This window comes from Mesoplodon mirus (genome assembly GCF_964341445.2).
Source record: "Mesoplodon mirus genome assembly, chromosome: 15".
NCBI classification, from domain to species: domain Eukaryota; kingdom Metazoa; phylum Chordata; class Mammalia; order Artiodactyla; family Ziphiidae; genus Mesoplodon; species Mesoplodon mirus.
In genome coordinates, this window is record NC_138991.1 from 71,366,677 (window position 1) to 71,510,855 (window position 144,179).

General features: G+C 42.2%; 4 protein-coding genes and 1 pseudogene across 7 annotated transcripts in view; 2 read left to right on the forward strand and 3 right to left on the reverse strand.

Annotated features, from left to right (window-relative positions):
• Positions 1 to 2,816: 2,816 nt before the first annotated feature.
• On the forward strand, positions 2,817 to 4,610 carry LOC309817079 (tRNA methyltransferase 10 homolog C-like). Its single transcript, XM_082645012.1, is given in 3 exon segments — positions 2,817 to 3,959; positions 3,963 to 4,185; positions 4,188 to 4,610. Coding segments are annotated over 3 exon segments (1,248 nt in total). The 5' UTR covers positions 2,817 to 2,972; the 3' UTR covers positions 4,226 to 4,610.
• Positions 4,611 to 7,367: 2,757 nt separating this feature from the next.
• On the forward strand, positions 7,368 to 36,853 carry CRLS1 (cardiolipin synthase 1). Of its 2 annotated transcripts, none has more exons than XM_082645687.1 (7): positions 7,368 to 8,039; positions 10,836 to 10,973; positions 15,540 to 15,669; positions 23,247 to 23,332; positions 24,269 to 24,337; positions 25,965 to 26,056; positions 36,169 to 36,853. In XM_082645687.1, exons 1-7 carry the CDS (start codon positions 7,734 to 7,736, stop codon positions 36,428 to 36,430), a joined length of 1,083 nt encoding a protein of 360 aa, XP_082501813.1. In that variant the 5' UTR covers positions 7,368 to 7,733; the 3' UTR covers positions 36,431 to 36,853. The 2 variants fall into 2 exon arrangements, with proteins under 2 accessions (XP_082501813.1, XP_082501814.1); XM_082645688.1 differs by lacking the exon at positions 36,169 to 36,853 and adding an exon at positions 27,786 to 28,992 and having other exon boundaries at positions 7,380 to 8,039.
• Positions 31,652 to 44,160, reverse strand: LRRN4 (leucine rich repeat neuronal 4). The gene is made up of 4 exons (XM_082645686.1): positions 43,446 to 44,160; positions 41,388 to 41,592; positions 35,866 to 36,003; positions 31,652 to 34,353 (listed from the first exon to the last, which is right to left on the reverse strand). Exons 1-4 carry the CDS (start codon positions 44,104 to 44,106, stop codon positions 33,105 to 33,107), a joined length of 2,253 nt encoding a protein of 750 aa, XP_082501812.1. The 5' UTR covers positions 44,107 to 44,160; the 3' UTR covers positions 31,652 to 33,104.
• A 21,978-nt stretch (positions 44,161 to 66,138) lies between these two features.
• FERMT1 (FERM domain containing kindlin 1) lies at positions 66,139 to 120,586 on the reverse strand. Of its 2 annotated transcripts, none has more exons than XM_082645693.1 (15): positions 120,489 to 120,586; positions 115,502 to 115,670; positions 113,190 to 113,423; positions 102,571 to 102,717; positions 100,921 to 101,134; positions 98,799 to 98,901; positions 90,580 to 90,687; positions 90,031 to 90,162; positions 87,870 to 87,919; positions 76,458 to 76,582; positions 75,591 to 75,697; positions 73,901 to 74,122; positions 73,170 to 73,294; positions 71,969 to 72,110; positions 66,139 to 68,565 (listed from the first exon to the last, which is right to left on the reverse strand). In XM_082645693.1, exons 2-15 carry the CDS (start codon positions 115,650 to 115,652, stop codon positions 68,392 to 68,394), a joined length of 2,034 nt encoding a protein of 677 aa, XP_082501819.1. In that variant the 5' UTR covers positions 115,653 to 115,670; positions 120,489 to 120,586; the 3' UTR covers positions 66,139 to 68,391. The 2 variants fall into 2 exon arrangements, with proteins under 2 accessions (XP_082501819.1, XP_082501818.1); XM_082645692.1 differs by lacking the exon at positions 120,489 to 120,586 and adding an exon at positions 119,738 to 119,748.
• A 21,336-nt stretch (positions 120,587 to 141,922) lies between these two features.
• The window catches only part of LOC309816776 (pyridoxal kinase-like), a 5,353-nt pseudogene continuing 3,096 nt past the window's right edge, over positions 141,923 to 144,179 (reverse strand). Inside the window, exon 3 of the transcript in view lies at positions 141,923 to 142,976. The product of the transcript in view is annotated as a pyridoxal kinase-like (transcript). The remainder of the gene's footprint in view (positions 142,977 to 144,179) is intronic.

The following is a 144,179-nucleotide window of genomic DNA, read 5'->3' on the forward strand; positions in this document are numbered from 1 at the left end:
GCTTGGAATTGACAAAAAATAGAAGAGGTGGCAGTAGCCAAATATCAGAGGGTGGTTTTAGTATCAGAAAACCTATTCCAAACTGTGGCTGATTTGTATACAAGTTGATATACTTCGGTAACAGCCAGTTTTACTGGGTAAAAATCTCAGTTTTAGTGAGTGGGTAAAGACTGAAAAATATTTCAAAAGGGATCTAGCCCTGTATTTTGTTCAAAATATAAGAAGAGTCATAGTTTAACTCAAATTTCACCAAGAAACACAACTGTTTTTTCTACTAGTACTGAACTGCTCAGCCCTACACCACCTTTTCCTAGATATGAACACGTGCTCCAGAATTAAAGTTATTAAACAACCTGATTTATCTGAAAAAAAAATTAATGCTGGGAATTCCCTGGTGATCCAGGGGTTAGGACTTGGTGCTTTCACTGCCAGAGCCCGGGGTTCCATTCCTGGTCAGGGAATTAAACTCCTGCAAGCTGCACAGTACAGCCAAAAGAAAAAAAAAATTAATGCTGAGTTTTGTGGAGACGTGGTTTCTAAAAATATGAGGACTAACAAACTGTTAAGTTTTCAAGGAATATGAGGTACGTATAGGAAATCAGTAGCTGAAGAATATTTACCACATTCAAAAACACTTTAAAAAACAAAATTCTCAAATTTGTATTCAATTTGCAGATATTATATAACCCCTTTAAAATTAACTAAAGTGCTGAGTATTCTGTGGAGGAAAAAAATTATCTTGTGCTCACATTTGAAGGTTTCTCTCAGAAGTAAACCACTGAAAGAATCCACAGTATTGGTTTAAATTTTTTCCATTGGGGAGGGGGGTGTGAAGGAGGTGTTTATCATCTTTCAAATTCAGTCACTTCTCCTGAAATGGATTAGATAGTTAGATGATAACATTAAAATAGGTCTCTCTAAGCTATAGAAAACAAGATACTTGAATTTTTGACAAGGAGAAATGGAACAAAAAATAAAGCAAGTCATACACTAAATAATGTTAAAAATCCTGCGGTTACTTTAAAAATATTTTACTACTGGGAATTCCCTGGTGGTCCAGTGGTTAGGACTCGGTGCTTTCACTTCTGTGGGACCAGGTTCAATCCCTGGTCAGGGAACTAAGATCCCACAAGCTGTGCGGTGCAGCCAAAAAAAAAAATTTTTTTTTATTACTAAGGGAAAATAGGACAAAAGTATTAAAACCAACTCACTTCCTTGTTTGTAGATAATGCCTGCCTGTGTGACTGTTTTTACTTCCTTTGAAGCTTCCTACAAGAAATGAACCATTTATATGAGTTTTTATAAACTCTTAGTTAAAGACTTGTTCACATATTCTAGTAGCATCAATACTTTCTCAGAAAGGAATAATCAAAGGCTGGCACTAGAAATTGACAAAAAAAGAATTTAGTTTAGATCTCTTAATAATTTAAAGAGCAATCTAAATTATAGAGTTTAGACTCTATAGAGTTCATCTCTGCAGGCCCTGAAGAGCTTGACCCTACCACTAATGCCCTCTCTTGGGTACATGTGTTTCAAATCTAAACCCAATCACTTCATTCCTTCCTGTTTAGACTGTTAGTTCGTGTAGTTATTACAATGGTTTAAACCTGTACCTTATTTGTGTTACTACGTATTCAAAATACCTTTGGGGTTAGGATGAGTACTTACAGCTCACTCCTACAAAAATTAACTCTCCTTGATTCCTGAGGAGAGAAATAATTTCATTTTCCTGATTTGGCTTTAACTTCTAATTATTATTTATATAAGACCCATCCACTTGCAGAGCTATTTTCTTTGCACTATAATTATTTTCTTCTGGTCCCAGGAAACAGAAAGTGGCTCAAGTTTATTGTATCCCAGATCGAACAACTTAATATAAGTAACAAACACTATACCTTGTTGTATGTCTAATATAAGAAGAGGGTAAACCTATCTCTATGTTTATCAATAGACTATTAACAGAAAATATTAATGAACAGATTTGGGATAGTTTTCTTTTCAAAAAGCTTATGCTGCAAATAGAAGTGACAAGTGGGAAAGAATGAGTGGGTTGCAGAATTTTCGAAAGCCTAAAACCAGGATCCAGGAATCTTTAGCAGAGGTAAGATGTGCCTATATTCAGCACTGCCCGACCTGCACCGCTTTGCAACTAACCAAGGAAAGCCTGAGTGGCGAGACAATACTACCCTCTAGGGGCAACATTTTTACTTTCACAACTTCCTCAGCAAAGGATCAATCAAAAGATAAGAAGTCATACACAGGGGATTCCCTGGTGGCCCAGTGGTTGGGAATCCGCCTGCCAGGGCAGGGGACACGGGTTCGAGCCCTGGTCCGGGAAGTTCCCACATGTCGTGGAGCAACTGTGTGCCACAGCTGCCACAGGCTGTGTTCCACAACTGCTGAGCCTGTGCTCTGGAGCCTGTGAGCCAAAACTACTGAGCCCGCATGCCACAGCTGGTAAGGCCCGTGTGCCTGGAGCCCATGCTCCGCAACAGGAGAGGCCACCACAAGGAAATGCCCGCGCACCGCAATGAAGAGTGGACCCCACTCACCGCAACTAGAGAAAGCCCGCGCGCAGCAACGGAGGCTCAACGCAGCCAAAAATAAATAAATAAGTAAATAAATTTATTTTTTAAAAAAAGCCATACACGGTATAGCTCCATAGCTCCGCTGTGACTGCACAGTAGATATTAGTAGCTATTGTTGTTAGCATTTATGCTTTCAAAGAAGTAACTTAGTGACATCATATGGCAGCGCCGGAAGGAGGGGGCGGGATTTCCGGCTGCGGGTCTCGGGTCAACGACGAATACTGTGTAGAGTGATAAGTAAACTGGGGGTTGGGTGCATCGCGGATCCCTGGGCAGCATTTCCCGGCAGAATCCTGCGTCCTCTGGGGTTCCTTGTGGTTTGCACCGGCGGGAGCCACTGTCTTTGCACTCCTGGGCTTTTCTTACAGGCCTGTTTTCCTCAAAATGAGTGTCAGTATCACCTTAAGACCTTTTGCCAGAGTTTTGGTGCCATTTACCCTTCATAGGAAGAGAAGGGTTTTATATTCAACAACTCTGCAGAGATACACGTCTTCCAAAATACCAGCTGTGTCCTATCCTAATAAGGAGAGTACATCACCTCCTGAAGAGCTGGAGTTGGATAAGTGGAAAATTACAATGAAATCTAGTGTGCAAGAAGAGGGTGTTTCAACAGTCTCAAGTAGCAAGGATGAAGATCCTCTAGCTGCCACCAGGGAATTAATTGAGATGTGGAGATTGCTTCGCAGAGAAGTACCAGAACACATCAGTGAAGAAGAGCTCAAAACCGTTATGGAATGTGTTTCTAAATCGTCAAAAAGAAAATATTTAAAATATTTATATGTTAAGGAAAAAATGAAAAAAGCCAAGCAAATAAAAAAGGAAATGAAAATAGCAGCAAAAGAACAAGTAAAAAAAGATCAGCTACCAGAAACCACTAAGGAAGATAAACAGCAAAACTTTCTGTTTCTGCGACTTTGGGATAGGAATATGGACATTGCAATGGGCTGGAAGGGTGCCCAGGCCATGCAGTTTGGACAACCTTTGGTTTTTGGCATGGCTTATGACGACTATATGAAACCAAAAGAACTGCAGAATGCTGTTTCCCAACTTTTAGAAAGTGAAGGATGGAACAGAAGAAATGTTGATCCTTTCCATATTTATTTCTGCAGTCTTAAAACAGGTGGTGCCTACTATAGAGAGTTAGTTAAACGTTATGGAGAAAAGTGGAACAAATTGCTTTTAACAGCAACAGAAAAGTCTCATGTAGATTTATTTCCAAAGGACAGTATTATATATTTAACTTCAGATTCTCCCAACGTTATGACTACTTTCAAGCATGACAAAATTTATGTAGTGGGATCTTTCGTTGATAAGAATATGCAGCCAGGCACATCCCTAGCCAAAGCAAAACGGCTGAAGCTGGCAACAGAATAACTTCCATTAGATAAATATTTGCAGTGGGACACTGGCACCAAAAATCTCACCTTAGATCAAATGATACGTATTTTGTTATGTCTGAAAAACACTGGTAGTTGGGAAGAGGCTCTGAAGTTTGTTCCTAGGAGAAGACATACTGGTTATCTGGATATTTCTCAGCATTCTCAAGAGTTTTTCAACAGAATGAAGTCAAAGACTTTTAATTCATTTCCAAGAGGCTCTGTAGACACAGAAAAGGTAGCTTGAATGAGAATATTTGATAGCTTAAAAAGTAAATGGATTAGGATTACAGTTTGTTTTTTTTTTCCCCAAATCAGCTGAAATTTTTAGGAAGCCTCTGCTGAAGTAGCACAGGTAATACTCACACTCCTGTTTCTTTCTTTTTTTTTAATTTTATTTTTTATACAGCAGGTTCTTATTAGTTATCCATTTTATACATATTAGTGTATAAATGTCAATCCCAATCTCCCAATTCATCCCACCACCACCACTTAGGAATACAGTTCTGTTAGTCTGTTTCATCCTGAATGGAATTCACTTGCTCTTTCTTTTAAAGGTTGTCTTTCCAAACTAACAAGTATTATCTTTCTCCAATTAAATATCTGTAAAACTTTGGAAATATATTTTGTTTACTGTAAAAAGAAACAATCTTAGAAAGTAAAAAGAGTTGTCCATGTTAAAAAAAAAAAGTAACTTAAGCACACTGTCAACTGGCTAATTATTCAAGGTTAATTATTTACAATCCTTTCTCTTTTCCTGTTTTGTTCTGTTAGAATTTACATGATTGACTACAGAAGTTGGGATAAGACACCTGACTAGTTTTTTTTAAAAATAATTCTAATAAAAAGGGTGAAGAGATAAAAATTGGAATTAATTTCAAGCAACAGGCTTACTTATGGATACTTACTTGGATTCTTGTTACAGGCTTACTTTTCTAATTATTTTTTCCTAATTTTGGGAAAAAGTCCAGTGACAGAGATTCCCAATCCCTCAGACATATGAGCTGCCCACCTATTTAGTTAATCTTATTGGATAGAAATTAACGTATACAATTTATAAAACAGGGAATTAACTTGTTATAAATCAAATACTAACTGTAGAATTTTTAGGTTTCCTCTGCCCCCTGCCCTCCCCTAGCTGAATGTTAGCAAATATGCTTCCTACTATTTAGGATGTGTATCCTAACAGCTTGTATCTGGGATTGTTGTTTTACTGGGTTTCTGCATTTTCTCTACCCTTCATCCCAGATTAATCTGTTCATTTGTTGACACCTGTCATGTTCTAGAAAATGAAATCAAAGACTGATAGCTGCATGCTCTCCTGTCTTAAAATGTTAAGGAAATGGTTTGTTGGAAGTACTGTTACTTTTTAGTTCTATGTATTAAGCTGCCATTGACCTTTAGGCCAAAATGCCAGACACTTAACTGCCCTACTTTATAAAGACTTAGTAGTAATATCAGTAGTCCATAGTAAAGCTGACTTTCTGTATTACATATATATACTTATATATAATAGTTTCCTATATTTTATTAAACATTTTCCAGCTTTATTGAGATCTAATTGACATATAACATTGTGTAAATTTAATATGATGATTTGATACATGTATATATTGGGAATTGTTTACCACAGTAAGGTTAGTTAACACCTCCATCACCACACGTAATTATTTGTGTATGTGTGTATGTGGTGAGAATATTTAAGCTCTACTCTCTGAGCAACTTTGAAGTATATAATACAGTACTGTTAACTATAGTCACCATGCTGTATATTAGTGCCCCAGAACTTATAACTGGAAATTTGTACCATTTAACCAACACCTCTCCATTTCCTAGTTTACTATATTTAAAGTGTGAGTTTTGTTTTAGTTGGGGGTTAATTTTTTCTCTAATTTTATACTGAAGTGAGAAGCAGAAGAACGTAATGAAATCACTACACAGACAATAGCCAAAAGTTTTATTTTAAAAATTTACAGTTTAGTATAATGTAATTCCATACACAGAAATATACAAAAATACATACGACTAAAATTGTATTTTAAACAGGAAACCATAAATGATATTTCATGGTTTAATTTCTGTGACTATTTTTTGCCTATGAGCCAAAAGGCTATCTCCAAACAATAAAGCAACTAAGTGAAGAGCTCAGGTGTTATTCTTGATGGCATCATTCTTGATGGCCCTGGATAAAACTAGATTACCATAAATTGATATTACATAAGTTGAATAAATAATTAAACATTAAACTAGAATTTAGAAAAAACAAGATTAAATACCAAAAGGAATAGAAATAAAAACTATCAGAGCAAGAAATGAAAAAAACATGAAAAGCAAGTAAGATCATGCCCTCGTAGCAACTATTAGAGGCAGATGCAGCAGGATTGACAGATTATGGAGCACAGAGAAGAAAAAATCCCAAGAGACAATGAGAAAGTGTCTTAAATTAGGAGAAGGTGGAAAGAGGAAGTAAACGGAGAGTAAACGCAGGTCCCTGAGTGGAAGGGGTAAGAGACTGAAATACTGCCCACTCCCCCTTGACAGGATTATCCAGAAAGTCTATGTATCAGTTGTAGGTATTTGATTCCAATATCATTGTTTTTTTAAAGAATTATCCTTTTTACATTGCTAGTACAAACACTTAATTTTTCTCTCAATATCAGCATTTCAATATGTGTGTAAGAAGTTGAAGATTTCTTTTGATAAATACTCAGCTCTACAATGACGTTCAGGTTCAATTGGTCTTTCCTAAGCTACCTGAACTAAGTTTAAGATCAACTTCACTGTGGGTCTGTCATCACAGACACGGCTGAGGGGGATGTTGCAGAGGCCACAAGAACCATTCAAATTCACTCTGACATAGACTCTACAAGAAAACAGGTCTGTAACATTGCAATATTAATAAATATTAATAACAATATAGCAATAATATAATTTATAACTTCTTTTAATTTATAACTTTTAATGTATAAAATTTGTCAGTTAATTAACGATGAGCTGATTCTTATTTTGGATATTCCTCTAATAAGCACGTTTCTTAACCTCTGTAAGCCTACATTTCCTTATCTGTTCAAGTAAGGTACTAATGGAACCCATCCTAGAGTTGCTGGGAAGATTAAACGGGACGATGCACTCTAGCCTGGCTACAGTAAACACTTTTTTCAGGTAAACGATCAGTAATTGCTAGTACTGACATTTTCTAACATCCATATTTTTGGGCATATGCAACGCTCAAAAGAGGGAAAAGAACAGAGAGCTGGCATTAAATACTTCCTCTGTATCAGACATTTTAGAAATATGTGAAACTCTCGCGATTGTGCCCCAGAGCCGCGCACACCTCGGGTTTCCGGCAGTGGGGCGAGATGTCTCCCGCCCTCTCCCGGCCACAGCGGTCGCGCAGTAGTCCTGCCCTGCGCATTCCTCTCCTCGCCTCCCCACGGAGCCCAGATCCCGCCTGTAGGCAGACTGCGGCGCCGCGCCGGACCGCTACCCGGCAGCCCACTGGGCCTAACGGCACGTGACTCCCGCCGCCGCCGCCGCCGCCGCCGGCGCTGGGAAGGCCAGCGGCGACGGTGTCGCAAAAGCGTCGCGACGGCTTCCGTTCTTGGCGGCCCAGGCCACTGGTATAACCGAACGTGCTGAGGCTTGAGAACCAGTATGGAGGCTGTCGAGGTTCTCCGGTGTTGCTGGGGTTCGATGGGGAAGCTACTCGCCGGTGCCCCGGGCTGCTGAGCTCTCGCCGCCTGCGTCCCCGCGGCTCGCCCGCAGGGCCATGCTGGCCTCGCGGGTGGCGCGCACCTCGTGGGGTGCCTTGCGCGTAGCCGTGTGGGCGCCGGGAGCGCGGCCGGGCAAGGGGCGCGCCCGCGGGGCCTTGTTGCCGCCAGTGCCATGCTGCCTGGGGTGCCTGGCGGAGCGCTGGTGGCTGCGCCCGGCTGCGCTCGGCCTGCGGCTGCCTGGGGCCAGCCCGCGGGCCCACTGCTCGGGCTCGGGGAAGGCAGCCCCCGGGCCCGCAGCGGAAGAGGACGCCGCCACCAAGGCCCGGGGCGGCCGGTGGGGCCCGGCGAGCGCCGCCAGCCTGGTACGTACCGAGGAGAAGGCGGAGGGGCGACTCTGGGTCGGGGTCGACTGCTCCGGCGGGGCTCGGTCCCGGACGTAAATAACGTGCCGTGGCCGGTGAGGTCCGATGCTTCCGTTTCAGAACTTTTAAAGCGTTCCCCGAAGAGAAGTTATGGGCAGATCATTCGGTCGGGGTGAGTGTCAGGGGTACCAGCCGCATCCTCCTTCTGTCTCGGTGTTCAAGTTAGAACCCTCTCCTTCCCGTCTATCCGCACTGGTAGCTGGACGCGCCTCTGGATATTGCATTGGTAAAAATAGCCTTTACCTGTCTTATTAAAAGCCCATTTTAAATTTTTTGAAGCGAATCCCCAATGTTTAGGGCAAGTGTCTGGGCGTCTTCAGAAAGATATACAGGCCTTTCTGTTTGCTTGTGCAGGTTTGGTTAACTATCATTTGACCTTTGGTAACTTTACATATTGTAGGATGAAGGATAGCTAAGTAATTTAAATCGTAATTAAAAGATCCTTTAACCTTTAATTATAGAAAAAGATTAAATCTCTCTTCCTGAGGTAACGGAGGAAAATATTTGTCTGCTTACCTGTTGAAATACTGACCAAACAGAAGACATGAGAGCATGAGTGTGGGAGAGCTTTTGACGTCATGTAGCAAGACTCATGCAATTATTACATCTTCAATTGTTATGTCTTCAGTGGGCCCCTGTGCTGCTTTCATCAGTTGTACAGCATGGGTTGGGGTGGCCACATCCTGGCAGGGGTCTCAGCTACATTAATAGCTAGAGCATGTTGGGGTTTGAATGAATGCTGGATGCTTTGAGGTTGCCATATCCTGGTTGAAGTCCTTCCCAGAACGGCAGTAGTTGGTCCAGTATGCCACAGGTTATCTGGTTGGGTAATCTGAGATTAGATCTCTTAATTTTAATTTAGAAACGTTTACGAATTTAATGATTAGAAATTGAGGTATTTTATTTTAACTGAAATATTTTATGTGGAGCTAAAAGGAATCTCTTTCATTGTTCCAAGAACATTCAGTCTGGTTTATTAATTCACCAAATGAAATGATCTGGCTGTTTACAACTGTGTCTTTAATTTTTCCCCATGGGCCTCTCTGAGTTTAGTTTTGGGCCACTGTATTCTGACCTTTTGCTTTGTTTTCCTTTCTCTCAATCATGAACTGTACCTCCCCACCCCCCTCAATGAGTCACTGTAATGCTGGATCAGTATTTGACTTACTCTGTATCGCAGTATGGTCAACAGACTTATCTTTTTTCTCTGGACTCTGAAACACTTGGACCTTTGAACTTGAATTTGGAATATGTTCCAAGGATGATTCCATTTAATTAATATAATGGGGATTAGTTCAACAGAGGGTCCTTGAGTAGAGGTTTGGAGTGCTGATTGTTTGGTGATTGTTTCCTGGAGAATTGGAATTTTTCTGTAGCTTTAGTGACAGTATTCTGCCACTGGGCCCCAATAACTCCATTATTCCTTCAAACTGAGGTGAACATTTCTTGCTGGGTTCTGTTTATAAACACAGACTTAGTATCTTTAGAGAACTGGCTTTTCTTACAGAATGGTTGAAGGTATTTTAAAAGAGGTATTTAGAAGTGGAAATTGTCACTTTTTAAAAAAATCAAAATTAAGGTTCAGGCAAATAGGTTACTGATTAATAAAGAGGTTAAGTAGGGTTATCTTGTGAGGAGATAGTCCCATGGGGTAGAGCTGGCAGTCTTGACTCAGTGGAGAAAAAAAATCCAGCCTTTAGGGAATGACGTTTTCTCTGTATTATTTCTGTACCCTGTTTTGTGCAGTGTATCTTAGTTCCACTAGGCCGAGGCTTTTTAAAGTTGAAATACCCTCTCATGAAACAGACTTTGGCAAGGAAGGAATGGTTTTCAGAGCAGCTGCCGAGGTGCCCTTTTGTTGGTGCCAACTTCAAACACCTTGGCTCCAAATGAAGTTTCAAGGAATCATAAAGCCCCCACAGGGGAGCTGTGAAAGCCCTCAGCTTCTGGTTGGGGATCTTTACATTTCTGTGGCTATTTTGAACAAATTTACAAAATCTCTTTATTTCCTAAGTATCTCAATACCTTTTCCTTGTTCCATTTTCTTCTAGCAGTTCTCCAGTTTAGTGATGAGGTTATGGAATTAAATGTTTTTTTCCTCTTCATTCGTATCTCCAACGCTGTGTATGGCATTTAGCATTCTTTTGATGGGTATGTGTAGAGGAGTGAGGAGAGGTTATTTGCAATAAATGTTTTTTTAGCCAAAATGCCCATGGTTGATAATTCGGCTTTTTTCTGACACTTTCTAGACCGTTTGTCTACTTGAAGTATAAGACCTTCCTGAAGATCTTTTTAAAAAAATTTTGTATAATGGGAAAGTAATTCTTTTAAAAAAATTTTATTGAATATAGTTGATTTACAATGTTGTTGAATTTTCACTTTTAAAAGCAGTATGTTTTTAGTTTTGAATTCTGATGGTGAAGTAATACATTAAAGGCTTGACTTATATGATAGACAATACATGTTTATTCCTTCTCTCTTTAGTGAGAAAACCTACTCTGTATACAGCCAACATTTTAGTCTGTGTTTGGGTATATGACATATCTTCATCTTCTGCATTCTTAACAGTTTTAGATGTGTGTAAAAAGAACAGAATGGATTTTAAAACTGAAAGTACTAATTTTAAGGTTTATTTAGCTTCTAACCTTTAAGGTGATGGAGTGTATTTTTCCAATGTATATAGTTATTTAAAGTATGAATTTATAGTATTTAAATTTTGTTGTCTTTATGTTTCAGTATGAAAACCCATGGACAATCCCAAATATGTTGTCAATGACGAGAATTGGCTTGGCCCCAGTTTTGGGCTATTTGATTATTGAGGAAGATTTTAATATTGCACTAGGAGTTTTTGCCTTAGCTGGGCTAACTGATTTGGTAAGTTGTACCGGCACTCCCCCTGTTTTGCTCCCCTTCTAAATCCCAGGGTCTCTACTACACTGAAATAGCACAGCCTCAGTCTGCTTTTCTTTGGGAGGAAATCCTCAAGATGAATTTCACCTAGTACTTTGTGTAAAGGCTTGTCTTTAACATCTATGTGGGACTCTGTTATTCTTTATATGATCTAAGGAAGGAAGTGGAGGTTGTAGGGAGGCATGGGAGAAGGAGCTTTTTACTCTCGGTTTTTAACTTCTTCATCAAAGAAAAAGCCTTAGAAATTCTCAAAGGGCCAAGTACTTGCTTTAGGGATAGAAATAAAGGAGAGAAGCTGTGAGACTTTTTTTCCTACTTACATAATAGAGAGAAATATCTGATCTGCAACAACAGTTGGTTTTACTGGTGGAGAGGGAAACAGTGGGCCAGTTGTTGTGACCAGGGAGCTTGCAGAGGCCAGATCTCTGCTCAGGTTTATGCTGGCAGGAGGCCATAGGCACCCCACAGATTTGGTCCTTGATTCCTTCTCTTCACCCCTCTGACCACCTTCCAGAAGACCCTGCCCTACGTGGGCATTAGACATCCTTCCTTCTTCCACTGTCCCAGCAGATGGACCAAGGAGAAAAGAGCACCTTGACACCACTGTGTCAGTTTATAGGGAGGGAAAGATTTATTCAGGTTGTCTCCAATTAGAACTTGGAAAATAATTTTCTAACAGAAAGCCTCACTATGTGTTATATAGGCTTTTGTGGACTGGCCAGTCATCATCATATGTGACGTTATTTGTATTTATCACCCACCCTGTTGCATAAAGGATTTGAAATGGCTTGTAAAACTACATGTCCTGCAAAAACACAGTTGAAGGAAGTGGGGAAAAGGTAGAGGAAAGATTTTAAATCAGGACAAAAGCATGTAGAAATAGACATTGTGTATATAAATTGTATATTCTTATAAGGCTGGTCTGAGATCCAAGTGAGCACCCAGACAAGCAATAACAATTTGGTGCCTCTTTAAACTGATGTATGTTTGAAAAGCTTTGCTCAGTATTCAGTGAGAATAAAGAGAAACTAATTTTCTGTTAATAAAAGTCACATAGCATCTTTCTTTGTAACATCAGCTATTCCCTTTGAGGTTCATAGAAACAAAATTACACCTGCCCAGTAGCATTGTTGAGCAATACAAAATGAGCTGAAGATTCTGCAGGATAAATAATGAGGGCATTTGCATTGTTATATGGCATTTCCAAATATGCATCAAATACAGTTTCTTGAAGTGGTTACCACCTCTTTTTCCCGAGTTTAGCTCCTGTTTGTCACAACTTCTCCTCATTCTCAAAATCTCTTCTTTTGTGAAGCCTGAAGCCCTCCCCTTATTAATATGGTCTCCAAGTCTGTCAAAGGCCATTATATTGATAATGGAATTTTTTTTTCGTAATAGGCAAGATCTTTTTCAGTTACTGGATTTGCTCTTTTTTGGTTTGTAGATTTTTTTAGTTTCCACATGAGATTGCAATATTCATCGAATGGAAGAGGTCTCATTTACACTTTTCTAAATATGTTAGACAATGTGTACGGAAACCTGAGTTAACTGGCGTCATATTACATTTACTTCATGTAGGTTTTGATGCCTCTAGAATGGCTGCTGGGCAGATGGCTGTACTCATGGAGGGTTTAAGTAGGGGAATGTTGTATATGGGAAATGGATTACAGGAATGCAAGAATAGAAGCAGAGAGGCTGGTTATGAGGCTTATAGTAATCTAGGGAAGAGGGTTGGGAAATATGTTTTGAAGACAGAGTTGATATGTTAATGGATTGGATATGTGGGGTGAGAGAAAGGAATTAAATAGGAGTGCTAGGCTGTTACTTTTTTTTTTTTCCTTTTCAACAAGCAGATACATGGAGGTTTACATTTTCTGTGATGGTCAACACTCAGGGTAGGACAGGGTTTGTGGGAAAAGAGTTGTTATGCCTGTTCAGATAGAGGTAACATTGGGTAGTTGAATACAGTAGTTTTGAGTTGGAGGAAATCATGGTTAGAGATAGATTTAAGAGTTATCATCATATAGATGGTCAAGTCTGGATGAAATCATCTAGGCTGTGGTAAAAGAAGAGAAGAGGTCAGAGAACAGAACAATAATGGAGCAATGGAGAAGGAGCCAAAAAAGGACACTGAGAAGGAATAGCTGGTGAGAAAGAAAGAAAATTGGGCAATAAGGTGTCCCAGATGTTAAGTGAAGAAAATGCTTCAATTGTGTTGGGGTCAAGTAAGCTACGAGTGTAGAATTCATTGGTGACTTTTATGAGTACAGTCTCTAGAGGGTGGGGCAGTCAAAATGGGTTGGCGAGCATACATGAGGTGGTGATGACAATAGATGTCACATTGAGGAAGTTTTGCTTCATAGGGGAATAGAGAGATAGTCAAGGAAGGGTAGTTTATAAAGAGATACATACTGGGGAAATTTTTGTTGTTAATTAACTAATTAATTAAATGACTGGGTAGGAAGAGAAAGATTGATGATGCAGGGGAGGTGGGAAAAACTCAGAAGGTAAGAGGACCTGGGATCAGGGACTGCAGAGAGAATGTGCATGGATGCTAGTAGGTGGTGGGTTTGGAGGTGGGAATACAAGGGAGGGCTGACAATCTGTTTCTGTTTTTTGAGCAAATATAGACATGGTCATGAGCTAGAGAGAGAGGCTTTGGGAGGGATGAGCAGACTATGAATAGAGAAGGTAAGCACAGTAAGCAGGTGTAGGTTTGCCAGGCAGTATTGAGTGCCCACAGGAGATGTGTGGTCATGAAAAAGTGAGATCAATCAGCCCATTTATGTGTTTTTCTTGATCAGTGTTCAGCTGCTTGGGTGCAGGCCTGGAGTACATGATAGTTGTATTTAAGCAGGGTTGAGGGAGAGTGGAGTAGGGAGTTATAGAGGTTTACAAAGAAGAGATGATGTTGATGACCTTGGAATCCAGTGTGGGTAGAGGAACGATGAGGACAAGAGGGTGATGATGGTGAAAAAATGGGAGGTTAAGTTCCCTGAGATCAGAAACTGAACTGACACCTGAATCTTCCAAGGCCCCAACTCCCAGTTCTAGGCACTTTCTGTTAGTGGTACCTATAGTATACTTAAGAAAATAGATTTTTTCAGTTGAGGTAGTAATAGCTAGTAACTGCTTTTATTGAGGATTTACTAAGCGCTGGGTGCTAAACAAGTATTAATCACATTATGTACTGAGACAACCCACCCTGCGAGGTAGGTAGCACTATCTCTGTTTTACAGATGAGGAAACTGAGGCTTAGGCCAAATAACTTGCCCAGAGTCACACAATTAAGTGAGTGGGAGAGCCAGTGCTTGAACCACTTATGCTCTGCTGCGAAGAGTAAGTTCTTAACCATTGTCCTGTACGACTGCTCTAAGTCATTGGAATACTTGAGATATGGAGGACTTATTTATACTTTAAAATGTACCATGTTAAATTATGTCTAGATTAATTTGATCTGTTTCCTTGGAACTAGGACTGGAAAATTCAAATATTTGTTGAAGTTTGAAGTTAAATAAAATGAGTAAAAGCCAGGGTAGGGACTTGGAAAGCCAGAAAATATCTGCCTCGTTTAATGAAAATAGGCAGTACTTGGTTTCAGTCAATTTTGTGGCCCCAGGGTGGCCAGATCTTCCCATTTCTCAAGTGAGCCTGGAGATCTGGATTTTTTGAGTTAAGACTTTGAATATTTAAATATTGGCAACTAATTTATAGTTAAAAAATCACTGGACAGGTCAAACAAAACCAGCCTGCAGGCCTCTTTGGCCCCCTGATAACCCAAGTACGACCTCTGCTTTAAAATATAATTTGTTTCCAAGAGTAGTGAATAAGTAATTTTCATATCAAAAATTCTAAGTAGGCCAGGTACAGAGGACTGAGTTTTGTATTCAAATACAGGTCATGCAATACAGTCAGACATGGAATTAACAGTGGCACTAGATAAAAAATATTGATAATAACAGTTAAAATAGAATAAAATAAAAATAATAACAGCTAAAACATAGGGAGTTGGGTCATATTATAGAAAAGTAGGTAGGAATGGAAGTTAGAAAATCTCGCAGTTAGACGGTAGTCCTTGCAAGTAAAAGCAGCAATTTTGGCTGTAGTGAAATAGCCCAGGGCTCAAGGGGCCGGGGATGGGAGGGGTGGGTTGGGGTGAGGTGACTAGTCCATGCTCTGTCAGTCCTACTTTCTTTGAGTTTTATTTGGGTTCTTTACATCTCTAAATTTGTGTCTGGGTTCATCCCACAAAGGGGCATTGTGAAAACATTGCAAAATAGCTGAAGGCCTTGAGAAAGAAAAGTGAAATTTTTTTTTTCTGTAGAAAAGTGAAATCATTTTCTGACCAGTTGGTAATTTAAAAGCTAAGTGTATACCAGTAAAACAGAAGGTTTGGGGGTAAGAGACAGAAGAGGTTTTATCTACATTTTATGCAAGTATAGCTGTTATTCTGGTATCTCTTAACCTTCAAGATATCTACTCTGTACCTATTATGACATTGATTTAAAAAAAAAAAACTTCTATTTTCAGTTGGATGGATTTATTGCTCGAAACTGGGCCAGTCAAAAATCAGCTTTGGGAAGTGCTCTTGATCCACTTGCTGATAAAATACTTATCAGTATCTTATATGTTAGCTTGACCTATGCAGATCTTATTCCAGGTAAGAACGCGTCATGCGTACTTTTAAATAGTACAGGGAAGAATCACATTTGTCAGCTTAGGATTTCTCTTGATTGAGAGACAAATAATTTTTGTTCCAAAAATATGTTTTCAACTTTAAAGTGTTCCCCTCAATTTAAACTATTGAACTGTTTTGCTTGCCAAGCTATTTGTTTTACTTTAGAATTTATGACCTTGTATATACTATAGAATGCATTGTTTTCTTAGTAAAATTGTTTAAAATTAAAATTGAGCAAATATTTCAAAAAAATTGAGCTAATTCATATTATCCTAGAATCTTTTGAAACTATTATTTTCTTAGTGCCTAGCTTTTGAAAGCAATTTAAAGTTTTCCTAAGTCTTATTATTTATTAAGTACAATTTAATAAGTGAGAGCTCTGAAATCCTAAAGATGTCTATAAAATTTCACATTGTTATTATTATTACTTAGATGGTATTACGCAATTTTAAATTATACACGTAGTTTGTACATTGTCTGAATACTCTTTTTTTTTTAAATTAATTATTTTTGGCTGCGTTGGGTCTTCGTTGCTGCGCGTGGGCTTTCTCTAGTTGTGGTGAGCGGGGGCTACTCTTTGTTGTGGTGTGCGGGCTTCTCATTGCGGTGACTTCTCTTGTTGGGAGCACGGGCTCTAGGTACATGGGCTTCAGTAGTTGTGGCTCGTGGGCTCTAGAGTGCAGGCTCAGTAGTGGTGGTGCACGGGCTTAGTTGCTCCACGGCATGTGGGATCTTCCCAGACCAGGGCTGGAACCCATGTCCCCTGCATTGGCAGGTGGATTCTCAACCACTGCACCACCAGGGAAGCCCCTGAATACTCTTTGTAACAAAATTTTATGACCTTTTGTATTTTGTATGCGCTTTTTTGGTTGTTCATTTTCTACTTCAGCTGTGTTTCTCAGTTTTTAATCCTTTGGTTCAGATTAAACTGTTTATTTCCAAGAGTTAGAATCTGAGAACAAAGAAGCTGGTACTTGGTCCTTCAATACCATGTTATTACTGACATTTGATAGGAAGAAGTTTAGTGGCATTTCAGCCTAGTATAGTCTCCCAATCTAGAGATTCTTTTTCTCCTCTACCTTTAGGCTTTTTTAAAAAAAAATAAATTTATTTATTTATTTTTATTTTTGGCTGTGTTGGGTCTTTGTTGCTGTGCGCGGGCTTTCTCTAGTTGAGGCAAGCGGGGGCTACTCTTCCTTGCGGTGTGGGGGCTTCTCATTGTGGTGGTTTCTCTTGCTGTGGGGCACGAGCTCTAGAGCGCAGGCTCAGTAGTTGTGGCGCATGGGCTTAGTTGCTCCACGGCATGTGGGATCTTCCCTGATCAGGACTCGAACCCGTGTCCCCTGAATTCCCCTGCAAGCGAATTCTCTTTTTTTTTTTTTTTTTTTTTTTGCGGTACGCGGGCCTCTCACTCTTGTGGCCTCTCCCATTGCGGAGCACAGGCTCCGGACGCGCAGGCTCAGCAGCCATGGCTCACGGGCCCAGACGTTTCGCGGCATGTGGGATCTTCCCAGGCTGGGGCACGAACCCGTGTCCCCTGCATCGGCAGGCAGACTCTCAACCACTGCGCCACCAGGGAAGCCCTGATTTTGCTTTTATTCTTGAAGGATATTTTTGTTGGGTATAGAATTCTGGGCTGGTAGTTAATTTCCTTTCAGTACATTTAAAGTACCATGCAGGGCCTCCCTGGTGGCGCAGTGGTTGAGAGTCCGCCTGCCGATGCAGGGGATACGGGTTCGTGCCCCGGTCTGGGAGGATCCCATGTGCCGCGGAGCGGCTGGGCCCGTGAGCCATGGCCGCTGGGCCTGCGCATCCGGAGCCTGTGCTCCGCAACGGGAGAGGCCACAACAGTGAGAGGCCCGCATACCGCAAAAAGAAAAAAAAAAAAAAAAAAAAAAAAAGTACCATGCAATTGTCTACTCACTTCCATTGTTGGTAATAAGAAATTGTTAACCCGTTTCTTTTTCAAAGGTACTTTTACTCTGTCTGCTTTTAAGATTTCCTCTGTCTTTGGTTTTCCATAGTTTCACAATATTTGGTGTGATTTTCTTTTTTATTTATCCTGCTCGTGATTTGTTGGGCTTTTTAACCTGTGGATTGATATCTTTAATCAGTTCTAGAAAATTCTGAGCCACAATCTTCAGGTATTGTTGTTTGTGTTTCTCCTTCTTTTGGGACTGCAGTATACCTCTGTTAGATTTCACTGTATCCTTTAAGTGTCTCAGCCTCTTTTCTGCATGATACCTCATTTTATCTTTCTGCACTCCATTCTAGGTGATTACTAATGAAGCTTGCTCTTTCATTTCACTAATTCTCTCTTCAGCTGTGCCAAATTCATTTAAGTCTTCTATTATATTTTTTAGTTATAAAATTTCTATTTCATTCTTCTTCAAACTTAGTAAATCATCTTTTATAGTTTGCAGTTCCCTGCTGAAATTTTCAATCTTGATTTTTATATCCCTTTGAACATAGTAAGCTTTAGTTGTTTTATAAACACTGATAATTCTGAAATATCTTTTGAGGGTCTCTTTCATGTGTCTGTTTCTATTGATTCTTACTCATGGTATCTTATGTCTTTGGTTATTTTTGACTGTTTAGACACTGTACTAATATTTAAAAAATAATTTGGAGGAATATCTTGATGTGTAGGATGATGGCATCATTCTCAAGAGGAAATTTTTTGTTCAGTTCTGCCAGGTATCTAGGCATGCTAACTGTCTGGGACCACCTAGATGACCAGATGATAAGACATTCTTTTTTAAGGCTTAGTTTGCCTAGGGCCATCTCCTCTCCCAACCCTGTGGGAATAGTTGTTTAGATCCCAGCTTAAAGCTAGGAGGTGGTTTGTCACTGACCAACCTGAGGGCTCTGGGCTTTGACTACTGTCCCCACCCCCCCACCGCCGCCCTTTAAGGCTGCCAAAACCCCTATTCAGCTTTGCGGCTTACTTCCCTTGGGTCAGGGACAGTGGCTTTGAGTGGCTTTGAGTGCCTAGGCTTATTTTCCTGAGTTCTTATTCTGATACTTTCTTAGCATCTTACAAGCTTTTCACTTTCAAGATTTTTTTGTTTAATGTTCTTCTTTAATTGTCTTAGCAGGATAATTATTACCTACTCAGATATTAATGGAGCTGAACCTGAGGATCTTTTCATTTACCTATAGGTCTGAAATTTTACAATGTTACATGTTCTAGATCCTACTAGACTTTGTAGTAAATCTTTCTTCCATTGTGCTGGGTACTAAGAAGGCCCCTTCAGTCTGAAAACCTACCCATCAGTTCTGAACATTTTTCCCTAGGTTCTTTTCTTACTGGAAACCCTTTTTGTTCTCTCTCTGGGAGATTTCCCCAACTTTGTCATTTACCCCTTCTACTGACATTTTAGTTAATTTATTTATTTAATTAAAAAAATTGGTTTTTGGCTGTGCCACATGGCATGAGGGATCTTAGTTCCCTGACCAGGGATTGAACCCTCAATCCCTGTAGTGGAAGTGTGCAATCTTAACCACTGGATTGCCAAGGAAGTCCTTCGATTGACATTTTTATTGCTATCATTTTTAATTTCCAAGAGGAAATAAAGAGTTCTTGTTCTGTATGTTCTTTAAAAACAAAACAAGGGAGGGCTTCCCTGGTGGCGCAGTGGTTGAGAGTCCGCCTGACGATGCAGGGGACACGGGTTCGTGCCCCGGTCCGGGAAGATCCCGCATGCCGCGGAGCGGCTGGGCCCGTGAGCCATGGCCGCTGAGCCTGCGCGTCCAGAGCCTGTGCTCCGCAACAGGAGAAGCCACAGCAGTGAGAGGCCCGCGTACTGAAAAACAAAACAAAACAAAACAAGGGGCTTCCCTGGTGGTGCAGTGGTTAAGAATCTGCCCGCCAATGCAAGGGACACGGGTTCGAGCCCTGGCCTGGGAAGATCCCACATGCCGCGGAGCAACTAAGCCTGTGCACCACAGCTACTGAGCCTGCGCTCAAGAGCCTACAAGCCACAACTACTGAAGCCTGTGCGCCTAGAGTCCATGCTCCACAACAAGAGAATCCACTGCAATGAGAAGCCTGCACACTGCAACGAAGAGTAGCCTCTGCTCGCCGTAACTAGAGAAAGCCCGCGCACAGCAGTGACGACCCAACACAGCCAAAAAATAAATAAATAAAATAAATAGGGCTTCCCTGGTGGCACAGTGATTGAGAGTCCGCCTGCTGATGCAGGGGACACGGGTTTGTGCCCCGGTCCGGGAGGATCCCACATGCCGCGGAGCGGCTGGGCCTGTGAGCCATGGCCACTGAGCCTGCGCGTCCGGAGCCTGTGCTCCGCAACGGGAGAGGCCACAACAGTGAGAGGCCCGCGTACCGCAAAACAAAAAAAAACAAAACAAAAACAAACAAACAAAATAAATATTTAAAAAATGTCTTTTTCTTACTTCATAGGTGAGTATCATCATTTCAGGACATCTGTCTATCTGTTTTTGTGTGTGTGTTGGGGGGGTGGTTTTAAACCCCTATATTGTATCTATTTCTTTTCTTCTTCTTTTTTTTTTTTTTTTTTTCTGTTTGTTTTGGTCTCTCTTTCATGATGGAGACTTTGCTAAATTGTCTGGTGATCCTCGGCTGCTTACTTCATAAATGTTTAACTGGGTGCTCCCTGGGCATTGGTGGAATTTGTTGGGTGGTATACTACCCTCTAGGGTGAACAGGCAGTGAGAGACCAGCATGGCCCTGAATTCTCAGTACCTTTTAGGTCTATTCTGTAGGTAAGAGCTCTCCATTTGCTCCTTAGAGACTGCAGAGGTCCTGGTTTAGAGATTAACATGTAGAACAAGGGTTGGCAGACTTTTTCTGTAAAGGCCAGAATGGTAAATATTTCCGACTTCATGGGCCACGTGGTCTTTGTTGTAACTACTCAAGTCTGCTATTGTAGTGTGAAAACAGCCGTAAAAAATATATAACAAGTGACTATGGCTGTGTGTTAACTTTATTATTTTCAATGCAATAATGTATGCTATTGATAGTGATCACTTCTACTATGTAAAAGTGACTTGATTTTATTATTTCCCTTTAACACTTAATACATTTGCCCATGATATACTTCTTTGTTGCAGAAACTGTATTTCAGACAGAGTTAGCAAATAGAGAGGAAAACCTTGGAGCACTCCCTGACACATTTTACACCTCCCTAACACACTATCATACTCTAATAGACAAAGGAAAGCTGCTTTAGCCCTGGAAGAAAAGGGAAAGGAGGGCCAGGAGAGAAGGCAGGAACAGTTAGAAGGTTCAAAAGCCAGGGAACTGGACAAAATTGCCCCCCAAATCACAGTAAGAGCCTCTATGTATACAGGCTCTCAGTTAGCAGAGGCTTTAGAGATCACCTGGTGCAGCCTGGTCCCAGTCTGGCTGTGCTTGTGAACCCCCAGGGAGCATTCACCTTTGCTTTTATGAAGCTTTCACGAGGTGATTCTGTGATGAGTAGTCAGTTTGGGGAACACTGGATTTTGTAAACAGTCCTGTCTTCCACCAGACTGTTAACAGATGGTAAACTGAGCCCAGAGATGCATTCTGCAGTAGTACTGACTAACTGGTGACCTTGGCCAGGTTTTATAATCTGCCTGAGGCTTGTTTTCAATATTTGTAAAATGGGGTAATGATGGTTCACATATCATGGAGTTGATATGTAGATTAAATGACATAATATGTATAAAATACTTAAATGGCACCAGATGCCCAATAAATGGTAATTTTAGTAGTTAATAGAACTAGAGCCCAAGGCTTTGCAGTGTATTGAATTGCCTCATCTGTTCTTCTGCAGAAACCTTATTTAGAATTAAATTATATTCTTTTTCCCCTGTGGTGATGAACTACAATAACAGGTGTTTATTTTCCTCTAGTAGTGTTTACTGTATATAGTTCACATGAGTTTGCTGCATTTTAAAATCTGATTTAAAAATAAATCTGATTGTTATTTGATTTTGCCAGCTGATTATTACTATAGAAAAGTTTGGTTTACAGGCACAAAAACCCTCCTAAAAATCATGACTGCCTTGTTCTGTTACTTGGTTCATACAGCCGAGTTGTCTTTGTGCTCCAAATGCCATGACTTGAGTGGATAAGCATTCTCTCTTTGGAATCGTCTTGTCATTGAGTACTAGGCCAGGGATCAACACTTACATCACAGCCACAACCAGCAGAGATTTAAATTTTAAATCTGTAATTAATTAGTGAGATTTTTCATAAGTTTCTGAACCAATAGAGGACCCTAAGTATAGCCTTAAAAGTAATTCACAAAGAGCTGTTTGAAAGTATTATAGAAGGGATGTGCATGATTCTTTTATTTTAGTAATTGAAACAATTTGAACTGAGTGTTAGCCTCAAGATTTTTTCCTTTTTAAAAAATATTTTTTTCTAATAACATGACATATATTCATGGTTAAAACTTCCTTCAACATGGAAGGATGTAAAATGAAACAGGACTTCTGCCCTCCCATTCTCATTCGACAAGGGAGCAGGAGTTCCTTGGGTATCCACTTAAAATGTCCTTCTGCTGGCACTGGGACCGTCCTGTAGGATCTTAGGAATAATGAGAAAACTATCAACAAGTTGAATTCATGTTTAACTAGAATTCATTGAATGAATGAGCAGAAGAAAAAATAGCAATTGCCTGGATAGGAACTGGCCAGGCAAAAATGAAGATATTTTGGTTCTCCACAAGTGGTACACATAGCAAATTTTACTGTTCATAAAATAATCTAGAATGCAGAAGCAAGCCGTCAGAGTTCTTGAAAGTCAGAAGGGCTTGAGTTGGGACTTCCCTGGTGGCACAGTGGCTAAGAATCCACCTGCCAATGCAGGGGACACGGGTTTGAGCCCTGGTCCCAGGAGATCCCACGTGCCACGGAGCAACTAAGCCCATGTGCCACAACTACTGAGCCTGTGCTCTAGAGCCAGCGAGCCACAACTACCGAGCCCACGTGCCTAGAGCCCGTGCTCCACAACAAGAGAATCCACTGCAGTGAGAAGCCTGTGCACCACAACAAAGAGTAGCCCCCTGCTCGCCGCAACTAGAGAAAGCCCGCGTGAGCAACGAAGACCCAACGCAGCCAAAAATAAATAAATTTATTAAAAAAAAAAAAAAAGAATGCCTTGAGTCCCGGCATCCTTTCTAACCTTTTTACCATCTCATTCCATGTAATTATAGTGAGCTTGGTGATCTTTTTTTCTAAATTTACAAAGCTGGGAAGTAACAAAGGGCTGAGTAGAGCTGACACTGATAACTGCAATTTAAAAACGTATGCAAGGAAAAAAAATACAGAAAGGGGTGAGAGGATCAACATTCTGAAATGTGACTTTAAAAGCCATAGTCTGTCTTTCACCTTGTTTTGAAGGCAGATTAAAAAAGAATATAAAAATCAGTGGTTCACTGTAAGGACCCTAAACAGGCATCAATAAGTGTTTATTTTAAAATTTTTGCTTAGGTGAAACACCAGTTTATGGTAAGGCTTCATTGTATGTATAATGTCTTAATAATTTTCAAAATCCTAATCAAAATTATTTTATATTTGGTTTTCAGTTCCACTTACTTATATGATAATTTCAAGAGATGTAATGTTGATTGCTGCTGTTTTTTATGTCAGATATCGAACTCTTCCAACACCGGTGAGTTTGTTTCAAAAAAATGTTCTTTTAGTATTACTTGTAACTTAAGGCAAAAGAAAAAAATCACTATGGTGTACTGAATTTCACTTTATGGGAATAATTTATGACAATTATGTATTCAGTCCATTTACTAGGAATTTAAAGAAAACAGACATAACTGTCATCTTGCTATTTGAATCACCCATTATGGTAGCTGTTCAGTGAACATATGAATAATCAGTTTTTTAAGAGGATGTTTTTGTTATAAGTCAAAATTGTTTTAGTTGATAGTCCATAAAACTCAGGCCAGCTAGCCCCATCCCTAGCAGCAATCTCTGTTAGGAGTGTTTTATATAACTAAGCACCCTTCCCTGTCTAATTTAGCTTCTACTATGGATTATCTAGAACTAGTTTTTAAAATCACAGTTTTATGAGCATGGAGTGGTTTGTTTGCACATTTGTTCATTGGTTCTGTAAATATTTGAGCACATAAGCATAGCATAGCTTATAACCACCTCATGAGCATAACAACCTCATCTTTTGATTCCCAGTCCAGTGAAAATGGCAGTATTTTATTCATCTTGGTTCTTTTTAGCCTATAAAGAAAATAGTGATGAGGGAGATTTGTTGAGTCTATTTAGTAGAACGACATAGTTAAGCAGACTTTATGATAGTTATTGTGTTAGTAATTTATAGAAATTGAGAAATCTATAAATTTAAAAAATCGTATTTTCAGTAAACTGTAGGTGATTTATGAAGAATGTAGATGTTGCTCGTATAGTATAATAAAAGAAGATGCAGATAAAGAGTTTATCTAGCATATAGCCAGGCGTGTAACTGTTACATATAATAACTGTTACTCATAAGTCAGTAACTGTTACATATAATAACAAAATATTTATTTTAAACTTGAATGATGAATAAACTTTATTATTATTTTTTTTTCTCCTCTGCCAGAGAACACTTTCTAAGTATTTCAATCCTTGTTATGCCACTGCTAGGTTAAAGCCAACCTTCATCAGCAAGGTAAGAGACACCCAGCATCCTTTTAAGTTAAAAACCGTTGAGGATTTTTATTATGATGACTATAAACCTCAGTCTGGAGCAGCTGAAAATGAGACACATTTGAATGCACTGACCATAGAGAATAGAGAGTGGGGTCATTAATGCAGTTCTTTTGTCCTCCAGGCTTTCTGGATCTTTAGTATATATGTTGTGTTCTGTGTTGATGGTGTAAGAATTTAAGTCTCCAAATGAGGTATTAGGGCCACCACTTAGGGGAGGTGGAGAAAATGGAAATATAACTGCATATTGACACAAAGAGTATGAAAACTCCTTTCTGGTTTCACTACCCACCCCTCCCTGTAGTGAAAACCATATAACAAGGTCCTTTCATTTTCAAGATAGATTGTTAACATGGAAAGGGATAGGAGAAAGTTTTATTCACTAATAAACAACTCCTACTCTTAGTTGTCCATCTGTTTTCCTGAGCCCTCTTCAGGATAATAACTGTATGCCAGTCTTTGCACACAGAGAGGACACTATTAATGCCTCTGAAGGCACATTTGTTTTACTAGTAGCCTTGGTAAGTTTGCTGTAATTATTCTTTTGCTCCATGCCTTGTGACAGAGGTTTAACAGGTTAGGGATGCTGATCATCTTTGGGACAGCGGGATGATTACTCTTAAATTCACCCCAGAGACTCCCTGGGGTAAATTTTTACCTATAAATATGCGTTATTTACTTATTTATTTATCTATCTATCTATTTATTTTACCTATTTATTTTTGTGACTTACATATGTATCAAGTACAGTAATTGGAGTATAGCACTGTACAGAAGGTGGCTTAAAGAGGTACCAGGGACAAATGCCTCAATTCCTTGGGCTTGCAGGGAGTTCTCCAGACAATTTTTATTACTTACTTTTAAAACGGAGTGGAATCCTTGTAATTTGGCTGCAGAATGGATGAGAGAACATAGTTGCTTCTCTAGACACATCACCCACGGATTCATACATCACCCGCTTCCCCAGAATGCTTCTCTCAATGAGTACAGGGAGTCTCCAGTGGTTTTGCTGTCTTCCTTTTCTCCACCACGCTGTCTTTTAGGGTAGGGAAACCTACTCATTTCTGAACTTAGAGCCTCTCTCATGGAGATCAGTGCATTTCAATTTTCTAACCTCATAGGTTTGACAGGTGGTAGGCAAGTGAAAGGAGCATTGAACGGAGTACCGGGAAATCTGGGTTCTGGGTTTGGATCTGTAACCTGCTATGACTACAGGCAAGTCATTTAACTCATTACCTTTTTACCTGTGAAGAATAGCTTCATTATTTCCATATTCACAGGGCTGTTTTAAGAGGCAACTGAGAAAGGCAAAGAACTTTGCAACATTATTGAATTGCTATGGAAATTCAAGATAGTGGTGTTTTCTGATAGTTGCTCTTCCCCTCACTATATAGGGCAGCTGTGGAGACAGATGGGCCCGTTAGTGAAGTTTAGCCTTTTGTGTGAATGCCAGCTTCTTTGGCAGGGATATTACAACATCAAGCATGCTGAGGGTCTGTTGTGTTACACTGTGATGGGTTATGCCTTTCTCTCGTGAGCTTGAAACATGATTGGGTTGGCGCTGTTCATTTATGACTTCTTATTTTTAGGTTAACACAGCAGTCCAGTTAATCTTGGTGGCAGCTTCTTTGGCAGCTCCGGTTTTCAATTATGCTGACAGCATTTATCTTCAGATCCTGTGGTGAGCTCAACTTAGACTTACTCTCTGAGAATGTCAGCAAAATGGCTTATTGTGACAATCCTAGAATTACTTGGTTCTTAATCATGTTTATTAAGCACTGGGTAAAGCTGTGGGCTGTATTTTTCGATGGATACCATTTTTAAGAAGCTCACTATCAAGTGTAGGATATAGAAGTTATAGGGGGTTTCATGCAAGTTAGAAGGGATGAGACAGGAGGAGAGAAAAATACTTTGGAGGAGAGAAAAATACTTCTAGGTAGGAAGAAGAGGGAAAGCTTCAGGGAAGAAGTGGCATTTGAGCCATGAGGTCTAGGTGGAGAGAGACTGAGGGGAGGCCATTCTGCTGAGGGGCAGACCCTGAGCAAAGTCAGACGTGCAGGAGAGTGGATAAGGGGAAAGTGCACCCAGCCTAGTGAAGGGGGCGGAGTGGGAGAGAAACTCGGAGAAAGGAGTTTGAGCTTTATTAAGGTTATGTATAGCCTTGAAAATGTGTCACATTCATACTTTATGCCACACTGATACTAAAGCACTGTATTTTGACTCTACTTTTAACTCGATAATTAAAACATTTCTTGATGCAGTCTGAGCCAGAAAATAGTTGGTTAACTAAAGTCATTTAAGCTAAAAAGCTTTAAAAATGATACACACGCTAGACATTTTATTTTCTAAAATATATAATCGTACAATTCATTCTGATTTGTCCTACGTCTTCTGATAAAGGCCCAATGCCTTTTCTTTGATTATAGGCTCATCAGTGGGATTTTTTTCTTTCTTGCAAAAAACTGCATCCATAATACAACCTCTCTGATTTTCATGTTCTGCTTCTTTTAAAGTGATACAAGAATGTAAGACATTTATGAAGCAGAGTATAGAAACTTTCTAGATTTTTACCATTTTCTCTAGTATTTTAACAATTACATTGTCTACTTACTTTGACAGTAATTTTTAGCAACTCGCCATGATATCAAGCCTTTCCAAAGCCTTCAGCTTAGTTCTCAGAAATAGTGACTCTTCCTACCTGTATGTTTCATTATGTGTGAATTTAGGATATCAAACTGGCATAAACAGTTTTGGGATCAAACAGAGTCTTGATGAGCCTACACCTCACCTGGTGGAAACAGAAGCACATGTGTGCACCAAAAAGGAATGTGTTGGCTGCAAGCACTCAGCAAGCCCTAAGTGTCACTCGTGTCATTTCAAAGAGAATCTGATTAATCTGATTCTCCTTAATTTTAAGGAAATATCAATAAAGAAAGATGAATTTTATTTAAAATGACTCAGATATTAGAATTCCCAAGATCTGTAAGAAATAGCTTCTAAAACTAACACTCTAAGCAGCGTGGAACAGTGGGAGGAGCACAAGGGCTCTAGAGTTGGAACCAAGCCAGACTCATAGTTCTGTGGCCCTGAGCAGGCTCTCTGGGGCACTGTTTCCTCTGTAAGATGAAGTTGCTGTGAAAATAAAACAACCTAGAATAATGTCTGGGTAAAAAAATGACAATTGCTATTATTATTTTTTTCAGACTGATTAGATTAATTCTGTTTGACATTACTGATTCAAATGAAGTCTTAAAGAAACGCAGTATATTTAAATTCTTGTTAAAAAATAATTACACCAACAGAGGCTTTTTTACTTTGAAACAACTCTTTTAAATGTATTCTTTATGATTCTTATAGTTAGCATTTTTTAAGAGTTTAGACTAAATTTTATTTCTTTCCTTCCATAAAAGGTGTCTTACAGCTTTTACCACAGCTGCATCAGCTTACAGTTATTATCATTATGGTCGGAAAACTGTTCAGGTGATAAAAGGCAGATGAAAGTCATCCATCATCATTAGCAAGGAAGCAATGTACATCATCGGCGGCAGGGCCAGTGGAAATCTACGGGAGTTTCCTTTTTTGGTGTTCAGCTTGAAAAAGGACTTGTCAGAACAAACCATGTCATCAAAATTTAAGTAATATGCATTGAAAATAAGCTTGATCATGGGCATATGCAGAATTTCCAGTGTATTTTTAAATACAAGTAAAACTATAATTTAGATTTTTTTTTTTTTTTTTTTTTTTGGCGGTACGCGGGCCTCTCACTGCTGTGGCCTCTCCCGTTGCGGAGCACAGGCTCCGGACACGCAGGCCCAGCGGCCATGGCCCACGGGCCCAGCCGCTCCACGGCATGTGGGATCCTCCCGGACCAGGGCACAAACCCGTGTCCCCTGCACCGGCAGGCGGACTCCCAACCACTGCGCCACCAGGGAAGCCCCTAGATTTTTTTATCTTAGGTTTCTTGATTAATTTATAAGTAGCAATTATTCCAATTATTGTCAGTCATTTTTTGATACGTAAAACAAAAAACAGTCTAGAGCATGGAAACTGAAGAGTTGTCACTTTAATAGAATGTAGATTGCTCACAAAGCCCTAGAGAATTTCCTGGGTTTAAATACACATCCTGTACAACTTGGCTGCACAGTTGTTTGTTTGACTTTTAGATCTGTGCACACATTAACAGTACATGTGGTTAATATTTGATTGTTTCAGATAGTGACTATAAAGGTAGCTTAGTTGTGGATGAAGTAAACTTGTAAAGAGATTTAAAATGAAGTAAATTTTGAAAATAATAAATAAGATCAAAATAGAAGGTACTGAAGTTCATGTTCAGAAGTCTTCCAACCTCTCAGGTGCCTAATAGTTTATGCATCAGGATAATAAGTGACAAAGGTAGTTGGAAAATGAAAACATGTCTGTTACCCTAGCCATCCAAGAGGCAGTGAGTTACATCATGCCTTCCCACTGTATCTCTAACAACAATGTTTGTATGATATTGGGACCTGTACTCATATGTTATGTAAATAATATGAAATTATATTTTTCAAAGGTTTTTTTAAGCTTTGGGGAATCTTCTTTTGTTGAGATGTTAAAGGAATAAAAGAGCTGGAAAAAAGTGACCTTCAATTTGGGTTGTCTGTGTTCCACGGTCGTCTGCTGTTGCGGAAGTTTTCTGATTCATAAAGTCCGTTCAGATATATCACTTGCACTTAACATTGTAAAAATAATTGGTTTGGGATCATCTGACTTAAAAGTCCTATTCTTGCTACACTGTCATGTTTAAGAGAATGCAAGATGCAGGGAGAGGGGAGAGGAAGACAAGTGACTGGTGCCGGTTGCCTCCTCTTAACAGTGGAGGCCTGTTGCTGCTCATTGTCCCGAGGTCTAACCTAAGTGTAACATGGACTCATACAGTGAGATTATCTAAACATAGCCTATTGAGCTGTGTTAAAATGAGAAGTTATAAGCAAAATTCATGCCTCTTGGTTGTGGCATCCTTGGATCAGTGTGCCCCTTGTTGCCTGCTGGTCCTGGCTTCCTTGTTCCCAGATTAGCTGCTGAGCCATCCTTGGCTTGGAAAACACTGAAGCCTGCAGCCAGGGACACTGCTAAGGAATCCAGTGGAAGGGGGTGAGAGAAGGGTGGTGTGAAGCTGGCCATTCTCCCCTTTGGGAACCTCCTGTAATGTCTCATAGCGGCCTGGGATGCAGTGAGGCTTGAGGTGGAAGTCCCATTGCTGGACCACCCAAGAGGGACGTTGACCATGTCTCAGCACTAGCAAAGTATGAGCACACAAAAATTATGTTTAAAAAAGGGAGAACTTGGGGCTTCCCTGGTGGCGCAGTGGTTGAGAGTCCGCCTGCCGATGCAGGGGACACGGGTTCGTGCCCCGGTCCGGAAGGATCCCACATGCCGTGGAGTGGCTGGGCCCGTGAGCCATGGCCGCTGAGCCTGCGCGTCCGGAGCTTGTGCTCCGCAATGGGAGAGGCCACAACAGTGAGAGGCCCGTGTACCGCCAAAAAAAAAAAAAAAGGGAGAACTTGAAATAAAGTAGGGGAAAAATCAGAATTTTGTGTCTTGTTATGCTTATTTATGGTCTAGTGTTGATACTATTTGGAGTGACTTATGGGTTGGGTCCCTAGTCTCTTTAGTATCAAAGTCTTAATCTGGTTCTGGTTAATAGACTTTTTCCACCTCAACCTGTAGGTTTTTGGATACTGGATTGCTATAAGACATAAATTCTGCTGGTCTATAAAACATTGAAATTGCACTAGGTATGTTTGAGTGTATATTCATGCATACAGACTCCAAGCAAGACAAATTCATTTTGATGCCTCCACATAACAGACTCAGTCTTTTTTTTTTTTTTAAGGAATATTGTTTAAATTAATTAAGTCTGTTTTGGGTCTTCCTTGCAGTGCACGGGCTCTCTAGATGCGGCTTGCAGTCTTCTCTAGTTGCAGCACACAGGCAACTAGAGCGCACGGGCTCAGAAGTTCTGGCATGCGGGCTTAGTTGCGGTATGTGGGATCATAGTTTGCCGACCAGGGATCGAACCTGGGCCCCCTGCATTGGGAGTGTGGAGTCTTCACCACTGGACCACCAGGGAAGGTCCCTCAATCTTGATATTGAACTAAAAATGGCATTGGGATAATTTAATTACACGCCTGAGGGCTTTTATGTTAGTCACATTTTGGATTTTTGCCTTGCAATTTTAAATTTGGAGCTGGTAGGTATCTTTTAAATCAGTCATATCTCTTGGTTACATATGTGATGAAACTAGGGATCCACCTCAGAATTTTGGGAAGCCTTTTCAAAACTTCACCTAGAAATACAGTTCAGTTATTCAGGTCAAACTTGGATATGCTTAGTTTCTGCAGCATGGTTTTTGTGCTGCAGCATGTCATGGAAACAAAAGATACATGGGAATCAAACTTGATTTTTTTTTTCTCTCTCTTAGAATAGAAGTAAGTGCTGTTGTGGGTTGAATTGTGCCTCAAAGATATTGTTCAAGTTCTAACCCCAATACCTGTGAATGTGACCTTGTTTGGATATAGGGTCTTTGCAGACGTAATCAAGTTAGGCTGGTCATACTGGATTTGGGTGAGCCTTAAGCCACTGCCTAGTGTCCTTATATGAAGAGGGAAATTTGACTTCTGGGTACATATCCAAAGGAAATAAGATCATTATCTTGAAGAGATATTTTCACCTCCATGTTCATTGTAGCATTATTTACAGTAATCAAGACATGGAAACAACCTAAGTGTTAGTGGATGAATGGATAAAGAAAAAGTAAATATACAGTGGAATATTATTCAACCATAAAAAAGAAAGATCTTGCAATTTGGAACAGCATGGATGGACCCTGAGGGCATTATACTAACTGAAAAAAGAGACAAATTCAGTATGATCTCATATGTGAAATCTAAAAAAACCAACTCAGAGTTGATTGGTGGTCCCTAAGGGTGGGGGTTGGGGTGGAGAATGGGTGAAGGTGGTCAAATGGTACAAACTTCCAGTTACAAGTTCATGATGACTACAGTTAACAATACCGTACTATTAGAAAGTAGCTAAGATCTTAAAAGTTCTCACCACACATACACTCATATACACACACAGGATAACTATATGAGGTGACAGACGTGTTCACTAACCTTATTTTAATTATTTCTCGATATATAGGAGTATCAAATCATTTCATTGTATACCTTAAACAATGTTATATGTCAATTATATCTCAATAAGCCTGGAGAAAAGAATGGAAAAAGGGGGCGGGGGTGTTTAGACACATGAGACAGAGACTGTCACAAGACAAGGAGGCATGGATAAAAGTGATGCACCTGTAAGCCCAGGAACCCAAGGATTGCTGGCTTCCACCAGACACTGGGGCGGAGGGGTGGGGGCAGTAGGGGGAGGGGGGCCGGCATGGAATAGTTCTCCCTCAGTCTCCAGAAGGAACCAACCCTGCTAATACCTTGACTGCGGATTTCTGGCTGGCCTGACCTGTAGGAGAATTAACTTCTGTTGTTTCAAGCCACTCAGTTTGTGGTAACCTGTTACGGTGGCCACAGGAAACTTACATAAATGCTAACGTAGAAAATTAAAATCTAGATATATGACCCCCACTTTAATAAAGTCATTTTCCCCCCTAAGTTTGTATAGAAGTAAAAAAAAAAAAAGGTGTAGTGAGACATAGCCCACAGTCAGATATGAATAATACAAAAAAAGTTTGACGCAATTTGAGCAGAGAAATGCTTTGGCCTCTTGCCAGAGCCTTGAGGTTTTCCGTTTATTTCTTCTCTCTCTTAAAAAAAAAAAAAAAAAGTTTCCTGGGGCTTCCCTGGTGGCGCAGTGGTTGAGAGTCCGCCTGCCGATGCAGGGGACGCGGGTTCATGCCCCGGTCCGGGAAGATCCCACATGCCACGGAGCGGCTGGGCCCGTGAGCCATGGCCGCTGAGCCTGCGCGTCCGGAGCCTGTGCTCCGCAACGGGAGCGGCCACAACAGTGAGAGGCACGCGTACCGCAAAAAAAAAAAAAAAAAAAAAAAGTTTCCTGAAAGTGAGCTTATTATTATGCTTCCTTAAAAAAGGAGTTCACATAGGTGAAAAGCAGCAAAAACTGAGTTTGAAAGGACAGCCTTCCCCGTGTTTCACAGATGTTCCCGGAAGACTGCGGTTTAAAGCTAGAAGCACACCTGCTACTGTACCCTGAAATGAACTAATGAACCCGCAAGGCCTCAGGGAACATAACCGGTTCTCAGGTTAAGAATCCACTGTGGGGGGGAGGGGGTGATGAGAATCCACTGGAGTCCTTCCCTTTAATAACAGGACCCTTAGCCAGAGCTTGACCATGAGGGAACTTCTCTGAAATGACCTGAGGATGTCGCTTCCAATATGAGAAAAGCGGCCGCATTGCGCCATTTGTTTTCTCTCTTCCTACTTCCACACACAATTCTATTTATTCTACCGGACGTTGAGGGGCACTGACTTCTGAAAAACCCCAATAAAACCACACACAGGGATGCCCGGCAGCATGAACCATCACGTTTCTGGGAACAGAGAGAAGCAGCAGGAAGGGAAGGCAGAGAGGTTCCCGGGGATGAGGAACTCAGCGCGGGGAGTGCCACGTGTGCCTGAGGAGCGCGGGCCTCGCCCGAGGGAGAGACGCTCGGGGCCGACTGGCCGTTCGGGACCCGGGTACCGCCTTCTCCTCGCGCAGGCGGCGGGTGCTCAGCGATCGCGCGCCCGCGGGAGAGAGGCCGGGGCGGGCGGCGCGGGTTCGGCGGCGAAGGCGGGGTTGCGGTAGGCCAGCAGCTGCGTGCGGCGGTTCGGGAAGCGTGGCGTCCGGCCCCGGCGGCAGAGGTCGGCGGCCAGCAGCGCGGTGCTGACGAGCAGCAGGCCGCCCGCGGCACCCAGCCCGGCCGCGACGAGCGCTGGGCTGCGCCCGGTGCTGAAGGCGGCGCACGCCCCACGCCGGCTCAGGCCCGCGCCGTTGGCCGCCAGGACGCACACGCGATAGGCGGTGGCTGGCGACAGCCCGTGCAGGGCGTGCTGGCGCGCGGTGGCGCAGACGTCCCCCACCACCGACTGGTTCCCCGGCCGGCCCTCGGGCGCGTAGCGAATCTGGTAGGCGCGCACCACCGAGTTGGGGGCGCACCAGCGCACTAGCGCCGACGTGTCAGTGGTCTCGGCCACCGCCTGCAGCTCGGGGGGGTCCGGGAGGGTGTCTTCCCCGCTGAGGCCGGGGCACCGGCACTGCCAGCGCCGCTGCAGCTCTGCGCACGGCGTCTGGAGGTGCCTGCAGGGGTGGTAATCGCAGGGCTCATCCCGGGCCGGCGCCCGCACCTCCTCCTTCCCACTCTCTTCCTCCTCCTCACTGGAGTCGTCCAGCAGCAGGACCGGAATCCCGCCCTCGGAAGGAGGCGGGTGGGGAGCCCGCGGGGTGGCCCGTGTCCCCGGGGCGGGCTGAGGCGTGCTCCCTGGGTTCCAGGAGGTAGGGGAGAGACCAGGGTGTTTGCTGGCCCATGGGGTGGAGGCAGCTGAGATAGTAGGTTCCAGGACAAGCCGGGCAGCATGTTCTTCTTGGTGCTCCGTCCCGGCTGTGCTCGCAGCCCTAGGTGCGCTGCCAGAGTTGCTGGCACCTGCTGGAGAGACAGTAGTGGAGGGAACGGCCCCGTCCTCGGCAAGGCTGTGCCGTGGCCCCGCCGCTCGTGTGGGGGAATCCACAGGGAGGGAGGGCGCCTTGGTGACGACACTCTGTCGGCCTCCCGCAGATTGGGTAGAGGGGACTGTGCTCCGCAGGGTGGAGGGACCCTGTGTAGATGGTGTGTGGGTGGAGAAGACTGAGGAGGGTGGGTTGGAATCAAGGAAGGCGGTGTTTTGGTCCGAACGGCACACACTTGGCAGCTGGGACAGCAAAAGAGGGGCTGAGAAGGTGCCACCGGATCCTGCAGCTGGTGTGCACACAGTGTCTGCTGCCCTAGAGGGGAGGCCAATTGGTTAGAAGGTATTTGGCATCAGGGCCGCTTCTGTGCTGGGCTTTGAGTCCTCAGTGCAGATAATCCCTCTCCCAATCCTTGTGACACATCTGACAGGTACCATGTGGTACACATGCAACATGGGTCACCCCAGTGCCCTTCAGGGCAACCTGTGTAGGAGGCTCCCCTCATCACTCCCATTGTGCAGAGAAGAAAATGGGAACTCAGAAAGAGGGACGAACTGCCCAAGAGAGCGTGGCTAGTAAATGCAGAGCCAAAACCCAGGGTGAGCCCGGTGAGGGGCAGTCCAGATGCTCTAAGTGTGGTCTGCCATCTTATTCTCACCTGTCTGCCTCCTAGTGGTGAGTACTGATAACAATACTCATCCTAGCTAACATTTTTGAGTGCTCGCTGCATGCTAGGGACTATTGCTAACACTTCACTGTAGGAACCAATCTAGTCTGCACTACCTCATGAAGTAGGCACTATTATCCCCATTTTACAGATGAGGAGGTAGAGGCACAAAGAGGTTAAGTCACAGCCAAAATCAACGGTAGTAAGTACTCTCAACCTTTTCATTCATACCAGAGCAAGACCCTTCACTGCAAAGGGCCTGGGTGCCAGAGGCAACATGAAGGGGTCAGGGGGGCAGGCTGAGCCCCACTTGATATCCAGGCTTGCGTGAGAGGTGAGAAAAGAACCCCACAGGACAGGGCTCTCAAAGTGAGCTGCAAGGAGAACAGATTAGCTGGTGAAGGTGGTTTGAGGGTGCTCAAGACCAGAGGTGTCCCCAGCCCCCATCCTCTCCTGGTGGCCGGCCTGGGCACGGCTCCCCACTGCAAAACATTCTCCAGCCAGCAGCCAATGGGAAGTCTCCATAGGAATTCTTTTTCTCCTGTCTCACGAGAGAGCTCTATAAGCCCACTGGCCCTGGACTTAGAGGCCAGGCCCCGTTCTGGGGACTCGGTGGGGCCCAGTGGTTAAGAGCACATTTTGGGAAGACGATATAGATCCTGCCTCCTCCACCCAGCGGCTACGTGAATCTAAGCAAGTACCTCTCTTCCTTGGGCCCCAATTCGCTTGTTTGTAAAATAAGCAATGATAACTCCGCTTTAGCAGAGACAAGCTAGCTCTTCACTTCTCCCACTTTCTTTTCCTAGCGGGCACACAGCTAGACTACATTTCCCAGCCTCCCTTGTAGTGGGCGTGGCCTGCTAAGTGACATCTGGCCAATGGGATGTGAGTGACGGTGGTGAGCTCCACCTCCTGGCCTGGCCCATTAAAACCTCCTGAGTCGGGGGGTCCTCCACGCTCTCTGCCCCTCTGGCTGGCTGGGAGGGAAGTAGAGCCTCTATGTCCTGGGTTCTTGAGTGTGACTACATGGGGAACGGCCGCCCCACCCAGCACTGCCAACCTGTCCAGCATGGTTACATGAGCAAGATATGAGCTGTGAGAACTTTAGCTCCGGAGGGCAGGCCCTCACCCCTCAGTCGTCTGCTTTGTAAATGTGTTACCTGCTTAGGGCAATCCTCTTTGCATCCATGGGGAGCCAGGACAACTCACAGCTGCAAGTGAGGGGGTTATCAAAGAGGCTGATGGACAGGACCTGGGAGGAATGCAGGTTCCAAGGAGGGAAGGAACTCAAGTTGCAGCTGAAATGCACAAAAATGTATTAAGTCAGTCTTTTATAATCAGGTCAAAACTATACCCAGAGAGCCACGGTGGTATCATGGGAAATCCATTCTGTTAGGTGCTAGATGATATTGCTTTGAGCAAACTCTTAATAACCTTGGATTTTTTTTTTTTTTCATTTGTAGGGATACAAACCTAACCCAGTCAGTATCACCCCTCGTAACAAATGGAGACAATCCTCCCTGCTGGTTATATCAAAAAGAGTCTGTGATGATGAAAGTGTTTATAAATATAAATCTCTACACAAAAGCAAGATATTGTTGGACTTCCCTGGTGGCACAGTGGCTAAGAATCCACCTGCCAATGCAGGGGACACAGGTTCGAGCCCAGGCCCAGGAAGATCCCACATGCCGCAGAGCAACTAAGCCCGTGCACCACAGCTACTGAGCCTGCGCTCTAGAGCCCGCGAGTCACACCGACTGAGCCCACGTGCCACAACTACTGAAGCCCGCGGGCCTAGAGCCCATGCTCCACAACAAGAGAAGCCACCACAATGAGAAGCCCACACACTGCAAGGAAGAGCAGCCCCGCCGGCCGCAACTAGAGAACGCCCACCCACAGCAACACAGCCAAAATAAATAAGTAATAAAATAAAAGATATTTTTTTTAAAGTAAGATATTGTTATTATAGACCAGTTACAAGAAATGGCAGAAATTCTTAATTAGTGAGAACACTCTTGAACGTATACTATTGCAGTTGAACTGCAGCTGATGGCACTCAACACCAGTCCTTTGGAAGATGCCTCACTGAAGTGTATCAGTTAGCTCTTGCTAACTTAGCTTAAAATAATAAATATTTATTCTTTTTCATGATTCTGTGGATTGACTCAGTGATTTTTATGATCTGGGCCAGCTCAGCTGGGCCTGAAAGATCTAGGATGGCCTCCCATATATGGAGCCTCAGCTGGGTTTGCCGGGACCTCTCTCCATGTGTCTCTCATCACCCAGGAGGCTAGCGCAGGCTTGCACACATGGTGGTGGACCAGTCAGTCCCCACCATCAAGAGAGGGCGAGCCCCAACTTGCTCATCTGCTTTTGTCTCTGCTTATTTAACATTTGCTAATGTCCCTCTGGCCTAAACAAGTCACATGGCCACGCCCAGCTTCAAGGGGTGGAGAACAGACTCTACTTCCTGATGGGAGGAGCTGTAAAGTACATTGCAAAGGGGTGTGTCTACAGGGATGGGAGGAATTACCAGGGCTATTTTTGCAAACAATGTACCACACCTAGCAATGGCAGGTCCTCTCCTGGTTTTCCGCTTTTTCTGCCCAGAGCCTCACTGAGCGTTTGGCCTCAACTGTCTCAACTCCTGGAGTCTCCTGGCCTCTTGTACATGTTCTCAGTTATAATCTGAGCATCATGAGCAACAGGAGTTACACTCTATCTACAGGCCTCTTCCGATCAAAGGCTGGCTTTTCTCCATCTGCCTGGGAAACATCCACCTTCTCCTGCTCTGGGGGAGATGCAGATGTTCTGGGCAAGGAAGGACCTACCACCCAGATCTGCTCTAACACTCCTGGCCAGTGGGCACCTGACAGTTATCCCCTGTGGAGCACTGAATATATGTGTGTGCCATTTATATTGAAACTTAAGCTGTACCCATATATATGGGTATATATATGCAAATGCTCGCTTTTAGCAGGATTCACAGAGATAGAGTAGAAATCTTAGGATGGGAGTTTACTTAGCACTTCATCTTTTTGCCTGAAGGGGAGAGGAAAAGGATTACCGTATTTTGGGGGAAGTAACGTTGCTTAGTGGTTCAGGTAACATTATCTCATTGATCATGAGGTAGATAATATTTCACTTTTTTTGGCTGTGCTTGCGGGATCTTATCTCCCTCACCAGGAATTGAACCTGGTTCCCGGCAGTGAGAGCGCCAACTCCTAACCACTGGACCGCCAGGGAATTCCCAATATTTCACTCATTTTATAAATAAGGAAAAGGAGTCTTTTCCTTATCTGACAGCCCTTTCTGCCATCCAGTGCAACCTGCATATGATAAAGACAAGCTGCATTTGCCATCCACATGCTGAGGGAGAACCTGCATCACATCCTGGCGCATGATGGCACCTAGGTGTTCTCTGCATCTGAGCTGACAGAGCCCTAGTGTGGAAGAAGTTTCCCCTCGCCCTCTAAACAATCCCTTTTCTCTTTTTTTGCTGAAATACTGCCAAAGGCGTCTCCCTCCTGCATGTAGTGTTGTCGGAGAGGACTGTGGATGGCGTTGGGCATGCCGGGTGGGCAGAGCAGCCAGGAGGGTGCCATCCCTTCTTCAGAGGGTGCTGGCTGTGCCAGGGCATGCACACGTCCCCCAGCATCTATCACAGATAGCCTCCCAGGGGAGGCTGTGGGTGAGCTAAGGAGAGCCAGAAGCAAGGTGGGCTGAGAAGAAGGGAAGAGGATCCAGCAGGGGAGAGGGCAGTTAATGAGCCTCAGAGGCTTGAGAGCTCCCAGCCTTCTGGGAGTGGCTCCTCCCCCAGCTGGAGCACAGTGGGGTACAGTGGGGGCCTGGGCTGAGCCAGCCAGAGAGTTAAACCTTTCCCTCCAGCCGCGGAAAGCATGGAAAGGTTCTCATTTGGCTTAAGACTCAATCAGATTACAATTTAGACAGATCTCTTGGCTGAATATGGTGACTGGGTTACAAGGGTTCTTAACCTGAAGTCCTTGGAGACAGGGTCTGTGAACTTGGATGGAGAATATTACTTCTTTACTTTCACAAACCTCTAACTGAAATTTACCATTTGCTTCAGTGGCGAAAGAAGGCAGCAAATCACAGGTGAATCACCAACAAATCACAGATATGTCCATATCACTTTTCAGTAGTTTTCTGTCATTTATAATCATCAAAATTATGGAAGTTATTGGACCTGCTGCTGGATTTTGTTATTTACGGTGTTAAATAAAGAAGCACACCCCGCACACATATATTCCTAAAACATACATTTAAAAACATTTTGTTAACTATAATTGGTTTCTTTGGAATCCTACGTACGTACCCTACTTTATGTACATCAGAACATTCTTCTGAGAAAGGCCCATAGGCTTCACAGACTGCCACAGGAGTCCATGGCACAGAAACGTTTGAGACTTGCTGCACTAACATATGGGCCTCTGAAGGTGGAGTCACCGATTAGAAGGCTCTTGGTTATTGGGGTAGGGAATGATGAGAACTTGATATCAAGCTGCCCTGCAGGGCGGGTAGGAAGGGCTGGCACAGGAGCTATTGGGAATGGAGACCAGACTGGACCTGGTAACTGGGGAGCCAACCTTAAGATCCGTCTACACCTGCACTGACCCTTCAACCCACTCCCATCTGGCTCCACTGAGAATGAATGTCACCAACACCCCACATTTTTGCCAAATCCTATGGCATCAGACAAGGGTGTGGGGACAATGCTAGAGGAAGCATGTAAGGTGAGAAATGACATGCAAAAAAGTTATAAGAAGTGGAAATAGCCAATGACCTTACGAAGGCCTATCCAGAAAGGATGGAGAAGCACCAGGGCAACATCCTGAGGACAAGGAGAGAGTGTCAAGAGGGAGGAAAGACTCAACAAGGGGCTCAATGGATAGAGAAGTGTCCACTGGATGCAGCAGCTGAAATGCCACTGGTCCCATTCAATCATGAAGCTGAAGTGGGTGGTCAGATTGCAGCGAACTGAGAAGCGTAGGGATGAGAGGAAGCAGCCACCACTTCTGACCCAGGTATGCCTGCTTTTCTTGGGGTCTAGGTTGCCTTTTTCCACCTGGTGAGTTTGGACTCACCGTTGAAGATATGGATCAATGATGTTCTTCTTCCAGTCTGCTGGAGCTGATCGTTAACCCCACTTGCCTTATAACACGGTACATGGTGTGTGCCTCTGTTACTGATCCCAGCATATCATGACAATTGGCAGATGTCCGCTGCCTACAGAACTGTGCACTCCCTGAAAGCAAGGGCCTTGCTGTCATCACCACCACCACCATCGCCCTCAACAGCATCATTGTTACTGGTGCCTTCACCACTATCCCCATCAGCATCCACCATCATCACCTGATGCCTCCTCCACCATCTCTGTGCTGAGGGCGCTCAGTTAGGGATCTCCAGCCCAGGCCTTCCATGATTTCCAGGCTCATGTATCTAGCTGTGTGCTAGATCCTGAAAGACCTATGAGACATCCAGTGGAGATGCCCAGTAGTAATAATACAAACCTCCTGTTCTGTGCCAGGTGCTGTTCTAGGCACATATCAAAACATTTCCTCTCACAACAGTGCAGTGGGGGGAGGATTTGATCATTATCCCCATTTCACAGATGAGGAAACTGAGCCACAGAAGCATTAGGTAACTTGCCCCAACTCACATAGCTAGTAAGTGGTGGGTGGTGTCAGGACTGAGCTCAGGCAGTTTGGTTCCATACCTGATAACCTTAAATAATGCTGCATCAGTCTGAAGCTCAAAAGAGGAGTCTGAGCCAGAGATGATATCACTCTCATCCACATCCTCACCACTGCCACCATCGTCATCACCATTACCATCCTATCACCAGTTCACCATCATCAGAGTTACCACTACCACCATCACTGTCATCATTATATCACCTTCATCACAACCACCGTGATGATCTTAACTAATGTTATAGAGCACACACAATGTGCCAGGCACTGAGCTAAGTGCTTTGCATGTTCTATGTCATTTTCCCTTGTGATAAGCCCCAAAGTGAGTACTCTGGAGCTAGCAGAGAAAAAAGAGAAGTGGCTACGTTGAGAGTGATGGTGGGGCAACAGTGCTTGCTTCCCAGGGCCCAGCTGTGGGCCCACAGGAAAGGAGGTGGCCTGGGATCATCTTCAAAGGGACGTCGCCCTTCCTGCTAGAAGTCAGGACAGTAGTTGCTCTTGGGAAGGAGGGTGGATATAGTGACACTTGGGACATCCACTGAGCCAGACGGCACCATCCCCAGGTCCCAGTGCAAGTAGGACCTGCTCAAGCCCTGGAAGGGGCTGCTGACTTGCATAAACACATGGGGAAGCAGGTGGATGGAGAAATAGAGAAGACCCTGATGCCCTCAACTCCTCTTCCCACTGCAAGTTTCTCATCCTGGGCTTAAAGGAAACTTAACATGCATGAGAGTTTGAAGTTTTAACATCACTCTGGACAGGACTGATTTGCTTGGTTTTTAGGCTGGATGGACTCTCTAGGATGTGCCCACCATATCACCCGAAGGATGAAGAGGAACAAGACCCCAGCGAGGACTTGAAGGAGCAATGGAAGGAAAAGTAAGGTCTGGTTTATCCTATAAAATAGTTATGCCTATTCAACTTAGTGTACTGGGCAAAACTCAGTCACGTGCTTCAGGAACACTTACTTCTGGAAATGAAGGACCTGTAGGAGAGGCGTGTCTTGAAAGATGTGTGTATGGACAGAGGTAAGTGCTGGCGAATCTTGACAATCCAGCTGCTGCAGGTCAGGGGTCATCTTGAAAATGTCCCCCTCCAGGCTGTTCAGCCTGGGCATCTTCCTTAGGTAGAGGGACGTGAGCTTCGGCAGGTCTCTGATCCACCCAGACTGAACTGAAACACAGAGGGGAAACTGCCCACTACCTGGGAAGGCATAAACCCAGGAGGCCGGCACAGGATTAAGGAAACAACGAGAGTGACAAGGTGAGTGGTGAAGGTCATTGCAGAGCATGGGTACAGCGGGCAGCTTTGGGAATCTCAGAAGCATGAGCCATTTCAGCTGGAAGGGCCCTCGGAGATGACCAGTTCTTCCTTTTCCAGCCCCAGGTGGCTGAGGCCCCAGAGGACAATGACTGGCGAAAGGCCACACAGTGGGGAAGGGACAGGGTGGGGCTTGACCCCAGGACACTGTCTCCAAGTCCACTGTTGCCCCACCCTCTTGTTAAACCCCACACAGAAGTGTCCCAGCCTTTACTCTGGTGGCTACTAGGAGCAAGGGAAACCTTTGAGGAATGTAAGGAAGGAGAGGAGGAGTGAGGCAGGAGGAGGCCCAGGAACCTCATTTCGTGGCTCTCCTAGTAAATGGAGAACGTGCCCCTTCTCCTGTTTCCTGTTCTTTGTTCTCTTGTCGGTGGTGGAACAGGTGATTACAGTAAGTCCCCTACATACGAACATTCAAGTTGTGAACTTTCAAAGATGCGAACATGCATTCGCATGTCCAATCATGTAAGTTAGTTCTATTTGAGGAGGCGCTGTTGGTTTTTGAGGCACAGGACTGGAATGTGTAGAACAGTACGTGAAGTTTGCAGCAGCCATTCAGAATGCAATCCAGTACTACCATGTCATCTATGATAAGAAAAAAAGAGCTAATACTCAGATATCACTGGATTTTTGTTTTAAGAGGGTAGACAGAACTGAATCCAGCAAGGAAGCAGAACCTGTGCCATCAACATCAGGCGTGAGTAAAATGGCAGCTTGCCCTCCATCTCCTGTTGCTGGCGACCCTTCAGCTCTACCATCTCCCACCTCCTCTCCCTCCTCTAGTCAGTGAGTCTTCTTTCCTATTCACTCGATGCCAGCCCCTGTATGCCAGCTGTTGTACTGGACTACTGTACTTTTCAAGGTAGTGTACTGTAGGATTAAAAAATGTTTTCTTTATTTTTTGTGTTTGTTTCTTATGTATTATTTGTGTGAAAAGTATTATAAACCTATTACAGTACAGTACTATACAGCCGATTGTGTTAGTTGGGTACCTGGGCTGACTTTGTTGGGCTTACCAACAAATTGGACTTACGAGCACGTTCTAGGAACAGAACTCCTTCGTATGTAGGGGACTTACTGTGTAGATGAGAAGTGTTTTTTTAAAAATAACACCAACCTTGTGAATCAGAGTCAGAACATGCCAAGTACAGGAAAACAGGTATTCTCACCTCCCTCCTGTGTCTTATTGAAGAATTCAACATTCACAGAAAGAGTTTTAGCCAACTGAATAGAAATCAATGAAGGCATCCTCTGAGCATCAGGTGCTTCACGTTAACTAAATGTTTGGTACCAAGTTCTTCCATTCATCAGCCCCAAAGCGCTGCATCCACTCCCCATTCTACAAGCATTGACCAGCTCTGCTGGGGAGCAGAACAGAGAGGCTAAAAGTGTGGGCTCTGGACCCAGAACGCTTGGGTTCGGATGTGGAGGCACCGCTAATGACCTGGGAGGCCGCGGGCCAGCCATTCCCCTTTCTCTGTGCCCTGGTTCCCTCACATGCAGAACGGAGATAATCGTCCCCACCTCTTGGGATTCAAGGAGTGAAGCCTGGTGCAGCGCTTCGAACAGGGTGCCCTCTGCTCGGGGAATCTCGGGGCGGGTCTTTTTGTGTGGTCTTGTGAGCAGGCGCCAGGGGCAGCGCCCCTCGAGGAAGTTCACAGCCCTTTCTCCCCAGATCGCCGGCCCCTCGGGCTCGACACACTCACCGCGCCGGAGGAACGTGCCGCTGAGATCCAGGACCTCGAGCGCAGCCAGGGGCGCGCCACCAGCCCCCGCGAAGGCAGCGTCGGCGATGCCCTCGTGGTCGCCGCGGCCCAGAGCGGTGCAGGACAGGTTGAGCAGGCGCAGCGCGGGGAAGCAGGCGAAGGCTCCGGTCTGCAGCGCCCGCAGCGGGTTCCCGGCCAGCGCGAGAGTTCGGAGGCCGGGCAGCACGGGCCCGGAGCACGGCGGCAGGGCTTCCAGCAGGTTGTAGCTGAGGTCGAGCGTGTGCAGTCCCGCGGGCGCCCCAGGGCCCCAGCGCAGCGCGGCGATGCGGTTGTGGCGCAGCGTCAGCACCTGCAGCCGCGGCAGGTGACCGAGCTCGGGCGCGCTCAGGGCGCGCAGCAGGTTGTGGCTGCCGTCCAGACTGTGCAGCGCGCGCGGCAGGCAGCCCGGCAGGCGCTCCAGGCCGCGGTTCGCGAGGGTCAGGGTCGTGATTCCCCCGACGGGGAGCCCTTCGCAGGGCGAGACCGTGGCGTTGCCGGCCCAGCTCCCCCAGGGACCCTGGTGAGTGAGCTGGAAAACTGGGGCCTTCTGGAGAGGCCCCGCCCGGCTCGGGCGCGGCGCCGTCGACGGCAGGAGCAGCAGCAGCACCAGAGCCCACCACATAGCGTTTGGCTGGAGACAGAACAGCGGACCAACCCATTAAATGCATCGGAAACGCGGAACGAAGGGGCAAATGCGCCGCCCCCCACCCCCGCCCCCCACCCCCGCCGCCTCTTCCCCAGGAATAGCCCAGCCCTGGATGTTCCCTGAAGGGCGAGGGGCTGTTCCCCCGCGTCTCCAGATGTGCGGTGACTTGGTCCCTGCCTGCTTTGCCCCATCGTCTCCCGCATGGACCCCGAGGCACCTCCTGCCCTTTCTCCCCCTAGCTTTGCCTTTCCCTCTCATTCACTCGAGGGTTTCCACCCACAGGTGACCTCCTGAGGAAGGCCTCCCTTATCTGCTCCTGAACTTTCCAGCAACCTTCTCCCTTTGCTTGTCCCCATCCCATGAGTTTCTGGGGGGAAGGGAACGTGGCCTTTCTCTTTGCAAATTCTCCCCAGGTGTGCAGACGCTGCTGCATAAACGTATATTAGTAACACCACGCCAGTGGATGGCCTCAGTCGGGAGGAAGCTCTGCTGGGGTATAATAAACATGGGACCTAAGGAAGACTTTATTAGTTCCAACAACACTCAGTTGCCCCAATTTTCCCCCTTAGAACTGCGGAGCCACAGGTGAGTCCAGTTTGCCTGTAACCTAGTTTGCAAGTCACACTTTAAATCCTGGGATCTCTTTCTTGGGAGGGCACTCAGGGTTGCCTTCAGGGAAGAAGGGAGCCCACAGACCACTGTGGGGCTTGGGAACCTGGAGTCAAGCATTTCCTCATCCCATGTTGGTCCCAACAAAAGCTAGGGCTCCTGAGGTCAGCCCTGCCCAGAAGGGATGGCTGAGGGCTGCTAGATGTGGAGTTTCTGGAGTACCCAGGATTGCACAGGACAGCTGGGAGATCAGGTAGGGATAGATCAGGCAGCCATGGGCTGCTGTGGATGTGGCAGAGCTACTTCCAACTAGGTCCTGACCTTGAGGTCACTGCTTGACATCCCCTCATTTTTGCAGGTGTGTATTCCTGCTCCAGCTCTCTCTGCTGACTGCTAAGTCCCTGAGCAACCACCCTGGCTCCAGGGGAAGGGCCTCCCCCTTGCTAGCTGGGGGGTCAAGACAGTGAGAAAGATCCTGGAAACTGAGGCTAGGAGTCCATGTGTCCAGCAGTATGTCATACTCACCTGGAAGCTGTCCTTTCAGAGTGTGGCAGCCTTGGATGCCCGTCTACAGTCTTCAGTTTTGTCTTACAGGTTCCAGGAGCCAGTATCTTAGCAGCTCAACTTTGAATTTCAGAAGGAGGTCTGTTTCCCAGATGCCCCTGGCCTTGGCCCCACCCACCAGGGATCCTCAGATACCGCAGCCCCTGCAGCCCCTCCTTCCCTACCGAGATATTGTGGTCTTCAGCCAATACTCTCACTGCCTGTCTCCTGGGCCTGCCCCTGCCCCTTTCTGGGCATGGCACCTCCCCCCAGCCCTCCCCCATCTTCACCTGGCCTTTCGCCAGCCAGAAAGCCAGCCAGCCAGCAGCCTTTCCCGGGCCTGAGCGATGGAGGGAGTCCGCTCTTCTGGGACAAGGTGAGCACTGAGGGATAACGGTGGCAGTGGGGTAGAGGCAGCCCCGTCACTTTCCAGGAATCTGATCCTCCTGCCAGGTGGTTCCCATTTCCTGGGAAGGTTGGAGGCTGAATGGTGAGCTGGTATGAGGAGGAAGCCCCCTTCCCCCAAAGAGGAAGGTACCCCAGTCTATAGGAAGGAAAAAACGGCAGGAGTGGGGGGTCCTCAGAGGAATGTGAGAGCAGGGGCAGGCATGGACCGGATCCAGGAGTCCCCAAGAAGGATGGGTTTGGTTTCTCTGGGACTCAGTTCAGTGACAGCCTGGATGTTTGTCTCTCGTAAGGGGTGGGAATCAATAAAGAGGGCAGAAATGCAGAAAGATCATTCCTGCCCCGTGGCTGGGGTGATCAATCCTGGTTACCAAAAGCCCCAGGTCTCCCTGAAACCATGGGGATGCTAAATGTGCTTCGCTTAGAGCACATTTGTTTAGAGCAGTCAGTGCCTTTCTCCCCCAGAATTCCAAGACTGTTCATTCATCCGAGGGCCTTTGATCTGCACATCCCCGCCCCCACCCCAGGCCAGGGGTTAATCATCCCCAGCCTAGTGTACTCAGACCTCTGAGACCAAAACTTCATCCTTCCTCTTGTCAGTTCTTATCTGAGCAACGCTGAGGAACTCCAGGACCTCTGGGAATTGGCATGTTTAACTGGTTAGTTGCAAATCCCCTGGGATCTCTTCTGAGGCCTTCTCCACCCAAAGCCTCAAATACATCCTTGCAGCCTAACTGCTAGCCCGGGGCCTTGCTGCTCAGAAGTATACCTTCATCAGCCCCACATGGGGGTGGGGAGAGGTCTGTTCTGTGCAGCCCTGTTTGGGGCAGTGCATTTGCTACCAGGGAGCCTGAGGCGCAGGCCACAGAGGTAGAAACGCTGTGCCATAAACAACAGGGAGGTCAAGAGGGAGGCAGGAGTCAGGGAAAGGTGGGAATGTGAGAGGACCAATGTGGGGGGTCAGTGGGCAGCCTCAGGAAAGGCCCTTACCTCTGCCTTCACTTGGTTCACGGGCAGAAGAGCCCCCAGCAGGTCAACTGAAGCCTCAGCTTCTCTCAGAGTGTAACAGCTGGGACTGCCCTGGAGGTGACTGACAGCCTGAGGCCAGCAGAGGTTTGGGGTGCTCAGGCAGGGGTGCCAGATGAGAGGGAGCTGAACCCACTGAAACATGCCCATTTGAACTGAGGCTGAGGAGGAAGTGGCTCTCCATGGAGACCTACAAAGGGACTTCCCTGGCGGTCCAGTGGTTAGGACTCGGTGCTCCCAATGCAGGGGGGCAGGCGTTCGACCCCTTGTTGGGGAACTAAGATACTGCGTGCCTCACGGTGTGGCCCAAAGCAAGAAAACATGGAGACCTATAAAGAGGACCCCAGGGAGCGATGTCAGTGTGCTCCTCTGTGCACTAGAGGGGTAAGAGGTCTGGACAGGCCCTGGCTGAGGTCATCACCTGGCCAGCGTCATTGCCAGAGCCCCAGGCCCTCTGAGCCAGCTTCTTGTCCCCGCTGCTTGCTGGCTAGCTCACAAGTGTCAGCAAGGGCCTGGCCTGGACAGGCGGACCCAACGTTTGAGCTCGGCCCTTGGACTGCTCTGTTGCTCTGGTCATACCCAACCCAAGCAGACACACTCTCTGGGGGCTGCCCAGTTGGGCCTATGAGCCGGGGAGTCTGGTGGCAGATCCTGCACGGCGGTGTTTGCTTTGTGATCTCACCCAGGTGGCAGGTGGGCCTTGCCCCAGGGGTGCACTCTGCTTGTCACCAGCATCCTCCCACCTTTTAAAACTGAGCACTTATTATACTCAGAGCCTAATGCCATATGCATTATCTTATTGAATGCTCACCAGGTATGATTTTCCCCATGCTACAGGTAAGGAAACTGAGGTCCCCAGAGGCTGACTAGGCTCTGGAGCACACTACCAGTTAGTCTGTCTGGATTACCCACTGCTTTCTATTGCCTTCCACAGGCCTCAGCATTTGACTCTGTAATATCCCGGTAAGCATAAAAGAAACTCTTCCAAATATTTAGATAGATCCAAATCACTCAGGAAGCCAGGACAGTTGGGATATTTCCTTTCATAGCTGAGCAGCTCATTCTCCAAAGAAACAGAGCCGACTTCCTGGTTCCCTGTGGACCCAGGACTGAGGCAGATGGCTGGGCAGGGCCACCGGGCACCTCTCAGGAAAGCCCTGGCTGTCTTCTCCAGCTGCTTCCCCTCTTCTAGCCACATCTGGAAAAGGTGACCGAAGTGTTTGTCCCCTTATGGACAAGGGTGCTAAGGTCCCACGACAGAGTCCTGGGGTCCAGTGTGTCCTCCACATGCGCCCCACGCTGAATGCCATGCGTCGTCCCGCCCTCCAGCGCTGTTCCCAAGCAGCTCCTCTGTCTGGGTGCCCTCCCCCCCACCACCTTACCCTCCAATCCAGCTCGCTCTTCCAGACCTACTGTGGCTTCCCTCAAAAGTCAGCCCTGATGTAAAGACATGAATCCATGTAGTTTATTCCAGAGACCATCCTAAGAAACATGGAGAGGGAGTAAGGAAGGGAGCCCGGGAAGGACAGGCACTGCAGGTGTGTTAATGAGCAGGTCACTCAGTCCCCCTGGGATCCTCTGGGAGGCTGTGGCCAGCCGCCTTGGGATTATTTCATCACGTGGCCAGGTGGTGGGGTATTTACCCCCTATTCTCTGCTGCTTGCTGGCTCAAGGCTTCTTCCTGTGGCTCTAACTGCCTGGCACGTCTGGTTTGCCCTGAGGACTCTAAGGAGGGCTAGGGGGTGGGTGGGCACTGGCGGCATCTGCTGCAGCACCTTCAAGGTTTCGCTCAGGCAGGTCCTCACTTGGTGTTCTCTCCCAGGTGACCTGGGGTTAACTGCTGTCGCTTGGACTGATGCGGCTCCTCCCTAATTTAAGACTCAGCTTCCTGAGAACGGGCCACATTGTTCTTCTAGGCATCCCAGGTGCTCAGAGTAGAGTCTGGCACTTGGGAGAAACATTCAACAAATGGATGGGAAAAGAGTACATGGTGAGTTAGAACGTCCTCCGAGGTGCCCAGGAGTGGATAGGGCAGGACACAAAACAGCAAACATTAAATGCAAGTGCCTGAGATTTGCATCCAAGGTCTGCCAGCACCCCAGCCTTGAGAAGGGCCCAGGTAAGGGTTGAGATGGGCATGGCGGGTGCAGGTGGGGGTAGGAATGGAAGGAGAGAACTGAGTCACAAAGAAGTCTCCAATCCATTTTCCCAGTACTCCCATGGATCCTTAGGGAGAAGGTCTCTTGGAAGAAGATCACAAGGTTAGAGTGTTAGTAAACCCATAGCCTGCAGGAGAAAAACAATAAGCCAGTAATTAGACACCTGGATGGTACAGTTCTTTTCTGGATTTAGATCAAAATCAGAGTCATGGGTCCTTGGCCTTAGATGTGACTTTAGAACTTGTCTGATTCCACCCCTCCTTGTCCATTGTAGAGGGAAAGAACTGAGTGCCACTGAGGGAAATTGGCTTGTCTGGGGTCACATAGTTGTGTCCGAATAGTCCAGTGAGAAGGAAGGGTGATCTAATTCTCACTGCTCTATTCTGGGCTCTGGACTCATTTGCACGGTCAGTCGGGTCTCACCTGCCCTGGCATTAGCATTGTGGGCCTTTCCCCATAGTTTCCCATGACTAAACACATCTGACTCATCAGGTGACTGGGCAGAGTTTCTAGGGGTTCTGACACCTGCTGTCCTGATGCCACCCCCAGAATCCCAGAAATAAATGCCCCTAACACAGGCTGCCCCAGAGACCCAGAATTTGTGCTTTCCAAGGGGGTCCTGTCTGGCGCTGCTCACAGTTCTGGCAGCCTGGGTGGGGTGAGGGGGCCTGGCCTAGATGAAAGGTGACTGGGCAGCCAGCTCCCCTGCCCTGCCGCCCAGATGCCAGATGACTGTGCTGAAGGTTCTTCCCCCAAGTGCTGGAGACGGAATGTACAAACTTGAAGGCTCATTCTTCTCTGACACCAGAGATAAGCTGGAGGAATGGGAGAGTGATTGTGGGAGGAGATGGTACCAGGTTGTCAAGTCTCCGGGCAGCAGCTCTCATGGAATGGTATGCAGAGCAAAGGTGGGGCCCAAGACATCTGAGTGGGCTCCACTGATGTGGCCGATCTGCCTGTGAGGAAATGACCTTGAGGGAATGAAATAGTAACGGGTTGAGACTCATTTATTTTTCTATTGAGGCGTCACTCAGTGGCAGTAAAATTTTAGCATGAGGATTTGTAGGATGCTTAGAAATAAAAAATATATATACCATTTGGGGTCTTGTTAAAATCTGTAGTGGAAAATATTGAAACTGAAAAGTCAGACTCTGCCACTTTATTCTGCATGTGGCTGTAGGAAGTGGGATAAGATAGCATGTAGGCTGTTCTTATAAACTACGTTCCCGAATTTACCACAGCCCAGAGGCAGCGTACATATGAAAATTTCCTTAAACTGGGTCAGGATACTGGGTTCGCATCCTAACAGTGCTAATATTTTATTGGATACAATGTATCCTTAAACTTCTATCTGTCTCATATTTTTAAGTAAATGAATTGGTTCAGGCTTAGCAATTGAGCACATGTATCCTCAGAACATACCAGCACCTGCCCCAGGTTCTCAGTATATAAAAGAGGGACCCCGTCCTCAAGCAGTTCCCAGTCTAGAAAGGGCAGAAGACAGAAGGCAATCCTGCACAGTGTGAGCTCACTGTTGCGTTACAAAGGGCTGAACTGTGAGCTCTGTTAGCCCCAGGGGGTGTCTAGCCCATGCACTGCTGTTTCCAGGGTCTGGCTGTACCTGCATACGGTATGTGCTTAAGAAATATTTGCTGAATGAATAAGTGTCTATTAACTGTGTCCTCCCCTTCTGTTTCTGATCAGTTATATTTCCTAATTTGGGATTTTACATAGAAGAACAGTCAGGGTTTGCCTGTATATTTATTTAGATTTTTAATATGTTGAATAAAATTCTTCCAAAATCAACAGTGTTTGAGTTGCACAAAAAAGGCAATATTTGGAATTTCATGGAGCTTGAATGTTACTTATTCCCATTGCTATAGCCACATGCACATGCAATGTGGACGTTCGATAACATTTTGTGGGATGAAGGAATGCATGCCATCCAATAGGCATACCAGCATGTGCTCAATGTCAATACTCACCATGGAAATGCAAATTTAAACCACAGTAAGATACTAATAGGCACCCACCAGAATGGCCAAAATGAAAAAGACTGACAGTGCCATGTTTTGGGGAAGATGTGGAGCAGCTAGAACTCTTATACTCTGCAGATGAGAGTGTCAGGTGGTACAACTACTTTGGAAAACTGGCAGTATCGATCCATGAATGCCAAGCATACATCTACCTAGTGACCCAGCAATTGCACTCTTGGGTTTCTTCTCAAGAGAAATGAGTGCATATATCCACCAAAAGAATGTTTATAACAGCTTTATTCAAAAGCCCCAAATGCTATAAATAGGAAAACAGACACATAAATCATGGTATAGTCATACAATGGTATAGTCATGACACAGTCACAAAAAAGAATGAAGTACGACACGCTTGACACCACAGATGATGCTCACTGATGCTGTGTTTAGCAACAGAAACCAGGCACGAGGGTACATACCATATGGTTCCATTTATATGAAGTTCAAGAATTGGCAAAACGAATCAAATGTTAGAATAGTGGTAACCTCTGAAGAGCATCCCAGGCAGAGGTTCCAGTTATGCACAAAGAAATGGAGTTTTGACAAGTGATGGTGTGTTGAGGGAAGGGTCAGCTCAATATGGCAGGAAGATTGCAGGAGCCATGGAGGAGGAGTGGAGGGAGAGAGAATGCGAAGGTTTCTTGGGCCGTTTTGTAAAAGGTCCTGTGGTTGTCATTTGTGCTATGTGCTGCATATTTCAGGTTCTTTCCCTCTGGCCACTTGGTGAGACTGTAGTCCTGGCCCTTTGTGGTTGAGTGGGACCATGTTTCCATGTTTTGTTCCAGCCAATGAGTTGTAACAGGAAACGGTGTGTGCCACTTCCAGGCGATGCATTTAATTGCTGTATGAGACCCTTCAGGGATCTCTCTTCCCCTCTTGCAATTGGCACTGTTTGGGATGGTGGCTGCTCCATCAGCCTGGTCCCTAGGAAGACCAGAACCCCCCTGAGGCTGAACACAGGCATATATAGTGTGAGAAATAAACCTTGTAGTTTTAGGTTGTTTGTTACTGCAGCATATCCTTGTCTATTTGGGTTGATACAGGCCTTGATTATGGTGTCAAGTTCATTTGTTCATTTATTCATTCACTAATTCATTCATTCATTCATTAATTCATTCCACACACTGAGCTTCTGCTCTGCACAAACCAGTGTTCTAAATGCTGGAGCAGATTTAGTTTCTTCTTTCGGGAGCTTTCATTCTGTCGGGGAATACAGACAACATGCAAACATATGAATAATTCACAATCTGACTTACAGATTGCAGTAAGAGTTATAAAGGAAATAAGCAGGTTGATATGATGTAATGGAATTGGGGAGGCGAGTGGGGATGGTCATCAAGAGGGGTTGCTTCATTTGAACTGAGACCCAAGGGAGGGATGCCAAGAGCCATGGGAATAATGTCCCAGGGAACAGCAGCGAAGAGCCTGTAGGGAAGGGCCTGCTGTGTTTGAGTCACAGAAAGCAGATCTTTGTGTCTAGAGGAATGTGGGGGAGGGGAGGCGGAGGCAGGGATGCTATCCTTTTTGTTTTTTTTTTTTTTTAGGGACGCTATCTTGCAAGTAAGTTGTGCATGACCTGCTTGGTGTGTTAAAAGGTCACTCTTTTTCTATGTCTATTGTAGGCAAGAGCAAAGCTAGGGAGTTATATAAGGAGGCTGTTGAATGTGTCCAAGGGGGAGGTGATGATATTGGCTTGAGAGTGATGACAATAAAAGATGAGACAAGTATACACACTTGAAATATGTTTTGAAAGTAGAATCCACAGAATTTGTCAATGGATTGAAAGTGAGGCATGGTAGGCTAAATAATGGCCCCCAAAGATATCCATGTCTTAATCCCTGGGACCTGTAGATGCTACTTTATATAGCAAAAGGAACTTTGCACGTGTGATTAAGGTGATGATCTTGAGATGGGGACATTATCGTGGATTATCTGGATGTAATCACAAGTATCTTTAGAAGAGGGAGGCAGAGGGAGATTTTACTGCAGAGAAGAAGGCAAAGTGGAGACTGAAGGAAGATGCTCCACTGCTGAAGTGAGGAATGCAGCTTTAGAGGCTGGAAAAGGCAAGGAAGTGGAGTCTCCCCTAAACCCTCTGGAGGGAGCGTGGTCCAGCTGACGCTTTGATTCTGGCCCGGTGAATCTGATTTCAGAATTCTCACCTTAAGAACTCTTAAGAGAATACATGTCTATGCTACTTTTGTTTTTATTGTGGTAAAATATACATAACATAATATTTAACATTTAACCATTCATTAAGTGTTCAAGCCAGTGACATTAAACACATTCACAATGTTGTGTAACTATTACCATTATCTTTGCCTGAAAGACTTTCATCATCTGCAATAAAAACGCTGAGCCCATTAAATAATAACCCCTCCTTCCCCCCTATTCCCAACTCCTGGTAACCTCTATTCTACTTTCTGTCTCTATATTTGTCTATTCTAGATACTTCCTATAAGTGGAGTCATATAATACTTACCCTTCTATGTCTGGCTTATGTCACTAAGCATAATGTTTTCAAGGTCCATTGAGTTGTAACATATATTAAGTTTTCATTTCTTTTATATTTTATTATTTTTTTTGCAGTACGCGGGCCTCTCGCTGTTGTGGCCTCTCCCATTGCGGAGCACAGGCTCCGGACGCGCAGGCTCAGCGGCCATGGCTCACGGGCCCAGCCACTCCACGGCATGTGGGATCTTCCCGGACTGGGGCACGAACCCGTGTCCCCCGCATTGGCAGGCCGACTCTCAACCACTGCACCACCAGGGAAGCCCCTCATTTCTTTTTATGGCTGAATAATATTATGTGTTGTTTTAAGTCACTGAGGTTGTGGCAATTTGTTATAGCAGCCATAGGAAACTAATACATGAGGGAGGAGAGAAAAGAAGGTATGAAGGATGATCCCTAGGCTTTTGGGCCTGTGGACTGGATGGATTGAGATGTCATTTACTGGGAAAGAGAAGTCTCAGAGAGCAACAGATTCAGGGTAGGAAAATCACAGGCTCTGTTCAGGCCATATTAAATTTGAGATGTTTGCTGGACTTCCAGAGGAGATGTTGAGGAAATAACTAGACTGTGGAATTCTGGGGGGGAGGTCGGAGCTGGAGAGCTACACTTGGGAGGCATCACCACATAGATGGTACTTAAAGCCAATAGCTTGGTTGAGACTTCTCAGGGAAAGTATGGAGAGAGAAAAGAAGGGGGCTGAACCAGCATTTGCAGGTAAAGCCAAGGAGGAGGAGTCAGCCTAGCTGGCTGAGAAGGAGCAGCACGGGAGGGGGAAGAAAACTCAGGAAAGTTCTGTATCATGAAATTTTCGGTGAGGAGGGCACAGCCAACCCGGCTTTGAGAGACCGAATAAGGGGAGGACACTTATGACCTGGATGAGAGCAGAGTTTGGGGTAGGGGGGAGGGACAGAAGCCAGAGAAGGAGGAGTTAAGGACGTAAGAAACGGGGTAGTATTAGCCTTCTTAACTCTTTGAAGACATTTTGCTGTGAGAAGGAGCAGAAAAATGGGATAAGGTGGAGTTCAAAACTTTTTAAGGTTGGAAATATTGTTGTAGTTATCTATGGCTGCCTAACAAGTACCCTAAAACTTAGTGGCTTAAAGCAATAGTTATTATATTCTTTTCCATGATTTTTGTGGGCCAGGAATTTGGTGATAGCTTGGCTGGATGATTCTTTTGCTCCACGTTGCATCAACTGGAGTCACTGGTAGTATTCAGACGTTGAACGGGCTGGTTTTGAGGGTTCAAGATGGCTTCACTCATAGGTCTGGCACCTTGGTGAGCATGGCTGGAAGGCTGGGCTCCACTGGGACTGTCAACTGGAGTGCCTTCTTGTGACATCTCTAGCATGGTGGTTTCAGGGCTCCAAGTGTCCTGTGACAAGACAGAAGCTACATGGCCTTTTTTTTTTTTTTTTTTGCTGTACGCGGGCCTCTCACTGCTGTGGCCTCTCCCGTTGCGGAGCACAGGCTCCGGACACACAGGCTCCGCGGCCATGGCTCGCGGGCCCAGCCGCTCCGCGGCATGTGGGATCTTCTGGGATCGGGGCACGAACCCGTGTCCCCTGCATCGGCAGGCGGACTCTCAACCACTGCGCCACCAGGGAAGCCCCTACATGGCCTTTTATGACTGACGTTTAGGCATCACAGAATATCACTTCTGCTGTACTCTATTGGTCAATCCAGCCAGAAACCCACTCAGATTTAAGGGAGGGGACATAGCCGCCACCTCTTGATGGGAAGACAGTCAGAGAATTTGCAGCTATGTTTTAAACTCCTACAGATACAGAACATGTTCGCAGGCTGGATTGGAATGCACCATGAGATGGGAAGAGGTGAATGATGTGGAAGAGAGAAGAGGAAACTTCAGGAATCAACAAGTCCTTCGGAGGTCACAAGGGGACAATACTCAAAGGTTGGAGACTGGGCTTCCCTGGTGGTGCAGTGGTTGAGAGTCTGCCTGCCAATGCAGGGGACACGGGTTCGTGCCCCGGTCCGGGAAGATCCCACATGCCGCGGAGCGGCTGGGCCCGTGATCCATGGCCGCTGACAGGCCTGCACGTCCGGAGCCTGTGCTCCTCAACGGGAGAGGCCACAGCAGTGAGAGGCCCACGTACCACAAAAAAAAAAAAAAAAAAAAAAAAAAGGCTGGAGACTGAGCACTATTCTCCCTGGGGCAGGAGGGAAGGACATTGTGAGGACGGATGCAGAGTGAAAAGATGAGTCTGTTCCCTTCTGATGATTTCACTGTGCCCAATAATGTACAGGTCATTAAGTTACAAATCATCAGCTGAGGGTAGGTGTTGAGGAGGGTTAAGAAGAAAAGAAGGTGTACATCATAGTAATTTTAGAGAGTAGGAACATTAGGTATTTGTTTGAAAGACAGAGTTTAACAGTGATGGCTTTCTGTTATTGTTGAAAAGAATATAGATGCTAAGTACATGATTATTAATCCTCAAGAGTATATTAACAACAAAATCAGTTTATTGGTGATTGTTAATTATGCCAAGTATTTATGGAACATATGAGAGATGCTCCAAATTCTAGGAAGTTGACGACCAATTCTTGCTCACCACACTCCTTTAGATGGGAGGTATGTGCTGTTATTTCAGCTTTACTGCTTGGAGGAACTAGAGTAACTTCATAAAGTACGTCTGAGAAAGAACCAAGGATTAGAACTCTGAAATCATTTCTTTTTCTTAGGAGTACTGAGGACATGGAAAATAACTGCCTGTTTTACTTGAGAGGATATTTGGATCATCAACTCCTGAGAGTAATTTAAAAAAATCTCTGGCAAGAGTTGGTCGTGAGCAGAGTTACGTGGTAGGTGGTATCCTTTTGCAAATGATGCTTTTAGTGTCGAAAATATATTTGTAATTCTTGTTCTGGAATTGCTTTTAGAAGGAGTTTATGATTCACGCATAAAACAATCAACAGGATTACTTTTATTTATTAGAGCATTCACCAAAATATTTTGTCACAATCTTGTTCTAGGGGCTTCCCTGGTGGTGCAGTGGTTAAGAATCTGCCTGCCAATGCAGGAGACATGGGTTCAAGCCCTGGTCCAGGAAGATCCCACATGCTGCAGAGCAACTAAGCTTGTGAGCCACAACTACTGAAGCCTGCAGGCCTAGAGCCTGTGCTCTGCAACAAGAGAAGCCACCGCAGTGAGAAACCCGCACACCAGAACAAAAAGCAGCCCCCGCTCAATGCAACTAGAGAAAGCCCGCATACAGCAACGAAGACCCCACACAGCCAAAAATAAATAAATAAAATAAATTTATATAAAAAAATGATCACAGTTTCATAACTCACCTTATTTAGTTTTAAATAGTTCCAAAAACTGTATCCCCCATGAAAGTAATGAATATTCATCTACAGCCAGGGTATCCCAAATAAGGTGAATGAGGGTTTGCTGAGAATTTCCAAAGGGGAGTTCTGAAGATGCACCTTTGCCAAAGTCCACACATACTTCATAGAATTACATCGTGTCAGGAATGATAGAGATATCAGACTCACCCAAAACAAGCTCATTGTCTATGTCCACTGATTATTATCTATGCCTCCTTTCCCTCCAGTATCCTTTATATTTATCAACTGGGTTTCCATCCACCCAACTAGCCAAGTTAGAAACTGTAGGTAAAGCTCGACCCTCTGTTCCATTACTCTACAAATTCACTTGTTTACTGTTAACTACAGTCAGCTGGGAATACATTCAGCTGAAAGTTCTAGAAAACCTACATAATAGTGGCTTAAACATATTTGTTTATTTTTCTCACATAACAAAAAGTCCAGAATTAGGCAGCTGTTGGTGTCCCTTCAGCTGTCCCATGATGACATGGACTCCTTCTGTTTTTAGGCTCCACAATCAAAGGGGATCCTTTCATCCTCAGGTTTGTTGCCTTTGGGTTGTAAGAGGGCTGCTGTACCTCCAGGCAACACATCCACATTCAAGGCAGGAAAAATGGGAAAGGTGAAGCCAGCTGCATATCCCTTCTATCAGGATAGAAAAAGCTTTCCCAGAAATCTCCACAGTGTACTTTCCCTTAGGCTTCATTGGTCAGAACCGGTCACATGGACACCCCTACCTACAAAGGGAACTGGGAAGCGTGGAACAGGATGGTCAGATTGGTCCAGACCCATAAAGATCCATGCCTGGGTCTAGACACATTCCCTCAGCCAAATTCCAGTTCTGTTAGCAAGGAAAAAGGGAAAATTGTGTTGGTAGGTAAAACTGTTGGTGGGTAAATAATAGTGTTCATCACAGTTGTGTAGTGTGCTGATTTTAGTTCTGAGATAGCTCTCACATTTCCTATCTCTCTCTCCACTGTCTTAGCTCCAGTCCTCAGTGTCTTTTGACTTGTCCATCACAGCAGCCTCTGAACTGACCCTCCAACTTCCAATGTAGCCCTCCTACAACCATCCTCCATCAGCTGCCAGTCTTATGTTTCTAAAATGCAAATCTGATTATGGCCCCTCAAATATAAGAACATTCAGTGGCTCTCTCTACTAGTGGCTGCTCTGGCAAGCTTGGCCTAATTCCCATCCATCTCCTCACTTGGCAAACTCTTACTCTTCCTTCGAAGCCAAGTCTAAATGTCCCGTCCTCTGAGAAATCCTTCCTACTTTGCTCCTGATGTAACAAAACTATTCTCTCCTTTTTTTCCTCATATGTCTGTTTTATATATCAAGAATAGTACCTGTTGTACAGCATTACAAAGTTATTTGCTCAGAGGCCTGTCTTTTGCTAGATTATAAACTGTTCAGTAGATTCTCCTTTGCAGCTGACATAGTGTGTAGCACGTAACAGGAGCTTATGGCAGAGGGAGCTCCTCATCTCCCAACAACTACTCTCACCTTTATCAGAAAAAGAACGCTGGTTTTTAATTGAGTTCATGTTACTTTGAATAAAGACCAAATATTTCAATCTGCCTTGTAGCTAAATGAAGCCATGTGACATAATGCCTGGAGCTAAAGCAGCCACATTAGAGATGACATCAAAGTCACACCATGTGATGGCAGAGTAAAAAGCTAAAAGGATGTGGGTCCCTGACATGGTATATAATGTCTTTTTGGCTTAGGCTTGCCTTAGCTTTAGGTGGAAGAGAAAAAACTTTCTTGTTTTTGAGCCACTATTATTTTGGGTTTACTGTCACTTGTAGCTAAACAATTCTAACTGAAATGTGTAAAAATTGTGTGTGTGTGTGTATTTAACTAAATTGGTTGAATTATAATTGGCTGAACCCTAACATGGCTTGAAAACTCTTAGCCCATAGGCTGCATTACGTTCTCAGATATATTGGATATATATTCACATATTTTAAAGATATGTGAATACTAGGCTGGGCATGCCTCACGAATCCCTGTGGTCTCATAGCTGACTTAGTGTGCCCATGCACATTGCCTACCCCCGAATGCATTTGCATTTACAGTGCTTTAGCCTAGAGTGGACTCTGCTGGTTTATAAGCAATGGATTATTCAACAGCTTGCAAAGTGTTTGACTCCCCATTTGTTCTCCTGATGTTTACCGGTTTCAAAGAACCATTTATAAAGGGTGGAAAAGGCAGAATAAACACATTTCACTCAGCCTCTGAAGACAGAGCTCAGTCCCTGAGGAAGAGTCACCTCTCCCTGGTTGAATTGTCATCAATCATTTATATGCAATGGCAGGAGCTAGGCCAACACTTTGTCAGGGCCGGGGGTGGGGGCGTGGTTGTGTGGTGGGGGGGTGGGGTTGGGGGGTGGTTGTGTGGTGGGAGGGGTTGCCTCCTGTCATGGTTTGGTGTTTGTTCTGCTGGGAAGAAGACAGAACTCTTTCCCCCTCCTAAACCCCACCTCTGACCCAGGTTTGCAGTCAAATGTCATATTGGACAGGTAGACCAGCTGTTGAGGGTCTAAGGATTTTTTTAGAGGAAATTTTCACCATTTTGACATTTGAAATCTGATGTAATGTAATTGGGAGGAAAAATGTCTATGGAGTTTTGTAGTCCTGATCTAATATGTTCTGGGAAAAGTCACCTCAGTGGTATATTATTACATATAAAGACAGTCTAGGGCTCCTGGCTCACAAGGTCTTGCTGTTCACATGGGAATATCAAGAGCTGTGCTAAAGTCAGAGGTCTGGATTCACATCCTCACTTCCCACATTCTAGCTGGGTGATCTTGACTAGTTGCTTGACCTCTCTGTATACAGTTCCAGTGTGTGCTGGAGTCAGGTCAGCCCTGTCAGAGAGCCAGGTATTTGAATCTCTTCCCAACTCTGTGTTCACTGATGTCCTCTTGGGGTCATGTTGGCTGTAGTAGGAATCTTTATACCAGGGAAACTGGCAAATCAGGGCTCCCTCCTGCCCATGGAGTTATTAAAAATTTACCAGGACTCCACTGCACTTTCCAGATCTGTACAATGGAGCTGATAATACCTATCTCACCGAGAGGATGAATTGAAAGACCCGGGGGAAGCACAAGTGATAGCCCTTAATACGTATTAGCTTCCTAAGTCTTTTAACTGTGGCCTGTTAGCTATATTATTGTTGAGACTGTTCTTTGGGGAGCCAGGAGCTGACTTCAGCGGCTTTAAAATGGCACAACCATTTAACCCCTCGGTATCCCTTTTGCCCCTGGGGCATATTTGACTGCCATGGCAGGCTGTCTACCTGTCCTGACATTTGAGTCATCTATGTGGCCTGACACAGACAACAGGGTTCTGTTGGCAGAGTGATGCCAGAGTTTTGAGAGAAAAGCAAATGCGTGATAGAAAGGCCTGGAGTATTACAGCAGAGTAGGGGACGCAACTTGGCCTGATTGGGGGGCGGAGGGGGAGGAATGGACTGTAGTCACTGAATGCTGGGACGTAAGGGGCTACAAGAAACCACACAGTGCCAAACCCTTGCCTTACAGCTGAGGAGACAGACACTCTCAGACCGAGGCTTGATCTTCCTTTACTGTTGTTTTTCCAGTTTCATTTTTGACCAGGCTGATGCTCTTAGCTTTTGATTATAGTGAAAACCAGATCAAGTTCAGAATCTGTAAGAGAATTTTCTGAATGGGATCAGAAAAGCAAGCGAGAAAATATCTTAAAATGGGAATGTAAATTGGTGCAGCCACTGTGGAAAACAGTATGGAGGTTCCTCAAAAAATGAAAAATAGAGTTACCATATATGATCCAGCAATTCCACTTCTGGGTATTTATCTGAAGGAAATGAAATCACTATCTTGAAGAGGTATCTGTACCCCCATGTTCACTGCAGCATTATTCACAATAGCCAAGATGTGGAAAAAACTCAAGTGTCCATTGACAGATGAATGGGTAAAAAAAAATGTGGTACATCCACACAATGGAGTATTATTTAATCATAGAAAAGAAGGAAATGCTGCCATTTGTAACAACATGGATGGACCTGGAGGGTTTTATGCTAAGTGAAGTAAGTCAGACAGAAAAAGACAAATACTGTATAATCTCACGTATATGTGGATCTAAAAAAACTGAACTCACAGAAGCAGAGAACAAATTGGTGGCTGCCAGAGGTGGGGAGTGGAAGGTGGGAGAAATTGGTGAAGGTGGGAAAAAAAACCAAAAAACAAAGATAATGTCTTAAAAGATGAAGCATTATGTTTCCACATCAGAAGTTGTAAGCTGCCTTAGGGCAGGATCATAGCCCCACAATGTGCATTCAGACAGCACTCAAATAGCTACTTTTTTTCCCCTAATGAATTTCTTATCAGTTAATTAACCAATTTCCATGAGTCTGTAATACCTTAACAGATACTATATTGAAATACAAAAAAACAAAAACAAAAGCAAAAACAAACCAGGGTACAGGATAGTATAAAGACTGGAAAGACACTCAAAAATGCCAACAGAGTATGTCTTTGGATAGTGTTAGTGTGGATAGATAGAGGGTGGATCGATTTCTTTCTTTTTTTTTTTTTTGGGGGGGGGTACGCGGGCCTCTTACTGTTGTGGCCTCTCCCATTGTGGAGCACAGGCTCCGGACGCGCAGGCTCAGCGACCATGGCTCACAGGCCCAGCCGCTCCGCGGCATGTGGGATCTTCCCAGACCGGGGCACGAACTCGCGTCCCCTGCATCGGCAGGCAGACTCTCAACCACTGCACCACCAGGGAAGCCCTGGATCGATTTATTTTTCTACTCTTCGTGAGACTTTATTCTGTGTTAGCTATTCCACAGTAATGCTGCTTAACACATGACCCCAAAACTCAGTTTCAATAGCAAGAATTGATTCCTGTACTAATAGTCTGAGGGTCAGCTGATCTAGCCAGGCTTGGGTCCAACTTGTGGATTAGGTTCTGACCTGCTGCATGTGTCTTATTCTGTGGCCCAGGTGATTACCTAGGGAGCCTGTTCTCACAGCGGGTGACAGGAGTGCAAGAGGCCAGTCAGATTGTACAAGCACATGGAGGCCTCTACTCACATCAACCACTAATATCCCATTGGCCAGAGGAAGTGATATGGCCAAGCCCATACAGTGGGGCAGGAGGTATGCACAACCCACACTGGGAGGGGAGCAAGTATCCAAATTATCACGTGAACTTCTTTGAAAATAAGTACGTAAATACTTTTATAACTGAAAGTATGTCCTCATTAAAAATAACAATACTTTACCTTTGTATTGCATTTTATAGTTTTTAAAACATCTTTGCCATCATCCTGTCCTATATTCTTTCCAGTAGCCCAGTGATATGAGGGGGAAAGCAGCAACCCCATTTTTAAAGATGTGAAAATTCTGGCTACGTTATTTTCCTTGAGCTGCCATAAAAAATTATCATAGGCCTGGTGGCTTCAAACAGAAATTTGTTCTCTCACAGTTCTGGAATCTAAAAATCTAAATCTAAGTTGTCAGCTGGACTGTGATCTCTCTGAAGATTCTTGGGAAGAGCACTTCCTTGCTCTGGTGGTTGCCAGCATTCCTTGGCTTGCAGCTACGCCACTCTAACGTCTGCCTCTGTCATCACATGGCCTTCTTTCTCCTTGTCTCTGTGTGACTCTTTTTATAAGGACACTGGATTTAGAGTCCACCCTAATTTAGTACACCTCATCCTAACTTGATGACATCTGCAAAGACTATTTCCAGTCCAGGTCACATTCACGGGCTCTGGGTGAACATGAAGTTTTGGGGGACACTAGTCAACCCACACACTGGCATGCAGAGTTTATGGCACTTATGCTCATAATTCCTCCAGTGTTTGGTGTCCTCCCCACCAAATCCACGCCACGTGTCTTGGGCCAGAGCTTCTCAAACTTAATTGTGTACACAAAGCACCTGAGTGTCTTGTTAAAATGCAGAGTCTGATTCAGAAGGTTGGGTGGGCCTCGGAGCTGGGACTAGGGTGAAGTAAGGAGGCCCTGACGGTGGGATCTCCTTAAATGTTGTGCCCTGGGTAACTTGCTGGTCCCGGCCCTGTGAGATTCGGCATTTCTGACCAATGCTGTTCATTCAAGCAACACACTTAGAGTAGCAAGGTCTCAAACTGCAGTCTATGTGGGTTTAATGCTCGGTATCCGACCCTCAGTAGTGAAGAGGATGCTTTCCATTTTGAAGCTGGGTGCGTGGGCTTTGTAAGTCCTAGAAAAGAACACTGGTTCTGCTATGTTTTTAATGCTGGGTCTTGTGGGCTGACCTGGCTGCCAATATTGGTGCTTTGGGAACATTGCAGGGAGTTAAGTGGTAGCATGGATATCTAGGGCCCCTTTGGAAGCCCCTCATCAGACCTCCATCCCAAAGCCTGACCGGTTCCTGAGATACCTGACTATTCCAGAACTGGCTCCCCCATTTTCCATCGTGTTGCCTGCAAGAGCATCCTTGTTCTCTCCCAATAGCCACAGTGGGCACAAGTGGGGGCTTCCTTTACCAGCCAGGTGGTGAGCTCAAACCAGCCATCCCATCACCAACCCCTACTGTTGAGCCCGGGCCCCCCAGGCTGTGTTGCATTCCCCACCCCCTCTTTTCTCAAGGAGATATATATATATATATATATATATATATATATATACATACATAATTTTTTTCCCTTCTGGAACCTCATTTGCCTTCCCTGCTTCCCTGTCATGGGCCCTGCTTGGGGTCAACAAGGACCCTGATGACACATCCTTTGAGTCAGAGGACACAGGCTTGGGCTTTCGACCCTCCTCTCCCCTGAGGCCCTGGGTCACCTCACAAAGGGCTCCGCCTCTTCCCTGGGCAGTTCCCGCATCCCAGGGGTCTCAGAGAGCAGCCAGGGGCCCCGCCTCCCAACTCACTGGCCCAAGAAGAGACACAACATCCTGCTGGGTTCCCGGACAGGAAATCACCATCAGTGGGGGTCCCCTGAGAAGGAGAGGCTGTGGGATTTTTCCTCTGTAATGACTGGAGAAACTGAGGCCTGCTGGGGAATTATGGGTCTTCAAGATCTCATGACGAGTCAGAAGGAAGTAAATTCATTTAGTTGAAAATCTCTTCAACAGTTGTTAGTGAGGAGCATTCGTGAGCCTGAAGAGAAACCTCACATTCCCATTCTGCTTACGTGCGTTCATAGGGGCTCTTCTGAGGGAACTGGGTCTTCATGCAACACGGATGTTTGGGCAGATGTCGGGAGGCTCCGGAGGCTGTTTCTAAACCATCTGATCTGTTGTTATGTGAACTGGCTTCCATGGAGCTCTGCCCTCAAGGGTGGCTTAATTCATTGGGATCCGACCTTTTACTCAGCAAAAGGGTTCAGCTCTGAAGAAGTCTGAGAACACATCACCCCAAGGCCGGTGGGAGCTCCAGGGGAGCGCAGGCATTTGTGAGGAGGGAGAATGCGCAGGCTGGTTTTGTTCTCTTTGATGGAGCTCAGTAACTCCACTCGGCTTCGGGAAGGTACCTGCTGTTGAGAAAGGGGACAGGGAAACTTGAACACAAGGAAGGACCACGTGCTGACCTTCAGATTTTCCAGGGTTCAATGGCTCTTGAAGGAAGGGGAAAAAAGGGGTGAAACAGAAAAGGAGGTGGCTCCCTCCCATCCCTGCCATCCAGAGAGATTCTCGGGTGATAGTGGGGCGGCGGGGAGAGGAGGAAGCAGGAAAACCACATGTTTGTGTGGGAAAATAATGAAAAAAATTAATATATATATAGCATTATTTCACATGGTCATATCCCCTGTGATTTCATAAAAATCATGTGTTCCTGTGGGAAAATCATGAAAGAATATAGTTCATATGTATTTCATTATCTCACATGATTTTCCTGCCTTTATCCCCTTCCTCCTGTCACCTCAGAATCTCTCAGGGAGGTTGGAGGCGTGGAAGGGAGCCTCCCTTTCTATTTTACTCTTTGCTGAATGTACTGAAGTGAAAAAGAAGTCTTTACTTACAAGTGAATTACATTTTTTTTTTTAGCAATTTCAGAAAATAAATATTGCAGGATGTCTTGGCTTCAAATGCCTACAACTCAAAGATGAGTTTTGAAATGAAAGACTCATTTGTTTACTTTTTCGACCATGGGACTGAAAATGAAACTTTCCCAGAATCAAAATGCTCACTTCTCTGGCTCCCAGACCTTTTTTTTAAAAATTAATTAATTTATTTTTGGCTGCGTTGTGTCTTCATTGCTGCAAGTGGGCTTTCTCTAGTTGTGGCAAGCGGGTGCTACTCTTCGTTGCAGAGCACGGGCTCTAGGCATGTGGGCTTCAGTAGTTGTGGCACACGGGCTCAGTAGTTGTGGCTCACGGGCTCTAGAGCGCAGGCTCAGTAGTTGTGGCGCACAGACTTGGTTGCTCCACGGCATGTGGGATCTTCCCGGACCAGGGCTTGGACCCGTGTCCCCTGCATTGGCAGGCGGATTCTTAACCACTGTGCCACAAGGGAAGCCCCTCCCAGACCTTTTTGATCCACCTGAACCTCCCCAGCTCCTCTGGGGCAGCCAATCCTCTGACTTCCCTGGCCCTCCCCCATTGGTGTGTGACATGGGGACACTGAGCTCAGGAGAGGCCTGCCTTGGTGCTGGGGGTGGGGCAGGCAGTTCAAGGCTGAGCAGGGCTAGAAATGGAGGGGTGGGTTTTGCTGGGTTAAGCTCAGGGGTGTCTGGAGTTAAGACCTGGCTCTGAATCTTGGTTCTACTGCTTACTCTTGGTGTGACCTGGGGCAAGTTACTTCACCTTCGGAGCCTGGTTTCTCCTTTGTGAAATGAGAAGGCAAGCCGTTTCTGCTCCCTGTGGGTTGATGTGAGAATTGCACAAAGGGTTATATAGCACATGGAACTATATTCAATGTCTTGTAATAACCTATAATGGATAAGAATCTGTATACCTGAAACTAATACAATATTGTAAATCAACTGCAGTTAAATTAAAAAAAAAGAATTGCATGAAGGGATATCTAAAAACTACACATTCCTAACCCTTTTGGACCATCTATCACTAAATCAAAGATGTGCCCGTGACATTTGGTCATCAAATCAGAGGCCCTCTGATGCCCCTCTGCCTCTGGCTATTTTTTTGCTTTTTCCAAAAGGTAGACCCGGATAAAAAGAGCTCACGATATGTCAGGAAATCTAGTGACAGTCAGTGAGAAAAGAGTTGAAACCAATGGTTAAATGAGGTTTTTAAGTCAGTCTCACTGCAGAGAATAGCTCAGATATTGGAATTGTGAGGAAAAGCACATGCTAAACCTGAAAGTTGCACTCCTTTTTCATAATGGAGAAAATATTCACCTTTTTAGAGGCAACAGACTGGAGGGGACGCAATTAGACCATATTCAAATCCATATAAACCTTTTAATTTAAAAAGTCATATAAAATAACACACAAAAAAATGCAGACTTCCCCAGGTACTGTAGATAAGAAATCAAACAGGGATGAAAGGCACACATTAATTTCAAATTTCATCATGGGAAGTCAGGTGACCTTTGCACCCAATGTAAAAAAAAGTCCTTAAGTTGCTCTTTGGAATAGCAGTGTTTAAGGTTTTCCTACCATGCTTGTTTATTCCTCTGGGATGTGGCTGTGGAGTTGTGGAAGAAATGCTCCCCTGAAAGTCTGGTTAAACTGGTCAACTCTTTTGAGTGTTTTCATGGAAATGTCAGACAACCAGGAAAAGCTAAGGAAGAAGGTTGAACCAAAGGTTTCGCTTTGGTAAATTAGGCAGAGCTGCGTTTGACAGCAGACAGGGAAACTGTGACATCAAGGAGCATTACTTTAATGTTGGGCCCAGCTAGGCTCTAAAATAATGGAGCCCAGGACTATGGAGAAATGACCACCAAGTTCAACGCAGTTCACTTGGCACTGGTTTCTGTACAAAACGTTTCAAACTCAGTTCTTTTTGACATGGACCAGATTTTCCAAGTGCCGGAGCCACATCTAGGCTTTAAGCTAGGCCTCAGAAGTTCAGGTGTTGCCTGAAGATTCTTCACTAACATTCACCTCTAAGGAGAGGCTGAAAGAGGAATTTCCAGTGACAGCTTCTGGATCAGGGCCCAAGGGTCCCCAGCCAAGGATGTCTCGGGTGGCCCCCAGAATTGCAGAGGTCTCTCTTCTCAAACAGTTTTGTTAGAAAATAAAGCAACAGCCAATGTTTTTGGGCATCTGAAGTCCAGCCAGGCCCCCTGAGGTTTGCATCCTAAAAGAACTTCAAAATGGAAACGGAGTCTCAGCCTTACCCTTGCAACCCACATCCTTGTGTGACAGGAGAATATTTATAAAAACATAGTAAAATACATCTGATATTTCCCTCTAACCCCAGTACTGCTTTTTACCTTCTTAAAACTCACTCCTCCCAACACAGATGAACCAAAACAGAAAATGACAATTGAGGCAGCTGTTAATTGGCCCACATTCATGTCTCAAGGCAGAGACAACGGAGCAAAAAGTAGAGAAAAAAAATGTCCATTATCGGCTTTTGATTTACAAAGCCAAAGGCCTTCAGGGGAAAAGGCCATGAGTCATATAAACAGGCACAAATCCGGAACACTGGGTAGTGATAAGAGCAAGGCTTCCCTACCCCACAGACCAGCCAGAGGCCCTAAGTAGACAGAAGCCCCTGGGGAAGCTGAGAGCCATTAAGTTGGTGGTCTTTGGGTACAGGGCTCCCCTGTGTCCTATTCTTCTCTCCCTGACTGGCTGGGGTGGAGACCTCACTGGAAGCCTTGATGCTGGGAGGTGGTTTTTATGAAGAGAGAACTGAGCCCATCTTCCTGAGCCCCAACCCAGAGTAGAAGCTGTTGAGACATGGAGTGGGTTTGAGGAATGGGTTTCCCTGAACCCTTGTGTCACTGTGTCTTTAGAAGGACTTAAGGGATCCCCTTTAATCCTGGCTGAAGGCTCCCCAGGAATGGAATGGGACTTGCAGGTGGGGCAGTAACCAATGTCCAAGACCAGATGGGTCAATGGTCACCTTGGCAGATGTCACTCGGGACTGATGACACTGAGGGCCACTACTCTGATCCCTTGTCACTAACTGGTACCAGGTAACCCCACCTTTCCCCAGACCTTCACCCCCAGACTTTGACCTACGGGACAAAAGTGTATGCGGGGGCTCCCTCTGCCATTTTCACAAGATGGTAGTTAAAGGCACTTCTGTTAGGGAAAGACACATTTCTTTTCATACCTGAGTTTGGGGAGTAAGATTTGTCCTTGCTACATGTGCTTTTAACCTGTCTTTCCTTTGACTTAGCAACAAAGCAGAGAAGCACACGGACAGCTTCTAGCCATGCACTTGCAGGTTCTGCAGGTCATAGCTACACGTGGAGCCTTAGAGTAAGGCCGAGCAGTGTCCTCTCTCCTGCCCCGCATTACAGAACAGGTTAACTGAGGCCCCTTCCACAGCGGGTAGCAGAGGGCAGCGTGAGGAGAGGGATGTGCTAGGCAGGGTGCTGGAAATGAGGCGAGGGTCTGGGTGTCCGGTGGTGAATATATGCTGTCAGCCTGGAATGTACACATGGTGCAGGCTGTTGACCCAACGTCCGGGTAGGCCCGCCCTCTGTGTAGGCCCAGCAGGCCTGCTTTGCTCACTCCTGGCCGCCGGTCAACTTGTGGAACAGGTCCTCGTCGAGCGTTTCATTCTGGTCCTTGGAGCGGGTGGACAGGAAAATATAGCCCCCGATGTACTCATGCACGACTTTGCAGTCCGCACTCAGGCAGGTGAATGCGATGGAGACGTTCTGGTCAAATTCAATCGCCACCTGGAAGAGGAAGGCACATGTATGCTTAAGCTCTGACAAGGACGAATGAGAAAGAAGCCGCTTGGCTGGAGATGGTCCCAGAGCTGAGGACTGCGGAGGTGCTGACAGATGGGTTTCCCTAAACCCTGCAAAACCCACCGCTTGCATCAAAGCTTACAGAAAACGTCTCTGCTCTCTGGCGCCCTCTTGTGGTGTCAGCTTTGCTGCACACCGGGCAAAACATTCTAACGCTCAACACAAAAGATATTTCCTGTCTGGCTCTTGTTTAGATGAAAGAACTGTCTGAGCACTCCCTGTGTGGAGGGGCAGAGCGCTTTGCAGATGTTTTAGTGGAGAGGAAAAGGCCCACGTGAATTTTCCTGCAGCCACGGCCCTCACTCCTTCCCAGCTGGAAGTCATAAACTCTAACACTGGAGGAAACTGAAGCTTCACCCATTCTCAACCTTGGCTGCCCACTGGAATCAGCTGGGGACCTTTAAGAATCACTGATCTACACAGAAACATTCTAGTCTAGAACCCTTCATTTCTCCCAATGACTTTTTTCCATCATCCAACAGTGGATGAGTACAGGCATATGTGTCCCTTCGATGTGATTTACAATTTCATTTCCAAAGGTCCTTTTCAAAAGACGGCCTTTCAATGAATTTTCACACAAAGGTACAAAATGTGTTAGTTTACTAACTCTACTTTTGTCCTACATTGGCAACCCCTTTAATATCTAGAGACTAGATATTATAAAATTAGGATCCATTTGTCCAGTATGTACATAATATATACAGTAAAGTTAAACCAAAGGCATGTAACATATAGAGCAATGGATAAGTTGAAATGTTCACTAGTACACACCAGCAAAAGTCTTTTGCAGGGCTCATTCTTTATTTTGCAACATCTAAGCTTTTAGATATCCTGAGGTGACAATGTATGATAAAAAGTAGAGCTAGTGAATTAACCAATTGGTAAATATCTTTGTGACAACTGATAAAAAAGCAGCATCTTGGATATGGAATTGTTAAACCGTCCCTGAGAAATGTACGTCAGGACTAGTTCATTAGGTTAGCAGCAGAGGGCAGAAGGAAGTATAAAGGGAGGCATGTATGTGGATGTGTTCGTATTTATATTTTGCTTTCTGTCTCAGTTTTAACGGAACATTAAGGAAATGTAGTATTTTAACCATAACTCTACCAATATCTTTATCTAGAGGCCTATTGCCATTTTTGTCTTTTATGAAATTTTTGTTGCCAAGAAAGGCAGGATTACATTTTCTTCCTTGTAGATTGAGTTGGTGTAGCGTATTCTTGGTTATCAAAATACTCAAATAGCTTTGGGACGTTGAAATGGTAAATATTCCTGATGTCTGAAAAAGCACAGTACATAACTGTATGATCTTACTTATATGAAAATGGATGCTTAGTTGTATAGATACACAAATGAGACCTAGAAGGACACATCAAACGGTAAACTGCTTATGATTATGGGTGACTATGTTTTTTGCTTCTTGTGTTTTTCGGTTTCCTATTATGCACATGTTAACCTTTAAAAAATAAATGTTATTTTAAAAACAAAAAAACAAAAAAAGAATCACTGATCTCAGTAATTCCCAGAATCAGATTTTTTTTTTCCAAACAGCGTTATTGAGGTAAAACAGATGTATAATAAACAGACCTATTTAAGGTGCACAGTTGGATGATTTTTTTTAAAAATTGTAGTTGATTTACAATGTTGTGTTAACTTCTGCTGTACAGCAAAGTGATTCAGTTATACATACATACATTCTTTTTAAAATATTCTTTTCCATTATGGTTTACCATAAGATATTGAATATAGTTCTCTATATCCTATACAGTAGGACCTTGTTTATCCATTCTATATATAAAAGCTTACATCTGCTAACCCCAACCTCCCACTCCATCCCTCCCCCAATCCTCTCCCTCTTGGCAACCACCAGTCTGTTCTCTATGTTCGTGAGTCTGTTTCTGTTTTGTAGATAGGTTCATTTGTGTCATATTTTAGATTCCTCATATAAGTGATATCATATGGTATTTGTTTTTCTCTTTCTGACTTACTTCACTTAGTATGATAATCTCAGGCTGCATCCATGTTGCTGCAAAAGGCATTATTTTGTTCTTTTTTATAGCTGAGTAGTATTCCATTGTACCTATGTACCACATCTTCTTTGTGCATTCAGCTGTTGATGGACATTCAGGTTGTTTCCATGTCTTGGCTATTGTGAATAGTGCTGCTATGAACATAGGGGTGCATATATCTTTTTGAATTAAGAGTTTTGTCAGGATATATGCTCAGGAGTGGGATTGCTGGATCATATGGTAATTCTATTTTTAGTTTTCTGAGGAACCTCCATACTGTTTTCCATAGTGGCTGTATCAACTTACATTCCCACTAACAGTGTAGGAGGGTTCCCTTTTCTCCACATCCTCTCCTGCATTTGTTACTTATAGAGTTTTTAATGATGGCCATTCTGACTGGTGTGAGGTGGTACCTCATTGTAGTTTTGATTTGCATTTCCCAGAGTCAGATTTACACGACCTTGAGGGTACAACAAGGTTTTCGAGTCACTGCCTTAGAGGCCACCTAATCTCAGAACATTGTTCTGCAAATGAGTCCAGATGGTCAACAGCCCTGCTGAGAGGAATCCATGGTTATTAAAAAAAGAAAAATGTGAGTCTCTTATTCTCGCTCTACATTGACAGCTTTATACTGGAAAAATGGGAATGCCAAAGGAATGCAGTAAAGATCTTATATCAGCAACAGCAGAATGTTTTAAATCATCAGGACACTCAGGTGTGTCTGACTTGGTCTAGCACATCCTGTGATGCAGGCATAGCCTGACCTGGTTCCTAGGGTGGAGATGATGGGGGTTGAGGGCTCCCGAACTCAGAGGCTAAGTTTCCTCCATGACCCCTGTGTACCTGGCTGGCTTCTCTGATATTTTTCCCCTTTGGGACTGGAATGCTCTCCAGCTGGGCAGTTGAGACTCTGAGTTCTCAACCAGTTACACCTCTTGGTAGCCAGTCAGATGATGCCTGTTTTGTATTTATTTTGTATGATATTTACATCTCAGGTAGTTTCAGCTAAGTAATTATCAGCCTAAATCTTACATAATCATACATTGAGTTGAAGGAAATTAATCAAACTGCTCAGCAATTTTAGAGTCTGTCTGTATGGAGACTAAGCCAACTTGTGTTAATTCAAAAGCATCTGGTCTGTGCTTGCTAGGAAACTGCCCAGAACTGCATGTGATTATTTTAGCAGACAATTACCACATATGTGTGGTTTCTGAGTTCTAAGTATAATAACACCTTCTTAAAATCAAAATACGCTGCAGTTCTGAGGGAACACATATTTATAGGCTCAATGCTGAATGTACCAAAAACTTTCACTTTACCTGCCGGATTTCCCAGTTTACATTCCACTGTTTCATATTTGTAAATCTCCATGTTGTAACTGGAATCCCAGTGGCTGCGTCGATTCTAATCAACCTATTATATGAAACTCCCAGAATGTCATCTTTCTTGCTTCCTTTAAATCTGAAAAAAATAATTAAAATATGTAACGGCTTTCTGTAACATGATGTTCATTCACATACAACTTCTTAAAGATAATACCAACATTTCCAATCATTTCTGAAGAACAGACAATGAGGGATGAACTTTCTATAGAAGGGCGTTTTTATTAGGATCGAATATGAAGGCTGGAGAGTAGGCTGTCCTGCAGACATTATTTAAGTGAAATTGACATCAGAGGAAAGCAAAATAAGAGGCAGTCAAGTCAATTAATTCAAATTAGCACCAACTGCGTATGCTAGGTACCCTTCTAGGCACTGGGAATACAGCAGTGACCTAAACAGACAGAAGATTCCTGACCTCATGCAGCTTGTGTTCTAGTTGGGGGAGAGGGTCATGAAGAAGTGAAATATACATGCCAGATAAGGTCATAAAGGAGGATAAGGCACAGAGGTGGGACAGGGAATACTGGCAATGAGGTTGTTACAATTTTAAATCGAGAGGGAAGATCTCAGTGAGAAGGGAGATTTGATCAAAGAACTAATGTCTGTGAGCGAGTGAACCATGTGGATATCTGGGGAAAAAGTATCTTAGGCAGAGGGCACAGCCAGTGTGAAAGCCAGAGGTTTTTTTTTTTCCTCAGGCTCAAGGCCCTGCTAGGAGGCCAGTGTGGCTGGGCACAGTGAAGGAGAGGAGAGGATGTGAAATTCCAGCACTAAGGTCTTGTAGGGCCACTGTAAGGATTTGGCTCTTACTCTGAATGTGACACAATGCCTTCAGATGGTGGTGAGCAGAGGCCTGACGTGGTTTGACTGAGCTCTTAAAAGGATCACTCTTGCTGCTAAGTTGAAAACTTAGGGGACCCAGGAGAAGCAGAGAGATCTGGTAGGCACTGTGAACAGAGGTATGGAAGACTGTCATGAGCAGTCAAAAGTGTTTGGGCCATTTGTGAAAGGACAGTATTCTAAAATTAAAAAAAAAAAAAGAGATCTACCTTCTAGACCAAATGAGAATAAACTGGGCTCCATGAAACCACTTAAAATTGAACAGAAAGTGAGAGAGGCAAGTGAGCATTGTAATCACCTGACAAGGTAGTAGGTGAGGCCGAATTCAGGTAGAGACTGCCATGCCTGAATGAACTGCATCTTGGCTTCGACCAGGGGCATCTGGGCCACGTTCTGATGGGCCTCCAGGATGCGGGCTGCCAGCTAAGCAGAAGTGGGAGATGTCAAATTCTCCTTAGCAGGCACTGACCCTCTACAGCAATCATCCCATTAGCCCCGGGTCCGCAATGAGAAGAATGAATGCAAGGCCAAACTACAGCTCCACAAAGACAATTCCTCCCATTCATTCATTCACTCTCTCTCTCTCTTTCTATAATACATGCAAATCACTGTGGAGAAACAGGAAGATGGACCAACACATAAGTATCTAAGCTTTATGTAGATGAAGAGTCCTGAGTTCTTCTTTCTGGGGTCTGTGGTCTCCATGGACAATGATTCTACTTGAATCAGTTTATCTGTGTAACTTTCAACCCACTCTTATGGAAGCATAACTTACAATTTTAACTTGTGGGGACTAAATCATTATTTTAAAATTAGGTTTATTCTGAGAATATTGCCATGTTCAGTTAGCAGTATAGTCACTGCTAAGAAAATTCACAATAACTTCTTAATATCATCTAATACCCAGTTCATAGTCAAATTTCCCCATCAGCTGATTTTTCATGATGATGATCTCAGTCATTTTAATTATTTATTTTATTTCAGAAAATACAGAATTTTCTGCAATCACCCCAACCAGATTAGCAGTACCTGTTTAGACTTGTGCTTTTTTGCACACCTAGGTGACACAAAACATTCCGGGTTCATATCCATGTTTTCGAGACTGGAAGCCACCTGAGATGCTGAGCTCCGGTTTTTCATCCTCAGAAATGAAAGGATGTTAAGGACCTCTGGCTGGTAGGAGCTGTCCGCCATGGTTTTGCCCTTTGATGCCAAGATGCAGGCAGCCATCCACTGGGCATACTGACTCTCCTGCAGCAAACACCAGAGAGCTGAGAAGTAAGTTCAAATGCAAAGCAGCCATGCTGGGAACAGAGCAGGACCTGGGCTTTCATCTCTATGATACAAAACCGTCACCTTCCCAGCAAGGGAAGATACGAAGTGGCACACATTCAGACTGGCTGTTAACCACATAATTTAAAGTCCAATGAGAGCTTCTGAGTCCTGTGTTGAATTTCTAGGTACCACGGGGCTAGAGAATACGAATGTCAACTTTAAGAAATTCCGTGCGGAGAACTTTGCATTTAAAGACGAACCAAGGAGGGACTTCCCTGGTGGTACAGTGGATAAAACTCCATGCTCCCTATGCAGGGGCCCGGGTTCGAACCCTGGTCAGGGAACTAGATCCCACATGCATGCTGCAACTAAGAGTTTGCATGCTGCAACTTAGGAGCCTGCGAGCCACAGCTAAAAAGCCCGTGTGCTGTAACTAAGGAGCTGATGAGCTGCAACTAAGGAGCCCGCCTGCCACAACTAAGACCTGATGCAACCAAATAAATTAAAAAAAAAAAAAAAGATGAACCAAGGACACAAAGGAGCTCCATGGGGCACAGACAGGTGAAAACCCAAACTATCCGATAGCGTCCTTGACACATATTTCCATTTTCATATCACATCTTATCTCTATGACAGAAAAAAATGAGGAAAAATCATTAACGGACTTCTCATATTATTTCTCCCCTGGCCTATCCTTAGTAAAGATTCTAATCCCATGGTAGGAATCAGGTCCATTGGTGGTGCTGAACCAGTTAGTGGTAGCCTCTATTGTTCTTTAATGTCTGTGCTCATTTGTTACCTCAGGGAGCTAAAGAGAGTGGTCCCAGAAGCCGAGGGGATGCAGGTGAAGAATTGAATTAATTCTCCAGGGCAACAGTAGGTGTGGTTCACTGAATCACTGGCCTCAATCTTCACCCTCCTAGCATCCACACCTCTTGCCACGTAATTTTACATTCCCTCCCACCAGAGTCAGAGTGTAATTTCCCATCTCTTGACTTTGGGCCTGGCCATGGATGTGCTTTAGTCAATGGAGCATGGGTGGAAATGACAGTGTACCTACCGATTGACTGCAAGCTTAAGATTTAGGAGGTCTCACACATTCCCAGTTCCCCTCTGGCACTTCTGCCATCCCTATGAGAAGAGCCTCCTCCCCAGGCAGCCTGGGACGCAGAATAAATCCCATGAGCTCAGCCTGCAATAAGGAGCCAGCCGAGCCAGGTGGATGGCTTGAAGAAGATCTGCCCAGATGCCCTCAGCCTGGATCACTCAATCTCCAGCCCACCTGCAGAACGTTTATTGGTATGTGTCTTTGTGAGTTTTGTGATTGTTTGTTACACAGCAATAGCTGACTGATGAGTGCTCTCATTTGAGAAAACACCTGAGACGGTTTGTCCTGAGGCTTAATAAAAGTGAAGTGACTTACCATTTTTGTGGTTTTACTTACGTGGTCACATCTCAGATATACTTCATTCATACCATCAGCAACTGGGATTAGTAACTTGATTCCAAATTTTCTCCCTGCTACATTTACATCTGGCACAACTTCACAGCCTGAATGATAAAAGTCAAGGACAGAACTGAGTTCTGAGAGATCGCTTAGACAAATATCAGATGTGCATCTAAAATAAAGACTTTGAACATAAGCTCCTCAGATTTGGTTCTCTTCTGAAAAACTGAGGAGCAGGCTGATAACATTAATTAAAGGATAACTAGATAAGTTATGAACATAACATGGATAAATAAAAATATTTCTCTTATGGATTTCTTAAATAATCATCAGTTGAATTCATTTTTCAGGTTGGTTTGGCTATTCTAACTCATATAATCAATTATTGAATATAAGCTTTGAAATGAATTAAAGCAGAGGGAATCCTCTGATTGTCACAATGATAAGGGAATTGAGTGCACTAGTTAATTAAATTTTTAGTTAATGGAGTTACAGTACACTCACAGCCACTTTCAGAAATCAGACACAAAAGTGATACTGAATTAGACATAACTGTTTTGGAATTCAGAGCGCTTTTCAGGATCCAACAGTGTCTCATGTACTACGTTTATGACACCAATTACCACCACTTCCGAGACTTGGGCACACTGGGAAAGAAGGGACAGCATAACATAAATAACCATTCACTGGTTTGCATTTCAGGTCCATGTTTCACAGGGAGGAGGAGCTGCAGGCAGGCGGTCACTGACAACCTGTGACATAAGAGATTCCTCTGGGAGTGAACCTGCTTCACTGGTGGGAGTCTTGGCTTTCATCCACTTGCTGGGCCATGACAAGCCATACCAAGATATTGGACCCTCTTACCTCTAAGATTTAGTTTTTCTACTGGTTCTCCTTGTTCAAGTTCCTTATTTTTAAAGTAGGTCATAGACGTGTCTTTAAAGACGAACCAATATTGTTTGAAAGCTTTTAATATTAGCTTCTTGGGCCTGCAAATTAAAGTACAGTAAGCATTTGAAAAAGCATCCAGAAATGTAGGACACATTGCAAATTCAAGTGAATCAAGATGCTCTAGGGACCCTTTGAAACAGCATCCTCTGTATTTTTTAAAAATAATTTTCAAATTGCTAACTCATTTCTAAAAACTGAAAATGGGGTTTTGATATGAGATGCAGAAGTTAATGCAAAATCTCAGGAGCTAGACCACCTAGGGCTACAATCTGGCTGTGCTACTGTATAAATTTGTGACCCTGGGAAAGACACTTCATCTGTCTGGGCCACATTTACTGCTTCTGTGTGATGGGAGAGTATCAGCCTCCAGTTCACAGGGCTTTTGTGAGGATGGAAAGAGGTAATCTCTATAAGGTACCTGGCAAACTGAAGTGCTCAACAAATTATTATTATTATTACTATGATGATGATGATGTGAGAAACATCCATGAATCTGGTGACATCTAAAATTTCAGTTTACTTCTTGAATCTGAAAAAGCTGTCTATACGGACGACACAATCTTCAGATTATCAGACATAAAAATCAGATATAAAAGTACTTTTCTGTACTTTCATCTTGACCCTTAAGAGAAACCATGAAAAAATTCCTAGTGAGCCATGGAAATCACCAAAATCTACAGTTAATCTACATAGACTCTACTCTTATTAAAAAATATTTTGGCACAACATTGTAAATCAACTATACTTCAATTAAAAAAAATATTTTGGGGGAAGATCTCCAACCATGATATCCATTGGGGCCAGAAAACTTTGTACTCTGGGCTAGACAATGTTGGTGGTGCCAATGGCAGGCCTCAGCTGGGTCATTCGAAATAGAAAACAAGAGATCGAGCTGGGGAGTAGGGAAGGGGTTACAGATGGACAGAGAAAAGGTAATAGGAATTGTATGTGGTTCAGTGGAGAAATCCTAGCCTTGGGGGTGCATCAGGGTATCTCATGTTTGAGGGGTAGATTTCTGCATTCAAGAACAGAGGAAGAGAGGAAGCTTGGGCTTAACTGCACTCATATATAATTTGGGGTAAGTCTTTTAACATGTTAGTACTAGTTTTTCATTAGCTAAAAATGTACTATCCTTAACACCAGGATAAGGGAGAAGATGTTCATTAAAAAAACAATGTATTACAGGAGATTATTATATAACAATCACACAATAAAACTGGAAAACCTTATACGGAGTTAATATCTCTAGGATTTAGAAAATCACTACATTAAAATAGTATTTATCATGTTGAGAGTTGTAGGTAGTATAATTCTAAGGAACATATTTAAAAGATTATTTGTCTAAGAATCAGATTCTCCAAAGTTAATATTTTCAAAATAAAATCTAAAGACACAGCCTACAACCAAAAGACAGTGAAGTCTCAGTTTAGTCCTAGGCATCTAAATATTTCTATTCAGAATTAAGAATGAAGCTCTGTTTCTCTATTTTAACTGGACTTTAAGAGTATGAAAAGATCTTAAATTCCCTCTACTATTTTCTTCCAGGTTGGCTCACCCTCCATCTGCTTTTGCATATCCCCAAAACTAATGATGTTCCAGAGGCTGAGGCAGGGCAGGGAAGGAGGAGTGGAGAAGGTGGCTGGGTGGGGAGTGGTGCACACAAGAATGAGATAGTTTTTTTGTACACTGAAAACTAGATGACACTGTTGAAAGAAATTGGAGAAGACACAAATAAATGGAAAGATATTCCATGCTCATGAATTGGAAGAATTAACATTGTTAAAATGTCCATATTACTTAAAGCAATCTACAGATTATATGCAATCCCTGGCAAAATCCCAAAGACATTTTTCACAGAAATAGAATAAAAAATTCTAAAGTCTATATGGAACCACAAAAGACTCTGAATAGCAAAAGCAATCCTAAAGGGGAAAACAAAACAAAATGAAACAAAATGAAACAAAACAAAACAAAAAAATAAATGAAAAACAAAGCTGGAGGTATCACACACCCTGATTTTAAACTAAATCACAGAGCCATAGTAATCAAAATAGCATGGTATTGGTAGAAAAACCCATGCGGTTATGGACAGTTAATTTATGACAAACGTACAAAGTACATACAATGGAGAAAGAATAGTCTCTTCAATAAATGGTGTTGGAAAAACTGGACTGCTACAGGCAAAAAATAAAACAAGATCACCATCTCACACCATACACAAAAAACAACTCAAAATGGATTAAAGACTTGAATGTAAGTCTTAACCATACCTAAAACCATAAACTACTAGAAGAAAACATAGGCAGTATGCCTATGTTTGCTAACATTGCTAAGATATTGGTCTTAGCAATATCTTTCTAGATAAATCTCCTCAGGCAAGGGAAACAAAAGCAAACATTTAAAAATTGGATAACATAAAACTGAGAAGCTTCTGCACAGCAAAGTAAACCATCAACAAAATGAACTGATAACCTACTGAATGGGAGAAGATATTTCCAAATGGTATATCCAATAAGGCATTAATATCCAAAATATATAAAGAGCTCATACAACTCAACAACAACAAAAAACAAACAACCCAATTAAAAACCGGGCAGAGTAGCTGAATAGACATTTTTCCAAAGACATACAGGTGGCCAACAGGTACATGAAAAGATGTTCAACATCACGAATTATTAGGCAAATGCAAATCAAAACTACAAGGTTAAAATCATCTCATGCCTGTTAGATTGGCTATTATAAAAAATACAAGAAATAAAAAGTATTGGTGAGGTTGTGGAGAAAAGGGAACCCTCATACGCTGTTGGTAGGAATGCAAACCAGTGTAGCCACCATGGAAAACAATATAGAGATTCCTCAAAAAATTAAGAATAGAACTACCATATAACCCAGAAATGAAATTTCTGGGTATTTATCCATAGAATATGAGAACACTAATTTGAAAAGATATATACGCCTTTATGTTCACTGTGGCATTATTTACTGCCAAGATATGGAAACAAACAAAGCGTCCATCGATAAATGAACAGATAAAGAAGATGTGGTATGTATATGTATATGAATATATACATATATATTCACAATGGAATATTAGTCACAAAATAGAATGAAATCTTGCCATTTGTGGCCACGTGGATGGACTTTGAGGGTATTATGTTAAATGAAATAAGTCAGATAGAGAAAGACAAATACCATATGATTTCATTCATGTGTGGAATACAAAGAACTAATAAAAAAACAAAAGACAAAATAAATGGACAAACCAAAACAAACACCTAGATAACAGAGATCAGAGTAGTAGTTACTAGAGGGGGAGGGGTGGGGCAGGGATGGCGAAATGGGTAAAGGGGATCAGCTGTATGGTGATGGATAGAAACTAAATTTTTGGTGGTGAGCACACTGTAGGGTATACAGGAGTAGAAATATAATGTTGTACATATGAAACATATAATGTTATAAATCAACGTTATCTCAATAAAAATAAATTTCAGAAAAGCAAAAAGCAAAACAAGCAATCAATAAATGTTACCTGAAGAATGACCAAAAAAAAAAAAAAAAGAAAAGAGACAGTGTCAAATACTCATGGAGCTTGTAATTAAAAGAGGGAAATGTATAAGTAAATAAATATAATAAAATGAGGTAAGTCATACAACAAGGACATAGGAGTGGTGAGTAACAGAGTACACAACATTTAAACATAGAATGAAGGATCAATAAGAATTTGATGGGAGGAACAGGGAAAAGAAATTTCAAAAAGAAAAGTTGAGGGACTTCCCTGGTGGTGCAGTGGTTAAGAATCTGCCTGCCAATGCAGGGGACATGGGTTTGATCCCTGGTCTGGGAAGATCCCACATATCATGGAGCAACTAAGCCCATGTGCCACAACTACTGAGCCTGCATGCTGCAACTACTGAAGCCCATGTGCCTAGAGCCCATGTTCCACAACAAGAGAAGCCACTGCAATGAGAAGCCCACATACTGCAATGAAGTGTAGCCCCTGCTCACCACACCTAGAGAAAGCTCACATGCAGCAACAAAAACCCAACACAGCCAAAAATAAATAAAATTAAAAAAAAAAAAGAGTTCATGCAACTGCATGTGTGAAATGCAGAGACGTGTCAGAGCCTGGCACCTTGCTTGTAGGAGTTGGGTCAACACTTCTTGATCTGCCTCATGCTGGGTGACGGGCTGAGCCATGGAAATGGGCAAAGAGGCAGTTTCTGAGGCTACAGCATTTCCATGTGTGGGGCTGATGGAGACCAGAACAGCAAGCAGACCACGGCCATGGTGGGACTCTGAATGTCCACCTAAGGAGCTGGGCTTTATTTTCTAGAAAAATGGTTCTCAAATTCTGGTGTTCATCAGAATTGGAAGGGAACTTGTTGAAGATATACAAGCCTGGGCCCAGTCCTAGAGAGTCCTTCCTATTCAGCAGGTCCAGGTTAGGGCCCAGGCATCTTCATTTTAAGTAACCTTTCCTAAACTGGTTCCCTCGTTTGAGAAACACAACTCCAGACCAGTGATCTCCAAACTTAAACGTGGCACACCCAATCCTGAAAATATTTTGGGTACATACCCCCTAACATACTTATGATTATTTATTTGTAATATATTACAATATATACATTACAAAACTTATATAAACCAAAATTAAAAATAAATATATATGAAAAGTTTTGTTTGTTTCAAGAAGGGAGGTTATTGCTCAGTTATACAAACCTCAGTGGAGGAAACACACTGTTGGCCGTGCTTACTAAATCACACTATTCATATTTTAATGCCGTCTACCTGTTTGAAGGTTTTTGTTGAAACAAGGCTGCTAATTTCCATCTTCCCTGATGTCAATCACTCACTTATGCAAATTGATCAGGATATGTGGCACTTTAATATTTTTAATAAGTGGGTTTAAAATACACTATCACTCTTAATTTGGATGCTTTAACACAGAAAAATTCTGTTTCCAGGTTTTAAAGGTGAGCAGATAATATTGTTTTAATAGGCAGTATCATTATTGGCAACACTGTTGCAATGGAAACATTTCCAAATAATTGTTTCAAAATGTTCTCTTCATCAGTGTCTTATAATTTTCTGCGTACAGGTCTTTTGTCTCCTTAGGTAGGTTTATTCCTAGATATTTTATTCTTTCTGTTGCAATGGTAAATGGGAGTGTTTTCTTAATTTCACTTTCAGATTTTTCATCATTAGTGTATAGGAATGCCAGAGATTTCTGTGCATTAATTTTGTATCCTGCTACTTTGCCAAATTCATTGATTATCTCTAGTAGTTTTCTGGCAACATCTTTAGGATTCTCTATGTAGAGTATCATGTCATCTGCAAACAGTGACAGCTTTACTTCTTCTTTTCTGATTTGGATTCCTTTTATTTCTTTTTCTTCTCTGACTGCTGTGGCTAAAATTTCCAGAACTACGTTGAATAATAGTGGTGACCCTGGGCAACCTTGACTTGTTCCTGATCATAGTGGAAATGGTTTCAGTTTTTCACCATTGAGGACGATGCTGGCTGTGGGTTTGTCATATATGACCTTCATTATGTTGAGGAAAGTTCTCTCTGTGCCTACTTTATACAGGGTTTTCATCATAAATGCGTGTTGGATTTTGTTGAAAGATTTCTCTGCATCTATTGAGATGATCATATGCTTTTTCTCCTTCAGTTTGTTAATACGGTTTATCACAGTGATTGATTTGCGTATACTGAAGAATCCTTCCATTCCTGGGATAAACCCCACTTGATCATGGTGTATGATCCTTTTAATGTGCTGTTGGATTCTGTTTGCTAGTATTTTGTTGAGGATTTTTGCATCTATGTTCATCAGTGATATTGGCCTGTAGTTTTCTTTCTTTGTGACATCTTTGCCTGGTTTTGGTATCAAGGTGATGGTGGCCTCGTAGAATGAGTTTGGGAGTGTTCCTCCCTCTGCTATATTTTGGAAGAGTGTGAGAAGGATAGGTGTTAGCTCTTCTCTAAATGTTTGATAGAATTCGCCTGTGAAGCCATCTGGTCCTGGGCTTTTGTTTGTTGGAAGATTTTTAATCACAGTTTCAATTTCAGTGCTTGTGATTAGTCTGTTCATATTTTCTATTTCTTCCTGGTTCAGTCTCGGCAGGTTGTGCATTTCTAAGAATTTGTCCATTTCTTCCAGGTTGTCCATTTTATTGGCATAGAGTTGCTTGTAGTAATCTCTCATGATCCTTTGTATTTCTGCAGTGTCAGTTGTTACTTCTCCTTTTTCATTTCTAATTCTATTGATTTGAATCTTCTCCCTTTTTTTCTTGATGAGTCTGGATATAATGGTTTATCAACTTTGTTTACCTTCTCAAAGAACCAGCTTTTAGTTTTATTGATCTTTGCTATCATTTCCTTCATTTCCTTTTCATTTATTTCTGATCTGATTTTTATGATTTCTTTCCTTCTGCTAACTTTTGGGTTTTTTTGTTCTTCTTTCTCTAATTGCTTTAGGTGCAAGGTTAGGTTGTTTATGTGAGATGTTTCCTGTTTCTTAAGGTAGGATTGTATTGCTATAAACTTCCCTCTTAGAACTGCCTTTGCTGCTTCCCATATGTTTTGGGTTGTGGTGTCTCCATTGTCATTTGTTTCTAGGTATTTTTTGATTTCCTCTTTGATTTCTTCAGTGATCACTTCGTTATTAAATAGTGTATTGTTTAGCCTCCATGTGTTTCTAGTTTTTACAGATCTTTTCCTGTAATTGATATCTAGTCTCACAGTGTTGTGGTTGGAAAACATACTTGATACGATTTCAATTTTCTTAAATTTACCAAGGCTTGATTTGTGACCCAAGATATGATCTATCATGGAGAATGTTCTATGAGCACTTGAGAAAAATATGTATTCTGTTGTTTTTGGATGGAATGTCCTATAAATATCAATTAAGTCCATCTTGTTTAATGTATCATTTAAAGCTTGTGTTTCCTTATTTATTTTCATTTTGGATGATCTGTCCATTGGTGAAAGTGGGGTGTTAAAGTCCCCTACTATGAATGTGTTACTGTCGATTTCCCATTTTATGGCTGTTGGTTTTTGCCTTATGTATTGAGGTACTCCTATGTTGGGTGCATAAATATTTACAATTTTTATATCTTCTTGTTAGATCGATCCCTTGATCATTATGTAGTGTACTTCTTTGTCTCTTGTAATAGTCTTTATTTTAAAGTCTATTTTGTCTGATATGAGAATTGCTACTCCAGCTTTCTTTTGATTTCCATTTGCATGGAATATCTTTTTCCATCCCCTCACTTTCAGTCTGTATGTGTCCCTAGGTCTGAAGTGGGTCGCTTGTAGACAGCACCTGCTGAGACTGAACCAGGGAGATATAGAAAATATGAACAGACCAATCACAAGCACTGAAATTGAAACTGTGATTAAAAATCTTCCAACAAACAAAAGCCCAGGACCAGATGGCTTCACAGGCGAATTCTATCAAACATTTAGAGAAGAGCTAACACCTATCCTTCTCAAACTCTTCCAAAATATAGCAGAGGGAGGAATACTCCCAAACTCATTCTACAAGGCCACCATCACCCTGATACCAAAATCAGGCAAAGATGTCACAAAGAAAGAAAACTACAGGCCAATATCACTGATGAACATAGATGCAAAAATCCTCAACAAAATACTAGCAAACAGAATCCAACAGCACATTAAAAGGATCATACACCATGATCAAGTGGGGTTTATTCCAGGAATGCAAGGATTCTTCAATATACACAAATCAATCAACGTGATACACCATATTAACAAATTGAAGGAGAAAAACCACATGATCATCTCAATAGATGCAGAGAAATCTTTCAACAAAATCCAACACGCATTTATGATGAAAACCCTGTAGAAAGTAGGCACAGAGGGAACTTCCTTCAACATAATGAAGGCCATATAAGACAAACGCACAGCCAACACTGTCCTCAATGGTGAAAACCTGAAACCATTTCCACTATGATCAGGAACAAGACAAGGTTGCCCAGGGTCACCACTATTATTCAACATAGTTCTGGAAGTTTTAGCTACAGCAATCAGAGAAGAAAAAGTAATAAAAGGAATCCAAATCAGAAAAGAAGAATTAAAGCTGTCAGTGTTTGCAGATGATATGATACTATACATAGAGAATCCCAAAGATGCTACCAGATAACTACTAGAGCTAATCAATGAATTTGGTAAAGTAGCAGGATACAAAATTAATGCACAGAAATCTCTGGCATTCCTATACACTAATGATGAAAAATCTGAAAGTGAAATTAAGAAAACACTCCCATTTACCATTGCAACAAAAAGAATAAAATATCTAGAAATAAACCTTCCTAAGGAGACAAAAGACCTGTATGCAGACAATTATAAGACACTGATGAAAGAAATTAAAGATATTAGAAATAGATGGAAAGATATACCATGTTCTTGCATTGGAAGAATCAATGTTGTGAAAATGACTCTACTATGCAAAGCAATCTAGAGATTCAATGCAATTCCTATCAAACTACCACTGACATTTTTCACAGAACTAGAACAAAAAATTTCACATTTGTATGGAAATACAAAAGACCCTGAATAGCAAAAGCAACCTTGAGAACGTAAAATGGAGCTGGAGGAATCAGGTTCCCTGACTTCAGACTATACTACAAAGCTACAGTAATCAAGACAGTATGGTACTGGCACAAAAACAGAAATATAGATCAATGGAACAGGAGAGAAAGCCCAGAGATACACCCACGCATATATGGTCACCTTATCCTTGATAAAGGAGGCAAGAATATACAGTGGAGAAAAGACAGCCTCTTCAATAAGTGGTGCTGGGAAAACTGGACAGGTACAAGTAAAAGTATGAGATTAGAACACTCCCAAACACCATACACAAAAATAATCTCAAAATGGATTAAAGACCTAAATGTAAGGCCAGAAACTATCAAACTCTTAGAGGAAAACATAGGCACAACACTCTATGACATAAATCACAGAAAGATGCTTTTTGACCCACCTCCTAGAGAAATGGAAATAAAAACAAAAATAAACAATTGGGACCTAATGAATCTTAAAAGCTTTTGCACAGCAAAGGAAAGCATAAACAAGATGAAAAGACAACCCTCAGAATGGGAGAAAATAGTTGCAAATGAAGCAACTGACAAAGGATTAATCTCCAAAATTTACAAGCAGCTCATGCAGCTCAATAACAAAAATACAAACAACCCAATCCAAAAATGGGCAGAAGACCTAAATAGACATTTCTCCAAAGAAGATATACAGACTGCAAACAAACACATGAAAGAATGCTCAACATCATTAATCATTAGAGAAATGCAAATCAAAACTACAATGAGATATCATCTCACACCAGTCAGAATGGCCATCATCAAGAAATCTAGAAACAATAAGTGCTGGAGAGGGTGTGGAAAAAAGGGAACACTCTTGCACTGCTGGTGGGAATGTGAATTGGTACAGCCACTATGGAGAACGGTATGGAGGTTCCTTAAAAAACTACAAATAGAACTACCATATGACCCAGCAATCCCACTACTGGGAATATACCCTGAGAAAACCATAATTCAAAAAGGGTCATGTACCAAAATGTTCATTGCAGCTCTATTTACAATAGTCAGGACATGGAAGCAACCTAAGTGTCCATCAATGAATGAATGGATAAAGAAGATGTGGCACGTATATACAATGGAATATTACTCAGCCATAAAAAGAAATGAAATTGAGTTATTTGTAGTGAGGCGCATGGGCCTAGAGTCTGTCATACAGAGTGAAGTAAGTCAGAAAGAAAAACAAATAACATATGCTAACACATATATATGGAATCTAAGAAGGAGAAAAAAAAAGGTCATGAAAAACCTAGGGGTAAGACGGGAATAAAGACACAGACCTCTTAGAGAATGGACTTGAAGATACGGGAGGGAGAAGAGTAAGCTGTGACAAAGTGAGAGAGTGGCATGGACATATATACACTACCAAACGTAAGGTAGATAGCTAGCGGGAAGCAGCCACATAGCACAGGGAGATCAGCTAGGTGGTTTGTGACCACCTAGAGGGGTGGGATAGGCAGGATGGGAGGGAGGGAGATTCAAAAGGAAGAGATATGGGAACATATGTATATTTATAACTGATTCACTTTGTTATAAAGCAGAAACTAACACACCATTGTAAAGCAATTATACTCCAATAAAGATGTTAAAAAAATATATTAAAAAAATCTATAGGAAGAATATTGTCATCATTTGGTTTGTGAAGAGCTCAATCTGCTCTATATAGAGAAAACGGCCACTGAATTTCTTTTAAGAACAGTTATTAATAATTTATTAAGATATATTTTTGGATTCAAATTACTTTTTTTCTGTAGCTCTGACTATAACAATATGCGTGGTTGCAACTATTCATGCCACAGAAGTTAAATGAATGACCCTATTGTTTGGAACCATCTGCTAAAATCACACTAAAAAAAAAAAAACCTTGTAGAAACCCAGTGACAAATGTTACCTTCCTTGTTTCTCATTTATAGCTGATTCATTGTTCATTCTTTCCAAGTCTTTCTTTGCATCATATGTTAAAAAAAGGGACTTTTGTTTCTTTTCAAGCCAACTGACTCAGTGAAGTGTCAGCTTGTTAAGAAAAGTCAACAAACCATAAAGTAACTGATAGAACTTCAAAGGGACCCTACTCCTCTCATCCTAACCCACCTTGGCACCATCACAAATGTGGCAGCCCTTTCTTTCCATGAAGAAGGTAAAAAACTTCTGTGCCTTTTTATCAGTTTCAGATTGACCTGAGGTGACTGGGGAGTTTATCAGAAATACTTTAACAGGTGAAGGTAGATAAACTAAGGTGACTACTGTGTATAAGCCCAGGATCAAAGTTCTAGAGATAACTGATTTTTAAACCATGAAAGAGCTTTCAAATAGTGTGAGAGTCCTGAGCAGGTGGACCATAGAAGGAATTCCAGTCTGGCATATGTGTTCAGTATCACTGACACCAGCCGTGTTTACACCACCATTTAATGAGTCAGGCACCATGCTCAATACTTCATAGGCATCATTTAACTTAATTCTCCCAACAAGCCTAAGGGGAGGTATATCACCACTTTATAGATCAGGAAACTGAGGCTCAGGGACATAAGGACAATGCCTGAGGTCACCCGGCTGGTGTGCATAGTGGAGCTAGGACTCCATCCATTGCCTGATGCCAAAGCTCATGCTCTTACCTTTGAACCATGAACCTGCCTAATGGATGTTCAATTTAAACTCCTAGACTCTTTACCTGCAAGATTTTGCATAACTTCTTTCCTCTTCAAGGGTGACTTACCTAAATAATCTGAGATTATCTGCAAGTTTAGGGATATCAGTAATGTCCTCCTGAGGAAAAGCAGATAACATTTGACAAGCAGTAATTAGATAGGTGGTGCTGATACTCTGTACCTGCAGTGTCCCACACTGTAGCCACCTGCCATGTATAGCTATTTACATTAGAATTAATTAAAATTAAATAAATTGAAAAACTCAGTTCCTCAGTCACACCAGCTACATTTCCAGTTGTTACCTTGGGGGTGAGGTGGGGGAGGGTTAGGACTGGGATCAGGCACATGTGGGGCTTCTGGGGTGATTGGTAAAGTTCTAGTTCTTTTTTTTTTTTTTGCGGTATGCGGGCCTCTCACTGTTGTGGCCTCTCCCATTGCAGAGCACAGGCTCCGGATGCGCAGGCCCAGCGGCCATGGCTGACGGGCCCAGCCGCTCCACAGCATGTGGGATCTTCCCGGACCGGGGCACGAACCCGTGTCCCCTGCGTCGGCAGGTGGACTCTCAACCACTGGGCCACCAGGGAAGCCCAAAGTTCTAGTTCTTGATTTGGGTGGGGACTCGGGTGATAAATTAATACTAATTTGTTAAGCTGTATGTTTTTGTATTTTTTACTTTTCTGTGTCATATATTACACAAATGAAAAAAGATTTAAAAAACTACCACACACTATCATTCAAGTTAAAAATTTGAGTTAGAAACTACTAATTTGGGCCTTCCCTGGTGGTGCAGTCGTTAAGAATCCGCCTGCCAATGCAGGGGACACGGGTTTGAGCTCTGGCTCGGGAAGATCCCACATGCCGCAGAGCAACTAAGCCCATGCACCACAACTACTGAGCCCACGTGCCATAACTACTGAAGCCCGTGTGCCTAGAGCCCGTGCTACTCAGCAAGAGAAGCCACCACAATGAGAAGCCTGCATACCGCAATGAAGAGTAGCCCCTGCTAGCTGCAGCTAGAGAAAGCCCGTGTGCAGCAACGAAGACCCAACACAGCCAAAAATAAATAAATAAAATAAATAAATTTATTAAAAAAATGACTACTTTTATGTATAAACAAAATATTTTACAATGTTTACATCAGAGTGGATAAGTCTTGCTATATCTAGTTCACTGATTAAACTCTCAGAAGGAATCTCATTCAAAGTTCATTCTGCAGTGTAGGTTGGTGCCTTTTTTCAAACTGAAAAGACTATTGTTTGGCATCAAATAAAAATACTGAGAGAGGTGAGAAGGAAATTTTTTATTTATTCTAAGAAGGATGACTTTTCCATTGTAAGTATTTAGTGGAGGATGTAGACAAAAGAGAAGTCCAATTTCATGGGGCCCATGTCTCTAATAAATGTGATTCAGGGCCTGAATCTCTACAGAATCTGGGAATTCAGTTTGTATGAAGTATTTGCTTTGGCATGATACCAATTTCCTATTTTAAGGAATTTAACCATAATAGAACACACATTAAATAGAAAACTATATAATGGCTCATTTTTATCTATTACTATTTATAGCCTATTACAATGACTCTACCTCTCTGATTCGATGTGATTAAACTAATGACTGAAGAAGTTAAACAAAAGAGTGGTTCCCAACGAATGAATCAAACAAGGAAGGGCATTGCAATTATAAAGGTGACATTCAGCCACATTTCTTGGATAAGGAGCAATAAAGACGATAAAACAGTGTTATTTCTTTATGTTTTACTGGAGAGTTTTTCTTTATTTACTAAAGTCAAAAGGTTCAGGAATTTTTACAATGTCCAACCTTGCCCAGTTGAAATGTACGACTAAGTCAACAGATCATATGGTTTCTCTACTTTCACAGCTACTTCATTCTTCTAGACTTAAGTTAAAGGGCCAATTCATGTCCCACACTAGTGAAATGGAGCCCTCAGCAGTCTTTCCCTCATACAAGCTAGCTTATCTTTAAGAAGAAATACAATACGAAAGAATTGTCATTGAGAGTGATGAAAATACCTTACTGTCTCTTACAGAGCGACCTGAGAAAAGCTAGTCAGTTCTTGCTAGGTTTAAGTTTGTCAGATGAAGAGAGTATTTTCTTTTTTTCAAAATCAGACAAAATATTCCCTTATTTATAATAATAAAAAAAACTCATCTATGTTTGTCAATCAGTCAGAGCAAAGCCGCAATTCTGAGTTATCAGAAAAATTCATACCAAAGTGTTGTCTGCTTTTCCACCTTCCAGGGTCACTTCCAAATTAGAAAGTGCTGCTTCTACTTCGTCAACCTCAGACTCATTTGTAAAATCCTGTATTTCAGTAGACAACGACAGTTTGCTAATGTGATACTACAACAAAAACAGAGGTTTTAGGAATGTTATAAACACAAGGGAATCCATCGGCCATTTCTTCCTTGAAGACAATTCCCCTGTAATATTGAACATCTCCTGGAAGGAGATCTCCCAGCTATGTAGGGAAAATGAAATATAATTTAAATTATTTTGAGATTTATAGTTAGTCATGTTCCAACTCAATTATTTTCCATCACTGGTTGACCTTGTAGTGCAGAAGAGATAAGGATCGTAAGACTGATGCCTTATAAGATGTGCGTGTGGACGGGTTATGAGGAATATTTTAAATTTAAATTTACTACCCTCATTTTCAGCTCTTTTTCAAAGAAAAAAATCCGTATGAAGAAAATGAAACTTTAAGGAGAAAAAATTTGCTTTGTCTCCTTTCAGAGAAAGGTACCGAGGTTCCCATACCTGTAGTGCTGCAAAGATCAACATTTCTTCCTCTGTGCAGTCAATTTCTTCTAAGAGAATGGCCCACCTGGCTTGTTCATAGAGTTGGTTTATTCGGACAGCATCATACTAGAGAAAGAAATAGATATATGCGTGTGTATGTATGAGGGGGCATATTTACATTCCACAATACAAAAGATCTCAAATAACTGAGGCCAATCCTTGTTAATCAGATGCAATCAACTTTAGTTCAGGTAACTGAAAGAAACCCCTCTATCTTTCCACTGCCCCAGCTCATTTTACTTCTGAATTAAGAACTTTCTTTCTCAAAATATTTTCCAGAGCTTCTTCATGGGGCCAAACTGACCCATCTTAGATTCCAGTATTTTCCCTTTCTTATCACACTTTTATTGTTCGGAAACACAGGTAATGAAATGGTTTATGTGATAAGTAGTATAAGGAGAAGGGGTCTGCAGGCTGATCTGTAGACTCTGTAAATCTAATCAGAATCAGACAGGGGTTTTTAGTGGAACTTCATGCAAGCTGATCAAGTTGAGCTGGAAGACACAACGTTCAAATATCTCCAAGAACATTTTGAAAAAGAACAATGCTGGGGAGACACTTGTCCTCCCAGATATTAAAATATATAATAAAGTGGCAGCAACTAAAATAGTGTGGTATTGGTATAACAATGCACAAAATGTCAATAAAGCAATATCTAGCAACAGACCTATGTATGTATATAATTTAATATAAAATAAAATGGCATTTTATCAGCAGGGGAAGAAAGAATTCAGCACTATAACAGTGTTAAAAATGCCAAGCATTTGGAGAACAAAAATCGAAAACCTCAATACAATCTTACACATCCAAAATACATAAATTACAGATAGATTAAAGATTCTAAACATGCAAAACCACAATGAGATACCACTTCACATCCACTAGGATGAATCTAATCTAAAGGACAGATAATAACAAATATTGGTGAGAATGTGGACAAATTGGAACCCCTGTGCATTGCTGGTGGGAATGTAAAATGGTGTAGCCTCCATGGGAAACAGTTTGGCGGTTCCTGAAAAAGCTGAACATAGAATATGACCCAGCAATTCCACTCATAAGTATATACTGAAAAAAATTGAAAACCGGGACTCAAACAAATACTATTACACCAGTGTTCATAGTAGCACTATTCACAATTGCTAAAAGCTAGAAACAACCAAAATATCTATCAATAGATGATTGAATAAACAAAATGTAATATATATCCAATACATACAATGGAATACAATGGAGTATTATTCAGCCTTGAAAAGGAAAGGAATTCTGATACATGCTACAACATAAATGAACCTTGAAGACATTACTCTCAGTGAAATCAGACAGACACAAAAGGACAATTATTGTATGATTCCACTTACATGAAGTACCTAGACTAGGCAAATTCATACAGATGGGAGGTTACTAGGGGCTGGAGAGAGGGGAGAATGGGGAGATTTGTTTAATGGGTACAGCGTTTCTGTACAGGATGATGAAATAGTTCTGAAAATAGTGGTGATAGTTGCCCAACACTGTGAATGTACTTAATGCCACTGAATTGTAGACCTAAAAATGGTTAAAATGGCAAATGTTATGTTTTGTATATTTTACCATAATTTTAAAAAGTCAAAAAAAAAAAACAACAAACGAACAACAACTCAGACTTGTACATGAATGTTCACAGCAGTATTTTTCATAATAGCCAAAAAGTAGAAACAATCCAGATGTCCATCAGCTGACAAATGCATAAATACATACATATATATATATATATATATATATATATATATATATATATATATATATATAATGGAATATTATTTGGCAATGAAAAGAAATGAAATACTGATACATGCTACAATATGAATAGACCTTGAAAATACTATGCTAAGTGAAAGAAACTGTTACAAAGTACCACATAGTTTGTATATTGTATAACTCCATTTACATGAAATGTCCAGAATAAGCAAATCCATAGAGACAGAAAGTAGACTGATGGTTGCTTAGGATTAGGAGGGTTGGAAGGAAATGGGAAGAGACTCCTAACGGGTGATGGACTTCTTGGTGGGATGATGAAAATGCTCTGAAATTAGATAGTGGTGTTGGTTGCACAACTCTGTGAATATACCAAAAACCACTGATTTGTACATATTAAATGGGTGAAATGTTGGTATGTGAAATGCATGGTATTATGTGAATTATATATCTAAAAGCAGTTATAAAAAAATCTAAAGATAACAATCAAAACTATTAGAAGGAAACATGAGAGAAAACTTTTTGTAATTTTTCAGCAAGGAAGCCCTTTCTAAGCAAGACAGGAAAACTTCAGGTTATGCTGCATAAGGCTGACTTGACAATCAATAACTGAACATTTGTAAGTGAAAAATACCCTGAAGAAGATGATATGTTTATAAGGTATAGATTGAAAGAAAATATCTGCAATAAAAAAGGTAATATCCATTACACACAAAGTGCTCCTATAAATAAATATGAAAAATATAAAGAGTTCAATAGAAGATGGGGCAAATATGTATATCAACAGGCAATTCACAGAAGAAACCAAAATGGCCACATAAACATTAGAAAAGATTCTCAACCTCACTAGTAGTCAGAGAATTCAAATTAAAACAAGAAGACATAGGGCTTCCCTGGTGGTGCAGTGGTTAAGGATCCACCTGCCAATGCAAGGGACACAGGTTTGAGCCCTGGCCCGGGAAGATCCCACACGCTGTGGAGCAACTAAGCCTGTGCGCCACAACTACTGAGCCTACATGCTGCAGTTACTGAAGCCCGTGCGCCTAGAGCCTGTGCTCCACAACAAGAGAAGCCACTGCAATGGGAGTCCTGCACACCACAACGAAGAGTAGCCCCCGCTCACCACAACTAGAGAAAGCCTGTGCACAGCAACGAAGACCCAACACAACCAAAAAAATAAAATAAAATAAATTTATTAGAAAAAACTCCAAAAACCAAGATGACATAACTTCTATTTTCTATTTTCAGATTTACCCAGGCTGTAAGTATTGATAATGACTGGTATTGCTGAGGATGTGGTGCAAACGGGCACTTACACATATGAGATCAGTAGGAAGAACTTTGGTGGGATATTTAAATGTTTTTTTTTTTGTCCTTTCATGAGCATGTCCACAGTTATTATTCTAAAGAAATGCAAAGCACTCATCAAAGACACTTGTACAAGAATGTTCACAGTTTTTGAAAGAGGAAAAATTTCAAGCTGGTCCTGATAAACTATAGCCTTTCCCCTGATGATTTTGTACTGGTTAAAAAAAGTGAGCCAGACACATATGCTGACATGAAAAGGTGGCCGTGATATATTATGAAGTAAAAAGAAGCGAGCTACACAGCAAATACATGATCCTATTTATGTAGGAAGAAAAGATCCTGCAAATCTGTTCAAAAATACGTTTATAAATGTATGTGAAAAAATCTGCATGCATGATTAATCATTAAGCTCTTAACTGTGGCTAGTTCTCAGGAGAAAGGTCATGGTAAAGGACTATTTTCCATTTTTACTCTAAATTATTCCTTTTTAGTTTTAGCCATTTTTTTTTTTCGGTACGCGGGCCTCTCACTGTTGTGGCCTCTCCCGTTGTGGAGCACAGGCTCCGGAGGTGCAGGCTCAGCAGCCATAGCTCACGGGCCCAGCCGCTCCACGGCATGCGGGATCCTCGCGGACCAGGGCACGAACCCGTGTCCCCTGCATCGGCAGGTGGACTCTCAACCACTGCGCCACCAGGGAGGCCCTAGTTTTAGCCATTTTTAAGTGTATGGTTCAGTGGCATTAAGTACACTCACATTGCTGTGCAACCATTACCACCATCTGTCTCCAGAACTCATTTCCTCTTGCAAAACTGGAATTCTGTACCGATTAAACAATAACTCCTATGTTTGATTTTCTTTCTTTTTTTTTTCATATTGAGGCCATACTTTAATGTATCCTTTAAAAAAGATAAAATGTTGAAGATAACATGGGAGAGAAATAGAGAGTCAGGGTAGTTAAACAGGTTTATCACGGGTTGGTTGGCATGAGTTTGTTTTTCGTTTTGCATTAACTTTGTGCGCACTAGGGAAAAAGGTGACAGGGAAGGTCAAAATCTGCAGTGAGCCGAGCCTGGCAAGTGGTGCTGCTCTTGGGCCAGTGGGACCGTGACCTGTCCACAGGCTCCCTCCTTCTCAGCATTTCTAAAGCTGCTTGGAAATGAGGGCAAATGCAGATCCAGGGGTGTGGTTTTCAGGAGGCTGGAATAATAAGAATCTTAAGGAACTGTGTCCTTGTTTTGTGAACTTTGACAGGTGTCATGGAGACCCTCAGGAGTTTGCCTCAGAATCCTCCAAAAACAAACCAAAACATGACACATAAAGACATTCATGGGGCTTCCCTGGTGGCGCAGTGGTTGAGAGTCCGCCTGCCGAGGCAGGGGACACGGGTTCGTGCCCCGGTCCGGGAAGATCCCACATGCCACAGAGTGGCTGGGCCCGTGAGCCATGGCCATTAAGCCTGTGTGTCCGGAGCTTGTGCTCCGCAACGGGAGAGGCCACAACAGTGAGAGGCCCACATACCGAAAAAAAAAAAAAAAAAAAAAGACATTCATGGTAGCATCATTCATAACAGCTCCAAACTAGAAACAACCCAATGTCCCTCAACTGGAAAATGGATAAACAAGTGTATCCAAATGTGTCCATCCACACCATAGGACACCACTCCGGCAAAAACACAGATAACCTTTGAAGTCATCATGCGGAGAGTCCAGAGACAAGACTACACACTCTATGATTCCATATGTGAAATTTCTAGAAAAGGCAAAACTCAAGACAGAAAGCAGACCAGGTGCGGGCTGGGGCTGGGCGCAGGGACTGACCACAAATGGGTATGAGGAAACATTTTTGGGTGACACAAGTGTTTTAAAACTAGATTGTGGTGATGGTTGCACAACTATATAAATTCACTAAAATTCACATTGTACACTTACAATGGGTAAATTGTATGACATATCAATTATACTGTAATCCAAAGACATGACAACTAAACAAACCACACACACAGCACACACCAAAACCAGGCAAGCAACCCCCAACACACTCCCCCAAAGGCCCCTGCCTGGTGTTTTCACAGCTGAAACACGAAATCTAAATAGTATGTGCGGTTGCCGAGATCTGAATTGGACTAACAAACTGTCATATTTGTCTATTATCTATCTATCTATCTATCTATCTATCTATCTATGTATCTATCTATCATCTATCTATCATCTATCTATCATCTATCTATCTATCTATCTATCTATCTATCTATCTATCTATCTATCTATATCATCTATCTATCCCTCTCTGTCTGCTGTAGGGGTTTTAGTGAGAGTAAGTTAAATCACCCTGTAAGGCTTCTCTCTCAAATGCAGTCAGTAAAGATTTAAAAAAATTTAATAAGAGCTTCCTCACCTAAAAATACTTAACTCCCCTCCACCCCAAGCCAGATTAAAAAAAAACCTCTTTGACAGAATATTGGTTAAACAAGAGTTGCCTGCATTTACAGACTAACATCAAGAGAAGAGGCCGGGCCAGCCTGGCTCCTGCTGAGGAACCTGGATTCCTCTGCAGCATCCACAGAGCTCTGGATTTTCCTCTTTGGAGGCTTGTTCACATTCCCACTGAGGCTCTGGGACAGCACAAGGTCCTGGGTCTTTACAGGTTCATTCAGTAACAGGTGTCCCAAAAGCTTTTTTCCTGAGAACTCTTTCAGTGGTTTCAGCTACTCAGAAACAAATTTTTCCCTGGTGGGAACTGGCTACTGCTGCTCTCTCCTTGACCCTCAATTTCCTTTGTCTCCTGGTTAATTGAAAATAGAAACCACCAAAGCATGTGGTTTCTGCCAACTCCACTGCTTGAATCCCTGTTTCTCCCTATCTAGTCAATTCAGTAAACCCTTCCCTCCTTCCCCCAACCAACAATATAAAAAATAACAAAACCTACCTCCCATAGTTTTCATGCTCTCAGGAAAGGATTACTATTTGGATCTAATCACTCTTAAGTGATTCCCTAAAAACTTGGGTAGCAAGTTTTTTAAATTAATTAATGCTGACTCTCCCAGCATCCTTGCAGCACATAGGGGTTGAGGGTAAAGGAAGTATCAGAAGTGCTCCCTAACTCCAAGGAGTCTGCAGTTTATTTGTAGAGAAACTCCATGAATGTGGTACAATTAGAGGTGTGAGTCCTGAAATTACACTCAGTTGTGGCTCAGAGAAGAGATGGGTCACTGTGACCAAGAGTAGAGAAAACTCCTTTCTGGAAGGAATAAGACCTGAATGTGACCTTAGGGCAGGGTTTCTGAATCTGCAATTCTTGGATTTGGGAGTCTAAATCAGGTGGTCCATAAGGCTGGATTAGGAAAAACTACACCTCCATTTGCACTGGATTTTAATGGAAGTTTAGCATTTCCTTCCATGGTGAATGTAGGCCACAAACCACAGTACTACAGAGCACTTGTGACTTCATGACGAGCAGAATCACAGATTTTTCATATTGCATCACAGTTACTATTTTCAAATAATGCTCACATTCATCATCACTTTGATATCAATAAATTAAACAGATATGTTACTTATATCCATTTTGAAAAAGATTTTGGTTACTATAGTTCAATATAGTTCCATTTTGTAATCCTGTGTATTTTATTTTATAAATTTGAAAACGTTATTCTAACGTCCAGCAGTCTTGGGTCCTCAACTTCTATCTTAGTTCTCGGCACACGGTAGTTGTTCGATAAATAAATGAATAAATAAAACAACAGGGGCACAAGTCTGAAGAGATAAGTTGGGGCCACATTCCTGACTTAGCAATTAGAAAATGCATAAGTATGTTTTATTTATGTGTTATCTAGTTTCAGAAAAAAATTTAAGGCAGTTTATTAGAATAGATAGCATATAACAAGGTAGATTAAGTTACCTAGGAACTAGGCAAGGAAAGAGTAAAGCTGAGTCAGGAATGAGGCTAAAAAATTAGGTTACAGAAAGTGTAAAGATTTGGTTCTAGCAGGCAATGCAAAAAGGAAAACCTGAATAATTTTATAATTCACATTGCCCTTAAGAAAATCAAAACAATTGGTTAAGAGAAGCCGTAACAGTAATTTCTCCTGAAGATTTTATCAAAGAAGAGCCAAAGTTTGCTTTCTTACCATGATTCATTGAAAGTGATGTACTCCAGATGCAAGCTAGGCCCATGGGCAGTAAGTTGGATCTCAATCAAAGAATAAGCAAGAGCTCCACAGAAACAAGGAAGAGGGTTTATTTTGAAGCAGATGACAGTTAGGTAAGCAGTGGGAGTCCAGATAGGCCTCTGGAGACCAGACAAAATGAGGACCAAGGAGAAGACTGTGACACAAGAGGCGGAAACACTGCCGTGGATGAGGAAGGGACAGGTGCAGAAAAGGCGACCTGAGGCAGGCCCCTTGAACAAGTGCCCGGTGGTAATCGAAGAAGAGCAGTCAGCTCGGAACTGGGATGGGAAGGATACAATCATGCTGTGCACTCAGAGGACTGGTGACCCAGTGTGTGTTTTCTACTTTGGGTCATTTTAAGTGCCGATTCACAATTCTACAAAAGGGAGAATTGGGACAAGGTAGGGGCAGATGTTCAGAGGAGTTATTTCACCATTCATTGGTCCTAGGAAACTTCAGGTGGGAGATGTGCACTTAAAATGAGAGTTGGCAACCAGCTGGGGTCTTTATTTATCCAGATAATCCCTCTGTCTTATCACTCAAGACTCATTCAGCACTACAGTGGGGAGCCAAGTGTGTGCTATCATGAGGTCCTGGCTTCTTCGCCAAAACCCCTTCCCTTTTAACCTGGGCCTTGACAACTCCCTCCTTCCTAAGCATGAAGGGCTCCAACTATGTGAGCCACTCTCTTTTTGTTCCTGCTTCACCGTGAATGGAGCGGGACAGCACATGTCACGAGTGAAGACCCTTAGAGACTCCCCTAATTCAGGGGTAGCCTACCATGCTCATTAGAGACAAACAGATGAAAATCCAGAGACCAGTATACATTTATTGGTCTAACCCTATGGAGCTAAACAGAAGGTTACATAAATTAATCCTAATTTTGAAAACTAAATAACTCAATTTTACACTTTCATGCATTCACATTAAAAAAAAAAAGGAGAGACAGAATAGAGAAAATGTATCTTACTTTGGGATTCAAGTCAAAGAAAGTGTAGTATTTAAATCGTAACAGCAGCTGCTCATCCTCCTGGATGCCTTGTTCCATAAGGGAACGTGAGGAGTCTAGCCAACTAGAAAACAACAGGATGAGTTTTAAAAGTCAATCAATTTTACACACATAATTATAGTATTATATAATGTGTTTATATATACATATATATGTATATCTAAATGTATACGTGTGTATATATACACCCTTGAACAAAGTCTGGGTAAGTAATATAACCAAAACTCAGTAAGGGAGATGACTTGATAATAGCTTATATCTCCATTTTATCATACAGTTTTCCAAGTGCTTTTCTGTATGTATATATTTTCTCACTGACACTTTAAAGTAACCAACTGAAGGAGCCAGCGCAGTTCTTCTTCTTATTTTTTTTTGAGTTAATTTTTTTACAATTTAATTTTATTTATTTTGGCTGTGCCAGATCTTAGTTGCGGCACGTGGGATCTTTAGTGGTGGCATGTGGACTCAGTTGCGGCTCCCTGGATCTTTAGTTGTGGCATGCGGACTCTTAGTTGCAGCATGCGGGATCTAGTTCCCTGACCAGGGATTGAACCCGGGCCCCCTGCTTTTGGAGCACAGAGTCTCACCCACTGGACCACCAGGGAAGTCCCCCAGTGCAGTTCTTATTATCTCAGTTTTACAGATGAGGAAAATGAGCCTCAGCAACATTAAGTGATATGTTCAAGGTCACATGCCTCGTGGTGGAGCCAGAATGAGAATCTGCGCCTGCTGACTGTTGCATGTACTTGTGCTGCATGTATTTGCTGACTGCTGACCACTTCTACCCCAGGTGGTCCAACCCAGAACTGGCTATATCTTACAGAAAGTTCTATGTAGAACTTTCTGTAACGATGGAAATATTCTATATTGCCCTGCCCAATTGAGTAGCCACTAGCCACATGTGGTTACTGAAGGTTTAAGTGTGGCTAGTGCCACATTTTAATTTTAATTATATTCAAACATAAATGTAAATGTCCATATGCGGCTAGTGCCTCCTGTACTGGGTAGCACAATTCTAGAGTTTGAAAGATAAGTACTGGCAATGGTGAGGGGTGATGAAAAGTTAAAACAAAACAAGGTGGAAATGAGGGGCATCCAATACCACTGAAGGAAAATGGCTTGAACTTCTATCAAGTATTTTATATATGTTTATATATATTGATTATATATACTCATATATGTAATATTCTATTACATATTATATATTCCCTTTTGGGAGAATAAGAATAACCAAGATGCAGTCTCCAACCTAAAGGAATTGACAGCCCTGTTGGGTAACCAAGCCTCATACTAAAGGAACAAGGTAACACTGGAGCCAAAGAACAGGACTCAAGGGAAGTGACTGATCTTGAATGGTGACATCTGAGAAGGAGACTGTATGTGGCTGGGCTTTAAAGGACAAACAGGGACGGGCTGGTAGAGGAGGAGGGAAGGAGAAGGTTCTGGAGCAGTGAAAAGCTGGAGGTGAGGCAGTGATAGAAGAGTGAGCATGCACGTGGGGGGATGGGGTGCACGACAGCACAGCAGGATGGACCGATGGACATCTTCAGGGCCAGATCTCACAGGGAGTGGAACGCTGTTAACAAACTTGACTTGACTTGGTGGACAACAGGGAGTGAAATAGATGGTGGTTTGAGAAATAAATTGTGTTTTCTGAGACCACTTCAAACAAAAGCTGAAGGACTCACTTGTTGGATCGCAGAATGGAGGAGTGTTCTACAAAAGACAGTGTGGCCACCTTGGGTCTCCCCTGCTGCTCCATGGGGACCAACCCATTTATAAGCTGTTTTACATTCCATAAAATACACTTTTCACACGTGTACGGGCAAAGAATTAGTATTCACATATGGTAAACCATTGAATTAACCCAGTGCGTAAATGTTGTCACACTTTAAATGTATTGAAATGATGAGAGGCTGCATTTTCCCCTTTTGTTGCTAAAATCAGCACTTTTTGTGAATAGTATACAATCCCTAGGCATGCTAACTTAAAAATGAAACACCCCCCTCCCCCATCCCTGCAGCATCTCTCTTACTATATCAACATCAGTTCACAGAGAAGCAAAACGAAGTCATGTCCTTACCCTGCGTTAAGCTTGGCTTTGTCAACCAGAGACCGAGGCTGGTACATGTCAGCAAGAGCTTCTGGTGACGGAGGGGGCTGGCTGAATGCGAGGATACTGCAGTTTTGTTCAGTCAAAGGGCTGTCACTGAACCAAGTCATTGTGGATGACACTGGCGTTCCGTTGATGGGGTCATATGTGGGGGTCATGGTTCTACTGTATAAGCCAGGACTTACTGCAAGGCAAAGGAGAGTATGAACTAGGATATGAGATTAGGGGTAGGAATCTTTAGAAAAATAATTACCAATAGTGCTTGTACGAAAATGGAATTTGAACTTAAATGTTTGTTATCATTTAAAATAATCAGATAAGTCATGAGTGATGGGGAGAGAAGTTAAACACAGGTAAAACTCCTGTCTGAATATTTAGCTCCTGGGAAGCTTGGGAACTCATAGGCTGTAAAAACTTCCAAAATCAACCCAGACAGATGTGGGACTATCTCCTTCTCAATAATTCAAAATTCTCCTATTTCAGTAGTGAGTTCTGGCACTGTTAGAAAACTGGAGCTCTCGCAGAATGCATGCATACACTATATTTTTTGGCAAATCCCCTAAACAATTCACAGTATTTACAATTTTAAGAACCCAGCTAATTGATGGTTTATAAATCATCTGACTCTAATTTGCATAAGGAAAACATAAATAATCCTTTTCATTCTTTTCATTGGAATATACTATGTAAGAAACCCTCAGAGTTGCAAGCAAGCTAGAGATTAATTCTTATATATAGGCATATCTTATTTTATTGTGCTTCGCAGATACTGTTTTTTTGCTTTTTTAGAAACTGAAGGTTTGTGGCAACTGTGTGTTGAGCAAGTCTATTGGCGCCATTTTTCCAATGGCATTTGCTCACTTCGTGTCTCTGTGTCACATTTTGGTAATTCTCCTAATATTTAAAACTTTTCCATTATTATTATATTTGTCATGGGGGTCAGTGATCAGTGATCTTTGATGTTACTGCTATGACTTGCTGAAGGCTCAGATGATGTTAGCATTTTTAGAAATAAAGTATTTTTTAATTAAAGTATGTACATTTTTTAAAGACATAATGCTATTGCACACTTAATAATAGTAACAGCAGAGTGTAAACTTTTATATGAGCTGGGAAACAAAAAAAATTCGTGTGACTTGCTTTATTGCTGTGGTCTGCAATATCTCTGATGTACGACTGTAAAAATAAAAGGATGATGCCTTTACAGAATTTTTACTGCCCCTCCTGTTATACGCCCAACGCAAAATTTAAATTGAGTTCAGGAAAGCGTCATATGAAGGTCGGATCAGGAAGAGAAGTATATCTGAGTGATCTAACACATTTCCTTTATCCCACAAATTCATGGCCAATTCTACTAAAGTTTTACATTCATCAGCAACCTAATACATACAATTAAAATAATGAGCCATACAACATACATTGTCAAAAATTTTCTGTTAGTTCTAAAATTAATTGGATATTCTATCCTCATCACTGGAATCCTCAATTTTAGTCCTTCTTTGTTTGGGGGAGAGAAGAAAGGTGAGCAGAGGGGAGGAGAGTTCTTGGGGCTTAAAAATTTAAGAAATGCTTGGATTTAATAATGAATTATAACAACAAAACACCTATCATAAATCTTACCTGGTGGACCTGAATTTGTTGGAGAACACTCCAGGCTTAAAATATCTTCAATTATGGGCTCCTTATTATGTTTTTCTTTTCTTTTCTTCTTTTTAAAATATTCACCAGGAGGCTTTAACAAGGAAACTTCTTCTGCTCTTCTAATATCTAAAAAATAAAAAAATATAAAAAAGAAAGAAGACATGCAAAAAGTAAAAGGAAAATTCCTTCTAAGACTCAGAGTCATATTGGGCATCTGAAACCATTTCTCAGGAAATTCCTGAGAAATAAATGGAACTAAATCGCATTCCTTTTGAAGAAATTGAAGGGGATAAGTGACTCCCAAAATGGGTGTGTGCGGTGGTCAGATAGTGGAGGGATATTCAGTCTAGGAAAATTTCTAGTTTGTTTTTTAAACTACTGTGAAGATATTTCAAACATATCCAATGTGAAGGGAATAGTATAGTGTCTCCTTCCTGTGCTCATCACTCTGCTTAAACTGATCTCAGCATTTTGCTTTGCTTGTGTCATCTATTTACTACGTTTTCCCCTCCCTCCTTGCTTCTTTCCTTCCTCCCTCCCTCCTTCCTTTTCTGTTTTTAGGTTTTGAAGCAACAACCAAAGACCCCACCTTTTTTCTTTATGGACCAGCAGTCTTCAGAGCCTTTCTCTGCCCAACAGCTACTTTCATCCCCGAGGCAGACATGGTAGGTGCCCTGCCCACCCCTTGGCCATCACCATTTCAGTGCACTCTGACCCCCTTCCAATGGCAGCTAGAGTGTGTCTCTCTACCCAAGGGCTTGCTCTGGATGCCAAGAGTCCACACTGCTCAGATACAGATGCAACAGGCCACATGAGTTCAGAGAATTAATGCTCCCCAAGAACAGCCCTCAATGACTCAGTGAGTGATGAGAATGGTGTAGTAACACCCCAGCTCCCTTGCCCCTTGGGTGGCACAGCTCCAAGACATGTCCACACTGCCTCCCAGAGGTCCCCAGTTGCCCACAGTGTGACTTGATCAGTGATACTTGCTCATTAGTGGTCTTCTCTTCCCAGTCTCAGTTTCCCACTCCCAGACAGTGTTTCCTGGTATCACTTTCCAAATAAATAATATTTGTACTTGAATTCTTATCTCAGGTCTGCTTCTGGAGTACTCAAACTAAGAGGATAGTTCCCATTTTCCTCCATTAATCAAATATATTTATAACTGCCATTTCCAATCAGAACTGATAACTTTATAAACACACTGGGCTGCTATGATCTTAGGTAAAAGCCAAGGAATGTGGATGTTAGAGTTTCTGGGCAGCTTTCTTGGAGGTAAATGCCCTGATTCCATAGGTCCTCCTACCTCTTAGTTCAAACACTGCTTGGTGCTGAGGCTGAGGCTGGCAATTGAGCTCGATTCCCTCCCAGTAACCAAGCCTGACTGTCAGGTTGCAACACACACCTGTGACCATTCCAAATGCATAATTTATACACAAAACCTGGAAATGAATCAAAATTTCCAGTGGAAGCTGTACAAACAAAACAAAACAAAACAAAACATCGATATCTCCAAGCCCAAGATTTGTGCCTTGTCTTTTCTTCGAGGGGAAAAATCATCCTATTGCTAAATTTGATTTAGTTTCAATTGGTCACATATAAAAAGTGACTATGACTATTAGGGAATTCCTTGGTGGTCCAGTGGTTAGGACTCGGCCCTTTCACTGCTGTGGCCTGCGTTCAATCTCTGGTAGGGGAACTGAGATCCAATAAGCCATGTGGCATAGGTCAAAAAGAAAAAAAAAAAAGGGGGTTATTAGAAATGCCAAGTTGAGCCCTTTAGAACTACCATGAAGGTGTAATCTGGAAAGGAAAAGAATGTATGAATGTTTCTGTTTATTTCAAAACTTCAAGTTTTCGGACCCAGCTAGAATGTGTGCTTCCAGTCCACTGTGGTGTGTGAAATGTAGAATTTTATCTACTCATTTACTCTGTTTTCAAATTTTCATTAGAATATTACTGAAAGCAAGGTGCCCTGTGCTTGTCATTTGCTCACCATGCATCAGGGACAATTCTGGAACTTATGTTTTGTAATGGAAGTTTCCATTCATTTGCTCAGTCAACAACCAGTTACTAGAGTTGAGGAAGGTGGTGGAAGAGTAAGACGCAGAGATCACCTTCCTCCCCACAGATACATCAGAAATACATCTACACGTGGAACTGCTCCTATAGAACACCCACTGAACACTGGCAGAGGACTGCAGACCTCCCAAAAGGAAAGAAACTCCCCACGTACCTGCGTAGGGCAAAAGAAGAAAGAAAAAACAGAGACAAAAGAATAGGGCGGGATCTGCACCAGTGGGAGGGAGCTGTGAAGGAGGAAAGGTTTCCATAAACTAGAAGCCCCTTTGTGGGTGGAGACTGTGGGAGGTGGAGGGGGGAAGCTTCGGAGCCATGGAGGAGAGCGCAGCCACAGGGGTGCGGAGGGCAAAGCAGAGAGATTCCTGCACAGAGGATCGGTGCCGACCGGCACTCACCAGCCCGAGAGGCTTGTCTCCTCACCCGCCGGGGCAGGCGGGGCTGGGAGCTGAGGCTCGGGCTTCGGTTGGATCGCAGGGAGAGGACTGGTGGGGTGAACACAGCCTGAAGGCGTTAGTGCACCACGGCTAGCCGGGAGGGAGTCTGGGGAAAAGTCTGGACCTGCCGAAGAGGCAAGAGACTTTTTCTTCCCTCTTTGTTTCCTGGTGCGCGAGGAGAAGGGATTAAGAGAGCTGCTTAAAGGAGCTCCAAAGATGGGCGCGAGCCGCGGCTGAAAGCATGGACCACAGAGACGGGCGTGGGACACTGGGGCTGCTGCTGCCACCGCCAAGAGGCCTGTGAGCAAGCACAGGTCACTATCTACACCTCCCCTCCCGGGAGCCTGTGCAGCCCACCACTGCCAGGGCCCCATGATCCAGGGACAACTTCCCTGGGAGAACGTACGGCGCACCTCAGGCTGGTGTAACGTCACACTGGCCTTTGCCACCACAAGCTCGCCCCGCACTCCGTGCCCCTCCCTCTCCCTGGCCTGCGTGAGCCAGAGCCCCCAAATCAGCTGCTCCTTTACCCCGTCCTGTCTGAGCGAAGAACAGACGCCTTCAGGCGACCTACACGCAGAGGTGAGGCCAAATCCAAAGCTGAACCCAGGTAGCTGTGCAAAGAAAGAAGAGAAAGGGAAATCTCTCCCAGCATCCTCAGGAGCAGCAGATTAAATCTCCAGAATCAACTTGATGTACCCTGCATCTGTGGAATACCTGAATAGAAAACGAGTCATCTCAAATTGAGGTGGACTTTGAGAGCAAGATATATTATTTTTTCCCCTTTTCCTCTTTTTGTGAGTGTGTATGTGGATGCTTCTGTGTGAGATTTTGTCTGTAAAGCTTTGCTTTCACCATTTGTCCTAGGATTCTGTCTGTCCAGTTTTTTTTTTAAGTAAATTTTTTTTTCTTAATAATAATAAAAAATATTATTATTATTATTTTTTTGCAGTATGCGGGCCTCTCACTATTGTGGCCTCTCCCATTGCAGAGCACAGGCTCTGGACGCTCAGGCTCAGCAGCCATGGCTCACGGGCTTACCCGCTCTGCGGCATGTGGGATTTCTCCAGACCGGGGCGCAAACCCATGTCCCCTGCATCAGCAGGCGGACTCTCAACCACTGTGCCACCAGGGAAGCCCATTAATAATTATTTTTTATTTTAATAACTTTATTTTATTTTATTTTATCCCTTTCCTTCCTTCCTTCCTCCCTCCCTCCCTTCCTCCCTCCCTCCCTTTTCTTCCTTCCGTTCTTTCTTTCTTTCTTTCTTTCTTTCTTTCTTTCTTTCTTTCTTTCTTTCTTTCTTTCTACTTTTTCTCCATTTTATTCTGAGCCGTGTGGATGAAAGGCTCTCGGTGCTCCAGCCAGGCGTCTGTGCTGTGCCTATGAGGTGGGAGAGCCAGCTTCAGGACACTGGTCCACAAGAGACCTCCCAGCTCCATGTAATATCAAATGGCGAAAATCTCCCAGAGATCTCCATCTCACCAACAAGACCCAGCTTCACTCAACGACCAGCAAGCAACAGTGTTGGACACCCTATGCCAAACAGTTAGCAAGACAGGAACACAACCCCACCCATTAGCAGAGAGGCTGCCTAAAATCATAATAAGGCCACAGACACCCCAAAACACACCACCAGACGTGGACATGCCCACGAGAAAGACAAGATACAGCCTCATCCACCAGAACACAGGCATTAGTCCCCTCCACCAGGAAGCCTACACAACCCACTGAACAACCTTAGCCACTGGGGGTAGACACCAAAAACAACAGGAACTACGAACCAGCAGCCTGCAGAAAGGAGACCACAAACACAGTAAGTTAAGCAAAGTGAGAAGACAGAAAAACACAAAGCAGATGAAGAAGCAAGGCAAAAAACCACCAGACCTAACAAATGAAGAGGAAATAGGCAATCTACCTGAAAAGGAATTCAGAGTAATGGGAGTAAAGATGATCCAAAATCTTAGAAATAGAATGGAGAAAATACAAGAAACGTTTAACAAAGACTTAGACAAACTAAAGAGGAAACAAGCAACGATGAACAACACAATAAATGAAATTAAAAATACTCTAGAAGAGATCAATAGCAGAATAACTGAGGCAGAAGAATGGATAAGTGACCTGGAAGATAAAATAGTGGAAATAACTACTACAGAGCAGAATAAAGAAAAAAGAAGGAAAAGAACTGAGTACAGTCTCAGTGACCTCTGGGACAACATTAAACACACCAACATTCGAATTATAGGTGTCCCAGAAGAAGAAGAGAAAAAGAAAGGGACTGAGAAAATATTTGAAGAGATTATAGTTGACAATTTCCCTAATATGGGAAAGGAAATAGTTAATCAAGTCCAGGAAGAACAGAGAGTCCCATACATGATAAATCCAAGGAGAAACCATGCCAAGACACATATTAATCAAACTATCAAAAATTAAATACAAAGAAAACATATTAAAAGCAGCAAGGGAAAAACAACATATAACACACAAGGGAATGCCCATAAGGTTAACAGCTGATCTTTCAGCAGAAACTCTGCAAGCCAGAAGGGAGTGGCAGGGCATATTTAAAATGATGAAGGAGAAAAACCTACAACCAAGATTACTCTACCCAGCAAGGATCTCATTCAGATTTGATGGAGAAATTAAAACCTTTACAGACAAGCAAAAGCTGAGAGAGTTCAGCACCACCAAACCAGCTTTACAACAAATGCTAAAGGAACTTCTCTAGGCAAGAAACACAAGAGAAGGAAAAGACCTACAATAACAAACCCAAAACAATTAAGAAAATGGGAACAGCAACATAAATATCGATAACTACCTTAAAAGTAAATGGATTAAATGCTCCCACCGAAAGAAACAGACTGGCTGAATGGATACAAAAACAAGACCCATATGTATGCTGTCTACAAGAGACCCACTTCAGACCTAGGGACATATACAGACTGAAAGTGAGGGGATGGAAAAAGATATTCCATGCAAATGGAAATCAAAAGAAAGCTGGAGTAGCAATTCTCATATCAGACAAAATAGACTTTAAAATAAAGACTATTACAAGAGACAAAGAAGTACACTACATAATGATCAAGGAATCGATCCAACAAGAAGATATAAAAATTGTAAATATTTATGCACCCAACATAGGAGCACCTCAATACATAAGGCAAATACTAACAGCCATAAAAGGGGAAATTGACAGTAACAAAATCATAGTAGGGGACTTTAACACCCCACTTTCACCAAAGGACACATCATCCAAAATGAAAATAAATAAGGAAACACAAGCTTTAAATGATACATTAAAAAAGATGGACTTAATTGATATTTATCGGACATTCCATCTAAAAACAACAGAATACACATTTTTCTCAAGTGCTCATGGAACATTCTCCAGGATAGATCATACCTTGGGTCACAAATCAAGCCTTGGTAAATTTAAGAAAATTGAAATCGTATCAAGTATCTTTTCTGACCACAACGCTATGAGACTAAATATCAATTACAAGAAAAGATCTGTAATAAATACAAACACATGGAGGCTAAACAATACATTACTTAATAACCAAGTGATCACTGAAGAAATCAAAGAGGAAATCAAAAAATACCTAGAAACAAATGACAATGGAGACACAACAACCCAAAACCTATGGGATGCAGCAAAAGCAGTTCTAAGAGGGAAGTTTATAGCAATACAATCCTACCTTAAGAAACAGGAAACATCTCGAATAAACAACCTAACCTTGCACCTAAAGCAATTAGAGAAAGAAGAACAAAAAAACCCAAAAGTTAGCAGAAGGAAAGAAATCATAAAAATCAGATCAGAAATAAATGAAAAGGAAATGATAGCAAAGATCAATAAAACTAAAAGCTGGTTCTTTGAGAAGGTAAACAAAGTTGATAAACCATTATAGCCAGACTCATCAAGAAAAAAAGGGAGAAGACTCAAATCAATAGATTTAGAAATGAAAAAGGGGAAGTAACAACTGACACTGCAGAAATACAAAGGATCATGAGAGATTACTACAAGCAACTCTATGCCAATAAAATGGACAACCTGGAGAAATGGACAAATTCTTAGAAATGCACAACATGCCGAGACTGAACCAGGAAGAAATGGAAAATATGAACAGACTAATCACAAGCACTGAAATTGAAACTGTGATTAAAAATCTTCCAACAAACAAAACCCAGGACCAGATGTCTTCACAGCTGAATTCTATCAAACATTTAGAGAAGAGCTAACACCTATCTTACTCAAATTCTTCCACAATATAGCAGAGGGAGGAACACACCCAAACTCATTCTATGAGGCCACCATCACCCTGATACCAAAACAAGACAAAGAGTCACAAACAAAGAAAAGTACAAGCCAATATCACTGATGAACACAGATGCAAAAATCCTCAACAACATACTAGCAACAGAATCCAACAGCACATTAAAAGGATCATACACCATGATCAAGTGGGGTTTATTCCAGGAATGCAAGGATTCTTCAATATACACAAATCAATCAAGGTGATACACCTTATTAACAAATTGAAGGAGAAAAACCATATGTTCATCTCAATAGATGCAGAGAAAACTTTCAACAAAATTCAACACCCATTTACGATAAAAACCCTGTAGAAAGTAGGCACAGAGGGAACTTTCCTCAACATAATGAAGGCCATATATGACAAACCCACAGCCAACATCGTCCTCAATGGTGAAAAACTGAAACCTTTTCCACTAAGATCAGGAACAAGACAAGGTTGCCCACTCTCACCACTCTTATTCAACATAGTTTTGGAAGTTTTAGCCACAGCAATCAGAGAAGAAAAAGAAATAAAAGGAATCCAAATCAGAAAAGAAGAAGGAAAGCTGTCACTGTTTGCAGATGACATGATACTATACATAGAGAATCCTAAAGATGCTACCAGAAAACTACTAGAGCTAATCAGTGAATTCGATAAAGTAGCAGGATACAAAATTAATGCACAGAAATCTCTGGCCTTCTTATACACCAATGATGAAAAATCTGAAAGTGAAATTTAGAAAACACTCCCATTTACCACTGCAACAAAAAGAATAAAATATCTAGGAGTAAACCTACCTAAGGAGACAAAAGACCTGTATACAGAAAATTATAAGACACTGATGAAAGAAATTAAAGATGATAGAATTAGATGGAGAGATATACCATGTTCTTGGATTGGAAGAATCAATATTGTGAAAATGACCCTACTACCCAAAGTAATCTACAGATTCAATGCAATCCCTATCAAACTACCACTGGCATTTTTCACAGAACTAGAACAAAAAATTTCACAATTTGTATGGAAACACAAAAGACCCCGAGTAGCCAAAACAATCTTGAGAACGTAAAATGGAGCTGGAGGAATCAGGTTCTCTGACTTCAGACTATACTACAAAGCTACAGTAATCAAGACAGTATGGTACTGGCACAAAAACAGAAAGATAGATCAATGGAACAGGATAGAAAGCCCAGAAACAAACCCACGCACATATGGTCACCTTATCTTTGATAAAGGAGGCAAGAATATACAGTGGAGAAAAACAGCCTGTTCAATAAGTGGTGCTGGGAAAACTGGACAGGTACATGTAAAAGTATGAAATTAGGACACGCCCTAACACCATACACAAACATAAACTCAAAATGGATTAAAGACCTAAATGTAAGGCCGGACACTATCAAACTCTTAGAGGAAAACATAGGCCGAATGCTCTATGACATAAATCACAGCAATATCCTTTTTGACCCAGCTCCTAGAGAAATGGAAATAAAAACAAAAATAAACAAATGGGATCGAATGAAACTTAAAAGCTTTTGCACAGCAAAGGAACCCATAAACAAGACCAAAAGACAACCCTCAGAATCGGAGAAAATATTTGCAAATGAAGCAACTGACAAAGGCTTAATCTCCAAAATTTACAAGCAGCTCATGCAGCTCAATAACAAAAATACAAACAATGCAATCCAAAAATGGGCAGAAGGCCTAAATAGACATTTCTCCAAAGAAAATATACAGAGTGCAAACAAACACAGGAAAGAATGCTCAACATCATTAATCATTAGAGAAATGCAAATCAAAACTACAATGAGATATCATTCCGCACCGGTCAGAATGGCCATCATCAAAAATTCTAGAAACAATAAATGCTGGAGAGGATGTGGAGAAAAGGGAACCCTCTTGCACTGTTGGTGGGAATGTAAATTGATACAGCCACTATGGAGAACAGTATGGAGGTTCCTTAAAAAACTAAACATAGAACTACCATATGACCCAGGAATCCCACTACTGGGCATATACCCTGAGATAACCATAATTCAAAAAGGGTCATGTACCAAAATGTTCATTGCAGCTCTATTTACAATAGTCAGGACATGGAAGCAACCTAAGTGTCCATCAATGAATGAATGGATAAAGAAGATGTGGCACATATATACAATGGAATATTACTCAGCCATAAAAAGAAACAAAATTGAGTTATTTGTAGTGAGGTGGATGGAACTAGAGTGTCATACAGAGAGAAGTAAGTCAGAAAGAGAAAGACAAATACTGTATGCTAACACATATATATGGAATCTAAGGGGAAAAAAAAGAAAAAAGAATAAAGGTCATGAAGTACCTAGGGGTAAGATGGGAATAAAGACACAGACCTACTAGAACATGGACTTGAGGATATGGGGAGGGGGAAGGGTAAGCTGTGACAAAGTGAGAGAGTGGCATGGACATATATACACTACTAAATGTAAAATAGATAGCTAGTGGGAAGCAGCCACATAGCACAGGGAGATCAGCGAGGTCGTTTGTGACCACCTAGAGGGGTGGGATAGGGAGGGTGGGTGGGAGGGAGATGCACGACCAAAGAGATATGGGAACATATGTATATGTATAAGTGATTGACTTTGTTATAAAGCAGAAACTAACACACCATTGTAAAACAATTTTACTCCAATAAAGATGTTAAAAAACAAAACAAAAAACAAAACAAAAAAACAAACAACCAGTTACTAAGCAGTTGGTGTGTGCCAGGCATTCTCCTAGGTGTTAGGAACACAGACATGCTCAAGAAATGGTTCTGTCTTAACCTTATTTAATACTATAACAGCCTGCAGTACCCAACATTGGCACTCTCAATCCTGTGTACACTATTATACTTTTTCCTTTTTTTCTCCACTACCTATCTCCTTGTAACATCTTATTTTTTACATGATTTACTTTCTGTCTCTGTATGCTACAATGTAAGCTCAAGGAAGGCAGAGATTTTGGGGTATTTTTATTGCTTAACCCATCCCTAGCACTCATCCCAGTGACTGCCAAACAAATACGTATATATTTGCTGAAGGAATGAATGAGCAGTTTACAGTTTAATGGGGAGATAGATCACTCACTCACATACTGTATATACTGTGTTCAAATACTAAATCTTTGCCTTGGAACTCGAGAATATACGTACACACTTTCAAAAAACACAAAATAAGAACACATTCCTGACCCAGGGTTTGCTCCTATTACGGAAGTCCCAGGAAGAAGAAATGGTTTGGACAGTGTTGTCTCTAATGGCTGTTAAAGTTTCTGATCCATAATTAAGTGTACTTTTCTGCTTAAAATAAACTCCACAAATGATGTTTGTGGACAGAGTTATTTACTGGAGCCAAATGTTTGGGAAGCAATTAAGACACTGCATCACCATTATCTCAAAAACAATAAAGACACATTGGCTCTATGGTGATAATAATTTAATGGAGCTCTTTTTTTGTCTTAAATATAATGATGATTTCAGTATGGCTTAGAGAAATGAGTTTTGGGGGGGAAATCTTAATGGGGTTGTCTCTTCTGTTTACAAATCTCTTTGAAATAGTTTTAAGCTTTGGGGAAGTGAATCTGATTTATTCCAATAATGTTCCGTTTGGTTTAACTTCACTTAAATGGCTAAAGTCTCCAGAACTGGGCTCGAAATGTATGCTCCTAATAAGGGACGTGTTCTGTAAAGCCAACTGCTTGTGGACAGAAGTGCACTTATTTTCTTGTCCTCCTCTGCTGAGAGTCCAGGGGCCGCAGGCGCCTGCGGGAACTCACTCAGGGCTCTGCAGATGTCGCTGACCGCTCTGAAGACCACGGCCGAGAAGCTGACTCGCAGTCGCACTGTCTTGACGTTGGGCAGGCGGAGGCGAAGCATTTTATGCTGAGGGGTGAAGAGAAGCTTTGCATCTGCCTGGACCCCACATTTGTCCAGGGTCCAGTGCGTTTTCAGAAGCCAGCAGTGCTTCTGTTCCCACCAAAGTGCAAAGTCTGACCAGTCCTGGGCTATGTCTGCAAGAACGGAGAACACAGTGCAGTAAAGTGAGAGTGAGCACTCGCACCCCAGAGTCAAGTCCCTTGTGTGCAAAACTGAAGCCAACGCTGGTCTTCAGCTCCCACCTCCTCCTACAGCCCAAAGTTTCATCATTCTTGGCTTCTTATCAAAGTCCCTAAGGCGGGGCAGGTAGAAGACAGACTGAACCTTACCTTCTTTATATTTAAGTACTATGGAAGGAAGAGAAACATACAATTTTTGTTCCTGATGAAATACTAAAGTTATCTTCTCCCAAGTCCTTTGGTGCCATGGTCCTTTCTGGGAAGGCCAGGAGCATCACCTCTGTTTAATCAAGATTATTTCTCCAATAGAGATGAATCCTTCCACAAGGGAATATCAACAGCTCCCAATCAAATTCCATGCAGAAATACTGGGAAGCTGACATTTCACTCTTCTCAGGAATGTCCATCTCTTATTAGTTCCACCATATTCCCAGTTTCCAAAGTGCTTACACTGAAATCAGAGCTGAATATTTTCTCTCTTAATGGTAGCATCAACATTGAATTCTTCCCCTTCTTCAATGCCCCTTGGCATCTAGGTTGAATCTTTCCCCTTTGCCAATGTTAGAGTCAATATTCAATCTTTTATTTTGCTAAATTAAGAGCCACCGGTATTTTTATTTACTTAAAAAATAGTTTCTCCCTCTTTCTTTCTCTCTATTTAAATTAGAAAACCTTTCTCTCAGTGCTATTAGAAGTATAAATGCTATAACTATTTTGGAAAATCTTTTTCAGTAATTTTTCTCTGAGCTATATACCCATTAGAAATGCGTGTACTATATAGACCAAAAGACAGGTACTAGGGCTTCCCTGGTAGCATAGTGGTTGACAGTCCACCTGCTGATGAAGGGGACACGGGTTCGTGCCCTGGTCCGGGAAGATCCCACATGCCGCGGATCGGCTGGGCCCATGAGCCATGGCCGCTGAGCCTGCGCGTCCGGAACCTGTGCTCCGCAACGGGAGAGGCCACAACAGTGAGAGGCCCACATACCGCAAAAAAAAAAAAAGACAGGTACTATCTGTAAAAGCCCCCAAATGGAAACAATCCAAATATCTATCAACAGGTAAATGGATAAATTGTGGCATAATCATTCAATTGAATATTATACATCAATGAGAATCAATGAACCCAAACTATATGCCATAGCATGGTTAAATCTCACAGACATAATGTGGCAGGAAAGAAAGCAGATGCCTAAGAGTATATTATCCTGTATAATTCCACTTATATACAGTTTGCAAACAAGTAAAATTATTCCTATGGAGTAAGAATTCAGGATAGTGGTTACCCTTGGTGGGGCAGAGGCTGCGAGGGGTTAGGTGCAGGACTTGGGTGGGGGAACAGGTAATGTTCTCTTTCTTGATCTGGGTGGTGGTTATATGACTTTGTGAAAATTCACTGAACAGTACACTTATAATAAGTGCACTTTTCTATACGTATATGATACTCCAATGAAAGCTTACTTAAAAATACTTTATATCACTAGTGTAAATGATAAGCTAACATCTGTGGTCTTAAGTAGAAGACAAAAAATAAATACAAAGAAAATAGAACATTATTAAATTCTAGGTACCTCATGTTGACTCGTGATGTGAAGACTCTGACCCTGAAGACTTCTTTCCTTGTTTTAAACAGGGTGAGTAGCAAATGGTGGACAATGTTAAAGGACATATTGGCACCAGGCCGCCTGCATCATGGAGCAATCAAGCATTAACAGAGAATCACATAATAATCTAAGGTCCCAGGTGTGGTCTAAAGTCTCCATGGAAGGGGTCCTGTTCTTGTGCAAATAGGTTTTACACCTACTGGGGAGCTTTAGTTTGCCACCAAAGACTCAAATTTTCATATTGGGGGTCAGAGGGTGGTTTGGGCCCCTTCAGGTCTTCCCATTTCTCTTCCTCTTGCAGGCAGAGGCCATTACAAGATGGATGATCAAAAAAATTTAGATGGTCAGACAATCCAGTTCAGCCATTTAGTGGTGATGCAACAGAGAGGGTTTCAAATGTAGAGAAACCATAAAGAAGCAGCAACTTACTGATCTGTTCCACTAACTTGAGCATCACTCCCCCAATGTGGAGGTCTCCAGACACTCTCAGTGTGACGTCCTTCTGCTCCTCTTCATTTGGATGGTCAACTTGGATCACGAGCTCCCAAGAAGCAGACGCAATGTCACTGGATGAGAGCATTGTGGCAAATGCAGGTGTCTTTGCGTAAAAAGGCAGACAGATCAGAAGGAGACTGGGACTCACCAGGCAGACCTTGCAGAGCAAAACTTTTTTCCCCCCATTTTAGCCCCCTCTTCAAAAATGCCACAGGGTTCCTGATACTAAATTCAGCATCTTAACTTTAAAGACAAAAAGTCTAATAAAAATGATCTCAAGCCTTCTAAATTTATGTACTTCACTTTTCCACCCTCCCAGGTCCACCTGGCTATATTCTGTGCCTGCCCGGTCATCCATCCCTCTCTACTGACTTTTCTTGACCTTCTCTGAACTATTTTAGCAATAGGCAGCAAATCATGACAATCCTTGACACTTAAAAAAATCACCTTTATTGAAGTATAATTTGTATACAATAAAATGCGTTGAATTTAAATGTACACTTTGATGTATTTTGTTGTATGCAAATTATACCTCAATAGAACTGATTTAAAAAAAGGAAATTAAAATCTTTATCTTGGGACTTCCCTGGTGGTGTAGTGGTGAAGACTCAGTGCTCCCAATGCAGGGGGCCCGGGTTCGATCCCTGGTCAGGGAACTAGATCTCACATGCATGCCACAATGAGTTTGTATGCTACAACTAAGGAGCCAGCGAGCTGTAACTAAGGAGACCTTGAGCCACAACTAAGGAGCCTGCCTGTTACAACTAAGACCCAGCACAACCAAATAAATAAATATTAAAAAAAAATTATCTCTAATGTATATACATATGTATTATTACATTCCTCCCATAAATACTGATGATATCTTCTGGTATGAAAATTCAAAAAATAAAAATAGAGCAAAATTGTTTCTTTTTTAGTCATATAAGGTAGTTTTATCTTAAGCACATGGAGATGCAGGTCATTAGTTATTGCCACATATTTGATTTACTTGAATAACCGTTTTATATCATATAGAGGTTGATAAACAAGTGTATCAATTAAGTTTTTGGATACACCTTTAGCAACAGATTTAAAACAGGAGTGACAGACATACAAACCCACTCTTCAAAGTACAGTTAGGGGTGAGAACTTCAAACCCATAGTGTTCTCCTCATTGGAGGAGTTATGATGAAAGAAGCTAAGCAGTATCAGAACTGAGTGTTGTGGGGGTAATAGGAACACTGGGATTCCAAATTGGCAGAACTTAAAAATGTCAGCTCTCTCTTAAATAGAAAGCAAATGATACTACCTCTCTTGGCTATTTTAAGATTTAAAATAAAAATCAGTCATTTAAGTGATAACAAATGTTTTTCACTTTGCTAGATAAAGACAGCTTATGAGAAATCTATGTTTTCATAAGACCTGTTTTTGAGAAACATCTGTGCATGCAAACAGCCCAGGAGAGGGCTTCTCTAATGGAAAGTGCACACGAACCCTGAGAACCTTATTAATATGCAGATTCTATTCAGCAGGATCTTATTAACATGCAGGTTCTAGTCAGCAGGTCTGGGGTGGATGTGGAAACCCTGCATTCATAACAAGCTCCAGCTAATGCTGGTCTTCCTCTCACACCCTCAAATTGCAACAGCCACTTGAAAAATTAGCTCCAGGACTCATTTCCTCCCTTCAAACTAACTAGATCACTTATTAAGCCAGGACTATGGTGACCTCTGAGAAGGTCTGCAGAAAGTGGGCATAGAGGGAACGTACCTTAACATAATAAAGGCCATATATGATGAACCCACAGCTAAAATCATACTCAATGGTGAAAAGCTGAAAGTATTTCCCTCTAAGATCAGGAACAAAACAAGGATGCCCACTCTAGCCACTTTTATACAACATAGTATTGGAAGACCTAGCCACAGCAATCAGACAAGAAAAAGAAATAAAAGGAAGCTAAATTGGAAAGGATGCAGTAAAACTGTCACTTTTTGCAGATGACATGATACTATACATAAAAAATCCTAAAGATGCCACCAGAAAACTACTAGAGCTCATCAATGAATTCAGTAATGTTGCAGACCACAAAATATATATACAGTAATCTGTTGCATTTCTATACATGAACAATGAATTATCAGAGAAATTAAGGAAACAATCATATTTACCACTACATCAAAAAGAATAAAATACCTAGTAATAAACCAACCTAAGGAGGTATAAGATCTATACTTGGAAAACTATAAGACACTGAAGAAAGAAATTGAAGACAACACAAACAGATGGAAAGGTATACCATATTCATGGATTAGAAGAATTAATATTGTTAAAATGACCATACTACCCAAGGCAATTTACAGAGTCAAAGCAACCTCTATCAAAATAGCAACAGCATTTTTCACAGAACTAGAACAAATAATTTTAAAATTTGTATGGAAACACGAAAGACCCCGAATAGCCAAAATGATCTTGAAAAAGAAGAACAGAGCTGGAGGAATCATGCTCCCATGACTTCAGACTATACTACAAAGTTACAGTAATTGAAACAGTATAGGACTGGCATAAAAACAGACACAGATCAATGGAATAGAACAGAAAGCCCCAAAATAAACCCACACACTTGTCAATTAATCCACAACAAGGGAGGCAAGAATATACAATGGAGAAAAAACAGTCTCTTCAATAAGTGGTGCTGGGAAAACTGGACAGCTACATGTAAAAGAATGAAATTAGAACACTCTCTAACAACATATAGAAAAATAAACTCAAAATGGATTAAAGACCTAAATATAATCAGAAACCATAAAACTCCTAGAAGAAACCATAGGCAGAACACTCCTTGACTTGAATTGTAGCAATATTTTTTTTGGATCTGTCTCCTAAAGCAAATGAAATAAAAGCAAAAATAAACAAATGGGACCTAATTAGACTTAAAAGCTTTTGTATGGCAAAGGAAACCATAAACAAAATGAAAAGACAACCTATGGAATGGGAGAAAATATTTGTAAAAGATGTGAAAGACAAGGGATTAATTTCCAAAATATACAAACAGCTTATACAGCTCAAGTAAAAAACAAAAACAAAAGCAAAAACAACACAACCCATTCAAAAAATGGGCATAAGACCTAAATAGACATTTCTCCAAAGTAGACATATAGATGGCCAACAGGCACAGGAAAAGATGCTCAACATGTTAATCATCAGGAAAATGCAAATTAAAACCACAGTGAGATATTGCCTCATACCTGTCAGAATGGCTATCATCAAAAAGACTACATATAACAAATGTTGGCAAGGATGTGGAGAAAAGGGAACCCTCCTACACTATTGGTGGGAATGTGAATTGGTGTAGCCACCTTGGAAAACAGTATGGCGGTTTCTCAAAAAACTAAAAATAGAACTACCACATGACCCAGCAATTACACTCCTGTGTATATATCAGAAACAAAACAAAACAAAACAAAACAACTGAAAACACCAATTAGAAAAGATACCTGCACTCCAATGTTCATAGCAGCATTATTTACAATAGATATGGAAGCAACTTAAGTGTCCATCAACAGATGAGTAGATAAAGAAGATGTGGAATGGAATATTAGCCATAAAAAAATAATGAAATTTTGCCATTTGCAACAGCATGGATGGACTTGGAGGGTATTATGCTGAGTGAAATAAGTTAGACAGAGAAATACAAATACTGTACAATATCACTTATATGTGGAATCTAAAAAAATAAAACAAACTAGTGAATATAACAAAAAGGAAACAGACTCACAGGTATAGAGAACAAACTAGTGGTTACCAGCGGGGAGAGGAAAGGGGGGAGGGGCAAGATAGGGATAGGAAATTGAGGTACAAACTATTATGTATACAATAAATAAGCAGCCAAAACTAACACAACATTGTAAAGCAATTTTACTCCAATAAAAATTTTTTTTAAATAAAATAAGCTACAAGGATATATTGTACAACTCTTAAAACTCTGAGCTAAACTCTGAGTACCTTCACTAAGCATTCCTACTAACATAAATCTTTCCCAGTGAGGACACAATAAAGATAACTCTTTCATAGACAAACTCATAACACGCCATTGAAGTATTTGACTTTAAGATCCTTACAATTTCTAAAATGCTATGATTTAAGGTTTTGTTATTTAAAATGTTTTGTACATAAAGAAAATAACCTTACTTTTAAGGTGACTCCTTACTGCTTGTTTCGTGAGCAATCAGACAGAAGGTTTTTTCTTTTCCTAACCTGGGCAATCAAAACACTTCTCATTTAGGCAATAAATGGTGATTCCCTTACAACGAAATTCTGGCTAAAATTAGGCAATCTGGTTTCTCCACATTCCTCTCCTACCTTTTCTGCGCCTTTTTGAGCGAACTTCTCACGTTCAGCAAGCTGTTACTTGTTGAGGGAAGCACATCTAAGTTAAAGACCAGAACAAGAAGCAAAGCGCACCGCCAGACCTGCCTTCCTCCGGGGAGGCCCAGTTGCCCACTTCCTCGGGTCCTTTATAGAAAAATCAATCAAGAAAGACAGACAGACGCAGGCAGGCAGACAGAGAGAAAGACGGGGGGGAAATAGACCCAACGCTTCCCCTGGAAGATCAGAGAGTGAGTGGGTCCGAAGGCCTCTGGCCTCTGGCCTGTCTTTTGCCAGCTCTGCAGGGTCCTGAGGCCCAGGGGAGTGTGGTGGGTGTGTAGAAACCTGCCCCCTACCCTCATAAAGGCAGTACCCGCGGCTGGACGGAGAGTTTACTTTGCGCAGCCAGATACGCAAGGACGGAGAAGGTGGTCACAAGCCGAGGACGCGGTTTTTAATTCAGCAGCCATTTAAGTGCAAGGGGCTGTAGAAAGACAGGGGCGGGGGTCTAGGGAACCAGCGGTGCCCATCGCAGCCTCCCCTCCCCGCCTGGTCCCGGCCCCTCGCCACCCACCTCCTTTCTGGAGCCTACGGCGTGCGGAGTCGCTGCCCCCTGGAGACCCGGCCAGAGGCCACTGCGGCCGAGCCAGGGGCGCGCGGTGGCGGCAGCTGCTCCGCGAGGTTCGGCTGGCGAGGGCTGCGCGCGGACCTGCCAACTAGACTGGCGCCCGCCTCCGCCGCCCAGTCTCCGCCCCGCGCGCCCCCCGGGGCCAGGCCGGTCAGCACAGCGGGCAGGCGGCTGCACGCCCAGCCCCCGCCTGCCAGGTCCCGCTGTTCGGGGAGGAGGCGCTCCGCAGACTTTACGGGCAAAGGGTGGTCGCCCGGCTACCGCGCTGCGAGATGGCGGGGAGACCCCGGCGGAGGCTCAGCCCCGTGCCCCTCTTGCGACCTCTCATCCTGCCCACCCTCCCTTAGACCGCCTCCAGTTTCCCGGTTCCCCGAGGCCCGCCCAGGACTAGCCCGGTGATTAAGGTCCTGCTACTTCCCCGCCCGCAGGGTGTACCAGTCACTCACACCCCGGGGTGCGTCCACGCGCCAGGAACCCCGGCTTCAGGCGGGAACAACCGCCTCCCCTCTAGAGAGCCTGGAGGACCTGTGGTCGCCAGGTGGAAGAAACAAAAGCGGTTCATCTCTGAGTAAGAGGGTGGTGTAAACCCCTGAGAAGGGTGAGGCACTCCAAACATGCACGATGGAAGACCCTGGGGGAACCCAAGGCCCCGCCCCTCGCGGAAGTCTGGGTGGCTCACCTCACATTCACCACCCAGCCCTCCGCTCACCCTCCTGTTGGATTCACATCCGAAGGGAGCAGGAAGGGTGTGTGTGACCTTGGGGAAGTTACGCAGCCTCTCCAAGCCTCCTTCGCCCAAATTACACACTTTTGTTGAGTGTTTACTATGCACCTGGCCTGGGGTTGAGCTTTGAGGATACAGTGGTTATAAAATAGACAGGAAATTATAGTTTTCTCATCTGTAAAATGGGTAAAGGGATGGAATTCCCACCACCAGAATTGCATTCAGTCCATGGAGGAGTTTTATGCAGTATAACAGTCTTTAGCGATTTTTGTCAAGTACATAAAGCTTTTGATGACTTAAATTTTAATTTAAGATGTTGTAAAATTTAGAAGTGGAATCTTTGTTTTGCTTGGACTTCACCATATTCAGCCATTATTATGGTTTTGAAAGTACTTTACATTTAATTTTAAAAGGTCAGTTGAACAACCGTCAGCAAATATGGGATTTTATATTTGAAATGATTAAAAAATTTGAAACTGAATTTCCGAATTTGGTAGTTTGTCAACTATAGGAAAGTGGTCAGCTGTCATCTGGTCTGACTTCCCTGCATGCCTAATACCAACTGAGCAAATATGCACTTATTTGGGGCAGAAGGTGTCTAAGACTTGCTTTCTAGAGACTGTGCATGGTTGATTAGACCATAGACTGTCTTCAGGATCTTGCATATGATCATGAAGCAGTAACAGCTTTCTTTCCGCCAAATTGATTTTCCATTTTAGTTGAAAATATCTGGATTGCGCTAAAGAGTTTAACTGGTTTTAAGCTTTCTGCTTGGCCTAAATTCTTTTTTAAACTTTTTAATGGAAATATTATATATTTATACGCAAGAACACAAATCATAAATATACAGCTGATGAATTTTCACATACTGAACACAACTGTGTAATGAAATTCCGATCAAGAAACAGGACATTGCCAGTCCCCAGAAGCCCCCTAATCCCACCTTTTAGTTACTACCACCCCTCACCAAGAGTAACCATTATCCTGACTTCTAATCCTCAGATGGGTTTTGCTGATGTTTGTACCATACATAAATGGAATTGGATGATGTATGCTATTTTGTGTCTGGTTTCTTTTGTTCAACATTATATTTTTTAGTTCCATCCATATTGAATGTCCTAGGCTTTTTTTTTTTTTTTTTTTTACTACCTAGTTATTATTGTGATGCAGGTCCAACTCATCCCCTAAGGTTCTAGTTTAGAAGTGTATTAAAAAGTATATTCTAGACTTCAAAATTTCATACATATATAAACAAGTAATACTCGCCTTAATCCCTCTTAAAAAACAAGCAGAATCAACACTTTGAGTCTGTTATTTAATCCATACATACTCATCAAGCAATGAACAAGCTTATTTATTCATACAGTGGCTGACACTGTATAACTGTGAGCTAGACACCAAAACTAGTGCTGAGAATGCTCAGATTAGGCACAGACTTTATCTTCGTATCATGATACAATGCGAACAAATACAGAGGAGGGATGTGTACCTCTCCCGGGTGTGTACCTCTCCCAGTTGTGTGGCGTGGTGGGGAGTATGAGAAAAGGCTTCATAGAGGAGATGGGTTTTGAGATGGAATTGGAAGATTTAGTTGCCTATACTAACCTGTAGTCTCTAGAAAAATGTTTTAAGGTATTTTTTAGTTAGCAGATAGTTATTGTACTTCAAGAGATGCATTTCCCGATCTTAAAAATTTCCATGTTCATGGTGCAAATATTGAAACAATAACTATTATCAGATACTTATATATGGCAAAGCTGACCTGAGAATCATTACCCTCAATAGGTAAGTTAGTCATGTTTGCATTATCATGTGGGATATGAGTGTGTAACAGAAAAGAACAAACCTGAAATGTACATGATAGCCCATTCTCAAGGCTCTGCCTCCCTTTAAAGACATAACACTTCTCATTCATGTAGAGATCAAATGTTGTGGAACAGAGGTTTACAGGAACCTTGTTGGAGGTTTACAGGAACGTGTTGACCTGACCTACATGGATAGCTGCAAGCACAAAGGATTCCAGCACCAAGAAGTTTGAAACAACCAGCCACACTGCTCTTCTTTTACTGTAAAAGAAGCCTGGATTCTAACTCCAGGAAGATGGTTCTTTGGGACACTAGTAAACCATCTTCTTAGTCTGCTGGCTTTCTAAGTAAATTCGCTATTCCTTGCACCAATAGCTTGTTTCTCGATTTATTGGCCTGTCATGTGGCGAGCAGTATGAGCTTGGTAATAAATACATTGGAGTGGCTGAGAGATGTGGCCATGTTCTTAATCGCTGAACAGAAAAGGGAAATACAGCTGTAGAGGGCCTTTGACCATCCTGGCTACTTCAACCTGTGAAGCACAAGTGACTTTCTTCCTCTAACACCTTTCTATTTCCACCACATGAGCCCTCAAAGTTTAAAAAATTCTTTATAATTAACTTAGAGAGAATGAGAAAGCTGCTAGAAGGAGAAAAGAGGTGTTTTTTCCGGATTGATTCTTTTATTTGACAAAACACATAGGCCTTTACCCAATGTAAACTTCTGTGTTGTGCATTCAGCTTCTAAGCATTCTGCAAGTCTGGCAACTAAGAAATGACAAGAGTCACCGAAAATGTATTTTTGTTTTCACTGAGTCCTTGGGACTCAGCAGTTGTGTTCATGTTTGTGGACAACGTGTTCTATTGAGTGCAAAGAAGCAGAATGTGCCTATTATAGCTACACCTTCCTTTCCAGCTGTACAAATAATGAGTACTTTCTATGCCCAGGCAAGTTCGAAAATGTTCTCCCTGACAGGGTAAAGAGGTGTGTCTTGATGTATTGACAGGCACTGGATGAAGAAGTGTGAGGGAGAGCAAAGGAGGCTTTGCTCCTTGCTGTTGAGAGTGAGAGGAGCAAGAAAGAAGGTGCCTCCCTCCCTCACTTCCCCTCCTACTTTCTTCTTCCTTCCTTAGCATCCATCTCAATCAAAGGGTACAAAAGAATATACACTGATAATAAAGTCTTGGTCCTCTTCTGATAATGAAGTTCCCTTCCCCGGAGAAAACTGTTACTATTTCCTCTTGAACCTTCCAGAGATAGTCTTTGTGCATAGACTATTTAACTTTTATATGGTAGTATTCTATACATATTTTTTTCTGTGTTTTGTTTTCTCACTTTAAAATATCTTAGTTATCGTAGTGGGCATCATTCATATTCATGGCTGCCTACCACCCTTGGAAAGTCCTCTTTACATATTTGTAGAAATTCTTATGTTATTATTTCAGTCTAGAAATCAGAGCTCAAATTCTCAACCTCCCTTACGGCTAGGGCACAGGCCTATGACCTAGACCCTTTCGCTCGGGCACACACAGACACAACTTTAATTTGGAAGTCAGTGAGATGCAAAGACAAGATGTACCTGAGGTTTCCACCTGATAATCATAGGCAAGAATCATTGACGGATTATAAAATAAGTGAGTAAGAGTATGTTGAGAAACGGGATATTTGTAGTCTCAGAATATCTCCCTACAAAGTATTTGTCAATTACATAGGGAAAGAAGCATAGTCACTTCAGAGTGGAGAAAACTGGCAGTTATCACCTTAATCAAGTGATCAAAATGAACATCATCTGTAATAATGCATATTGACCTCACACACCTGAGAAGACACAGCATCACTTCTGTAGTATTCTTGCCCAAAATATAGAACCTCAATTTAATCATGAGAAAAGGTCAAACCCAAATTGGAAGATAGTTTATGAAATAAGTAGTTAATATTCTTCAGAAGTGAGAATGAGAGACAGAAAAACTGAGAGACTGTGTCAGATCAGAGGAGACTAAAGTGACAACTAAATGCCATGTGCAATCCTGGATTTAGTCCTGGAATGGAGAGCGGACATCGGTGGGGAAGGCCTGGGAAATATGAACAGTGTGGTAGGTTAGTTAATAGTATTATTTCAGTACTAATTTCCTGGTTTCCATAAGTGTATTGTGGTTATGTACAAGGGTAGACAAGTTCTCTGTGCACCATTTTTGCAACTTTACTATAAGTCTAAAATTATTCAAAGTGAGGAAGAGGAGGAAGGTGGCGGCAGGAGCATGTTCTGACCCTGAAGCAACTCACTAAGAGGATAAGGAGGGTTCAGGGTTCTGGATTCAGCTATGACCTCCAGTGAGCAGGGGGAGAAAAGCCCATGTACAGACCGTTGTTCGTTGTAACCCAGAGTTTTCAAACTAGATTGGGGTTTGGGGCCCATGTCTGGTATTTATACCAGACAGTGAATTTATAGCATGAATTTATAGCATGTGGTTCAGTATTTGAAAACTGACAAATTTGGGTTCACCTGTTGGTACTGCTGACACAACAGATCAGAGGGCTTGGGCATGTTTTAGGTCTGGATCTCTGATGAAACAGATCTCTCTGATCTCAGTTTCTGGTTCTGTAAAATGGGAATAATAATACCCATCTCGTAAGGTGCTGTGAAATGAGAGAATGTTCCTGAAGCACAGAGCACAGAGCCTGAAACATGGAAAACGTTCAATAACTTTATTTATTACTAGAGTAATAAGTAAATAAGAAAGAGTGGGGTATTCTCTGGGAAAGAGGAGGAATTGGAGACTCTGAGGCTGTTGCATCTCATCCCAGTGAGGTAAGACTGTGCTCACCTCTACTCCTTTCTTGCTCACAGATAAGGGACCAAAGAAGGGGAGGAATTGTCACTTAGATGAACCCGTAGGAATTTATTAACTTTTTCAGACTGCACCACAGGGAAAATGTGACAGTTTACACCCAGGTTAGCAGGAAAAGGGTCACAGTGAGCTCTTTCCAAATCCCAATGCAGGTGTAAAGTGCTCTAGAAATATTGGAATGATTTCTGTCCTACTTTCTTGTAATACATGTTCAATAAACACTAGCTATTATTATAGTAGCAGGTGTGATTTTGAAAAACCCAGAATGCTGAGTGTGAGAATGGTCATGGTCCTTTATTTTTCTAAATCTAACTTCATATTTTGATTTTTGGTTAAAGATAGTTGATTGGCAACTCATACTTATCTTTCCTTCCTACTGACTCCCTGCTGAAATTATAGTATAGGAATAAAAAGGTATAAACCTACAATGACAAAGGTTAACAGGAGAAAGGCCATCAGCCAATAAGAGATTTCAATATTTCCTAGAAGATAGAAAATTGAAGAAGAAATTGTTAGTAATGAAGCAGAGTAGTGAAATCCATAGTCTAGGAGTGAAAATGGGAATGTAACTGAGGCTTTCCAGAATATTCTCAGAGAAACTCAAGTCCTGGAAATGTCAGGTGTGACAGAAAGTGGATATAAAATGTGTTGTCAAAAACAAGGGAATGAATAGAAAGTCTCTATAAAGAATAGTCAGTCCCTTCACTGTCACATTCAGGGTGAATATATGGCTGCGAGATCTCCACCCTGTGGCCCCAAATCCAGAGGGCTCTGCTCCTTAGAAGTTAAATGTTTCCAAGCTTCCCTGGTGGTGCAGTGGTTAAGAATCCGCCTTCCAATGCAGGGGACACACGTTCGAGCCCTGCTCCGGGAAGATCTCACATGAAGCGGAGCAACTAAGCCCATGCACCACACCTACTGAGCCTGCACTCTAGAGCCAGCGAGCCACAACTACTGAGCCTGAGTGCCACAACTACTGAAGCCCGCGCACCTAGAGCCTTTGCTCTGCAAAAGAGAAGCCACCCAATGAGAAGCCCTTGCACCGCAACGAAGAGGAGCCCCCGCTCACTGCAACTAGAGAAAAGCCTGCACGCAATAACAAGGACCCAAGGCAGTCAAAAATAAAATATATAAATTTATTTAAAAAAAAGTTAAATGTTTCCTTTGAAAAGGTTACTTGGTATAAAGGCCAACTCCCCACTCAATTACCCTAAAGCAAAGCGTATCAGTGAAACCTCCCTAATAGATTAAAAAAACTATATCCTCATTCTCAAATGCTATCAAACATTTAAGGAAATCCTCCAATATGAGAGAGAAACAAACTTTAAAAAATCCTTTTTTATTTTATTTTATTTTATTTATTTTTTCCAGTTTTATTGAAGTAATTTACATGAGAAAATTTAACACAAAAAATGAGTAAAGAGATAAGAAACCTAGAGGGTCAATACAAGAGAAGAGCAAAAATACAGTAGGGTAAATTATCACAGAAATAATATGAGAAACTGCCTAGAAATGAGGAACATGAACCTCCAGTTGAAAGAGTTTACTGGATACCCATCAAATAAATAAGAGATAGCTACACCAAAGTACAGCATTGTGAAATGTAAGATCACTGTGGAAATATAAAAAACCTAAAAGCTTTTAGGAAGAAAAAACAGCTTATCTACAAAAGAACCCAAATGGACACTCTATACCCAGTCAGACCATCAATCAAATATGTTTCAGACATGCTGGGACTCAGAAAATTTAATTCTCACAAAACCTGTCTTAGAAACGTTCTCAAAATGAGCTCTAGAAAACAAGGAAGTGAATCAAGAGAGAGGAAGACCTAGGATGCAGGAAACAGTAGATCCAATCCAGAAAAGCAAAGGAGAATTGACTGCCCTGGGAGGAGGTGTCTGGGGCAAAAGAAGACATCGTAGAATATCTGATGTTATGAGAAATTTGGGAAAAGATTTGGGATATGGTAAAGGAAAGTAGGGCAAGAAAAAATAAACTCATTTAGAAAATTCAAGAAAGCAAATGGATGTGAAAAAGGAAATATAACTTTTTCAATTTAAAAAATTAATCTGTAAACAAAGCAAATAAGACTTAATTATAGTTATGAAACAGAATGTAAACACTGTCAGTGTGATATAATGAGAAAGATATTTGGTCTTTATCCGGTTCCTGACACACAGTTCTTAAAACCCTTGGAATTTCCTGAGTGATAAGGGTGACAGGAGTGTCTTTCATTGTAACTGGTGACTCTTGGCAGGGCCCTGGATAGCCTCAGGCTGGGGGCTGCTTGCCAGAAAGACCAGGCCTTGATTAAAATCTTGGAACTTTCAGTATTACCCTCTAATCATTAGGAGCCGGAGTTTGAGTTAATCACCAACTGCCACAATCATGCCTATGTATTGAAACCTCCATAAAAACCCTTCAGTGATGGGTTTTGGAGAGCTTCTGAATTGGTGAACACATCCACATGCTAGGAGGGTGGTGCACCCCAACTCCACAGGGACAGAGGCCCCGGCACTTGCCCCCCTTCTGGACCTCATGCTCCGTACTTCTTCATCTGCCTGTTCATTTGTATCCTTTCTTATTAACTGGAGTAGTAAATACAGTGTTTTTTCTGAGTTCTGTGAGTCTTTCTAGCAAATTATTGGGCACTGAGGGAGGGGGATTGTGGGAACCCATGACTTTGTAACCAAGTCAGACAGAGTACAGGCAACTTGGGGATGCAATTCTTGGAACTGGCATCTGAAGTGAGGGCAGTCTTGTGGGACTGAGTTCTTAAACCTGTGGGGTCTGCCGCTACTCCAGGTGGCCAGTGTCAGAATTGCACTGACTTGAAGGACACCCAATTTATGTCCGGGAATTTAGAGAATTGGTTGGGGAAAAAGCCCTCCAGTCAACCTCAACAATGCAAAAATAAAGGCACAGGTGACAGAATTTGAGGGTGGAAGAAAGAAAGAATAGATGAAGGCAAATGTTAGAGGTGCTAAAAGCCTCATGTTACATTATGGGATGCCAAAAGATATGGTTGATAAACAAGTAATCAAGGTTTTAGTACATTACTTGAAGTAACAAAAGTAACCAAGAGAAGAACTAAAATAAAAATAAGTCTAAATGTACCTGTATTGGGAGGTGGGAGTTTTGTAAGAGAACTTAATACTCATTTATTACACGTGGAATTCCACAGATGATGTGTAAAATTGGTAAATTGAGAATTAGTAGTAGAAACATATTATATACAGTTGATTCTTATTATTCACGGGAATTATGTTCTATAAAGTTGCCACAAACACTGAATTAGCCCATAACGAACCATTGCTCCTAGGGAAAATATGTGCAGACACACACACACACACACACATACATATCTCACATAGATCATAATCTTAAATTTAGAAAAAACTCATCCTTGTAGATCCTATTTTTAAAAATGTTCTGAAGTTCAGAAGTGTTAAGTGACTAACCCTAGGCTTCTCCTCTAATAGATGCCAGAGTTGGGATTCATACTACATCCAAGTGACCACAGAGCTGGAGCTTTTTGCAGGACACTGCACTGCCCACTGATCTCCATCCTCTGGTCATCTCTGTAATGGAAGAACTGTTCACATATTGAAGTATGGGGAAGTCATTCTGGCTTATAAACAATTTAGCTTAAACTTTATGCTAAACTATCAATAAAACAGCCTGTTTGTGGTCTATCAAACATCTGCTTTAATCATTAAAGAGTGCATTGATTAGAAGAATGTCCATATTAAAAATAAAGATTAAATGCCTCCTTTCCTGGGATGGCAGTGCTGGTATTCCTTCGATGATAAGATGCCCTTCCCAGGTGCCAAGGACTTATTGACTCGCTGTGTACGTGCTGTGCTGATCTGTTTATTTTTGAAACCTTGAAAGAATGTATCCCTGACTTGTTTGATGTTCTTTGTTCTGACAAGATGTAAAAGTGCTGAAAATCATGCTTCTCCAGAGTGGTTCCTCAGGATTATCAGAGAGGTTATCTCCCCAATTATGGTCCTCAATTTGGGCCAAATAAAACTCTTTTCTGTTCCTATTATAGATTGTTTATTGATTATTTCCACTGACATTGCTTGGCATAGCCTGTAGTATGTCAGAGAAATCCACCTGAAATCGCCTGGAGTCTACTTTGGACCAGCGCTTGGTACAAAGCATGGGCCCCGTGAGCTCCTCCAGCTTCACAGCACCTTTCAGGTGCTTCAGTGAGTTTTTCCTGATATCTGGGTCTCCTTGCATTAAGTGACAGTCCATGAATTTTACTTGAGCTGTTTGTTATCTTAAGACTTGGAGTCTTAAGATAACAAACTGGTACATTTCCTAGTGGAAGGAACCTAGGGGAAAGTTACTAAGCAGAGAACCTAGAGGGAATTTCTAGGCAGGAAAAGCCTAGAAGGAACTTTGGAGTGAACTGAGTTGGCTGACCTGTTTTTAAAAAGTGGCTTAAAATTGGAAATATTTGTCCTTTATAGTAAAATGAAACTAAAAAAAACAAAAATAAGGCTGGAAAATTGTGCTTTTAATGCCTACCAGTTCCTGGACAGGCAGCCACCCACTGGAACTCCAGTTAGGTTCATGTACATTTGGTACAGAGCTAATAATTGCAGGTACTTATCTAGCCCTACAATGGCCAGGATGGGACACTTTTGACATTCCAAAACTGTTTTTTTTGTGTGTGCACATTTAGAATAAGCTGCCTTGATAAAACATCTTTTTAAAATTCTGACCCTGAGAGAACTAAAGCACTCCTAGGAGAATATTTGAAATTATAACTCTTATCATGTCCTTGAAATGTAAACAGCCCACATTGCCTGAGACTACAGCCCTGGCTCAATTAGTAGAACCTAAAACTTAAAAAAAAAAAAAAAAAGGGGAAAGAGGACTTTTAAAACTCAAGCAGGAAAACTATGAGATCTCTGTGTCTAGCTGGATGTATGTATGTCTGTGTGCACATTATAAATATGATGTTTCTACCTCCAGATAATATAAAAATTAATTTGTAAAAGAGCTCTACTAGTTGACTTAAATATTAGCACTTACAGATCAATATTTCTTTCTTTTTTTGGGGGGGGTCACTCCACGCAGCATGTGGGATCTTATTTCCCTAACCAGGGATCAAACCCATGCCCCCTGCAGTGGAGCATGGTGTTCTAACCACTGGACTGCCAGGGAATTCCCAAATCAAATATTTCTTTTTACTTTTTATTTTTAAAACTTTTTATTGGGATATAGTTGCTTTACAATGTTGTGTTAGTTTCTGCTGTACAGCAAAATGAATCAGTTATATGTATACATATAACCCCTCTTTTTTGGATTTCCTTCCCATTTAGGTCACCAGAGAGCACTGAGTAGAGTTCCCTGTGCTATACAGTAGGTTCTCATTAGTTATCTATTTTATAGTTAGTATCAATAGTGGATATATGTCAATCCCAATCTCCCAATTCATCCCACTCCCTTTTCCCCCTTGGTGTCCATACATTTATTCCATACATGTGTCTCTATTTCTGCTTTGCAAATAGGTTCATATGTACCATTTTTTCTAGATTCCACATATATGCATTAATATAGGATATTTGATTTTCTCTTTCTGACTTACTTCACTCTGTATGACAGTTTCTAGGTCCATCCATGTCTCTGCAAATGACACAATTTCTTTCATTTTTATGGTTGAGTAACATTCCATTGTATATGTACCATATCTTCCTTAGCCATTCCTCTGCTGATGGATGTTTAGGTTGCTTCCATGTCCTGGCTATTGTAAATAGTGCTGCAATGAACATTGGGTTCTGTGTATCTTTTGGGATTATGATTTTCTCTGGGTATATGCCCAGGAGTGGGATTGCTGGGTCCTACGGTAGTTCTATTTTCAGTTTTTTAAGGAACCTCCATACTGTTCTCCATAGTGGCTGTATCAATTTACATTCCCGCCAACAATTCAGGAGGGTTCCCTTTTCTCCACACCATCTCCAGCACTTACTGTTTGTAGTTTTTTTTTGATGATGTCCGTGCTGACTGGTGTGAGGTGATACCTCATTGTAGTTTTGATTTGCATTTCTCTAATAATTAGTGATGTTGAGCATCTTTTCACATGTTTGTTGGCCATCCGTACGTCTTCTTTGGAGAAATGTCTGTTTAGGTCTTCAGCCCATTTTTGGATTGGGTTGTTTGTTTTTTTGATATTGAGCTGCATGAGCTGTTTGTATATTTTGGAGCTTAATCTGTTGTCAGTTGCTTTGTTTGCAAATATTTTCCCCCATTCCAGGGTTGTCTTTTTGTCCTGTTTGTGGTTTCCTTTGTTGTGCAAAAGCTTTTAAGTTTAATTAGGTCCCATTTGTTTATTTTTGTTTTAATTTTCATTACTCTAGGAGGTAGGACAAAAAAGATCTTGCTGTGATTTATGTCATAGAGTGTTCTGCCTATAGTTTCCTCTAAGAGTTTTATAGTGTCCAGTCATATTTAGGTCTTTAATCCATTTTGAGTTTACTTTTGTGTATGGTGTTAGGGAGTGTTCTAATTCTATTCTTTTACATGTAGCTGTCCAGTTTTCCCAGCATCACTTATTGAAGAGACTGTCTTTACTCCATTGTCTATTCTTGCCTCCTTTGTTATAGATTAGGTGACCACAGGTGAGTGGATTTATCTCTAGGCTTTCTAACCTGTTCCACTGATCTATTTTTCTGTTTCTGTGCCAGTATCATATTGTCTTGATTACTGTGGCTTTGTAATATAGTCTGAAGTCAGGGAGCCTGATTCCTCCAGCTCTGTTTTTCTTTCTCAATATTGCCCCAGCTATTCGAGGCCTTTTGTGTTTCCATACAAATTGTAAAAATTTTTTTGTTCTAGTTCTGTGAAAAATGCCATTGGTAGTTTGATAGGGATTGCATTGAACCTGTAGATTGCTTTGGGTAGTATAGTCATTTTGACAATATTGATTCTTCCAATCCAAGAACATGGTATATTTCTCCATCTGTTTGTGTTGTCTTTGATTTCTTTCAACAGTATCTTATAGTTTTCTGAGTACAGGTCTTTTGCTTCCTTTGGTAGGTTTATTCCTAGGTATTTTATTCTTTTTGTTGCAATGGTAAATGGGAGTGTTTCCTTAATTTCTCTTTCTGATCTTTCATTTTTAGTGTATATGAATGCAAGAGATTTCTGTGCATTAATTTGGTTTTCTGCAACCTTACCAAATTCACTGATTAGTTCTAGTAGCTTTCTGGAGGCATCTTTAGGATTCTCTATGTATAGTATCATGTTATCTGCAACCAGTGACAGTTTTACTTCTTCTTTTCCAATTTGTATTCCTTTTATTTCTTTTTCTTCTCTGATGGCCATGGCTAAGACTCCCCAAACTATGTTGAATAACAGTAGTGAACATAGACATCCTTGTCTTGCTCCTGATCTTAGAGGAAATGGTTTCAGTTTTTCACCATTGAGAATGATGTTTGCTGTGGGTTTGTTGTATATGACCTTTATTATTTTGAGGTAGGTTCCCTGTATGCCCACTTTCTAGAGAGTTTTTTTTATCATAAATGGGTGTTGAATTTTGTCACAAGCTTTTCTGCATTGATTGAGATGATCATTCCTTGATCATTATGTAGTGTCCTTCCTTGTCTCTTGTAACAGTCTTTATTTTAAAGTCTATCTTGTCTGATATGAGTATTGCTACTTCAGCTTTCTTTTGCTTTCCATTTGCATGGAGTATCTTTTTCCATCCCCTCACTTTCAGTCTGCATGTGTCCCTAGGTCTGAAGTGGGTCTCTTGTAGACAGCATATTTATGGGTCTTGTTTTTGTATCCATTCAGCCAGTCTGTATCTTTGGGTTGGAGCATTTAATCCATTTACATTTAAGGTAATTATCAATATGTATGTTCCTCTTACCATTTTCTTAATTGTTTTTGGTTTGTTTTTGTAGGTCTTTTTCTTCTCTTGTGTTTCTCACCTAGAGAAGTTCCTTTAGCATTTGTTGTAAAGCTGGCCTGGTGGTGCTGAATGCTCTAGCTTTTGCTTGTCTGAAAAGCTTTTGATTTCTCTGTTGAATCTGAGTGATATCCTGCTGGGTAGATTAATGTTGCTTGTAGTTTTTCCCTTTCATCACTTTAAATATAACCTGGCACTCCCTTCTGGCCTGTGGAGTTTCTGCTGAAAAATCAGCTGATAACCTTATGGTGATTCCTTTGTATGTTAATTTTTGTTTTTTCCTTGTTGCTTTTAATATTTTTTCTTTGTATTTAATTTTTGATAGTTTGATTAATATATGTCTTGGTGTGTTTCTCCTTTATGAGACTCTCTGCATTTCTTGGACTTGATTGACTATTTCCTTTTCCCTGTTAGGGAAGTTTTTGACTATAATCTCTTCAAATATTTTCTCAGACCATTTTTCTTTCTCTTCTTCTTCTGGGACCCCTACAATTTGAATGTTGGTGAGCGTAATGTTGTCCCAGATGTCTCTGAAACTCTCCTCATTTCTTTTCATTCCTTTTTCTTTATTCTGCTCTGTGGCAGTTATTTCCACAATTCTATCTTCCAGCTCACTTATTTGTTCTTCTGCCTCAGTTATTCTGCTATTGATTCCTTCTAGTCTATTTTTCATTTCACTTATTGTGTTGTTCATCACTGTTTGTTCTTTAGTCTTTCTAGGTCCTTGTTAAACATTTCTTGTATTTTCTCGATCTGTGCCTCCATTCTATTTCTGAGATTTTGAATCATCTTTATTATCATTACTCTGAATTCTTTTTTTAGGTAGATTACCTATTTCTTCTTCATTTATTTGGTCTTGTGGATTTTTACCTTGCTCCTTCATCTGTGACATATTTTTCTATTGTCTAATTTTTGTTGATGGGTGGAGCTGTGTTCCTGTTTTGCTGGTAGTTTGGCCTGAGGCTTCCTGCACTGGATCTTGTAGGCTGTTGGGTGGAGTCAGGTCTTGGTGCTGAGATGAGGACCTCTGGGAGAGCTCACACCGATTTGTATTCGCAGGTGCCTGAAGTTCTCTGTTAGTCTAGTGGCTTGGACTTGGCGCTCCCACCACAAGGGCTCAGACCTGACCCCTGGCCTGGGAACCAAGACCCCACAGGTTGCATGGCATGGCAAGTAAAAATCAAACAGAAAACAGACAAAGCCCAACGTGAATAATAAAAACAAAACTGAACAAACACACACACAAAAAAGAAAAGAAAGCAGACAAATAAAACCCATAACAAATTAGAAAAACAAATCCAAGCAAACAAAAAGCAAAGCAACAAGCAAACAACAACAAGAAAAAAAATCACAAGGAAAGCATAAACCCAGAAGACACCCAAACAAACAAGAGAGTTCAAAACCCATAACAAAAACAAAACTAACCTAAACAGAAAACAAAAAATAAACGAAAATAAAAAAGAAACTAAAAGAAAAGCTAAGAGAACAAAAGACAAACACACAAAAATGACAAAAACAAGTATAAAAAAAGAAATAATAAAAGAACATAAAAACAAAACAAAACAAAATAAAAAACACAATGAAAGAAAACAACACAAAAATATCCAAAGAACAAACCAACAGAAAACAAAAAACAAAAGAACACCAAAAAACAACAAAAAACAGACAACAAAAAAAGAACAGAACAATAACAAAGAATAAAAAATAAAATAAAATTAGAAAATTTAGAAATATATTAGAAAAAATAAAAATGAAAATGAAACAACAGCAACAAGGAAACAAAACACAGCAAGACCAAAAAAAATAAATTAATTAATTTAAAAAAAATCCCTGGTACCTCCACTATCAGTGTCCTTGTCCCCATGGTGAAGTGCATGCAACCCTGCCCCCCCAGGTGGTCCTCCAAGACCTCTAGGTAGGTCTCTGGACCTGCTGGGTCAGCCTCACCTCTGCATGTATTCCTTTCAACCAGCATCTGCTCCTGAAGCTGGCCCAGAGCACACATGCCTGCATTAACTAGCTGGGGTGCAGACCTCCATGGGTGTGCCTGCAGGGGCTTGAGAAGCCAGAGGAGGCCTTGAAGGGGGCGGTGCTCAGCCCGCCTGGACCCATAAGGCCAGAGGAGGCCCTGTCAGTGGACACACGTGGGCCACCAGGACCTGCGCAGCCTGTGGAGGCTTTGTGGGGTGTGCAGTGCTTCGGTCCACTGGGACCCACATGGCAGAGGAGGCTTTGGTGGTGGCAGGGCTCAGGTCCAGTACCCACGTGACCTGCAGTGGCTTTGGCTGGTGTGGGGCTCAGGCCCAGGACCCTAGCAGGCTCACCAGGGCCTGAGCAGGTGGGGGAGACCCTGGCTTGAAGGGAGGGTGAGCCCAATCAGGTGTGTACCCGTGCCACTTCCCGAGGAGGTTGGGCCAGCGGGTGGGGAAGGGTGCCACAATGGAAGCCCTGTCAATTGTGCTCCACTCAACAATGGTGCCTCACTTCCCTGGTGGCCCAGGCTTTCTCCACCAACCTTCCTTGCCATGGAGCCCTTCCATTCTGCTGCCCCACGCTGCCTCCCCACCACCAACAGCCATCCCCTCCCTACATCCACCTTCCAAATTCCACTCTCTGGCACCCAGCCCTCCTCCCTACCAGGGAACACAGCTCAGGCTGGGGTGTTCAGGGCTGTGGCATGGACCATGTGCATAGGTCCCACTCTGTCCTACCCTCCATTGACTGACTGCTGCATCCCCCTCCAAACCCCCTATCCCCTGAAGGTCCCTCTCTGTCCCCACTGATCCCCTCTCTTCTCGCCCAGCCCCACCTCAGGGGTGCTGGTCCCATCCCGCCTCCACTTTTCTTCACCCCCTCCTTCCCTCTCACATCCTACCCAGTTGTGCGGAGATTCCTCCCATCCCCTTAGGTGTCTGAGTTCCCTCATTAGTGCTCAGTAGGTGCTCTGCAAGAATTGCTCTGATGCATTCTTATTGTACTTGTGAGTAGACACAAACTCCACATCCTCCTGCTTCACCATCTTACCTCCACCCTCAAATCAAATATTTCTAAATATAACAAAAACTACCCCCAAATCTTTAAAAGATCATGTGATCTAGGACTAATCTTTTTAAAAAATTAATTAATTAATTAATTTTTATTTTTGGCTGTGTTGAGTCTTCGTTTCTGTGCAAGGGCTTTCTCTAGTTGTGGCAAGCAGTGGCCACTCTTCATCACGGTGTGCGGACCTCTCAGTATCGTGGCCTCTCCTGTTGCGGAGCACAGGCTTCAGATGTGCAGGCTCAGCAGTTGTGGCTCACGGGCCTAGCTGCTCCGTGGCATGTGGGATCTTCCTAGACCAGGGCTCGAACCCGTGTCCCCTGCATTAGCAGGCAGATTCTCAACCACTGCGCCACCAGGGAAGCCCTAGGATTAATCTTTAATGAATGAAAACAAGTTTACATTTTTGGTTTGATTAATACAAACATGTCTTTAGAGTCATAAACATTAAGTATGATACTTTTATTTTACCTAGGTTTACTAAAAGTCAATAAGCTCATATTATCTCTGTTACAAAATTTGTCAACAAGAAAATTAACTTGGTAAGAAGATATTTTTGTAAGTTAAAACTAGGGATAAATGGGATAAAAGTTTTTATGTGAACTCTTTAAGAATGATTGTTTTGTGCTATGTCTACCTAAAAATAGTTTCTCCAGACTTGAAACTTTAAAATTTTCCTAGATAAAGTTAAATGATAGGAGTTCATTGAATATACAGATCACTTCCAATTAAGGTAAAATACTAAAACATTAATTGCTAAGAAAGTCTAAATTTACCTACTTTTGTCTCCTTATTAGAGAAAAACTAAAGATGCTTGAGTTTGTTGGACACACGTCTTGTACTCCATTGAGGGAAGAAATTAGGTTATGAGAAAACATATGTTTTTAGAGGTTATGGAATATGTTCACAAGTTTGCCAATCAGGAAATGCTGATATTACAAACAGTTCACAGTTGCTTGCATCTTGGTTTTTGCCAGAGATTAAGGTTTTTTAAAAGGTTAAAATTGATAATATATAGGTAATTAAAGATATTAGAAATAATAAGGGAAATATTTCAGTATACAATGAAAATAAGATGTGTGTTTTCAGTAAAAGAAAGTATGAAGAATGGAAATGCATTTTGTTAAGGGAAAAGAAAGTGATTTTTGTTCTGAAGCATCTCAAAGAGAGATATTAAACTAATTAGGCTTATTCAGTATGTTAAATTCTGTGGGAAGCATTGTCAAATAAAAGGTAATGTTAAGTCTTCTTCATGTTATATCTACATAAGTGTATATTATGAGTTCCAGAAATTATGTGAAATTCCTGGAAGTCTTATATGTCCTGACATAAAATGTTGTCATCAAAATTGAGGCTTATGCTAAAGGGACTGAACCCAAGTATCAGGAGAATGCCCTAAATGACTTTCATGCAAAGGCAACAACAACAGAATCTGTATAGATAAAATCCATTCTGCTTCTGCAAGAAAATTGACCCCTCATTGTCAGGATTTTGCCATCCTGATGTCCTTGTAACATGGCAAGACTCTGTTCCTAAATGAGAGATATTAAGGTGGGTAAGCAATAGCTGTGAATTAAAGTCAGGGCTATGGGAAACCCAAGATGGCTACTGGATTCTTCCCAGCTCCCTGACGAACCCCATTTTTCTTGTGATGGGTTAAAGCCTTCTCTTTCTGCAAGACTGATGAGGTCACAATGGTAAAGAAACTGTTAGAAAATGTGTTTTCCACTTGGAGAGTATCTTCCACAATCCCCAGTGATCAAGACACTCACTTCATTGGGCAAATCATGAGTCTTAAAAAAAAACTTGCAAATTTCTTGAAATTATCACTGTTACTGTCACCTTCAATCATCAGACAAGGTCAATAAAACTAATGGAAAAACTGGACTTGAGCAGAACAAAAATTAATTACATGGGATTGAATGAACTGGTAAATACAATTTTTATGACTTTTTGTCTGAAATATTACTGGCTTTTAATTTTTGTCTTCCAGACATAAGGGAACCTTTCCTCTTAAGCTAATTATAGCTTACAGAAATTTTGTAAATTATATCTTTATAAGCAGATTGAAGCATTTATCTTTCCTCTTTACTTGATCCCTCCAGAAACTGGAAACTCTTAGGTTCCCAGCAGCATTTCCAGGTGAATAAGGAAGGCCACTTCCTGGCAGGTGCAGGAACCTCAAGATATTTTAGACTTCAAGAAGAGAGGTATACACCTAAATCTGTAGGTATTGCAGGCAGAATCTGATGGCAAGTTCTTGGCATGGCTTTCCTGGTCTTGAGAGGACTTTTAAAAATTCAATTTGAGATTCCTCTTGAAAAGTTCCAGCAAAGCCAAATTTAAAAGAACCTATAGGATCAATTCCACTTATGTAAATAATCAGGCCAAGTTTATTGAAATCAGACTTATTTTTGCAAATAAATCAGTCTTACTTTGACTATATTTGGTGAAAAATGAAGATAATTTAGAGAGAAAAATCATTTGTCCATAATATATCTTTGTGGATATTGAAGTTTTATATATACCAAGGTTTTCTATTTACTACCTACATCCAAGATGCCTCTTTGTTGCTATGTTACATTATTGTAAAGTCTATTGAATTATTGAAAGGATATTCTAAGCTTGCTTCTGAAGCTGATCACAGTAATCTATCTTTGGATGAAGATCAGATGCCACATGACCTGCATCCAGGAGATCATGCTTACTGGAAAAGACATCATATAAAGGACTCTCCAACCTAGATGAAAGGATCCTTATCAGGTATTCTTAAGTAGATCATGTACAGTGAAACTTATGGGAATTGACTCTTGAATTAATATTTCTGACTTAAGAAAACCTCTGCACCTGACTGTTCTATAGAAAGGACTTCTGACCTCAGATGACATCCACACCAGGACAAAAAGATGACAGCAATGGTAGACAGCTGACCCAAGAATCTGGACTGGGCCTGTAAGACTCATCTTATTAATGCACTGTTTACCAAATACTCATCTCCCTATCAAAATTGAAAGTTATTGTTTTACTTCTAGCTATACTTTTGCTGCAATATTCAAAATGGAAAGAAAATTCTTTAGTAAAGTTGTCACAGAGTATAGCTCCTGGGGACAATCTAACTGACTGTTGGATTTGTCATCAAATTCCTCCATCAGTACAAGACCAGTTTGGCCCCTCCTAACACCTATATCATGACTTTTCAGATATTTCTAATGTTACCACCCACCTTGACTGACCTCCCTCTGGCCTAACCTTTCAGGTTCAAATTCTTTAACATATTAATTTGTCTATCCTTTGTCTGATACTATCCATGATCCTTAGAGACCTGACACAACTTACCCTAGGACACCTCAGTCTGTTCCTTACTTAATTAACAAATGTCTTAAAGAGAAAAACACAAGAAAATTATGCCAGCAACTCCCTTACATCAAATACCATACAGATAGCTTTTGGAAAGCCTACAAGAGAAATGACCCATGGTTTAATATGGCATTAACAAAACTTCCAACTGATGAAGCTATCAATGAGAGCACTCTAGGAGGGATCACTTGTGCACCCCATGTTTTGTCTTCATGTGGTATTGGAATTGATCCACCTTCCTAAAGATGGGCACATAGTCTTACTAGCTGGCAAATAGAAGGTTTATTTTTACTAGGATAATATGTTACTCCATTGTCCATACATAAGTAATAGATGAACTTCCTTTCTCTCTTCACTACAGAGTCAAGAGATCCATGTTAGCAAGATACCAAGATACCTCATGACAAAATCTTTTGGCAATCTTAGTTCCTAATGCAGGAGTATGTGTAAACAGAGATATGATTAGAAATCTATCACCCACCATTGGTCAAATAGTTGAGGAAACTGCAAAAAAGCATTGTAGCATAACAGACATCCCTAAATTCCTTAGCCCATATAATATTAGATAACAGAATTGCCTCGTTTTTTTTTTTTTTTTTTTTGGTTCGTGGGCCTATCACTCTTGTGGCCTCTCCAGTTGTGGAGCACAGACTCCAGACACGCAGGCTCAGAGGCCATGGCTCACAGGCCTAGTGACTCCGTGGCACATGGGATCTTCCTGGACCGGGGCATGAACCCGTGTCTCCTGCATCAGCAGGTGGACTCTCAGCCACTGCGCCACCAGGGAAGCCCATTGCCTCATATTTTTGTTGGTTAAATAAGGACGCATTTATGTTATTGCTCCCACTACTTGCTGCACTTATGTCAACAGATCTGGAGAAGTAGAGGCACACACACACACAATTTCCCAAAAGGGTGAAATGGCTACAAGGTCAGACAATTTTTTCCTGTTTTGCTTACAAATGTTTATTATTGTCTTAGTATGTATTATTATTCTTTTCCTGGCTATGAAGCTACTCAGGACATGTATCACTACTTGCTTTAAGCCTACTGTTAAAAGCAGGTCTAACATAGCCATGTCATGGAAGCAACATAAATGCCCATCGACAGACGAATGGATAAAGAAGATGTGGTACATATATACAGTGGAATATTACTCAGCCACAAAAAGGAATGAAATTGGGTCATTTGTTGAGACGTGGATGGATCTAGAGACTGTCATACAGAGTGAAGTAAGTCAGAAAGAGAAAAACAAATATCGTATATTAACACATATATGTGGAACCTAGAAAAATGGTACAGATGAATTGTTTTGCAGGGCAGAAATTGAGACACAAATGTAGAGAACACAAGGGGGGAAAGCGGCAGGGGTGGGGGTGTGATGAATTGGGCCATTGGGATTGACATGTATACACTGATGTGTATAAAACTGATGACTAATAAGAACCTGCTGTCTAAAAATATAAACAAAATAAAATTTAAAAAAAGCAGGTGTAACAATGTTTATGTGACAATTCAACATAATTGATAAAATGTATAGCCTATAAAATGTTTCCCCATTAGCATATGTCTGTGCTTGTTCACTATGTCTGATTAGACACCCCCTCCCTCCCAACCCCCGAGTGGATAACTAGGCAAATCTCTTCTTCTTTTCTTTTCTCATGAATGAAAAAAAATGTCAAATTTTGGTTACAGCTCTAAGGCAGACATTACATTTTTCACAAGGATGGAAATGGAGACACCTAATGCTGGGCGTTAAGGAGGCAGGTTCACAAGGCCCTCACAGCACTATGGCCTGGATGATGATCTCTGGGTTCTTGATGTCCTTCTTGCTCTGGACGGTCCTCAGCTACAGCTGGGCTGGGCTGGGCTTCAGTCCTTCCCCAGTTCTGGTTTTTGCACACTTGATGGTCTGCTGCAGAACATGGTGCATGGCCAATATGGTATTTTCACAGGCTACCTTGAGACTGTTGAGGTGCTTGTGCATCCATGCCAAGAGCACAGCAGTGAAGAGGTCCCCGGTGCCTATGAAGACTGTGTCCACCTTGCACAGTTCCATTAGGATGCTCTGCATCATCACGGTGCCATCAGGGGTCTGGGTCCTCTGGCTCCCTGGCATGATCAGGTAGTTACTGCCCCTAGGGGATGGCAGGTCTGAGCTGGTGATGACCACCGTGTCAGGGCCCATTAAGTACAGCACGTCCATCACTCACTGCTAAGTCTTCTTCCTGGCTGTGGATCTTTCTCCCACTCAGCAACTCAGCCTCAAATTTGCTGGGGGTTATGATGTCTGCAACTGGCATGACCTCCTCCCTGTAAACCAGAAGAAGGTCCTCAGGGAGGTAGATGGAACCTTCTCTGTTCCACTTGTCTCCCATCATGGGGACGCACATGACCAAGAGCCTGGAGTTCTGCTGCTTCAGCTCCTTCCTGGTGTCCACTACCATGGCCAGGAAGAACTTGTCTTGCATGTAACCTGTGAGAACATAGTCATATTTGTTCATGTTGTTCAGCTCCAGCCCGTCATACAGCTTGTGGAGCTCATCTGAGTTCAGCACTTGGCCATTCCAGTGCGAGTAGCCTGTGTGGTTTGAAAACTGGACAGAGTTCACTATGTCAATCTTGAACCCCAAAACCTGTAGCGGGAGCGTGGCCGCCCAGTTGCCCACGTAGCCACAGATGACATGGCTTTGAATGGAGAGCACCTGGCAATCTTCCTCCTTGCCAGGTCTGCCTCAGGGGCAGGGCCGGGCAGGGTCAGTGCCTCTGCCGCATGCTGAGGCTGTGCTCCACTTGGCTCCAGCTGCACTCAGGCTCGCTCCACTGCAGCCTTACTCAGTGCAGGGACTCTGCTTGAATGATGGGCCACCTCCCTCTTAGGCAAACCTCTGTACATGTATAAACAACAAAAAAGGAAGCCTAACACTGAGGGACACGATGGACCCAGGGCAGGCAGCAACTACCCTGGCATTGAGGGACAAATATTTTGATCATCAGTGCTTTCTATTGAAAGATTTGCAATCAGAAGGGAGAAATAATGGAAGGAAAATTTCACATATTGAGGTATGGGAACGTCTGGTTTCTGGATTATACATGATTTGACTTAAATTTTATGTTAACCTAAGCAGCCTGTTTGTGGTCTATCAAACATACAGTGTACACCTGCTTTAATCATTAAAGAAAAGAGTACATTGAGTAGAAGTAAAGAATGTCCACATTAACAGTAAAGATTAAATGCCTCTCTTCCTGTGATGCCAATGCTGGTATTCCTTCAGTGATAAGACTGCCTTCCTAGGTGTCAAGGACATACTGACTTGCTGTGTATGTGCTGATCTGTTTATTTTTGAAACCTTGAAATGATGGTATCCTTGACTTGTTTGATGTTCTTTGTTCTGACAAGATGTACAACTGTGCTGAAAACCATGCTTCTCCAGAGCAGTTCCTCAGATTAATCTGAGAGGCTGTCTCCCTGACCATAGTCCTTAACTTGGGTCAAATAAAACTCTTTTATTTTCCTATTATAGATTTTTTATTGATTATTTTTGAAGACATCTATGTGAGAGCTGAAACAAGAAGGCAGACTACTGCCTTGCTCCACCTCACCTGGGCAAAGCATGTTAGACATGACTCAAATTTTTTGTAGTCTACCACAAAAACACCTTGAGTATTAATTTTGGAGTTACAAATAAATCTTAGCTAGTAGACAAATATGGAACCATCGAGTAGTGAGGCTCCACTGTATAGAGATATGGACTTGACACCCAGGAGAAAGAGCTAAAAGAATTAGAAATAGTTGCCTCTGGGAACAGGACACTGGATGGCAAGGAGTGAGGTATGGGACTGTTGCTTTTAATCAAGTATACATTTTAATTTGTTAACAAATTTAAAATGAATAATTTTTCAAAAATGTTTTAAACCACTCCTTCTTCCATG

What these genes read in the sequence shown, in the direction of transcription:
- CRLS1 (XM_082645687.1), top strand. Translation starts at nt 7,734, where the DNA reads ATGCTGGCCTCGCGGGTGGCGCGCACCTCGTGGGGTGCCTTGCGCGTA. An exon ending in AGCCAACCTTCATCAGCAAG is followed by an intron (nt 24,338 to 25,964) that starts GTAAGAGACACC and finishes TCTTATTTTTAG; the next exon opens with GTTAACACAGCAGTCCAGTT. An exon ending in ATTTATCTTCAGATCCTGTG is followed by an intron (nt 26,057 to 36,168) that starts GTGAGCTCAACT and finishes TTTCATTTGTAG; the next exon opens with GGATACAAACCTAACCCAGT.
- LRRN4 (XM_082645686.1), bottom strand. Translation starts at nt 44,106, where the DNA reads ATGTGGTGGGCTCTGGTGCTGCTGCTGCTCCTGCCGTCGACGGCGCCG. An exon ending in CGGCACGTTCCTCCGGCGCG is followed by an intron (nt 41,593 to 43,445) that starts GTGAGTGTGTCG and finishes TCTGTGTTTCAG; the next exon opens with TTCAGTCTGGGTGGATCAGA. An exon ending in CAGGTCCTTCATTTCCAGAA is followed by an intron (nt 36,004 to 41,387) that starts GTAAGTGTTCCT and finishes TGTGCATTTCAG; the next exon opens with CTGCAACTTGAGTTCCTTCC.
- FERMT1 (XM_082645693.1), bottom strand. Translation starts at nt 115,652, where the DNA reads ATGCTCTCATCCAGTGACATTGCGTCTGCTTCTTGGGAGCTCGTGATC. An exon ending in GATAATCTCAGATTATTTAG is followed by an intron (nt 76,583 to 87,869) that starts GTAAGTCACCCT and finishes TTTAATTTGCAG; the next exon opens with GCCCAAGAAGCTAATATTAA. An exon ending in TAAACTGGGAAATCCGGCAG is followed by an intron (nt 68,566 to 71,968) that starts GTAAAGTGAAAG and finishes TTCCTCTTCCAG; the next exon opens with GTGGCGATTGAATTTGACCA.